Source organism: Phasianus colchicus, chromosome 14 (genome assembly GCF_987193195.1).
Source record: "Phasianus colchicus chromosome 14, bPhaCol1.hap1.1, whole genome shotgun sequence".
NCBI lineage: Eukaryota > Metazoa > Chordata > Aves > Galliformes > Phasianidae > Phasianus > Phasianus colchicus.
In genome coordinates, this window is record NC_143449.1 from 16205794 (window position 1) to 16308458 (window position 102665).

A 102665-nucleotide genomic window follows, 5' to 3' on the forward strand; every position below is an offset into this window, starting at 1 on the left:
TTCCCCTGGTCCTCTGTGCTGCTCAGACCTCAGTGCCTGGATCTGGCCCCATCGCCCCGCCTGGGACCGCTAGAGGGCTGGCTAGGATGGCTTTCGTGTTCCTACAGAGGCATGAAGTGCACAGCAGACCTCGTGTACACAGCCCCGAGTTTATAGCAGCCAGAGATGGGCGCTGGGGGAATCAGGCACTGGCAGAGCTGTTTAAACGATTTGGGTTTTAGCCAAGACGTTGAGAAAGGAGGGTTTGTGTCTCCCTTTCTCACTGCTGTGATCTCCCCACGTGTGATGCTGAGCACCCCAAGGAGCAGCCCTGCCAGCCTTGGCCCTAAGGCAGCAGAGGAGGCTGCCCCAGCAATACAGGGTAAAAACATTTGCCACGTTTCTCATTTTTGTGTCACTGTTTACCTGCTAAACTGGGGCTGAGCCTCCTCTCCTCCCTTTTTGTTCAACCATGGCATAAGAGAGATGAGTCCATTCCATAAAAGCTCTCCTAACACAATTCTTTGGGGTGATGTGCTGTTGGAGCTCTACCACAGCAGTGCCAAACCCTGTCTTCTTTTAGTGAAGGCAGGAAGAAAGCATGTGTGCATGTTTCCATGGACCTGATGTGGATGAGCTGTGCGTTGGCACCTGTTGGATGTACAACTCTTAAAGCACATCTGTTAGCAGAACAGAACTGCAGCACTTACTGTCCTCACCGCAGTGCAGCTGACTCCTTTCCAACCCTTCAGATATATCCCAACACAAATAGCCTTCCTATCACTTTACATGCAGTGTCTAACTGGGATGGAAGAGAAAGTGGTCAGCAATTTAATGAGTTCTGTCTTTTCACTTTCCTGCTAGGTTGCAAAAAGGAAATCTGGCTGGAGTTGATCTGAAAGCACTTATGGTACATATGGCATAATACACGTGGAAGATCAGAAGATTCTGGCAACTCAGAATGCACTGAGACTTTCAGATGCGAAAATCAAAGCTGCCTGTAAAGGATTCCCATTCGTTATGGAAAACCCAGTGTACCATGGGACAGCTGCTTGCTGGGATCTACACCTCCAGTGTGAGCAACCAGAATAAACAGTGCTGTGCTGAACACAACCCAAGGGACAAGTAAATCACTATTTTTAAAGAAAAAACCTCGTACAGATCCCAGGACTTCCTCCCATCCCTCCTTCTCTCCACTTTCAGTCTATTGCTTCAAGAGAATAAGACAGCAAACCATGTACAGGAGGGATGACAAAGATATGAAAATTTAACTGCAAGATGAACCAACCTGTGGGTCTCCCTTTTCCAGCATCTTCATGCTTGAAATTCGTGGAAGTGAGATTTATGGATTAGGCTGAGGGAGGACAATATCCACTCTGTTGCTGCTATAGATTATTCTAAATGGTAAATGTTACCATCTTGGTCAGCATTCATCTCACCCGTGTATGATTTCAGAATGCTTTAGGTTACATCTGGAGACTCGAGTTGTGTTAATCACTGCCCAGAGAGCACAGGGGCAGCAGGGCCCTCTAGTGTTATTGCTAGCATCAAGCATTTGGTTTGTGTTTATATTGATTGATTCTGTGATGGAAGACAGGTAAGGTAAGGAGACATCTTGGATGACAAACTGAAGAAGATTGGGGTTTTCAAAGATCCAAAGCCATGGTTAAATCAAAGTTGACTTCAAAAGGAAGATATAGCTTGATCTGTGACACACAAATCTCACAGGTTGACCAGTATTTCTGGAGGCAGCGTTGGTCACTCTGGAAGCTGTTGGTCCTTCTGAGTGCGGGATCCCATTCTGATGTGGCTCCAGATCCAGCCAAGCAGTTCAACAGCCAGCAAGAGCCAGACCAGAGGGAAATACACCATTTTCTCAGTGTGGAATGATTCAGGAAATCCTTTCTTTGGAGAGATGTATTGCTTACATACTTTGAAAGAAGGCCTTGAATCCCAGTAGGGGAAGATGGGCGCGTTGCCATTGCCATGAGCATCCAACCATGGTTGTTTCAGTTTTGAGCCATTAGAGATGTCTGGAATGTGCAGAAGGGCTTTGCAAGAGATTAGGGAAGAGCCTCTGCTCGCTTCTCCCAGTGCCTGATCCTTAAATGGGCCTTTCCCCCACAGCCAAATGGTGCCTTGCCTTCTTCTCCTAGAAGAGCACAGCTGTGAGCAATGAGACTCATCTCCTCCAGGTTGTGGTTGGCCAACCCCGAGGGAACGAGAGGCCAAGGGCAAACCCTGGCTCCACAGAGCCCACAGTGGTACAGAGGAGCCCAGTGTTGGCACGGCACTCTCACAGGTTCTCATGGGGAAGGAGCTGCCCACCCAAGCCCTCCCTTCTTCAGTGTCTGTGCACCACACCCAAGATACCATGGATCCGCAGCAGCAATGTGTCCTCCAAATGGCCAACACCAACCTGCAGCCACCCTGAAATTGGAAGAAATAACCCACATTTGGCATTGGTTCACCTGGGGTGAACCCTACGTGCACCAGCTGGACCACAGCTCTTGGTGTAAGCTGGCATCACCTGGCGAATGTCCCAGTGCAGGGGACAGCACCAACAGCTGCCGTGTGTCCCATAGTGTCCCAGTCACAGCATGAGGACCAAACCAACACCCAGCGTGGGAAGTCTGTGAGCTGCTGGATGGGAGCCAGCTGCCTGCGTCTGCTGGAGGCAGAAGAATGTCCCAGTGCTGGATCCACCCAGCCCGGCAGCGTGGGGCTTCTTGGCCAGACGGCAGGGCTGGCTCCCTCTGCAAAGTGGACAAGAGCCAAAGGGGATTTTTAATTTCCAGATGCTTTTAAAATAAAAAATAAAGACTCTGCTGTAAACTGGCTTTGAATGGACGGCTCTCATTTGGCCAAGTATTTGGCTGATAGGGGCTGAATGAGTGGGCAATGAAACCTTTTGGTTCTGGTGAGTTCTGTGAGCTTGGGGCTTGTTTTATCTCTTGGAGGGAGGGGAGCTGCTTGCTGGCAATAGCAGAGTGGGAATGGGAAGGTTGGGGGAATATTGTCCTGAACATGCAGATGCACTGTGGCAAAGCAAAATGCTGCCTGGAGGCAGGCGGGGCAGGAGACAGGGTGATGTGGTGACACTGCAGGACACTTCTCTGTGGCCAGGGATGGTCACACTGGGAAGCCATACTGTCCAGAGAAGTCTTTTCAGGTGTGGAGAAAAGGAGGGCTGAAGCAGCCCTTGGCCACAGCGTCCCCTGTGTCCCCATCCTTCCAAGCAGGTGACACCCTCCAGCTCCTCTGCCCAGGTATTGGGATTCTAATCCTCAAGGCAGCTCACAGAAGGCTGAATGGGCAGCAAGTATAAAAGCAAAGGAATCCTTGTGCTGGGAATGCCTTCAAGCAGCTCTGAGCTGGCTCTGCAGGTGTGTGCTGGCACAAGGGATCCGCGCAGCTGAGCTTTGTTTGAAGGTTTGGTGATGGAAAGCGGGGTCCTGCCTGAGTGTTTGCATCTGGATTGGGTTCCTAAAGGTCAGAACATACGTCTGTATTCATCTGTATTTCTCCTTTCTTAGTTCCTCACTTGTCACGTGTGCTCATTGGGCAACAACACAACAGATTTACTTTCTTCGCCCTCTTGTTCAGTTCCATAATGACACCTCCTGTTACACCACACTCTGGCTGCAATGGATCCAGCTGTGATCTCCTGAGCTCTGCATACCACAACACAGATAGCAGGACATCATCATTTAGCATAGGAATGCTATCCAATAGTTTAATCAAATCTGAAATTGCTGTTGTGCCCTGTGGCGACCCATTGTGAGTGCAGAAAGTGAGCCGGGTTCCCAAAACAAAGAGAGATTGCAGCCTGGCCCTTTGCCTGCTCTCTGCGCGTAATTTCTGAGCCCTGCCCTGTTCCACCTGCTCCAGAACATTAACCTTATTACGGATCATTTCTATGCAGCCCACTCCTGGCAGGGATGTTTGGAGGAGCTCTGGGAACGAGGGCTCACATCGCTCCTGTTCCCCTCCTGCTCGGCGGAGCCGCAGCACAAATGCTTCATCAGCACTTCCCCCGAAACGCCAACGTGCAGAAGCTCGAGTGCTGTGTTCCCCACGGCCGGACTCCCCCCCTCCTCCCCCCCCCCCCGCGGGCTGCTGGAAGGCAGGAAAGCTGCTCTGGGAGATGGGGCCAAGCGCAGGTCCTTGCATTTATGGTTGGGATGCGGCGCGGCGGCTCGGTGGAAGCACAGCTTTGCGGTGTGCCGGGTCCGGCCGCTCCTCACCGCGACTTCGGGGCTGCGGGAGGAAACAAGAGGTTCCTGGAAAGCATTGTTCGGCCGTTTGTTTGTTCCACGCCCTCCCAGTAGCTGCAGAGAGGAGGTCGCGGTGCGGGTATATTGCCGGGTACGGGCACCCAGCAGCATGCTGCAATGGGACATCGCCGTTCTGACCCGCCGTGCAAAGCTCTTTTCTGCACCGGCATCTCCAAACCTGACTCACGCCATAGCAAAAGTGGTGGAGAATGGGGTGGAATGGGGTATGTCAAACTCAATGGGGATCCCATAAGGCACAGCCCAATGGAGTCCTCTCCACCCGCTGAGCAGTATTTCACACCAGGTGTTCACTAGAAAATGTGGTGTTTTGTAATGCTCTCTTCAGCCATCCCCCCAAACGGCTGCCTCAGAAACCCTACCCCCCATCCATCCCTTGGGTGCCAGTTACTTTTTTCCTCAGGGTTTCTCAGCCCTGCAAGCACTGGTCCTTGCAGGAGGACATCCTGCACTCCCAGCCCTTGGCCTTCATCCGGGGGATGCAGGGCACAACATTGGCACCGCTGCAGCCAGCACCCCAACAGCCCCATGCTCTGGCACTGCACCTCTGGGACATCGGTTGTGGGCAGGCAGAGACAGAAGGAAAAAAAAAAAAACAGCCTGTCTGCTGAGCAAAATGTCCAGGAGGAGGAAAAATAAACACAGGAAAAGCCACAATGTTCGAGAACGCTGCTGGATACTCAGAAGATGCCAATGTCCTTAAAAACTGCTTGTGTCTGCAGAAATGTTTCTGAAATGGCATACATTTTTCATGAAACAAACTTTTAGAAAGAAGAGAGCATCACAGACAGTATCTGTTTTTTGCACTCATTGCAGTTGTGATGTCCAACAGGCACAGAGCTCATGTGATAGCAAATGGAGCAGTTCTACCCACTGCGAGGTGGGGAAACTGAGGCACAGGTTTGTGCTGCAGCAGGAGAGGTCTGCCACTGGCCTGACACCTCTACCCACCCCACCCTACCACCTCTCATCCTATCATACCCCATACTGTTCCATTTCACTCTATCCTACCATATCTCATCCCATCCTAACCCATCCCAATCCAACCCAGCCCATTCCATCTCACCCCATCCCACTCCACCACCCCCCCCCCCCATCCCATCCTGGTGTCTCCATCTGATCAGGCTGGGATAGCATCCCATCATGCCAGGGAGGCTTGGGAATATCCTACACCCACTCCAGATGCTTCCCCAGCTCTGATGATGGAATCCACAGCAGCATTTGAGCTCTGCAAAGAAAACCTGAGTTCATCCCAGCACAGCACATCTCCCACCCAAAGCTTCCGTATCCTAGTGCAAAACCAGCTCCTGAAGCTCCCAGTTTTGTCCGGGTCTGTTTTGTGTAGGAGTATGAATGGGAGTACAGGGGAACTAAGGAGGATTCTTGTTCCCAGTAATTACTGGCCTGACATGGACAAATGACTCCTCTTCTTAAAATATGGCAAAGACTATTAAAAGTATGACTGATAAAAGGCAAGGAGCTGGGAAAACAGACTAGACTGGACTATTTTTAGAAGCAGTGGCATCTGGACAGCATGAGAATTGCTTTGCACAAATTTAGTACAGCTGAGATCTGAACAAAAAGTTTGCTGGATAAGCTGAAATGGCACAGCACAGCTACCTAGAGAAACAGCCAGCGGCCAAGTCATCAGGCAAGAAAAACAGCCAGGAGCCACCCAAGGTCCCTCTGTGTCACTGCTGCGTGGTGCCAATAGGGTCAGTCCCTGCACTCAGGGACACTGCTGGGCCACCATGGTGCCTGAGCTGGCTGCTCCCTGTCCTCTTGTTGGTGACAGAAAGGGGAGACAGAGCAGAAGCAGCCCTCCCCTTCCCCAGCTTGAGTTTGCTGTGGTTCATTTTATTCATTGTTTGTATTTGGACAACTTCTGGGTGTTGGTGCAAACCCTCGGCTCCCAGATGCACAGAGCCTCATAGTTCTCATCACCAATGATTGTTCATCCGAGAGCCCAGACCAGAGTGTGGGATTCATTATTTGCTGCTCTCCTGACTCCTGTTTGAAATGTTCCCAGCCCAGGAGCAGGAGCAGATGCTGTGTGCTCATACAGCCCTGCACAGCCCTGCTCACGGGCACAGAGGTGTCTGCAGGAGACCCAGCCCTGCTCTTCCCCAAAAGGTGACTCCACTCACTATGGTTATTACCCCTCTCTCCGTTGACAGCCATTATAAAGGAGCAGTTATTCTCCATTCCTGGAGGATGTGACTGTGTGCTATGATCAGAACCAATGATTCCTGGGGCACAGCCACTGGCCAGCAAGGGTTTAGGGCAGGGGCTGAGCTCAAGGTGTTGTGCAGGAGAATCCCTGCAAGGCAAAGCAGCAGTACATCACTCTTGTTTTTCCTGCATGTCCCTCCTCTACCCTTTCTATCCACACCAGGTAAGTGCACAACAGGGTGTGCAGGGTGATGGGGTCTGCCTGCCCCGTGACCCCGATTTCACATCCCTGCTGTTCTGAGCCAACTGCTGGCCAGAGCCAGCCTGACATCAGCCTAAAAATAGTGGTGTCTGGGACAGCACTCTGTGGTTAGCCCAGGCTCCCAGCACCCTGCCAGGCCGGGTCCCTCTGCTCTCATTATGATCCACTTTACCCCTCTCCCTCCCAGTCCCCTGGGGACTCGCCAGCAAATCAATGGCTTAACATGGGACAACAATGGCTTCTGCCATCCATCTTCATCAAATGTGGTTTGGTAGCTCTGCGAGAAGTGAGCCGGCTGCCAGCATGGCCCCAGGGAGGTGGGGGGGGAAAGAGAGGCACTGTGGGGCCAGGCAGCCCCTTCTGTGCTGAGCCACGGAGTCTCAACCCCATCCCTTCTGCCACCCCAAGCAGCATCTCCACAACTGCCTGCACAGCTCCCAGCTGCACAAGCCCCAGGCAGTAGCACCGAAACACAAGAGAGGTGCTTGAAGACCTCATGGGCCGCACTTTGGGTCTTGCTACATTCAGACACATCCTCAGAACCCGACCTGGTGCCAGGCACACTGCGCTACACGTGGCAGTATTGCTGGGCTGTTCACTTGGAATCGGTCCCTGACCCTGCACAAGAGCTGAGCAGCAGTGGCACTGTCGGATCCTGGTGACAGCGTGTGGATGGTAAAAGTGTCCACACTGACTTTGCTGCACAGCCCTGCAGGAGATGGGCGACTGCACCCTGCAGCCGGCGAGACCCCGCAGCAGCAACACCGGCTGTGAGCAAGAAAGCAGAGCCTCCCACTCAGTGTTTGAGCAGGGCACGCCTTTCACAGCCAAGTAGCCTCTGTCTGCTTGGGGGAGCATGTGCTTATCTCTAATTTATGTGATTTATTTCTGTAGATTAATGCATCGAGTTGGCTTGTGACCAAACTCTCAGTGAAGTCCCTCTTTTCATGGGACCGAACCACACAAAGTTCCATAGCCTGTTTGTTTGTGGAAACGGAGGGGAGGTTTTCTTTATCTCGATGGTAAAGCAGGATTTAGGGGGGTGCAGACATAAGGAAGCCAGCATTGTTTTGATCTGTGAGCAAATGCCAGCCCATTCCGAGTTCAGGGAAGGTTCCTACAGCAGTCCTCGCAGAGATAGGGCAAACAAAAACAGACAGGAATGTTTCTATTCATATAAGAAGACACGAAAGCAAAGCAAGGGAGGCGAGTTAATGATCAGCTCACTGGGCTGTTTACTTTTACATGCCACTGGAGTAAATAGAGCCATGTTATCCCTTCTGTTTATAAATATACAATAACGTTTACAGCAGAGCTGCCTGCACTCCCCTGGGCCCAGGCTGCAGGAGCCAGCCTGATCTGGTCTCCTGACCCTGTGTGGGATGAGCCCTCCTTTCAGGCTGCCCAGCTCACTGTGCTGCTGCAGCCCTGCTGTCCTGCTCGGCGTCTGCTGTGTGCTGCTGGATGGCACCAGCATGGCTCCAGGGAGGTGTCTCATGAGATGTCCCACTGGATGTGTCCCATTGGAAATGTCTCGTTGGAGATACCCAACTGGAAATGCCCCAGTGGAGATGCTCCATTGGTTATACCCAAATGGTGACGTCCCACTAAAGATGCTGTACTGGAGATGCTCCAACATCTTTCCCACCCCATTCCTTTGGCTACTTGGAGCCGTCCCTTTGCATTACTGGGCTCAGAGCAGCAGAGGACCAATGGGCTCAGCTTTGTGTCAGCCAGCCTACTACAGAGAAAGGGTTTGAAGTTATGGGCATTATCAGAGGCAATTCTCAAAATCATTTTACCCCTAAAAAATACAACGTTCTTACAAATGAAAATAACGTTCCTGCAACAAGCAGGGTGAGCTGCAAGCAGGAGCATGAACCTCTGCAAGGACACGGCACATGCAGCCATTCCCTCCCCGCAGGATCCATCTGAGCATAAATTTGCATTGGCTTCAACACCGCTGCAACTCCCTGTACAGACACGACCACGTTGGTTTCCAGTAGACTTTTTTTTTTGTGGCTTATTTCAAACCTCGTCCCAGACAATTTAATTAGGCATATTCTATCGTAGTGCAAGACCTAGCTGTGCCCATCTAGTTTGTTGTTCCACATCAAATTTTGCATTGTTAATCAGTGCAATTCCAGATGTGCCCGTAGAGGCAAATTTGTTTGCAAATAGATGCTGTGAATTTACATGGCACTTCTCCTAAATGACTTCTGTTGTTACTATGTTAAATAATTCTGTTGTCTTTTTTCTTTTAGGCCAGAAATCACATAGTTTCTGGTTCTGTAAATGCTCGATGTAAACACCAACGGCTGCTCATCCTCATTTTCATTACCAAAACCACGATCTTGTGATGATGGCAAGGAACGCTGTGGGAATAAGTTGGTTTACAGAGCAATGCATGTTTGCAGAAAGCTTGTGCTCACAGGGTTGGCTGATGGACCAGACTGAGTGCCTAATGGAGCTGTGGGTGCTCTATCCATTGCAGGGAGTTGGACCAGATGGCCTTAGGGGTCTCTTCCAGCACCAAGGATTCTATGGTTCTATGTTCATGGCCTGTAGAAAGCAGTTAATGCTTCAGTTTACATGGGTGCTGGCTCATGTCAGCCCACTGCTGGCATTTCAGGCTCCTATCAAGATTAGCACAGGATAAACACTGGAAAAATCTAATCACTAATTATTATGCAACAAAAAAAGCAAACGCCAAACTTTGCACAGAACCTTATTCACAACAAATTATCCAACCAGCCACAACCAAGGTCATTTCAATCCGAAAGCATTCTCTATTGAAAAGCACAACAATATTCAGGCCCCGTTCATTGCCCAACAGCAAGAAAGCCACAACTGCTGCTGTGTGTGTGGGGCTGAGCCCAGGGATGCACCCACCGGAGCCCCTTGGGGCCGCAGAGCAGCCCACCCCATGCAGTGCAACTCTTCCACCCCAGTGTCAGCCCTGGGCACAGCTCGTACATTCCCAGAGCTGCCATTCTGTCCCACCAGCCTCACCTCCTGCCCTTCCTTCCTTCCACAGCAGCTTCATGTGTACATGCAGGGCTCGGCCCTGACTGAGCTCTGATTGCCCATCCAAGCAAGTGACGTGCTGCCCCACAAAGATGCCACAAATACCAGCTCTGCTGCTCTGCATGCATGCAGAGACCCAGCAGCTTGCCCCACAGTGTCCGTGCAAGCTGCCAATGTGATTTCATTCCTTTTCTCTTTGCCTTTTTTCCTCCCTTAGCCTGTGCTGTAGTTTGCGTCCATCACTGCCTGATCCTGGCTGCATTCAGGGGCTCCTCCTGCACGAAGGCAGCGATGCTGCAGACCCTGACTGCGACAGCGGATGCCCTCAGCGCGCACAACCCGGTGCCCCCTGCCCTTCCATCTCCCAGGTGGGATTCTCGCACTCTTGTGCTCCCTCTGCCGGCCCTCGGCCCGGCCCAGCCGCCTCCGCTCCGCACTGCCAACACGTCGGGGCCGCCCGCGCCCGGTGGTGCCCCGCAGACCGTCCCGAAGGAGACCTCATCGCTGTCTACAACTGCCTGCAAGCAGATCATAGCGAGGCTGAGTCAGCCTCTGCTCCCAGGTAACAGTGATAGCACGAGAGGTGATGGCCTCATGTTGCATCAGGGGAGGTTCGGGTCGGATGTTAGGAACAACTTCTCCAAAAGGCTGGTGATGCACTGGGCACGGGCTGCCCAGGGAGGTGGTGGCCGCTGCCTTTGGAGGTGATTTGTTAGCCCATATTCAGGAACACAAAGGGCACTTTATGGGAACACTGACACCCCAGCAGCAGAGACATGCCCTTGAGGTTGGGATGCTGCAGGGCACGGAGGCTCAGTTCTGTGGGGTGAGAGAGACAGCAGCGGATGCAGAGGGTGCACCCATTGCCAGCAGCCTCCTGCTGCTTCCCTGCCCTGCAGCCCAACTCCACACCTCCACCACAACACCCAGGCACCCCCACGACTCAGAGCTGCTGTCTGAGCAAACAATAACTCTTGTTGTTGTGTGGGGTTCTCTGCAACGGACGAATTCAATGGCCGAGCTCTGCACAAAGGCTTTTCCTGAGCGCTGTGGCTCTGTGCCCATCACCCTCCCTGGGGACACAGGGCAGGGAGGTGAGCTCCGGCCCAGCCTGCAGCTGCTGCACAAACACAAACGTGCCCAGCAGTTCCCACGTGCCCGCAGCTTCCCTTAGTGCAGCCATCCCATAACGCCGGGCTGTGGCACAGCCCCGCAGCCCCCGAGCATCACAGCCAGCACTGCCGCAGCGTTTTGCAGATGGGTCTGCAAGGAGATCGAGCGCTGCATCTGGGTGAGCTCTGCAGACGATGTGTTTGCACGCAGCAACATGCACGTGGGGCTTTTTGGAGGTGAAGGGCCGCTGTACGGCTTTCTGCTCTTGCACAGCACGGAGATGAAAACGCACTCCTGAGAAAAAGCACAGCGCGAGCAGCTCTGTAGGTGCAAACAAATGGTTAACACGTGCAGTTGTCTCCCGTGTTGATTTTGCTCGGTGTCACCGACAGCTGCTTTCCTGCAGCACCAGAAACCGCAGCGCTGGGGGAGTGAAAGTGCAGCAGTGGGGCTGGGAGGGCAGCACCTCCCTGGGGGGAGGACGGCAAAAGGCAGCACAGTGCCCACGGATCCCAGAGCAGCGCCCTGCGAGCTGCAGGTGAGCCCAGCAGGGCTGCGGCGATGGCTTTGAGAAAGGAACAAATGTCGTTACTGCGCTAATCCGACAGTGAAACTGTTCTGCCAAACCTCCCCACTCAGCGCTGCTGCAGCTCCCCCCAGCCCTTCTGCAAAGCACTGAGTGGGGGCGGGGGGGGGGATTCGGGGTGGGAACGGGACCAGTTTCAGTGAAACTCATGGATTTCTCAATGCGTGTTATCACTCACTGACATCACGAAACTCATGTGGGCTTTGCCTTCACTCTCTTCCCAGTTGGGTATTTTCCCCGAGAGGAGAAAACTTCTCTTTCACTAAAAGAAAACTGCATTTCTCCCCTGCAAGGAGGGCAGAAATGCGGATCCCCTCCCAGCAGCCGTGGTCAGGGACCATCAGTGGCTGCATTACATCTCCAGACCAACACAACGCACAGCTCTGGGCGGCCATTCCATTGCCCCCCATCTGCCGCACCCAGGCGCTCCTGCATCCCCAGCTCATCCATTCCCCTCCACCTGCAAACAGCCCCATTACCGCACCCACCCACTCCCACTCTCATTTAGGAGAGGCACTAATTAAGCACACCCTGGGTGGTCCCGCTCCCAGGGAGGGGCTGGAGGAACCGACCCTGGAGGTGTTGAACCGTGGAGATGCTGCACTGAGGGACGCGTTTGTGGGCACGGTGGGGTTGGGGATCAGAGAGGCCTCTTCCAGCCCTAATGATTCTACGGTTCAGTCCATCCTCTGCCAACGGCACACGCCGACTTGCTCATGATTGCGGGCACGTTGGTGCCCCAACCGCGCGATGCTCCCGATGGGCGCTCGGAACCCCCACGTCCGAGGATGGTTCACAGCGGAGCAGTGCAGCCCGTGCTGCGTTTTCTCGCTCCCCCAAAGCCCGATTTCGGCTGCGATGTTTTCGGGGCGGCGGTTTTCTGCCGAAATCTGCCTTCGTGGCTGAAAACCGCGGGGCAGAGCAGCGCTTTGTGCCTCCAGCAAACAGAGAGGGCAGCTGAAACTCGGAGGGGAGGAGCGAAGGGTCGGCGATTTTGCAGGAGGCTCACAAACAAATCAAACAAACAAACAAACAACAGCTTTGAAACGACCGCTTAAGTGCAAATAACCGTTTTCTCCCTAGAAAAACCCACGTCCGATGCGGTAAAGGAGGGCGATGGCGCCGAGCATCGCGGCGGTGGGTGCGCGCGGTGCGGGGCTGTGATTGCGGGCGGCTCCGGCCGGTGGGATCAGAGAACGGCCCGAGCTGGAAGGACCCGTGAGGAGCACGGAGCCGCTTTGTCAGCGATACTTTCCCCACCCCCCCGCCCCCCGAAGGCCCAACAGCGGGGCGCAGTCCCGGCGCTCCCCGAACCAACGCGCAGCCGCTCTCCCCCCCCCACCCCCCAACACGGCGGGTCGCACCCTCAGCCCCGCCCCTCCCCGCCCCCCTCCCGCTCCCAGCAGCCCTTGCAGACGCCTACAATGAAATTGGCGAAGTTTTTTCGGTTTCGGCGCCATTTTCGAGTGGACTCGGAGGTGAGGACGGAGGGCGGGCGGGGCGCCGGGGCCGGGGAGCTGCAGGGGGCCGCCCCAGCGCCGCTAAACGCTTCCCCCCCCCCTCGCGGCGTGGTACGGCCCGGCCCATGGGGGGGGTGAGGTTCGGGGGGGCACTGCGCGGCGGTCCGAACGGCGTTGCAGGAGTGGGGGTGGGAGCGGGGGAGGAGGAGGAGGAGGAGGAGGAAGGAAGGGGGGGGTGGGAAGAACAACGGCCCAACCGCCCCCCCCCCAGCGCTTTGCGGAGTTGGGGGGGGGGCTGGGAAATTTAAAAAAAAAAAAAAAAAAAGGGGGAAGAAAACGAAAAACCAAACTTTTATGAGCACAAAGGGCGGAGGGGTGCGGGGGGGGGGCGGTGACAGCGGGGCGGGGCCGAGCCCCCCGCACCCGCACGGACCGTTAAGGCGGGAGCGCGCCCGCGGCTCCGCGCCGCCACCGCGGGTACGGCCCCACGTGCGCGCGCCGCAGGTGTGAGGCGGGCGGGGTGCGGGGCCCTTTAAGAGCCGGCTGTGCACGTGGGGGGGCGTCCCGTATCGCTGTGCGTGTCTACGGTTTTTTTTTTTTTTTTTTTCTTTTGATAGCAGAAAGTTGAAGCCGTCGGGCTGATTGAAAATGACGGCGGAATATTGGCACTTTTTTAGCTTTTTTTTTTTTTTTTTTTTAAAGCTGTTATTTTATCCGTGCAGGAAACGGGAACATCCTGCGGGCGGAGGGTGGGGGGTGGGTTGGTTGGTTGGGGGGGGAAGGTGGGGGGGTTGCGGCTGTGCGCTGCCCCGTGCTGCAGTGCCGCGGGGTTTTCCTTCGGTTTTCCTTCGTGCACCGCCGGCAGATCCATCGGTAGGACCGTATCGGAACTGTGGGGGGGGGGTCTGAGCGAAAATGAGAACTGCCCGCCTTGGCGGACACCGCAGGAGTCGCAGCGGAGCGGTCGCACGGGATGAGGGGGGGAGCGTGGTGCGGGGATTCCTACGGCCCCACCCGGAGGTTCCCCCCCCCCCCCCCGGCTTCGTGTCCTTCCCTCGTGTGAGTTCTCGCTGCTGCGTCGTTCAGGCTTTGTGCAAAGTGCCCCGCTATTTTATTTTTTTCGTTGTTTGTGCCTTTGGAACGCGGACAGCTCGGCTGGGAGAGCTGTGGTAACTCCGGGTTGGGTCGGTGTGGTGTTTTATCCCTTCGCTGTGCTTAATCCATGTAGGAAATGCTTAATGCTGACTTATTTCAGTGCTGCAGCGTGTGAGTAGAGGAAGGCGAGTGTGCACAACTGCCCCTCTGTGGGGATTTTCCTCTCCTTCTCCTCTTTCACGCTTTTTTTTTTTTTTCCCCTTCTTTTCTCTTTTTTCCCTCTTTATTTATTCATTTCTGGTTGATGTTTTAAAGCCCCCCTTCATATCTCAGGGTGGCTCTATCTCAGGGAGCTGGGGCTGTGCTTTGCTCTATGGCTGCGTTGCTGTACAAGGAGGAGCTGCGTTGCATTCATGCATTCGTGCACGTTCCACTCCTCCCATTATGTGGGGATTCACTCCACAGGTGCTGCATGGAGCAAATCCCCCGATTCCAGTCCTGCAGTGCAAATTCTGGGGGGATACTCTCCATATTTAAGGCTGCTGGTGCAGCAAATGGCATCTTGGTGGAGCTCTGTGTTTTCCCTTAATTGTGTGCCCTCACAACCCATTGTCACTGAAGTCCCAAACCCTTCTCAGCTCTCTGTGTTGCTTTCCAGCTCCCGTGTGGTTGGAGGCACTGGCAGGAGGAGCTGTAGCCCACGGCCAGGTGAGGGCAGGTAAGTGCTGAGAGCCCGCAGCCATGCAGCACTCACATCCCATCCCACACCTCAATGTAAGGCAGCTCACTCAGTAAAGCACAGCCTGCAGCTCCAGTGCTCAGAGCCATTCTCCCATCAGAAGCACACAGCACTCTCCCAGGTACGTATTTCCCCACCTATCCCAGATTTCCAGCTGCTCACTGCTCTCTGCGAACTGCTTGATGAGCACGTGTTGAAAGCTTTGCAACGGTGTCCTGCCCCTTGTCCAGCTACAACCAGGACTTTGTATTACTTAATATATTTATATAAGTGGATGCTACAACTGAGCTGGTTTGCTATTGCTTTTTTAACGAATTTTATTCTGTTTTCTCGAGCTGCTTGAAGAGATGGAAGCAGTGACCCTCCCCAGCTGCAGCCCTTCGCAGTGCTGTTGCAGAAGCAGAGCTGAAGCACTGTGGGGCTGCTCTGCTGCACCCTGGGTGGGTTTCCCTTTGGCTGTTGGCTCTTTGCAGCACGGCAGTTGTACTTTGCAGAGCTGCAGCTGCTGCCATCAGCACAGAGGACACTGAAGCGTTGAAAAAATACTACTATTTTTTTTTTTTTCAACTTTTTAATTGGCTGTTTCCAATAGGCTGGCACGGGCCAGGAGGGCTCTTGAAATCCCGTTCTTCAGTTTGCTAAAGGGGCAGAGCAGCAGAGGGTCTGGTGTGGGCTGAGCTCCCTGTGGGACAGGCCTGGCTGCTGCCGTCGTTCTGCACTGCTGTGACGTTGCTTTTTGGGAAAATGAATTGAAGGAAGTTGTCACATAACTGGGGAAAAAAAAGTCGAGAGGAAACACAAAAGTCCAGGCTCTCTGCATAGGTCTGGGTCTCTGTGCTGCAGTCTCTGTTGTGCACAGTGACTGATGGAGGGTCAGAGTGCCTTTATTTTCTGGTTGCAGATGGTTTGTCCATTCCAAAAGTACATGAGCGTCATGTTAGCTCTAGGAAAAAAGATCTTCTCCCTCCTTTCTTTCCCTTTCTTCCTCCCTCCTTTCTTTCCCTTTCTTCCTCCCTCCTTTCTTTCCCTTTCTTCCTCCCTCCTTTCTTTCCCTTTCTTCCTCCCTCCTTTCTTTCCCTTTCTTCCTCCCTCCTTTCTTTCCCTTTCTTCCTCCCTCCTTTCTTTCCCTTTCTTCCTCCCTCCTTTCTTTCCCTTTCTTCCTCCCTCCTTTCTTTCCCTTTCTTCCTCCCTCCTTTCTTTCCCTTTCTTCCTCCCTCCTTTCTTTCCCTTTCTTCCTCCCTCCTTTCTTTCCCTTTCTTCCTCCCTCCTTTCTTTCCCTTTCTTCCTCCCTCCTTTCTTTCCCTTTCTTCCTCCCTCCTTTCTTTCCCTTTCTTCCTCCCTCCTTTCTTTCCCTTTCTTCCTCCCTCCTTTCTTTCCCTTTCTTCCTCCCTCCTTTCTTTCCCTTTCTTCCTCCCTCCTTTCTTTCCCTTTCTTCCTCCCTCCTTTCTTTCCCTTTCTTCCTCCCTCCTTTCTTTCCCTTTCTTCCTCCCTCCTTTCTTTCCCTTTCTTCCTCCCTCCTTTCTTTCCCTTTCTTCCTCCCTCCTTTCTTTCCCTTTCTTCCTCCCTCCTTTCTTTCCCTTTCTTCCTCCCTCCTTTCTTTCCCTCCCGCAGTTTAAGGACACACAAGCAGGTTTGCCCTGTTAAGCTGTGCATTCAGCTGCTGGCACTGTGATTCCTGGCCAACAGCTGATGCACTGCAGCCCCTAAGGGAAGAAAGAAAGACAGTGGATCATTCCCCCACAGGTTCTAGAGGTGCAGCTGTGCCTTGTTCCAGCACCATGGGTTTGGGGAGTGGGGTATTTCTGTCTGTTTGCACTGTGTAACTGCTTGTTCTTTGTAGTTGCAGGTTGATAGCACCTGGAAGGCAAAAAAAAAAAAAAAAAACAACACAAAAGTCCTGAGGTGGTAATGCATGCATGTTCATGTCTTCATGTAGAGTGTTCGTCAGTGCCTTATGTCATGATTTACAAATAATAATAATAATAATAACAATAATAACCAAAATACCATTTGGAATGCCAACATTCAGTGGGCTTTGAGGAGATGTAGCAGCACATCATGGTTTGTAGGGACAAGGAGATACAGACCATTCTGGGCTGCCTCATTACCTCAAGGATAAGACAAGAAAGTGAGCTTCTGGTTATCATAGGGGTGGAGGCTGACGTGTCCCCATAGCCCTTAGCTCAGGTGCACGGGGATGTGCAGGTACACCTGTCTGTGGGGTGGCTGTGCAGGAAGAGCTCTGCTCCTCCTGTGCTCTTTGAGTCCATCCCGGGTGGAGCAGTGCCTCCAGAGCAATATTGCTCCACGTTCAGCCTTTTCCCAGCCCCCTCTGATTTGGGGGGTGGATATGGGGGGGGGGGCTGGAGGCTGTGGGGAGATGCACAGGGCTGGAGAGCTGTCAGCAGTGCTCTAGCAGCACGTAAATACTGGAGTGGGGGATCGCCTGTTGCTCTCCAGTATTGCATTGCTGCTTTAGTGTGGCTGGAAATCAGTCCCTGGCACCTGGGGGGGGGTTCTGTGCTGCAGGGGGTGGGAGGGGGGAACCTGTCTCCAGCACCAATAAATCACAGTGAGTAACGAGGGCCTGGTGTCATTAATGGGGTCAGGAGTCTGGCAGGGGGAGACCAAGCCCTTCCCCAGCATCCTGGGTGGGAAATGAGGCTCTGGGGAGGTGGGGGGAGCTGGAGGTAGGGTAAGAAGAAAGTGCTCTATCTCCCACTCTGAACTACCCAGTTCTGGTGGCAGAAAAGGGACACCTGTGGGCTGAAGGCTGCTCCCCTTGGGGCTGCACTGCACTACTGGGACATCAGGGGACATCCATCCTCTGCAGCAGCAATGAGTCCATGTGTCCTGCAGGTAACGGTGCATCACTGGCAGCCCCAGTTCTATGCTGTGCTGGGGGTTCTGGTGGCTGGCTGGCCCACAGCAGTAGTTTTTCAACTGTTTCCTGCGATTACTGAATCCCAGTCTAGTTGTGGGGCAGGAGGGTGGTGGGGAAATGTGCCCTCACTGCTTTATGGCTCAGCCGTTGCACAGCAGCACAGAAGGTGAGCACTTCTGCATTTCTATACTTAATTTTGTAAATTCTATATCAGGTGTTTTTTTAATGCTTTCAAAATTTTGCATCGTCACCATTTTACGAGCAGAGGCAGAGTGTCTGAAACCAGACTTGCTGTGTTGCAGACCACAAAGGCACAGGGGCACATGGAGGTGGCATGGGACTGCTTCTTGCCTGCAGAATGCATAGGGAGGGGGACAGGTAGAGGTAGGGGTGCATTGAGCCATGACTGCCCTCAGCAGCACTCACCCCATTCCCTGTACAACAGCAGCTCCTGCTGCTACTCAGGACTGCAATGACCCTTGCTTGTTTGAATTTTCTAATCTAGGACTTCTCTTTAATGTAAAACAACTCCCCAAAAGGAACCACCAGCACAATTATCATACAAGCTTTCTATCACACCTCCAAGCTCAGCCTGGAGCACCTGTGCTTCAGATCAGTGTGAGTTTAAAGCAAAATTTTTTCAGTGCTTTCATAATACTTTAACAATTGCTCTTCTTCAATGCCAGCCCCTCAAGCTGCATGGCTCCAGCCCCCTTTCCCTGCTCCAACCATCTTCCTGAAGACAAACCCCTTGTTGTGACACCCATCCTCTCCTGCCTGTCTCACATCACAGCATTTGAATAACCATCCTACACCAATGCAGGAAAACATTGCAGAGCAAACTTGTGTCAGGGTTTAGTCCTAAAAGATATTAGCAAATCTCACTGCTTCACGTATAAATAGGTACTTTTATGCCCCCTTTCGAGTTTAATATCCAAATGCCATCAATCTATTCCAGAACACAGTGATGCAGAAACTATTCAGAGGTTGGAGAGAGCGTTGCTTTCTGTAGTGAAACCTTCAATCCGTCCACACCCAATGAAAACTCAAATGGATGTCATAATTCTAAAGTGGGTTTGCAGTTTTCTGTGTTGCTTTTTGTGCTTCCTCTCCTCAGCCAAGCACCACCTGCTGAAAGGAGTCCTGAGCACAGCACAGTTCTCCATACACACACACACATTCAGAAATGGAATCAGGCTATATAGTGCAATTAGAAAAACCCTAACATGAACAAAAGTAAATTACAATCGTGAGCAGTGTTATTTTTCTTACTGAGAATTCTGATTTGAAACTATATCTCCAGCACACTGATCATTACACAATTACATGGTGTAAGTTACTCACATTTTAGGGCTGCCATTAAGTGCCACAGTTGCAAGTGAACACACCAAGGGCAGACAATGCTGCAAGGTGCTTGGAATGTAAAAACTACTACTCAAAAACCAGAAAACACCTTGCAGAACAGACTGGCAAATGCTTCATTGCGTACCAAGCACTGCCAGCACTAAATCCCAGCACCCAGTGAAAGTCCATGTGCAAGCACACCAGCTGCATAAGCAAGCGACAGAGCAGCACAGCAGAAGTAAAGGTGTGCACTGCCATGGTTAGCCTTACAACACAAACAAGATGTGAATAAAATGAAACAATTACTTACAAATTGGCTGGATTTTCTCTCCCTGCAGGTATGTGTTTAATGAAGGAATATTCGTCACTCTTCACTATTGCCAAAACAGGAGAAGGGACAGCACTCAGAATGTTCTCTCTGAAATCCAGTTTGGTTATAGCATGTGCCAGTCTTCCTAAAGCTTTCCCTCAGGCCTTCATCATCTCCCATAGACAGCACTGTATTGACAGAAAGCTCTACAGAGGTAACAAACGTGGAGCCTGCCTTCACTGCCAGAAGCACTAATGAAATATGTTGCTGAGAAGAGAATCTCGAGAGTACTTCAATATACACAGTGAGTGGCATAGATGTATGGGGCGTATTTCAAAGAGACAGCCTTTATTTAAAGTACTTTGCTTTGTAGTTCTTATAAAGTAAACATTACAATACTTTTTTTTTCCCCACAAATATATTAAAACTGTTTAAGTTTAAAAGGCAATTTCACTGTCTGATGGATATTTTTAAAGAAAAAAAAATCTGAAAGAAACAGGCAGCTCAACTAAAACTAGACTTCAAACATTCTGTTTTGTCATTCCATCTCAAAAAAAAGAAAAAAAAAGACATTTTTTACCCAGTCTCCTTTTTACAGCAATAAGGCAACTCCAGGAGGTGTCAGTGGCTCCCTGGAGATTACAGATACTGTAACTGGCTGCTTCTCATGTTTCATAACACCCAAAGGTGCAACTATCCTTTAATCACAATCACATTTGTGAATTAAAATATAAAACTTAAATTACAGTTTTTAAAAAATATTACTAATAGACTTCCCTATCATAAAATGTTTTACATTTACAGTACTCGAACTATTTCAGTTCTGGGTTGATGAGGTTTAAGCAATTTACCACTGCAAGAGTTAGACTCTGGAGCTCACAAACAGCACAACCCAACCAGGGGCAGCAATAGTCGGTAGAGTCATAGTGCAAATCAAAATAAGGAGTGCAGAATTGCACTAGTTGTTTACATTTCTATAATATAAATGAACAAGACGAGATTCTTATATTGTACATGCAATAAGTTATAGTAAGCATATGACGATGGGGCTGGGGTGTTCTACAATTTCAGCTGGTGTACCAGAGTTGAAGCCTGTGAGAGATAGGACTCGGTAAACAAAACATTTCAAAGCTTTGTAGTCGTAGCACTTCAACTGTGTTTTCATGCTTTGTACTTCTGCTTCCCCGTCTCACTGATCACACAGATATGCTGAAACAAAACATTGAAACCTCCAGTTAGAAATGTAATGTAAGAAACTGATGTTCAGGCACAGAATCAATACTGCTCTTCTGAAATAAATGAAAGCATGCCATACAAGTGTCAGCCCTGAAGAGTGTTCTGATACTGTTTGTGCAGAAAAACCACAGCCTTTTTTTGGCTACAAACCTCAGTGTTGCCTTCCTTCTCCTTCCTTTCCCCCCCAATGTCCATTATAAGGGCGTATAAGACCCCAGCATGAAGAACTTGTGTTTTAGTATAAAAAGGCTTTCAAGGTCTCTGCTCTTTAATTTTTGCATAACTAAGCAAATTTAATGTAGATATCTGGTATGATAAGAAACTACACACAAACTGCCACACCGTCCCACAGGAGACACATAACCTCTGTTCTGTGTGAAGCAAAATAAATGTTAGTTCTATCAGAGCTCCATAACACTGCTGAGCTGCTCTAAGGTTTGCCCTCATCACTGCATCACTGATGGAGTAACCTTGCACACGAGCTGTGATTTACACAGAGGAGGGAGAGCAATGTAAGGAGACTTCCCTTCCTTCCTCCTCCCTAGTTTTAAATGGACAAAAACATACGGGAAAAATTACTTACGTTCAAATCTCTGAAGTATTCATTGTAATCGAGGGCGTATCCCACAACAAATTTGTCTGGCACTTCAAATCCAACAACTAAAAAAGAACATAAGTCACCAGTCTGTTAGAAAGGAATTTCCTCGAGTTCACTAGACCTTTTAATGCACACAATTTGGAATTTTATCAACACATAAGCTGCTTAACATTTTATTCCTTCCGCTCAAGTATCCTCAGCTTAATACTCACGTTATTTTAAACTTCTGACATTTCTTGTTGATTGAATTCAACTAAAACAAAGTTAAATAGGTTTATTTATTGATTCCTAATGCATAACGGGCATGGCTCTAGCAAGACAGCCCTTGGACAGTTGGGCAGCATCATCCAACTGCACAGCCTGTAAGACAACCTAAGGAACATGTGAATGAGGCTTCCAAGGTGTTGAGATGCTTCCATCAGTACTGTACAGCCTTGGAAAGGAGAAGGAAGAGGATGTGATTCTGTGGCTGAATTCACTCCACTTCCATTGTGAAAGTGCACAATCCACATTAACAAGAATTTGGCCTTAGGAATGGGGATAAAATACACATTCCTCCCTAAGGAGCTTCCTTAAGTTGCTGGGGATGTTCAAATGGCACTGGGTGGCTACATTTAGGCACCTGAAACACTCCTCAAAGTGCCAAATGTGAGTCCAGCAGGTTTTGCTGACCAAAGTCTTGACTACTTCTAAGCATGGACAATTTCCAAATGAAAAGGGATTCACATGGACCAAAATAGAAATCTAAGTCTTCATTTCATATACTAAACTAATTGCAAATATTTATACTCAGGTTGTTGCTTTTTTGTTGTTGTTGTTTTGTTTTGTTCTTTGCTTTTAAAATCAGTCAAAAACCATTCATGAAAACTATCTGGAATACCCATGGACTTTGGCCAAAGAATACACAACATATCTTTAAAAATGAACAGTGGTGGTCAGAGAGATACTTACAGTCTGGCCGATATCCCACACTTCGAGGAGTTCTTTTGACCAACAAACTGTCAAATAAAATCAAAGTAAAATTGAAACATGGCAATGCATCATGTAGAACTACATGAAATTGTCATGAAGTTAGGCTGGATTTCACTTCAGTGAGCCTCAACGTGTGTAACTGAAAGCACAACCATAAAGATTTTAAACATTTTTCATTTGCAGGTGCAGCTGATCTCAATGATAAACTCAAAACTTTGTAGAATCACAAAAGGTTTACAGCCTAAAGGATAACTACAAAGTCTGCAAGAATGAGGCTGGGAGATCTTAATCTATATGGATTTTTGTTGCCAAAAGTGACTTTGTGAGGCTGTGTGTTAAGAAATTTCAGGTGCAAGCTGAGGTTGGGATCCAGCCAAACCAGCTGGATTATCAGCATTATGAAGCACAATCAGTTGGTTTAATACAACCTCAATTGCACAACGTGTCCTCAATTGTTTTTCACTGCTAATACTAATTGCCCCTATAAAGAAAAGGTTAGCAGGTTTTGATGCTCAGCTGATACAAACCAGTTCCACTTTCCCAGAATTAAACGTCAGAGGTATAAGAAACAGGAAGATACAGAGCTGGGGGTACTGCAGCAGATGGAGATGCCTTGCTGGTTCAGTTTGACTTGCTCTTTATTCAGTTGAGCACATCTACCTTTTAGAAGACAACTCCACCATCCTGACATTTGTTTGCATCAGAGAGTGAGAGAGACTTTGGGAGGAAAGGAAAAGGTGGGTGATGGCCAAATGCAGAGACAGAGCAACATAACTCTGTATTTGCAAATCTCATCCCTTCCTGGATCACCTCTGAAGGTGAGACTTCATTCGTCATGTCTATGATTTCAATTTTAGACATTTTGTTTCTGAAACTTTTACTCGAGGCTTAATTTTTGAGTATTGTGTAGGCCCTGATCAAACAAACCCCCAGTTAGTGTTAGCATTAATTCACATTTCCCTGCTACAATCGATTAATTGTCAGAGAGAAAGAAAACAAGAAAAGAAAGGCAAGTGAACCAACTAAGAACACGACACTTGAGACTACCCAGTGTAATCGTGCTCAGCCTTTGAAGACCCAGACTACTTCAACAGGTTTAAACAACACGAAACTGGGCTTGGCTCACACTGTTTCATACTCATGATGTATACTGACTGCAGTGTTAAGGTACTGTGCAGCAACAATTGCTTCAAATTTGGTGCATTTAACCAGGCCAGGAAGAAAAAGCTCACCTTCAGCAGGTCACCCCTGGATTATCAGCATGAAGAGCTATTCTAGTACATCTAACAACTGCTTCGACATTGTTATGGCAACACAACTGATTAGATATTACACACAGCTCTGGTTTATCTCTAATCCCCAGCACTCATTATGCTTTTATTGCAAAATACACAACCGTAGCATAGGAGTACAAAAGATGTGATTTAAAAAGCTGTAGGAGGAATGCTGATATTAGCTGTTATTATTATCCACAACATTCCTTATTAAATTTAAATTATTTAATTAGAAAATGTTTCAAAACTAATTGATTAAAGATGCAACTAAGTAGAAAAGCCTGGAAGAGCATATGGCTGGGTGACTCTCACAGAGTGACCTCTAAAGCTCAGCTACACTACACACCCTACACAAACAGTAATGTTAGCATGCAAACTAATTTAATTCTACAATTACAGGCACCAGACCAAAAAAAGGTCTCCATTGCACTGATACACTACTGAAGTATACTGAAATTGCAAACAGTGCAAACAGAAATATGCTCAGATAAGACACTGACATATTAAGATAACCACTGTTATTTTTTTAAATCCTAATCTCCATTAAAAATCTGTATTTATGAACTCTATTCATGTTGAAAATACTTCTACCATCGTTAAGAAGGTAATTTCTTTAAGCTCAAAAATTTTAGTTCTTCCATTCTAAACCCAAGTTAGACATCAGTGAAACCCCCCATCCCCAGCCATCAAGGAGCAATACATGTACCAGACATGCACAAGCTATCCCTCCCTGAGACAGAAGGGTTTTAAGCAATAGGATTGGAGAGAACGGCGTTTCTGCCTTGTCACAACAAGCAAAGTGTAATTTATACACTGAACTCCAAGCACATCACATACAACTTCTAAAGAAGTGTTCCTTCCTGTTTGTCTTTTATGGGATTGTATTCTACATTACCTTTTTTTACACCGTGTGTCACTCTGAAGGTAAAATACAGCACAAATAACCACAAATAAAAGCTTACCTGGCCACTTTCACCATCTTTGGATTGTACTGCTTTAGTAGAGACAGCAACGTTTTCATTGTTTTCCCAGTATCAATGATATCCTGAATATGAGAGAATATGAAACCTGTCAAAGCAGCACTTCAAGTTTGTAATGCAGAAATTGCTCATCTGCAATAACACGAAAACATGCTGTAATAATATTGTTCACCATCCGGTACAAGGGATACGGAAAACCACGTCGTGCTTAAGCCACTACGCTCAGGAAAGAGATCACAGTAGCTAACAATGGTTCTTAATTCTTATGGATAACTACTACTTCAAAAGCATGAACTATGACCTTCCTGGCGCCTCTGGCAGATTTTATGGCTCGTGTTCCTTGCAGCAATCAGACAAACAATGTCTAATTCTCACACTATAAGCATAGCATCCATCTTGCAGCTGAGCTGAGAGACACTTGTATACAACAGAAAGAAAAGGAGCATAAGAAGGGAAAACAGTCACAACTCATTAATGTATTTGAAAAAAAAAAAAAAGGAGTGCAATTTACATTACAGATTTTAAAAATAAAGAAAGAAACTGTACTGGTAATATCAGGGTGCAGTTTGATAGTTTCTATTTAGATACACTGAACTGAAGTTTGATGCATTACTTTAATCCCACTTACTACATATATAAACAGAAAAAATAGTATATGACTCAAAACTGAAGCAGCAGAAATGGATATTCTGTTTGGACTGACACATCACAAGATGTCCAGAGGGACAGTCCTTACCCTGGCTGGAACTTGGATGTTTATTTGAAGTGAAGAGGCAGATAACACAGAAATAGCAATGCCTATTTTATCATCTCCTGATTTCTGATTTTCTCAAGGCTCTCAATTAAAATACATCAATAAACACATCAATGTCAACACAGCACCTGTCAGCTATACCACCTTTAACACCTAAGGCTTTTATTCATGGTTATCAACTCAAGAAAGAGACAGACATACATGGATAAAAGCTGATGTATAAACAAAAGCAGCCACTTCTGTGCTCTCAAGTCAAAATAAAAGTTTTAGTGATTTTGTATTGTTTCATTATCTGTTTTTTGGAGGCATATCTCCATTTCATGGGGTTTTTCTGCACATCAAAGGGATGCTCTATAGAACATCTTAGTGCTCTGTGCAGAAGTTACTGTTTAACTGCAACAATGGTGGTTGGTCAAAGGGCTTGTATTTGACAATGCACGAGATGTCAGTGGAGAGGTAATGCACTGAACAGATGAGAAACTAACCCACTTAGCTGCCTGGCACTTTAAAGGCATACATTCATCTGAAATGGAGCAGATACACAATTAAATGCATCTGCCTATCTGAAGCAAAATACTCTTCAAAGGAGACCACTGATCACACAGATGACTGCTGTATACATACTAGTTTGGTTTTAAAACTGAACATGCTTCCTGTGGGATAATATGACAGAAGGAAAGAGCTTTCTCTTTGGTTGCTGAACTGGTTGTCACTGCTGTTCCTGTGCTTACCAACAAAGCCACTACTGTTACTTGGAGCCTAAAGACACTGTTACACTGCACATTCACTTTTCCTGTCTAGTGCTTCTGCTTCCCCATCCTCAAATCAGCCATCTTATTCAAGAGCATCCTCTGAACATAAGCAACGCTGTCAAACAACAAAGAGATGTGAAAGCCAGAACTAAGCAACAGCACCTACCAGGAAATCACAATCAGCTATAGATAGCGTTGCCAGTATCATCCCAAGAACAGCAGCAAGACAGAGATATGGGAATTAGCAACAGCAAAATGCTGATTAGGAATCAGCATTCTCCATGTCTGTATTCTCTAAACAAATCATACATAGGGCTGGGCTTGTCTTTGTTTTTCACTCTTTTAGGATATTCCTACCAGGAACTTCTTTCTGCACTTCAGTTTAACTTCCTAGCTTGCCAAAACACTGACATGCTTAATTTCACTTTGCTTAGGTCACTTTTTAATAAGAATTTTAAAAAGTAATAATAAATCATAACAAGTAAGAACTGACAGAATCACAGAAAACTCTGAAGTGAAACACAATACTTACTTCTACAATTAAAACATTCTGTTGGAAAGAAAAAAAAAGATAAGAAGAATCCATTAGTATTTAAAGAATACACAATTTCTAATATATCCTATAACTTATTAATTTCATTTTTAGTGCAGTTAAATATTTGTACCATGATTTATGCATGTCTGGCCGTGTAACAGTGGATCCTATTTAGCTCACATTTCTGATGCTGTAGTGACAATCAGCCTCAGTATCTCATGCTAGGTCCAAAGTGATCTTTAAATTCTCACAATGCAAAGAGTGTTGTGCTATAAAGCCAAGCAGTTTTGTCACACCTACAGCCTTTACACTGAAATGCATCACAATTTTTTAAAGACTGTTTATATGTAATCAAAAGGGGAAAGCAATGAACAGGAGGCAGTGGTGTTTTGCTCACGGATACCCAGCTCAATGACCTCTGTACAGCCACTGAAGAAAAGCAGACTCCTAGTTTACATTCTCTGCATTTCCCTCTCTCTTTGTTACCTGTAACAGGACCCTCAGCTCCTAACCCAGCAAGTTACCTGCCTAAGTGAGCTCCCTTCACTACCACACTGAAACATCAGCACAGTAAATAAATAATGCCACACTCTTTTAAAGGTAGCTTGAAGACAACAACCCTGACAGGACTGCTCTTCTCAGGGACCACAGAGAAACAAATACCCTGAATATGGCTCATACTGAAGACACTGAATATATATACACTTACTTTTAAGTTAAAACTAAACCAATGGCTCTGGTGGAGCTTATGCATGTCACTAAGTTACAGCGGTGAATACTTAAAATGTAACATACCCATTGTCTCTTAAAAAAACTCTGTTAGCCCTACAAGTCAAGAAAGCACACAGTTATCTGGGTTTTGGGGGGTTGTTTCCTTTTCAGTTCATGTAAACACTTAAAGAGTCATACCTTTCCAGTCAAGGTTGAGAGGTCATCCCCACCAATGACTTTTATATCTCCAGTTGACTGATCATTCTAATAAGAAAGAAAAGGGTGAGCATTAGCATTACCAGAATTGAAGTCATCTTTCTTCCAATAAATATCAAAACTGCAAAGTACATAATGAACCAGTATTAATGTTACCAACAGCATCTATTCACTTAGAAATTACAAGTAAGAATAAGAAAAATAAGCTACAAAACAACCAGAGAAGCACGACTTTGCCTATTTTACGACAAAGGGTAATAATGATCTAATAATTTGTTGTAGAAATTAAACTTCAACACAGGTTCCCAAAGCTATCACTACAATAGTGCTGTTTCAGCAGAACTGGGCTCTGACACAGTCCTCAAGGAGCTGTTACATAGAGAAAGTGAAAAACAATGACGAGGAGCACCTCAGACCTCTGACATTTATTAAAGCTGACTTCAAACCACAGCAGTGTCTCACATCAGATGTGATAAGCTCACTGCTGCACTACTTACGGGTGATGCCATTATTCTACAATTTAACCATTTGATCTGAAAGTTTACGTCTCCTGTCAAACTCTCTTCTCATAGCTACTTGCCACGTATCTTCCCTTTAGAAAGAAAGCCTTTCTTTTTTTGCTGCCCTACATCAAAGCCTAAGCTTGCTGCATGATCAGTTCCTTCCCTAAAACCAGAAATAGCAGATATCGAGGGGAACACAAGGAAAGAGATGGCCACATACAACCTCCTGCTTTCACAGATAGGTATTCAAGGACAGGTATTCACCTGTATAAATTGCAGAGAAAACCTGAAAGTGTTATTACAAAAAAAGAAAAAAAAGAACCAAACAATTTAGAGAGACACAGGCACTGGCTATACAGTATGCAACACAGGGGTTACAGTAAAGAGAAAAAGCATTGAAATCCTTTGGGCAGTGATGTCAGTGCTCTCGGATAACGAAGTGCTGACAGCTTGAGGGGATGTAAAAGCAGATGGTTAAACCTGGGAATACTTCCTGTGTACCATTCCTACAGCACAATACTGAAAATCCCCACCCACAAGCCAAGTATTAGAAAAAGCATCTTTACAGTTTTAACCATATGTTTTAAAGATAACAGCTGTTAGAGTTATACTGCTCCATTTGATAAAATATTCAGCTGCTCCAGCACTCCCATCGCAGCAGAACAGAACCAAACTGAACAACAAAAATAGTGCTGTGCTGAAAATGTCCAACAACAGGATGCCCAAATCATCCCAGCAGATATACAGAGCCCTGCTGGGTGCCTGAGACACTGCTTAGACAAATCAGAAGAACACGGCTCAGTGAAGCATTGCATTCATTATGCTGAGGGGCACCTCCTGCCTTCATCCCATCTTATAGTTATCTGAAGTGACAGCTTCTTTGAGCTCTTCCTTGTTTATGTTGCAGGATTCTCTCTTATCTATTCCTCCACTAACACACAGTCAATCATTGTTCCATGGAAGCATCGTTCTTTATGAAAGAAAGATGCAGAAAGATGCTGCAGATATTTGTTCCATTAGAGTGATGGGCACAGATGATAGCCCAGCACTCAGCAAACACATTAAGATGAGTTTCCTGGTCATCTCTCTGGCTTCAAAGCAACACACTACACAATCAAAGGAGAACACCACAGAACTCTGCAGAACACTGTAAACTTCTGGATTGTGCATATTCAAATTTAAAGATCAGCAGAGAACAATCTGACTAACAGCAACTTTCCTTCTCCTTCCCACCAAGAACCATACAAATGGCTACACTCGAACACAAAACACAAATCATTAGTGACATATTTACCTGCATTCCTATGCAGGCACTGAGCTCCAGAGCAATTAAAGGATAAAAAAAGATTAACGAATTTCCAACCCTGGTTCTAACCAGCTTTCCACTGGCACAAACTTTGTTTAATAATTAAGCGATGTTTTAATTATCTTCAGGCCTATTATTTCTGATTTCAGTACTGGTAAGACTTTAATGCTCTGTGGCTTAGCACAGAAGAGATTTGCTGGTTAGATCTGTTTTCACTGCCTCTTCGTTGTCATTGCTAGAAAAGAAAAAACAACATTGCACTGCAAGATCGTAACTCCTGACCAGTGACTCAAAGATCACCTTTTACAAAAGCACTGAAGTTCCTTACACTGTTTGCTATGAGGCTTGGGTAGCACGAGACCTTTCAGAGCACTGCCTCCATCAGTCCAGTGAGGTTCTACCTCAGCGCTGTCATGCTCCACCAAAAAGGCCCACCTTCCCCAGTGATGTGCAGCACACCTGCTGACTTCTGGCTGTCTTTCCTGACTGCACATCAACAACTTCTGCCCACCTTTAAACACAGGAGGCTGGTGAAACGCCATGCTTCTAGTACAAACCAAATAAACTGCCTGTCAAGAATACAGACACCCAGTTCTGATCACAAACACTGTCTCTCCATTTCTTAGCAGCTTGCCAGATCATTACAATCCACTTGTAAGAACTTCGAAAGCCGGAGTCAGAAGCAATGGTTAATCACAGCATGATTATCTCCATATTCTTTGAGAATTATTTCTGGGTGCAGTCACACCACGAGCTTTGCTTTATGAAACAAATAACCCATAAGCTTGCAAATATTAAAAGATGGCTTTCAAATAAGAATAGCACATCAATTGCATTGATTTTAGAACCACGATACGAGTCGGGCTGCTTTGTTTGAGCAACTGTGGTATTTTAAACATCACACACCCAGCCTGGCAAGGCAGGCAGCACGACCAAGCAATTGCATCCAAAGGCAATCACAGGAGAGCTCCACTTCCAGCTGCCTGCTATGGTTTGTGATGGTTTTCTCATCCCTAAGAATGCCAAGTCCTTCATTTAGTAAAGCATGAATAGAAACTATGGAACCAATCTAGCACTGCAGGACTATTAATAATGGAAAACCTGGTCAATCAGTGACACACACGTTCCTGTTAGGATACTCTCACCCAGTCTGTCAAGCAGTGCAATCTAAAGAATACAAGTCTGGATATTAATAACCACCTAAGAGAGTCAACAGCAATGAAATGCTCATAAATATCCTCCTGGGGGAGGCATCAGGTAACTGCAGCTCCAGAACAAGAAAACTTTCCTCTATAGGACTGGCTGACAAAACCAAAACCCTGAAGCCAACACCTAGAGCAAAGCATTCTGCTTAGACAGCTTTCTGTGCACATTTCTCTCCTTTCTCTTCATTTAATCCTTCCTGTGACCAAAAACAAAAACAGGCTTATGATTTCCATTACTTATTTTGCTGCTTATTTCCTGATCAGAATCAAGGCGCCACGGTTATGGGTGACAATAAACAAAAGCAGCAGCATCAAAGCACTGCCCAATGAACAAAGCTGAACAAAGAAAGCTTACTGGGGAACAAGACTTGCTTTTCAACACAGTATTTTTTTTCAGGTGTTTCACAGCACTTTTCCATTAGTTTGTTCCAAGTTACTTAGGAAGAGAGCAGAAGGGTGGGGTGGTCTTCATATTGCTTTTAAATACATCAAATAAGCTACTGGATGTGTCCCTTGAAGAAAGCTGAAGGTAGAAATTTCCTTGCCAATGAAGGTGAGACTCATCATTTCCTATCCTGCTCAGTGTTGCCCTGCAATAGAAACATCCAGCTTGCTGACAGGCGCTGTGTGGGCATGTGGTGGCTGTGTAGGGTGGGAGGAGGGAGCCAGAAACTTCTGCAGGGAGCAGAAAGGAAGCACCGTGCAGCTGCTGCCCCATGCAGTGAGCTTCCCAGCTATGTGGGGATGGTTTAATGAGATGAATGATGAAGCTGAGTTTCTAATTTAGCAACCACTATTTTTTCTATTCAAGCAGGCACTTCTCTGTGACTGTGACAACAGTTCACACTGCTGACTTGAATACAAGGGTGCTGAGACACAGAACTAACAGCATAACTTCAGAAACAGCTTTTTTTGACACCACAAAATGAATTTTAAAAAGCATTAACTATTTCCACACAACAGGTGGTCTGATGGACGACCTCAAAAATACCCTCAAACACTATCAAGAAAACACAAGACTCAGCTGCTAAGTCAGCAAACAGAGAGTGCATACATCCACCTCTTCCTCTGACCTGCACAACAAAATCTCACACTTCCTCTACCAAAAATCACCCATTACCTCATGCTTCATTTTCCCATGAAGTTAAATAGAATCATAGAATTGCTCAGGTTGGAAAAGGCCTTAAAGATCATGAAGCCAAGGCAACCTGCACAGTTACTAAAAGGTAACACCATATTCTGTGGCCACTAACCATAATCTATGTGTAGGAATCTAGTATTTCCTTAAGGCGAAGCATAATTAATTTGTTCACTGTTCAGTTGAGCAAAACAAAAGATGATAGAGGGAACTCAGATACAGCCATGTTTGCAGTTTTCCAATCTTTCAATCCAGTGAATGATGTCTGAGCCATATCAACATTTCTGGAATTTTTTTTTTTTTGGTCACAATATTTGCAGGACAATCCTCTGTATTATTCACAGCATTAGAGATGAGGAAGAGAAGAGAGGAAATTCTTGAACGTATGAAGGACATAGTAAAGGTCTCTTTGCTCTAAATGAGGACATTACTGGACTAAGGATGTAAAGACTAAAAGCAAATTGATTATATAAGATAGGCAAAGAACAAGTTAACTTGAGACTACCTTTTTTCCCCTCTTAATTCTCTCATTTTTTTGTATGACATGAGCACATCTAAGCAAAGTTTTCACAATCTCTAGTGACGGTATCTAAACCGTCTGTGTTGTTAACTAGAAGTTAGTTCAAATAAAAATGGCAGAGTATTGCAGATATACTTACACAGTAACTCTTCAACCTAATGAAGTCCACAGTCATGGGGATTGATTTGTCACTGTTTCTGTTCAGTGCTTTGATGTAGTCTAACAAATCAGCAAAAAATTTATAGCCGCCCTTTAGTACACAGAGAGCTACAATGTGGTGTCCTCCCATGCCCTTCATGATTTCACGTGCCAGTCTCTCTGTCCTATACAAAAAAGCACAAGGGTTAGCTGTCATAACACATTCTATTTGCTTACCATTGCAGTATTTTGTCTTGCAAACAACAGCAGCAAACACATGCAAACTCAGAAATGGATTTTGCTTAGAAATGTTTGCCTACCACTTCAGCCACTTTTACACACTATTGGCCAACCCAGTTTTGCTTTTCAAGGTTAATCAAACAGTAACACTGCCAAACTCCTCTGTTTTCATACTTCACGCACAGCCAAAGCAAATCTTAACACTCTGAAACTGTTTCACTGGCAGATAAGCCACATAAAGGTGTTCTCCCCTTTCAAACATCGGTTCAACTTCCATGCAAAGAGCAAAATAAATCAATACATACAGACGGCAGCCCTCACTGACCAAGGAGCAAGAGAACTCCCCAACTGTAAATGACAGCTTCACATTTTGCCAAGCTGCAGATCTGTCCTTACTGCAAAGCACAACAACAACAAGACAGAGCAAGAGAACACTGCGCTGTTTTTCTGCAATCATTGTTTCTAAATTTGTACTGCAGTTTATCTTAGCATGGTATGCATTTACAGAGCAGCAGCAGGTTACTCAGGGAATGCCCACCACTATAAACTTTACATCCATTATTCAATGATGTGTACTTGGTCCAATCTTTTCCTATATATGGTCTTCCATTTCAAAGTTATTACAGCATTTACAATTTAAAGAAACAAAACGACATTTTATAGGAACGTTTAATCTAATTGATCAGCACCATGCACAATCTAGAAGCATTCCTATTCTTAAGACCTCTCAGAGATCTACTCAGAACCGCTCTGAATTTGCTGCTCATTCTAACAGAAACTAGGCAAGCATCACAAAGGGAAACAAAACAACATCTTATGTGCTTATGGATCCATTCCTCAGACCACATGAGATAAAACATGCAGAGCACCCGCAGATTTCAGCAACCACAGGTGACAAGGTTGGACCCCCCCCCCCAGCAAGCAGGGGATGCTGGATATCGCTCATCTGCTACACCAACACAGCAAAGTCTACAATGGTGTGATTAAGAACTTATGCTTGTTAACATCCTAGGGAAGTTCAAGAGACTCTAATTGTTTCAGATTGAACTAGCACAACAGGTAATGTGCTCTCATTAGGTTTTACGAAGGTAAAACATCAAAGAAACCCCATGAAGGCGTCGCAGGTTGCTACATACCACCTCATTTCTTTTGAGGATTATGACAAATTTCCAAACAATAGTGTAACTGCAAAAGCACCAACTCTTAGAAGCCAAACAAGAAACAGTTAATTAACCATGTAGTACTTAGTCTCTAATTAAATGTAATCTATTTAGACAGTCACCAGGCAGCAAGCTATCAGTGGCAGTGCCATGGAATCAGTGCAGCGTCCGAAGGCAAACAAACCTGTCCATGATGAGCCCATGAGGAATATAGACTTTCTCCAGATCATCCGCATAATGTTTTGGTATGCAGAACAAGTCCAGGTCGTAACCTTGTTCATCATCGCCAATCTGAAAAGGAAATCAGGTGAGATTTCTACCAAGACTTATAGAAAGCCTGCAGTGAGAAAGCGCAAATCTTTTGCTTTATCCAACGCGTTACACTCATTGGGATCAGCTGATCTTTTTCCTCTACAGAAGCATTAGTCACGGTGAACACAGCAGAAAGCATCAGCTTGCAGGAGTTGTCTGAAACACTGCAGAAAAATGAAAGCACTACATCCTGCCTGATCTTATTTCATTGGGAAAAAAAAAAAACAAACAAACGAGCAGCTTTTTGACACCTTTGATTTTAGCGGTGTAATGCAAAACCTGCACTGGCAACTAAGCAGGGAGGCCTCGGAACGCGGGCATCTTCCAGATCCACATCACAGCACAGCTCACAGCCGGCTGCCGGTGAGGGACGGCTGTGGGAAGGAGGCAAAACGAGGGCTGGGAATCACAGTGCTCTGAGATCCCGAAGCAGAAACCAAAGCTGTACCTCAGAGCTGCGGGCGCATCCCCTGCACGGCACAGCCGAATCCATACACGCGTGTACGCGTTAGGACAAGGATTAACGCACGCATACGGTTACACAGCCGGCGCTGCGCTGGGGGCACATCATCAGGGCGGCACGGAGCGCGGCTCTCCCCGAGCGTTAAGCCAGCCGCAAGCGGACAACGACGGCGTGTTTTGCAACCGCTTCGCTTTTCGGTCCCGCAGGCGGAGGCCGTCACAGAACGGAGCCGAGCTTCCCTCCCGCAGGGCCGGGCACCGCCAGCAGCGCGAGGAGAAGCGACAGGAATAGGAAGCGGCGCCGCGCCGGTCAGCGCGAAAGGAAGGCATTTCTGGGCGAGCTCGGAGCTGCGGCTCCGGCGTTTCCGACCGCCTCTCCTCCGGGAGACGCCGCCGCCGCGAGCGGCTCCGGCACGCGGAGGCCCGGCCCGTTCCCGCGGGCAGCGGCGGCAGGCCGAGCTCCTCAAGGTGACTCCGCGCCGCCCGCCCCGCGCGCGCGGCCGAGGCCCGGCGAGATCAACCCGCCCCGCGGCACCCCGCTCCGCGCGGCCGGGCCCGGAGACGCGGCGGCGGAGGGAGCGCCGCTTCCCCGCCGCGGGCCCGCACTCACCACGATGCAGGGGCTGTGGGTCGCCATGGAGCGGCGCGGCCCGCCGTGCAGGCTGCTGAGCGGCAGCGAGGAGCGGACGGAGGCGCTGCGCCCCGCGGCGGCCCCGGCGCCGCCCCCGCCTTCCCCGCCCTCAACATGGCGGCGCCGCCGTGCTGCGCGGCATGGCGGGGAGCCGCCCGCAATCGCCTCAGCGCTGCCGCGCGTCGTCGGGGCGTTCGCGATGAGCGCCTCCCCGCTTCAGGGCTCCCGGTGGGCGCTCTGGGGCTCGGTCCCCGATACGCGGCTGTCTCTGTTGCAGGGTTTTCTCCTCTCCAGCGACGGTGCGGGAGGGACGGAGCGAGCTTGCTACCGTGCTGCGGGAACGGGCACCGATACTGCGCACACTAACGGTACTCTTAGCTGGCCGTGCTCGGGCTTTTTCACTTTCCTACAGACAAATGGAAAGGGACGCCCTGCACCCCCGTCACCTCCCTGCGCTGAGGGGATGTGAGAGGTTTCCCATTAAATACATCTGTGCGTCTCCGTGTGATGAAGATGGGGCTGAGCTGCCTCCAGATCTACACGGAGATGTAAATCAAGCAGTTCTAGCGTTAATACTGCCGTTCCAGAAACCAGTTTGAGCGTTCCTTTGTACAAAACGCCCCATTAAGCAAATCCGAGCATCAGGCTGAGCAAGCTGAACGCACAGGTGTTTAGCTTCAGTTTGGGTGGGTGAGCTCTGCAGCGGGAGGAAGAAGCCTTTATCAAGTTGCCTAGAGCAGCAGAATGAAATACAGCCAACAGCTAACTGATATCAGCTACATGTCATAGCTGGCCTATTTCCAGACGGCTGGGAAAAACAGCAGCTGCCCTGATGAGTCCATGGAGAGCCTGACATTACTGGGCAGTGTCCGTCCAGGGATTGTGAAACCGCAGGAGAGTTTCAGGATCTGCTTTGATTTTAGTTATCTAAGACATTTCTCACGAATGACTGATATTAATGTGGGCTATTAAAAGGAACATCCAACAGCCTCTTTCTGATTGCATGCAAAAACTGTTGGCATGAGTTCTGTGCCATTTCTCCCGAGTGGACAAAAGCATCAGCCCTTTTTTGCCCTTCGGGGTGAGCACGTTCTTTGTTCTTCCTGCCAACCAGCACATTTCTAGATTCAAAGCATTCCTGATCCTGCTGGCACCCCATTATGGAGGGAAGCACAGATTTACAAAAGCAGAAATATTTGCTGATATTACAGGAAGTTGGTCAGCTGAGATCAGCAACAGATTTAGTAGATGACCAGTTTTTTTGTGTTTGTTCATACGGGAGCCATCAATGTTTCCAGGGAGGGGTGAAGAGAAGGGATTTGGAAGTATCCGTGTACGTTTTCTGCCTAGATGATGCGAAAGGCTGGAGAGCCAATGCTGTGATTTGTCTGGAAGGAGAGATAATTTAATAAATAATGTTTTGTCTCCATTCCCGATTTCATAATTGTTTTATCCAGGAATATCTTAGTGCTCAGGCCTGGCAAGTCACAGCCTGTGTGACTGGCAGTGGTGTCTAACTTCATTAACTCATTTACTAAAATCTGGCTTGGTGAAACCATGTTCCCCCAGTGGTGGGATACTCAAAGAAAATAACTGAGTGTTCATTTTCAGGAACTTGTGCTTGAAATATGTACTTTAAATCTGATCTTCGGATTGCTGCCCATTCATCGGTCCTCTTTACTCCCCCATTTTTTTCTCCTAGCTTTGCCATTGCTGCTGGGTGACTCAGAAGGAATCAGTGTAATTTATCTGTGTCTTTTCAGAAGACAAGCCTCCTAAAAAAGCAAAGAGCAGAATGATTTTTCAACAGATTAACAGCTGAGACCAGCAGGACTCACTTTTGACCCAAAACTTGTCTGTGCAGACAGAATGAACAAACACATAGAATTCAAGGCATGCTAAACTGATCCTGAGATAAACACCAACATTTTTAATCAAGTGGAAAATCAGAAAGGAATATCTCATTAATGTTATATAGCACTCACAAAAATGTGAATTTAGCCTGCAGAGAAATTTCTCTACTTTGACTACTGATACAAACAGAACAGCATTCTTTTTCCAGCCTAATGTTTCAAATGGGAGAGGAAGCCAGATGTACCAAAACAACATTAAAAAAAGACATACCCTTCCTAGGGTATTTTTTGTTGCAAAAAATACCATCTTAAATAATGATGTTACTGTTCTCAGTCTTGTTGACTTCTGCACAAATTAGTCATCAAAGTGAATCTGAGAGGTGACAGTCTTCATGGATTTTGGAAAGCAGTGTGTATCTGCCTACTTGTTTCAAGACTGGATTGCTCTACCAAGATTTATCTCTCTGCTCAGCTAATAAACTACATCGTACTTACCAAAATGAAAACAAGCAAAACCTCTGACCTCTGGAGCTGTAAGTAACTTCCTTTTTCATGTAGATCTTAGGCACTGGAAGCTTCTTAGGAAAAATGCTGTCAGGCTCTTTGTGGGAGTTTTTGGAGAAATTACAGAGATTTTGCTCTTTATTAGTAGTGCAAGGAATGGTCACTGACATATGTACTACAGAATGCTCATAAAATGTCAGCCATCCTCAAGAATGCTGAGTGCAGTCAATGTCACCTCTAAGCTGACATGCATGGCATTTACCAGCCTTCATTTGCAAGCACACCCATCTATGAAGAATTATCTTGGTGGTTCTGGTTCAGCACAGAAGTACACAACAGACACATGACAGTGTCTGTCACAACACAGTGAAGAAGCTGCTCTAGGCACTGCACATACTGAGAGGCATGTGGAAATCCTGCCCAAAGGGATTTACTGAGTGCCAGTGTGCTGCCAACATCCAACTAGCCCAGGGGCCTGCAGAAACTTAACAAGGATTATCTTATGGCAGAAACCAAGCAAGAGCAGATTCCTCTGACAAAGCAGCATAGCATTTGCTGAGGAGCTGGCATGGGCTTATTGCTTTCTGACCTGAATATGACTCTGTCCCAATGACCCATGCCCCTGGGGGCACCCAAGACTTTGAGAAGCCCAAGTCCCACTTCCATGATAGAGCACATGGGGCACCCACCTCCCTCCCAGCAGCACAGGTCTGAGCTTTCTCCTCCCTCTGCTCTCCAGGCATGGGATATCTATGGGGCGTGGCAAGGATGGGGAGGAAAGCAAACCTTAAATCTAGAGCCCTGCTCAGAAGACACTGGTTTTCTTGGAACCTGTCCTGACACAAAGGTTCAAGTCTCAGCAATGTAACTACCAGGAAGGTCTTTTTCTTTAGGTTTAAAAAAGCTCTTTTCAAGCTCAAAGTGACTCACAAAGCAACATGAGCAGAAAAGTTGCTGACTTTTCAAACAGCAAAAGTAGAAAAACAGGAATTTATTTTAACAAACAGCAGCACTGTGCTGGCTGCTCATCAGCCTTTGGAGCTGTGACGTTTACTGCAAGCATGCAGCATCCCTGTTGCCACCTGAAGAGTTCTACCAGTGTTCATTAGACACTGGTATGTGTCACCCAAACCTCTGCACATAAGGATATCACACAGGCCAGGCTGACCTCCCATCAGCCCATCTCCTTTTGCTGTATGCATCATGCTGAAGCAGCCCCTGAGATCTCCAGTCCCTGCAAAAGCAAAGCAGGATAAAGGCCTGTTATGAAAATCAAATTATTCCCTTCACTATGCAGACAGCATTGCTGAGAGGTACTTTTTCTCCATGCTGGTAAGAGGGTGTGTTCCCTTCAGCACTTTTATCAGCAGAATCTTTTCCAGAAACTGAGAGAACCAGCAGCTCTCTGGGCAAACTCCACCAAAATTAATGTGACTGATGGCTTACTTAACATTAGATGTTACAGGAGTCTCAGGAAGTATAGGAGTGGACAGACGTCCTCACTGGAAAATGCACGTGCAGCAAACTCCTAGGAGTACACAGGCAATAAGGGCATGCTGGGAGATGGCAAATGCTTGCTCAAGTCAAGCAGCTTGTTTTAGCTAACAACGTAGTTAACATGCTCTCTCTTTCCTTTTTTTGGTTAACATTTAGATGAAACTGTGCTAGCAAGAAAGCAAGGGAACCCTGCAGCAGAACTTCAGCCTAAGATGCACTGGGAGCTCTGTACTGTAGCTTCAGTGTTAGTCAGAGGGGGAGGCTGGGTGATACCAGAGGCAGGCAATTGGTGCTGGCAGGAGATCTTGCTGTCAGGAATGGGGAAGTGGAGGAGATGTGGGATTCCTCACGTTGTTCAGTTGCTTTCTAAGGAATGAACAGGTTCATCTCTCTCAGTACGTACCTAAGTGCAGGACCTACTTGCAGCTCTCACAAAACATTTCTAAATGGCTGCAGAGGACTAGCTGTGTTGCTAGACACTCACTGAGTAAAAGGGGAAAAGAAATGAGAAAGATCAGCAGAAGACAAGGCAGCAAGCCAATCAGATAACCTGCTGACAGAAGGCTGTATCTCTGAGGATTGCACCAGCTGGCACTGTCTCAATACAGACTAGACATCAGGTGGCAGAGCTCACATGCCAAGGCTGCTGCCTCCCATGCAGGTTGTGGCAATTGATCAAGTACCTCAGCAATCCCTTCTGGGCAGAATACAAGGGAAGCAGAGATGTGAAGTGCATGCCAGGCCAGGAATCACTGTCCACCATGACTCCCCTCCCCTTTGCAAGTCCTCTTGAGTCACATGGCATAAGCTGGCAAAATAGTCATTCAGATCTTTTAGTATTTAAGTCTGTTCTAGGAATAACACCAGACCCTGAATCTCAATTTGTGTATAGGGTGCAAGACTGAATGAGATAGGGGCAAAGTCAGACACTTCAGTGGAAGAGTGGCCTTAAGAACTTCTCCTTAAAAAGGGAAATTAGTGAATTTTTGGATCCTAATATGAACAGCCAAAAGCTGTGGGGACCTGCAATTTGTATGTGCTATCATCTGTGCAGAATCCTGCTCCACCCAATGGAAAGTCCTTTCAGAAATCTGCCCACAAAAATCCCCAAAAGACAAAGATGGAAACTCTTCCGAAAACGGACTGTCAGGGCCCAGACTAAGGAGGGACAGAGAAAACAGAATTTTGTCTGACCTCTTCCTGCAAGTAGCTAAAAATCTGAACCTGCTAGAGAAAGAACTAAGCTCGAAGCTTTTTCAAGCTTATCTGGACGGAAGCTTGATATTTAAAATGAAACTTCAGTCTTCACAGTCAAAACATACAGAAGGATGCAATATAGTTTGGTTTTGGGCACAATATTGGCACTAATAAATCTCTGGAAAATATGGCGAAACCAAGAAAATCATAGGCTTCAAGACCTGAATGAATCACTTCTGTTATTCAGTCCAACTGTCTACAGAGTCCTGTTTACAAAAGGTTTATTCTTTTTAAGCTAGTCTAATTTAAGGAACTGACTTTCAAATTCACGTTGTCAGGTCAGGATTTAGGGTGTTTAGTTAGCAGCAATTTGGAGAGCTTAAAAACTGCTTGCAACCTAGCTACTGCAATTTTTGCTCTACAGGAAAGCACTTCTTGGATGTGTCACCCGAGTATTTCGGTATTACATTAAAGGCCTCCTTCCTTGCTTTGAACTTTGGAGAATTCAGGAGTGCCAGCACCAGTCTTAACCATGGTTTAAAGTCAAAAATAACCACAGTTTAAGTAAAAAAAAAAAAAAAAAGAATGACTTTTTTCTGTTTTATTTTGGAGAGGTATCTAGGCTTAAAACTGTAAAGCAGTTGCATGGCTACATGCCAGAAGGAAGTTCTCAACATAGCTATTCACACAGCACTGACCTATTTTTAGTATTTGGCTAGGGAATACAATTCTTCCTCCTCCTGCCCCCAGACTCTGTAATGCCCTCCACTGCTAGACAGGACTCCATAGGACTTTTCTGAACAGAAATAAGTATTTTCTTTGGCTGCTAATGTGAAAACACACACAGGGTACTAAAAGCAGGGCAGTACCAACCCTGGTTGGTCCCTTCTCAGTTTGAATGTTGCTTGACAACAAACAAATAAGCAGAGAACTCATTTTAAATGCAGAGACCATCTCTGGCAAAAGTTCAGATAAAGGTTTAAGATTGCTGCCACCATAATTCTGTAATAATTGGATAAAAGATCAGTAACTCCAATTGCAGTATGACTGCAGTGCACATTTATATAAAGTACTGTTGTCACTTCACGCAACAGAAATGTATTTTGAAGGTTTTCAATCAGGAATTTGGGAGTGCTGAAGTACTCCTGAAAATTAGAAGTAAAAGAAGGAAGAATGTCTTATGCTGGGTGGCGTTGGAAAGTTCATAATAACCAGGCAGACATGGGCCACTCCGCAAGAGCACGTCAGTTTCCCCATACATATCAGTATTACCACAAGCACTATTTTAACTGAAAAGATGAAAACGGAAATGCATGACTCTGAGCTTTGAGGTCAAGCTTAGGACCTTTGCCAGTACAGTGTTTAACTCCAGGACAGGGGTTCTGACTTCCTTGCAGAAGGCCTTTGTGTGAAAATGTAAGAGGTAGTATTAAAAATAGAAGCTGGCAGGCACTTCTGTTGGTGTCATCCCCAGCACCTCTAACCTACATTCACACCAGGTCCAAAAGATGCCCACTAAGTTTTCCTATAAAATTTTAAATTCTACATATTCACAACCCCCCAAGGAAATATATTCCAGAGCTTAACTCTTCCTGCTGTCAAGGCCAATCATCCATTTTGATGTCTAAGCTTATTGCTTCCTGCAGCAGTGTCATCTGTTTTTCTTGTCCTACCTGCAGTGGTGAGAACTGTTTACTTCCTTCATCTCTACAACTGACTCTTACAGATTTGAAGACATGTCTCTCCCATCACCTTGAAACAAGCCTGATCTTCCATCCTGTCATCCCTCTCATTGCTGGGTTATCTCCAGTTGCTCCACAATTTCCATGAAGTGCAGTGCCTACAGCTGCATACCATATTCCAAGAAAGGCTCTCCTACTATCATAGGAGAAGCAGGACCATGTCATGCATCTTGCAGCCTACATTTCTATTCACACATCCCACAACATTTTTTTTTTTTTTTGGCAGCACACTGTTGCCACGTTCAGCTCGTGACTGGCTATAACCCAAAGGGTATTTTTCTGTACCACTGCTGCCCTACCACTCCGTCCTGTGCCATTCTGTAACTGCTCAGCTGACTGTTGCTTTGGAAGTGCAAAAATCTGCATTTGTCAAATCCACTGTTGGATTTATTGGATCGCTGTTACTTGAATTTATTAAATTAACTTTGAATTCTAATTGCCTTCTACTCGATCAGAAGTTATCTCAAGACTGTTAGCTCAGACTATAGGTGCTCCCTACAATTTAATCAGCATATGCCATCCAAGTCATTAATGAAAACACCAAATAATACCAAGTCACAGCAAAAGCACAGAGAATCCTAATCAACACACTCTTGCAGTCTGACTGTGCATGGAGTTTTCCATTCAGGTTTCCAAAGCCTTTCTTTTAAATTGCCCCCACATAGACCACATTCCCCTCCCTCTTATGGAAAGTCATTAAAATAAAGCTGTACCTACTGCTGCTCCTTTCTTCAAAGAAGTTTGTTATGCTGATATGTAATGTTGTTGATTATGATATGTTGTTATGTTGATGATTCAGACATTGGTCTGAATCATTCTGATCTTTCTTTTACAGGCCTGCAGGCAGTTTCTCTGTTTCATTAATTTTCCAGTTTAAATTATTGGCTCAGAGTTCTGAACAGAAGGGTAGAAGCAGAGACACAACCTGAGCCTTAAGACTTTACCGTATCTCCCCTCTGTCTTTAAGGCTTGAAAATAATTTACTATGTGAGATACATGATCCAGGCATAAAGATAACTACACTTACTTTGCCTATGCTGCAAATCTCTTACATACGGTATATTAAGTAGAGCTCATTTAAGTGGGGGCAGAGGACAAGTACTCACCACTCTGCCCTAACACCATACTGTACAAGGACAACGAAAATCTTTTGCTCCTGTGTGGATTCCTTTGCCATTATACTAAGATTGCAGTGATCAGCTTCTCACCAATATCCTCAACTTCCTTCACTGATCCCCCAGCTGACTGAATAAAAAAAAAAACAAACAAAAAACACACATAAAATGAGATAAATGTATATCCAGTAACTACTTCCATGACATCAAGCCCTATGGTAGTGGTAGAACTGCTCCCAGCATCAAACTTGATGTGATCTATGACAACTTTTTCATGACAAAGATATGACTGGAGATAAGACTTCCCAGCTCACAATAAATATCCACTATAGTCATTAAATTGATTTCTTGTTTAAGGTGATAACATAAAAGCATGTAGCTCTTAAAAAAAAAAAAAGTTTTTGCCATTCCATTTCTTGATATTTTAAGACTACTGAATTTTATTGCTCTCTCACTTCAGAAAGTCATAGAATCATAGAATGTGAGATTACTTGGACAAACCCAGCATCTTCCAAGCAATCTTTTTGTTTTGTTAATATTTTACACTTCATTTATGATTCCAATGTGCATCCTGAGTTTATCTGGTCTTAAACATGTAATTATATTACTTTCTGCAGTCTTAGTCTAAACTGATCCATATGATACTGACCTTCAGAAAGTTCCTGAAAGGTGAGAATGGGAACCTTTAGTGAGTCAGCCACTTCATATTACTAACAAGCAGGAAATGCAAAGAAGGTTAACCATTATGCAAGTTAAGAACAGTACACAAATACACAGCTATCACTCAGCCCATACCAGAGGTATGTTTTCTCACTTCTCTTCTAGCAAAATTTTATGGGCCTGTAACCTCAATATTGCTTTTAATGCATTAAAATGTCAGTTTTAAAGTTATGCTTCCAGAAAAAGGACAGACATGCAAATATGAAATTCATAACTCATTTATTGAATATATATATATATGCAAGGATACCAATAAAAAGAAACTAATACTGCAAACTACAACTTTGGAAGTAAAGCCAATATAACAGGAACAAAATATACATAACATTGTAGATAGGAATGCATTTACCCTCTTATACACATTCCCTGTCTTTACACCTAATGTAAATGTATGCTAGAGCAAAAGCTGCAAATGTTAACCTAACCTGAGTGCTTTTTGACAAGAAACAGTTCTCCAGGATCTTTTAAGGGTTGAGATGTCACTGCTGACTAATGAATGTGCATACATATGCATATATAAAATTGGCTTCAAAAAGTATATAAATCAAGAGCTGTGTTGTGTTTTTTTTTTTTTTAAATCTCCATCACTAATACAGTGGAATCTTTTCCTTGTGACAAGGAAGAAGGGCTACTATTTGATACAATGTACTTTCAGTTCTATTCCGATTAATTTCATTTAATGAGGATTCATTTTCTTGTCAGTCTGATTCATCATATTAACATTTTTGGAATGCACTGATTATCACCTGGCAGATAAGTCTGATATTTCAAATACATTATCACATCTTCATCTCTCACTCTGCTTCAGTCTAAAGTTATTCCTCAAATAGGCTGCAGTAAGAAGCAAGCCCTCTTCCTTTTATTCCATTTCTTGTACACTAAATACCAGACACTTAGCCAGTTCAGTATAATCTATCATTTCAGATCAGCACAGCTCTTTGTACCTTAAGATCAGACTTTGTGGCGTGTAGGAGATGGACTTAACTCCTGGAGGGCAGCAATAATCTGGTGTAACTCCTACTACAGCTTTATCACAGAGCCTCCTGCAGATCAACACCTGCTGAATAAGCAGAGCTTTAGATCACCTAATCTGTTTCATCCTAGTTAGCTGCACAGATGCTGGTACTGAACCATCCTTTTGCCCTTCTTTGAAATGGAGTAATATCACAGCTTACTGCTATGGTGTTTGATCATGCCTTGGGACTTTGGCATTACACCAGCTGTATCCTCAAGTAATTTGAACAATACCCTTCTGATGCCTGTCCTTCCTTGGTACAGTCCTTTCTTGGTATAGCACGATCGCAGATCTGTTAATATAGAGATACAGTGAGTTGGGGAGAAACCTCCATTCCAGAGGATTCCAGGCGACTTTAACAGCACACATTACTCTTGATTACAGTTGTGAGCAAAAGAAATGCCCAAAGGCCAAAAAAAATCAAATAAAGTGAAACCAGTTTCGTAAGACAAGTTCTGTTAAATTCAAGAGTTCTGATTGTGAGATGAAAACAGAAGGTGCCTATAAAAAAAAAACAAAACAAAACCAACCAAAACCCATCTCATTAACAAATAGATTGCATTAATTTACCTAGCTAGTTTAACATACCTATTCCACCTATAGAGCACTTCCATTACTTCTAACATTTCTGGGAACGCAGTAGATGCTCCAGAATATTCTTCAATATATGCTTGCAAAGATTACATTACTTTACCAAAACAAACAAACAAAAACCCCCTCAGACAGACTGTCTGAAATTCCAAGCTAAAATACACATAAAGAGACAGTAATGGCAGTATCTTGTCTTAAAAAAAAAGATGTAAATGTTGTATACTATCATACATTGTCATGCTTTTAAAAACTACAATTAAGGACATAAGAGATGTACAGTAAATACACTGCTGAGGTACATTTCTTCTAAATATTAACACCACAACATAATTACTCCCCAGCAGGTAATGCTACTTGGGAACATATAAATACAATTTTTACACTGTAAGGCACTTTTACCCAGCATACATAAGTTGAAGTCAGTTATGACAAATTTGAGGTTTGTAAGAGAAAAGATTTTTGCTTTTGACATTATTTCCATGAATTTTGGATTACTGATGATTTAGTCAGGCCATCTCAGCACAAGGAGGTAACAGGTAACCAGCCACTGTTCTGCTACCCGAAGGTAAAGTGCTGTTCTGGTTCTCAGAGGCATGGAATGGGGAAATTTATTTCACAACAGATGAATTACTGGACTGAATATTATACTAAGCAACGGACACAGTATGAATTAGAGCTCAGTCTCAAGTACAATCAGTATGCTGGCAGACCTACCCCCATGCACCTGTCATCCAACCCTAGTTAAAAATACAGTAGATGCAAACAAAGTGCCTTTATTTCATGGGAGGGCCATGTCTGAGGCACAAATCTAGAAGTAATTTAAATGCTGAAGGACGTTATTTTGCATTCTAAAACTGAGTGGCTGAAAAATGTTTGTATTCTCAAAGAAACAAAACACCTTGATAGACAATTTCAATAATCGATCTGTCATTGCAATTCAAGTCACGCTTTTAATTTTGAAAGTTACAAATACAAAATAAAAATGATCAATGGCATCATGTTTAGAGCAGTAACTGAGTATTTTCTGTACACAGCAATATTTCTTTCCAAAACTGTATTATTCTCCAGGAAAGCAAACAGAATTGAATGAATTCTAACAGGTAAAATGTTAGAAAGTCTAATATACAGTAATTGAGTCCCTCAAGACATTAAGGGAATGCATAAGAAGACAATGACACACGTTATATTATTTAAAAATACAAGTAAAAAATGCTACAGAAACTCATGTTACAAAATGAACTGTTTTTGCAATACCAATCACAGAAGAATTGTAGCAGTTTATAGTCAAATCAGTGTATTTTGCTCGTTTCCTTCTTTCAAATCTGGGAGTTTTGTTGGGAGTTCAGAGTGAAACAAGTCAAAACCCTAAACAATGTGGTGTGATAGCAACAGACAAACGTGGACTAGATTCAGCTTTTTGGTTTTAAGTCAGTCTGAGAATGTGCTTTAACAGACCAATTGAAGAAGCTTGGAGCCATTAGAAATGACAAGGTATTTTGAAAGCAGTCAGAGGACTGATCTGTTCAGTTTGGTATAACTTAGATCTGATTATTCCCTAAAGGAACATCAAAATCTAGAAAAAAATTCCATGATGTGATTGTTGACTTGACAGAAAGTGGAGAAAAAAAATTAATCACCAAAACAGTAAGGATAAGCAGTTTCTCACATAGTGGTCATAAGATTAAAAAATAAATACCAATCTAGCAAAAAAAAAAAAAAAGGTTGTTTCCTCATTCTTCTTACAGAATATGGGACCTCTATGCATATTCTGGACTAAACATGAAGTGTTCCACACAACACGGAACACTTGAGGTATGGACGTCAGATATGGTGGCTAAATTCCATAGTGAGTTAAGAGTTGTAACTCTCTGAAGAGAAAAAAAATTGGGCTTCAGAGTCCAAGCATTTATATAGTAAGGTTTTAATCACACTTAATGAAGTGTTCTTTGTAAATCAGAGACACAGAAAGAAGTGGGTCCTTGGGGAAAGAGTGAACTACAGCCCTTTGGCATGAGTTCTAAAGCTCACAGCTCAGAACCAACAGCTGCTCAAGTAAGTCTCCCGCAAACAATGCTGGGTGGAATGAGCAATCACAACAGGAACAACCTGAAATGTTCAAGCGTGCTTCGATGTACGCTGAGTCCTTTTCTACTGTGTGCTTTGCAAGCAAAAACAGAGAGCGGCTTTCCCATGTATAGCCTCTGGAACTTGTATATGAAGAAAATGCAAAATTCACAAAGTACCAGCTTGTTGCCACCACCAATTTTTGTCCATGTTGTTAATTAAACTAGCTAAGACCTTCCCTCTTTGCATGAATCCACTAAACAACTTACACATTCCAAATCTTAAGGTTTTTATTCAGTCCAGAAATATAGATCTTACTTCATTTCAATGTCTGCCTTAACTTTTGACACTGTACATATTACATATCATTTATATAGTGTTTCATTTTTTCCAGACACTGCAGACTACAAACTACATAATATTGACATGTAAAACTCTGCCACTTACTGAAGGCTCACACACATGAACGTTTCAGGCAGTTCAATGAAATTTCTAACAGAGCTGGGCAGTAAAAAGTTACTGACCCTTTTCTGATTTTAGAAAACAATTTAAAAGAATTAGTAGTTATGATGTCTTAGCCATTCCCAGTTCTATAACTCTGTCCCTTGAACCTGTTTAAAAAATGATGAAAAGAATGGTAAATTTAAAATCATACAGAAAAGCATTTAGCAGCTCTGATATCACATCTATATTTAGCAATAGAAATGAGGGCCTCCTTTCTTATACTGTTACAAAGTCAGCTGGATTTAAAAAACAACAAATCCTCCCCATTTTCCTATAGTGTGCCAATAAAAAATACTTATCTGCATACACTAGATTTAAATACTTCACTGCAATAAACTACGTTAAATGGATATTGCGTTTCAGTCTCGGTAACAGATCTGTCAGGGGTAACTTCCATACCTAGTTTCCATTGAGCTGCTGCTGAGGAATGTCATTATGGTCAGTGCCTGATTTCCCACGGCTTTTGCTTTCTCTTTCTTCATCCTCTTCATCTCTTTCATCATTTCCACTATGGTTTTTACAATAGAGTCTAGCACAATGAAAAAAACAGTGAGGATTTTTACTGAAAATATCCATCAAAGATGCTCTCCTCTCAATTAGTTTTGAGAAGTACTACAAGAAAATTGGTAACTCACGTCATGTTTTTCAGCCAAGAATCAGTTAAACAGAAAGAAAATAAGGCTGTAGAAAAGACTAGCCAACAGAACTTGGATCAATTCTCATTTTCACAAAACGCTGCTACACTGCTCACAGAATGCCCTCTTGTGGGCATCAGAAACTCTACCACAGCAGCAAGGGAGTAATGGAAGTCAGGGCATCCAAATAAAGCCAAAGGAAAGCTACAGAATGTATCCATATGGAGAAATCATAACTTAGATTATCCAGAGCTTCCATAACAGAATTAGTGAATTAACTAAGGAGGAAAATATCTTAACTCAAATCACTGTTTTTTCTCAATTTGTGTATTACTACAGAACTACAGAAATTCTAATTCAGCAGCCTAATTGAAATATTTCATATAGTTAACAGTTACTTAATAACATATATACATATATATATATTTAAAAATAATACATCTGACATCAAGTTGGGCAGAAGAAGTGCCATGCAATATCTTCACTCGCATTATAGACTCAAGATTTACATAGATTCTTACTTATAAATTCCTCGTGACATATTCTCGATGTATTTAGCTTTGTCTTCTACTCCACAGTGGTAATGGTATGTTTTTATGCAGGCTTTAATTTCACACCCAATAGTAGCACCAGGCTGGCTGCAAAGTGTGCATTTCTGTTTAGGAAAAAGAAAAGAATGGCATTTGCTCAGCCTTTCCATCTCTTAACATTCTGTTTACATCCAGGTTAGTGTTTCTCATGTTTACAGCAACTATGCTGGAACACAGTAATTTCACTGGCACATCATCCTTCCAATAAAATTGGAATCAAAGATATTGTAAAACAAACCTACTAAAAATCTGAACATTCAGATCTACCTGAGTCCATTACACTGAAAACTGCCACACGCAGCTTTACTGCAGTATTGCTGCATTTCCAAGTATTATTTTATTACCAATTAAGTTAGTATTTTGATATACTTTTTTTTTTTCAACTGACAATATTACTAGGTTTTGCTTTCCCTTTTTTTTTCCTGCAAAGTTCTTAGCACTTTTAAGAAAATCTGTAATTTTAATAAAATACAATATGACATTTTGCCTAACGTCTTAACACTTCCACATATTAAAACATCAAATCAGTTGGAAAGAAGTCACTGCAATAATGGATTCTCTAAGCCTATCTGCAGTTTTACACAGACTGCTTCTACCAACTTTACTTTTATTCTCTTAAAGTAACAGAAAGGCTAATACCCATTTACAAATGTACACCACTGTAAGAAACCCTAAATAGCATGTGCCCAACCACCACTAATTATAAAGGTGATACCAATCTGGGTAGCTATGCCAAAAGTAATAATACATTTCAATTTTCTATTAAGTAGTAAATGGAAAAGGTTGTTTCACAAAAGGAAATAGGCAGACCTGTATATACCTCAGTAGAATCAGTAACGTATTCTCTACATTCTGTAGATACATACCATTCTTTTTCCTCTCTTGATTTCCTGAAGTACAGTTTTGATATCAAAATCACCAAACTCTGCCCTTGATGTTGTTGTTAGCTGGACAGTGCCAGAAGAAAACAACTGTAAAACAAATAAGATATTCTCAAGTCACCAAACATGGCTAAAAAATTATGTGCACGACTCAAAGAAGGGGACGTTCTGCAGCCAGTTACCTCAGGCTAAAAACCATTAGCATGGTGAGTGTTCTGTCTGATACATCCACCTGACTGCTTTAACTACACTTGCTACTTCAGAGAGATGTATTTTAAAAGAAAAAAGAGTAGACAAAAAAATGCTGAAAATATAAAGAAACAAACAAGAAGTATCATTAAATATCACCAAACCTTTTAGGAGTACTCTGTTCCCTTCCCAAGTCTGCCAGCTCTCTGTTTAGTTAGGCTAGCTATAGGAAGACCACTAGTATATGGATTGCCTGCAGTATTTATACATTTTGAAGTACAATAGAAGTTGCTGAGGCCATTCTACAAGGCACTACTTCGTTCACAGAACTGATTATGTGAAAGACAGCACTATTTGCTCAAGTGCACTGAAATTAGCAAATTCTCTTCAAGATGACAGTTTTCCAAACGCAATCATCTAAAGGCAAGAATTTTCTAGAACTTCCACGTCCCACTTTCTACTTGAGTCACATAGCCTGGATCCACTGGTCAGAAAATGAAACAAGTTCATTGAGTCTTCCTGGATTTTGCCTGAATGCCTGTGGAGTAAAGGTGCTTGTACTGAATTTTTGGAGTGGATTCTTTGAGTTAATTATTTTTCTCTTTAAATACTGTGTATGCATTTTGACACTCGCAGAACATTTTTAATATGCTAAAGAGCTTCCCTGAACTAATTCCATCTCTGAGCCCACAGTCAACTTTTATCCATATCGCCTGCAGTGAAAATAAATGAATTGCACATTTCACAACACTTCAGTGCTTAAAGAGACCATCAGCAAGCAGACAATATTCACACATTCACAATATTAATTACATGTAAAGATACTGTATTAAAACCTAAAACAGCAACTCAGATAAAATTCATAATAAACTGATTAACAACAATGCTGCTACTCACCATGCACTTATAGTGTGCTGCAGCCTTTTTGGCATTAAATATATGAAGCTTTCCTCTAGCTTCATTTTCTTCTTCACCTGCATGACAGAATCCACATTTAGGTTTTGTATCACTGGGGCTGCTTCTGTGGGGAGACCTGTCTCTCTGAAAGAAAAACATTTTACTAAAATATACTGTTGGGTTATAAATAAGGTTGCAATTTTAAAAGCCTGTGGCCACCAGCTGGAGGCTCAGACAAATGCAAATTTTAATTAAAATGATATTCACAAAGAAGAAACACACAAATGCTCTCTTCTAAGAAGTTTAGTGTATTTACTGCTTACATAGGAACTGCTTTCTATTTCGTCTGTGCCATGTGAAGATGTGGATCTAGTGTCTTCTGATTGCCCTTTTAAATTTGTTTTTCTTGGCTTTCCCTTACGACCCCTCCTTTTTCCTTTGGGAGGTGAAGGCTCCAATTCATGTTCGTTGATACTTTCTTCTAAATCTGCTTTAGAAGTTAGAAAACATCATCAAATAATAATAAGAACCATAATTTCAAAAATATCACACAAACCAGAATCAAAAACAGACAAGAAAAAAAACAACCTGTATTTTCCTTATTTTGGTCAGAAATTAAAATAGTAACCTTTTCACATTTAGTACAAGCATTCAAGATCCTGAAAACATCATTTACTTTTTTATGTTCATATGTACGTATTATGTTCATATCATGAGTATTATGTTAAAAAGATCCAAAGCTGTGTCACATTTGAGAAAGCTTTAACCTTCCTTACAAATTTTACTTTCAGGACCAACACACAGTCTCAGATGTTTATTTCCATCTTCACTGAAAATATGACCAACAGATGTCAATCCAAAGTTGAAAACAATTCTTTTTTTAAAGATGCACACATTCAGTATAAATTGTACCTGATCTTATGCCAGTAGATCTAAATAACACCTCTCTCCTTGCATTATTAATTGATGTATTTTGATTTAAGAAAAAGTCACACATTTTGGCTACAATATTAACCAGTTTTAGAACTGGAAGGCGTTTTGCCTCTATGAGACACATCTAAAATTTCATTTTAGTTGCAGAACATTTTTGCATCTACACCTAAAAAGCAGGAGGCAGTTTACAGAAAATCGTGGATGATTTAACCAACAAAATAGAGTGTTTATGGACCATTAAGAATCTAAGAAACTATATTTTGAATACAGGTTATACCAAAGACGACTGATAAACTCCTTTGAAAATGCCAGACCAACTGCTGAATTGCTACACAGAACTGTCTGGCATCACAGCAGAGTGCACTGCTGATTTCTCAGACGCATACAGTCATTACAGATCAATCCTGCAAACTTCTTAAGGTTTCTTCAACTACCATCTAATTAAGCCACACTTGATATTAATAACCAGCTCTTAACCAGCTCTACCTACTGCTAGCAACTTTTCCACTAATCCAGCTCACAGGAACAGTTTTTTCTTCTAATAAGTAATATCCACCTTATTTCAGTAACTCACTTGAAGAAAAATGCACATACATTGCTATGTAGATCTCAAAATCCAAGCCACAAATATCATCATGATCCCGAAAATGGAAGAAAGACCTAATCAGAAGATCTGAAATCTCTCTACTGTACATTAATGGGACATTTATTTGTTGAGATACTATCATTAAGTATTGCTAGGGCACTTACCACCATTATTTCTTAGTCTCAATAAACAGAACATCCTACTCTTAAGAGCTGCTTCACCAGAACTCCTATTTCTTATCTACTAGCACATAAAAATCAAATCACATGTATTCTAGCTCATGATTAACAGTGAATCAACTGCACAAAAGGTCGAAGTCAAAGCCCTGAAATATATTCCAAACCCATAAAATTTTACTAGCAGAAAACTGAAGCCTTGCATCCAAGTACATTCTATTAAGCTTACTCTATCATATTTCTTGCTAAAGTCAGAAGTAACTACAGCTTCTTGTGCATTTGTTAGCAAAGGAAAGAAAACTAACCCAAACACATCACAACATGTTATGCTGAAATGTAATTCCCCAAAAGCACTGTGCAGTTGTGTGGTTAGAAGGAGGCAAAGATTTGAGAAGGAATTCATACAAGTCTTCAAATTATTTTGGCTTAAATCTCCAGATTAATCAGCTATATAGACATAGCCCCAAGTGATGACTAAAATACATTAAATGCATCTACTACAACTTTCCTATGCTTCAGTATGCATCCTATTCTACACTGAGATTGCAAGAGTACCACGATTTATTTTAGTCTGAAAAAGAAAGAACATATGGTGACAGGGATTATCTAGTGAATTTACCATCTAAACTTACTTTTCATTTAACATTACTTGCTAAATTCTCAAAGCAACATTGTGCTATTTAAATATCCTACCTCTCAGACTGCACATAGCAAGTTTTACTACAACCTAAGAAGTTATTTCAAAGAAAATAACTCCATCTTGTCTCTCATCATATATAAGAACTTCCCCCTAATGTATTAAAAATATGTCAGTCTTTTGCATGGTGGTTCCTTATTGAAAGAGTCATAGACCAAAGCGACTATTAAATTGTTGAGTCTTTAAATAACATCAGCATATAAAAAGTTAGAAATATTCCGTTCAAAAATCACTCCAGAGATTTCGCTGCTGTGTTCCATGAAGTGGAATGCAGCCCATTAACCAACATTATTTTTTTTTAATCCAGAATCCTGCCAACCATACCACACTTAGTCCACCTTTTTTTCCCTGAGCATTAAAGCATACTCTGAACCCTGCATACTCACACTCTCACAACTGGAAATGAACATTAACTGCAAAAATACAAGCAAATAGGAAAACCAGTTTCATGTAAGAAATGCCACAGCCTCTTTATAGAGTAAGTTCTCAAGTGCAATTTTTAATCTATAAGTAAAATATTAAAATGCTGTATTTTTAAAGAATGTTCCCAGCATAACAAAAATGCACCACAATTTCACAGCTTTCCTCTATGAAGAATCCCTTTCCTGTCTTCAAAACTACTAATTCCAAAAAAGTTGAGAATTCACTGAAGTCCAGACACTTGATCCACGTCAGTGCAATTCCTTGCGGAGTCGGGTCTCTATGTGACATGGAGCTATGGATTAACACCCTGAAACGCGACCATCTGCACTACCGCATCACTCTGCAAAACCAACACCACAGAACTTTAAAGTTTCTCCTTTTTAACAGTGCTATGAGCTGGTGTAACAGTACCAAGGACAAAAAAAAAAATTGTAACCAGCTTTAAAATACACCTGCCTTAGATGTCCTTTACTGTTTCAATAAGCAGTCTGGTTCGTGCCCTATCCCTCCCCTCAAGCCCACTGCCAGCTTACCCAGTTTCCCTGGCATCTGATGGTTGGGTGTTTCCAACTTCTCATGTCAGCTTGAACTAAGGAAAACACAAAAAGTTGTTCAACTCCTCCCTCACCAGATGAAGTTTCATGATGGATGTCACCCAAGCTCTGAATCCCCTGACTCCCTAAATATTCAACTGCCCCCCTCCCGTATCCCACTACTGCACTGATTTTTAAAATCACCACAATATTCTCAATACAAGTTTATACGAACTCTTCAAAGCAGCTATCCTATAAGTTTTCAGCAGAAGTCCCTAAATAATGTGTCTGAAAAAACAAGCTTAATATGCAATGTGTTCTCAGAAGGGAGGGTGTAAAGGGTTAGAAATCAAGAGGAAATATTTTACATATTCAGAAGCATCTAAGAACATGGGGTTGGACTCGATGATCTCTGGAGGTCCCTTCCAACCCCTACGATTCTGTGATACTGTAAACTCAGATGAGCAGAGAGATGAGTAACAACAAGCCCCGCATTTGCATTTTAGGAATCTATGAACAGTACAAAGTACCACAAAAAGATGAACAAACTTCTTTACTTTATAAACTGTTAACATGGAGACTCAGCTTTAGAGAGAAAGCTAAAGATTTCTCTTTTGATCTGACTAGAGGGAAAAAGGATCAAGATGTTTTGCTGCTTAAAATAAAGCTTGACAAGAAGCTGAGATACCACTCATCTATTCTTTATTACTTGAGCTTGAAATAAACCCGGAATCATCCTTTTCCAAAATCTAGGTTATAGCAAACTAACACACAGAATTAAATGACTTAAAGGCTGTGAAACAGCAAAGAAAAAAAAGAACGTGTTCAACAAGGGCTAATGATGCTCTGTGTATCTCCTACATTATCTTAAACAATGGACTAAGTGAGCCAGAAGCAAAGGGTCTAAGTTTGTACAAGGAAGATAAGCAGAACTGACTGGAGAAAGACATCTGCAAGTAGGACTGTCCATACAAAGAAGTCAAAATGCAGGATGTAGAAGCACCTCAGATGCGCTGCTATGTAAATGTGAGAACATATTTTGGAAGTTTCCCAGAGCATTTATGATAAGAGAAGTTCTGAATTACAAAGAACAAAATCAAGCTTGCTGGACTTTTAGAAAAGAAACAGAATGTCAGAAAAAGGAAAAAATGTACTTCAGCACATAGAGGTAAAGAAGAGGTCCTCAAAAATATGGCTGAGAAAGAATGAATCACATCTGACAACAATTATGTTTAATTGAAACGTCAAAAAACCTAGAAACCTTATTGTCTCAGTAGTCAGTAATGAAAAATGTGAGTACATCAATAAGCATTAATAAGAACCAGAGGCTTCCCTATTTGCAAGCAAATAAAGAATCAAGTGAACACATCCTGAAATAGTAGTTGTTAACGTTAGAAAATGATGTGAAATTAAGTATCTAAATGCTGAATACTATTTTCCTTTTGAAAATGGAAAAGGACGAGGGTTATGTCAACCATATCTACATTGGAAAAAACAGGGGGGAAGCAGAAAAACAAGTTAACACTTAGGTCACCAACACCACATTTTTTAAAGCATCAGATTCCTCAAGGAACTGACGATTCCTGTTCAAAAGCTACTTTTCACTTAACAGTACCTATGTTACAAAGAGCTTGGAGATTATTTCTTCAATTAAATACATTTAACATAGAAAATGAATAAAATATTCTTTTATAAACATGAATGCTTTTTCAAGCAAACAACTATTGACAAAAGACAGCAGACTGATAATATATTATCTACATAATCAAAAAGCTTACAACAACTGGTCTGATGAACTTTTCAAACATCAGTCAGCTGACCAAGTTTCTATTTGGATAATGTCCTGCCTAGGTAAGAAGCAGAATTACAATGTAAACATCACAGCACAGCTCCACAGACAGTATTAAGCATTTACCACGTTACTTTCTGAATTTTTCCTTTTCCATTAGCTACATGGTTTTATTTAAGACAGCACCACGGTGTTGTTCCCTCAAAATACCTAATTAGTCTACAATAGACTGAATATGAGGTTAATTTATTATCTGGATCAATCCCTCTTGTCCTAACACTGAATATACATTTGATGCCACACTCAGAGCAGCATTCTCCTTATGACAGACAATAAGGCTGAGTCAGTGCAGCTTAGAAAGAAACTGTAACCACCCACCAGAGCTGAAAGGACAGCGAACTGCAATGCCACAGAAACTTTTACACCTGACTGCACTGGCACCTACAATGGAAGGCAAGCTTATGCTGTGAACAGTGTTAAAGCAAGCGCAACTATGAAGAGACAAAGATTAAGGCATCCCAAGGTGAATCAAAATGTTACCTAGTCATAATGCCACCAAATCTGAGATGCTTCTCCTACTACTCTCTGGCTTAAACACTACTATGAAAAAGTGATTGGTTTGACACTGAACCTCTAACCAGGTCTGACAGAGGAATATTATCCTGACCACACCTACTACGCAAAAAGATAAGCACAGATTTCAGTTTGAGCTTGAGAATGAGATACAAAGGGTGCTGAGACATGGCGTGTCCTTATTTCTATCATGCAAACGTAATTCCCCAAGGCTTTGTGTACAGCTACAATAGGAATCACCGACATTATTTTCTGACCCAGCAGTTCCCAAGGATCCGTTTTAGACATTAACAATAGGCAGTCACATGGCTGCCTCCTTTATTCTTCATTTGGATGTAACGGATCTAACAGAAGAATGAAATGATGTTCACTTAATTAATATTAAACTATTCTGGATCAGCTGAATTTGTTTTAAATATGGAAGGACCAGGGCAGCCCCACCTGCAGGGAACTGAATAGAAGACATCAATTTTAAAATTTTTTGATGATTATTTCTAGTAAACTGAAATAAATTCCAAAAACAGTTCCGAAGCTTTACTCTTATAAAAAAATACACTGTACCAAAGGGGACAGTAATTTGACTAATAGTGATAGGTTGAAAGCACTGCCACTGCCTCCCATAATTTGTTAGGCACTGAAAACTTAGAAAGCTTGCTTAGATTATGGATAAAGTATTTGAGTTCAGGTCAAGTCAGTTATATTGGTAAGCAGCAAGATAAAAACCTCAACATGAAGACACAAAACCAGCAACTTGGTCTGTTCTGCATGTCCTCAATTTCATCAGCCTCACAGCCACGTACAAAGAAAGAGAGCACCTCACTTTTATTCTTTTACCAGCTAGGGGGAACACGGCACAAATGAATTACTTGAAATGTACAGAAGAGTAAATGCAATGTATTTTTCTTGTCCTGTGTCACCTGAAGGCTAAGCCATACAGATAAATCAGACAAAGCTAACAACTGTTGAATCAGATAATGAACATAAAGCAGACTACTTTGCTGCCACGTTTCACACTTTGATATTCCAAGAAAACAGAAGGTAATTCACAGCTCCTGAAAATTAAAGGAAAATGAACTCCCGTCGCTCATTAATTTTGTCTTGATGAGTAGGGAGATACTTAGTCTGATGAATTCCTGCTCCACTTGAAATTCATTGTAGCAATAAATAACATTTAAGAGGTCCTTTTGTTAGGTTTTAACCAGGTAAGTTTAATTCCTGGTAAGTTTAATTCCAACGTCCTTCATCTGAACTTCTGCGTAGCCTCAGGAAATTTTCTTTAGCAGGTATTAAATGAGTAGCAGATTTTTAAATTATTATTTTTTAAAATAAATTGGAAATAAAAATCGAGTAATAATTTGAAGAACTAAAAATCTTAAGAAAAGGTACATTAGAACTCTGACTTGAGCTAGGATGCTAAGAGGAGCTTTTGAGTGTAGGGACAGAAAAATCCTGCTATTAGGCAGCAGTGCAACCTACAGAAAGAGAAAAACAAAACAAACCCAAATCTGTTCTACACTGCATCAAACCAAACAATCCTAAAAACTCTTCCAACGTCACCCAACAGAAGCGACATAAAAAAAAAAAAAATCAGACTGTAACAATTAAATCCAAGTAACAGAGCAAGGGATAAAAACACAGACGTTCTACATTGACCAAGCATCCCAAAGCAGTAAGCTTCCATCAGAAAGTGTCCCTGTGCACCCAACGCTGAGCGACATAAACACTGATGAGCTTCAGCTACTCCGTCACAAAAACCTGCTGTAAGCCCTTAAGGATTCATACAAAGGAAACATAAAACAAAAGAGAAAAAAGGTGCTATGTTAGCATCTTGTATCCCTGGCTGATCTATTCACTTTTCTGTGCAAGTCTTTTCTGGCTTCACAAACCACCATTCTTTCACATTTAAATTCCTCTTTGATATGCATATTTCTCTCAAGAAACAAACCAACAAAGCACACACACAAAGCCCATCTGACTGCCATCCTGCATCTTCCAGCTACCACCTCACAGAGCAAAATTCATCGTTTTGTCATTAAGAAACAAAGTCTCCAAGGTCCCTTCTTAAACTCTGAAAACCATCCCACACACTTCTCTATCTTGTAGAGGTAATTAGTTCTGAGTGTAGCACAATACCACGGCTCTAAAATTGTGTAGGTAATTTCCATAAGACAGATCCAATATGTATTTTACTTTCTTTAATTTAATGGAGGTTCAGCACAACCTCCCCTGCTGGTGCCATTATAAAATCTACGACTAATAGTCATGTATGGGTGTAGCACAGTGAATGCCCAGAACTGGATGTGCTAAGGAGAGAGCCTGTTAGGGAAAGAGCGTTGGGCTACAAGCACAAATATTAAATAAAAGAATCCCTGTGAAGTACAACTACACATTTCTAGAAGTATAAAGCATAACTGAGCTAAATATTTTAGGCACAAAAAGTTAAATTCTAACTAAGATACCACTGCGCTCCTTGGACTCAGGATGATGTTTACTACTCCTCAATCTGAGTCTTTTTGGATGGGTCTGTCCAATCTTTAGAAGCTGCCATCACCAACACATAAGAAAAAACCAACACAATGCCTCTGTAGTAATTTTTCCCACGTCTTCTCAGACAGATGCATCCATACCCATAAAATCCTCTGCAGATAGGGAATAACACAGTACAACTGGAGATAACCATTTCTGAAAACTTTTAAAAGCCCGAGTTCTGATCCTGCACAAGTTGCAGACCTGCAAAGAGCTCCAAGCAGAAAAAATAATGTCTTATGACTCTGGGCTCCATGTATTTTTCAGTAGGTTCCAGTGTGAGCCATTAGTCAGGAAGCACAAAATATTACATTTAAATATCACAAAGAGATTGGTATCTCTCTCCTTGGATTCAAATGTCTTCATATTCTGTATGGAAACAAAACTATGACACTTGTATGATTACTATGCCATTTATGATGCTTTTCTTGTTTAAATCCACTAATGGCAAAATCAGAACAAAGAGTATTTAAAAAAAAAGCAAACTAATATTTAAGCAGACAAAAAAATCAATTTTACTTTGGAATTTTCTATTGCTTTCAGTATTGCAGGAACAGTGATGCAACACCCAAACCTCACAATTAGTGCTAAACAGAGTATAAGAATACATCATCCTAAGTGTGCATTTGGCAGAAAGAAATGGAATTTGTGAAATTTTGTCTGCTCTCAATAAACAGCAATATACTTCTTACTAGTTAAATCTGTGACATTTCTATTGAAAGTAACACAAAAGCGAACTAAGAAATGCTTGCTCACCCAAATTAGATACAGTAGAAAACAAACAGGTGAAAAGAAAAAAAAAAAAAAGGCCTGAACACAAAATTGCAAAAACAGTTCAGAATTTAACAGACCATAAAGTTTGTCTATTTTTGTGGCACATCACTCCTTGCACACTTCACTGCTCTTCTATGCAAAGACACACAGCTATGAATGTATACAGCTTTTTTTTTTTTTTAATCAAAATTGAACAGAAACATATCTGTAAGTGACCTGATCATAAACCCTTTCATTTACTACTGCACCCTTCTTATTTGAAGAACTGTATTTAATAGTTGAAAATATTGTGAAAAAATAGGAATGTTAGCAACAGAAAAGATGAGCTGTTACCTGACAAGCTCCTCGTATTTCAGATGTGGATATTGTGAATACTGAACAACAAACATAAGCCAACTTCTTCCTAGAAGTGAATACATTTCTTCTACCCATCCTTTATTCTAACAGAACATGGTATCTGCAGAACACCCTGACATTTAGTTTTTGGGTCTTTCTTCATCTCAATCAATAATTTTTAGAAAAATACAGAAATCAGATGGGCTTCCAAAGTCATTACTAAAAAAAAAAATCTAAATTTTACTGAAAACATTTGTATTCTCCAGAAGAATTAAATATAACCAAAGTATCTTTTTACAATGGGAAAAATTTATATTGAATAATTTTACCTTCAGAGTTATGCGTAGTTTTCTTGTGTTTTCGACATAAAATCCTATAAACAAAGTAGTTGAAAACTGTCAAGTCAGTCACGATTCACAGATTATTTACTTATATTTTAAATTTAAATGCCAGTACATTTTTCTCCCACTTGTAAGACTCACTGACATACAAATCTTTCAGTGAAAAAGTGCTTTCATAGCACATCACTTTTTGAATGCCACAATCATCATCAGAATATTTCTGCAACAGTTTTAAGTTCCAAGAGTGTTGGTTGATTGTTCTTTATTAAAAAAAAAACAAAAACAAAAAACAAAACAACAAAGAATGTGAAATATAAATACAAAAGGAAAGATAATAAATAAAGAATAGTTACATGTAAATGCCTTGTGAGGGTTTCTCTCTTATCTGAGCTTTATCATGCAGAGCACAGTAGTAGTGATATGTCTTGTGGCATGTTTTCACATCACAACCAATGGTTGCTCCAGGACAATGGCATAAAGAACACATCTGTAAAGATACAAAAGCACAATCTGTGTTACTGTTGGCTCAATTCTTCTGAGTTTAAAAATAAGAGTGATACTCCAGGTATCACCCCTGCTGACAGAACAAAAGAGGTCATGGACAGAAATATTTTAATGCATTTTGCTGAGTACTCTGCTCTCCTTTCTAGCTCTTACTGCTCTCAGCTGTTTTTCTTCATTTATTTTAAAATCAAGGAAAAATGTGTTCCTTTTATGCAATAGTAAAATAATCAGGATATGTGAATGAAGAAAATGAAGAAACGAAGAAAAGAAGTGATTTACTTTTGTAGAAAATCATGTATTTCATAGAAGTGACACCTTATGTTTGGGTCATCTACTACTATCTATTCTTCTGCAAGCACTCAATTTGCAGTCAGACACTAGTTATTATCCAATTTGAAATGGTATTTTATGTCATAAATTTGAAATATTTTAATAGCTGATCAAAGCTTTTTATAGGAGCCTAGGTTAAAACCTTATTTGATCGACTCCAGCTTGTGCTTCATTATTTTTATACATGGACTTGTCTAAAAGGAAACTTCTTTTCCATAATGCATGAACAAAACAGACCAGAGGAGTTGTTATGTTGAATTATTAGTCTATTTAGCCTGAGGGTAATATAACATTTATTCAGTTGGTACCAATCCTGTTGTCCAAATAGTCACTGCCAACAGATTAATCAATCAAGTTATATCACATATATGTGAAGTCTGACAAGCTGAAAAATAGGTAATCTCTTAAAAAAAAAATCCTCCCATGCATAATTAAGAGACACAATAATTGCATCAGTGCATTATGTTCCCCAACTAATGAGTTTTTAAGAGTGCTCTACCCAGGTTTGAACTTACAAGGGTTTCTCAGACAGGACTTTGTTACCACAGAAATACTCTACGTTAATCACTTCAAAAATGAACACACCTCAGCTTTCAGTGCATACCTGGTTGTCAGCTGCCCTCCTTCAGTAGGTGCTGCAACTCTATCACATCTGTTTGCAGACACATTTAGTACAGGCTAGCAAAATAATTACATATCACAGTGCAATACACTGAGATAATTTTGCTTCAATGAGTTCCCAAGCAAAAATACAGGCTAGAACAGGAAAAGCAGACCTTAGCAGCATAGTTGGGCTGCCTAAACATAAGCACTGAACTTTAAGTTTCCTAACAAGTCAGGAGTGGGGAGGGGATGAAGAATTCCTCCTGAGAGTGATTCAGAGTATAGATTTCTGATGGCTACAGACAGAGAGAAAGCATAGCTACCTGGAACATCCAAGTTAAGACAAAATTAGTCTGTACGTTCCCTCCACAAAGGTAACATCTCAGAACTACAAATCAATTTAAGTTGTTCACCTGCTTGCAGAAAACATGGATCTGATTGAAGTGTGCTCCAAGAACATATCCAGCTGCTGTGTTGGTGAATGTGCACAGAGAGATTAAGAGGCACAAAGAAAGCACCAATGATATCAAAACAAATATCCTTAAAAAAGATTAAGAGTCCCAAGAGCCAAAGTTTCTTTGTGATCTGTACTTTTATTCACTACCGTGTTGTTTTCAAGTCCCTAATCATTAACTGAATAACTTGTGAACACTTGCTTCTTTATGCTTCATCTGATTAGAGCAAATAAAGTTGTAGGTGTTGAAAAAGCTAGGAATGAGACACTACATGAAATATCAGACTATTAGAGAATCGTGGTCCTACAGAAATACTTAGCACTGTTCTTAACCCAAAAACTGGTAAATACGTCCGAGTGATTTAAATTGAGGAGTGAATTGATCATCTATCAGAAATATTTCAAAAAAGAATCAGTCATTTCTCAAATATCAAACAGTAAATCCTAAAAATAAAATAAATAACTAGCTGCTTGAGAATAAATTCTGACCAATTTTCTTCTCATTTCTGATGAATTTGGTAGAGCTGCAGTCACTGCTGTACCAATGTACCTCTAAACACTGATATCCACAGGCACTGATATTAAGTCAATACAAAAGGAATCCAAAAATGTATATTTGGTAGCTAAAATCATATTCTATTATCAAAGCCAAATAATGGTAAAGGCACAATATTACCCTTACTAGGTCCCCAGAACATGCATTTCATTGTTAAATCTAGCAGAAAATATTCAATAGAAATGGTTGGGTTTGAAATATAAATATAGATAATGTTTTGTTTTTTTTTTTAACGGACTGCATATAAGATATAATTGGCATATTCTGAAAATGAATTTTCAGATTTGCTTGGAAAACAACTGCACAACTGCTCCGACAAAAAAGAGATTGTAAAAATAGAACTTCTGGACGTACAGCTCCATGATTAAGTTACAACTGTAAAAATAATAATTTACATGAGAGCAGACTTGACTGGAATCAACTACTTTTGATGCTTTCTCAAGGATTCTTCAACCATTATTTAGATTTCATTTCAATCTGAGTATCATCAGATCCACTGATTTTTTTTTTTCCTCTAATACCAGTTCATCATCACCTTTGGGAAGCTGTGCAATTCCTCAGAGCCCCAAAGAAACAACAGATATGATAGAGCACTGAACTGTTTCACAGTCCACTCTCTGGGAGGTAAGCAAATTCTGCCCTTCATTTTCAAGGGCTCAAAACAGACTTACCAATTTAGTGCCTCTCTTGATTTCTTTCTGAATATCCTCAATAGAGAATCCACCAAGACTCTCATTGTCAGTGTGTGAAGATACCAGCGCAGATGAGAACAGCTACAATTACAGAAACAAAACTTATTTTAAAGTATACACAACACCTTGAACATTTACACATTTGACAAACACTGAAGCTTCAAATCAGAGTGATTAATCATCTCCCCAGTGCCACAGCTGATTGATTTTTAATATTATTTAAAGATGTGTTTGTTGTCTTCTACTGGTTCACGACATTCATTTCCTTTTTCCTACGGATTACTTACCATACATTTGTGATGTGCTGCCACCTTCTGGTTTTCTGACATCAATAATTGTCCACATTCATTATCTTTATTAGATCTACAAAAACCACACTTCCTTTGTCTTGAAGAGACTTTTTTCTGTCCAACTGAGCTTGTCATGATTTTAAATGCTCTTAGAATGCCACTTTAATCCTCTCAATGCTACAGAAAAAAAAGCGTAATCAGCATGTTAACATCAACACAGGGCAATTTAGCTTACAGTTTTATAAATATAAGATTGGTCGCTTGAAACTGATCTACACCTCTTTAGCTTTCAGTTTATGCTACTAAAATATACCCAAATCAATGTGCTCTGGGCTGAGGCAGCAGTCAGCTACTTGTAATGAAACTGAAGCACCAAATGGATTTAGTTCTTTAAGCAAAAGGTTTGAACATCAGAATAAAACTATGGATGCACGGAAACCTTTGGGGAAAAAGAAATACATTGAAAATATAACAAAAATAGCAATCGTTATGGGGGGAGCAGGGGGAGTTAGTTAATAGTTAAATAGAATAGTTAATCCTATTCTATTTATTACAGTAAAGCAATTTGTAGGAAACGTACTGACTGCCTGTGCCTGCAAGAAAACCCATCCCACTGAACTCATCCTAAAACAGAACCAAAGAACTGAGTTCAGCTTCACACCCTGAGCTCATTTGGTGTTTGAAAGCTCAGAGCAGCCAGCAGAGGAGTAGCAGCCCTCACATGAGGGTGGCGATCAGAAGATAAAACGTTACCATTTTAGGTATGGCACAGATATGTTGTGGCTGGTCAAACAGTGGGAGCAACAATATTTTAGAAGGATCTCCCCTAACCGGCTGCAATGGAAACCTTTTTGACAGCCACTGCAAATTGAGCAGCACCACACCAGCTATTGGTAACTGCAGAACTCTTATCCTCATCTAAGAAAAGCAAATGAGGATTAAATGCAGCATAGATCTCAACATTTTCACATACTCTCAGCAACGTACTGGGAAAATCTACCATTAAGGTCCCCAACTCCTAATGAAGTCCAGAAGTGAAAACACCTAATGAGAGCACGTGCTTCTTGGTCCAGTATTATGCAGTCTGTGCTCATTTGTTTCTGCACCTTTCAAGAAATAAAACATTGTACTCTTCAGACTTCACACCTTTTGGAGATTAGAGTCTCACTGGCAGAATTGTCGCAACTGCAATAAAAGTCTCCTCCACAGCCTTTGTCTGCATCAGACTCTCATCTAAATATGAAAAGCTGCCATGTAGTTTGATATTTTGTGGGGGGAGGAAAAAAAAAAAAATTAATCCAGTGAGAACAGCAGATTTGCAATACATCTGGACAGTGCCACAATGGCTAGCTGCAGGAAAATGCGTGACCGGTGGTGGAGATTTGCATAGCCAAGCCTGCCAGCTCCTCACTGCTGTCAGACGCCCCTAATAGTAATATCACTCACTGCTTGTACAACTGAAAGCAGAGGAATGTTATTAAGTTTCTGTCGGCACATATTATTGCTAAAAGACAACGCTTTTTGATCCTCACTCTTCCGCTCTCATAGATTTTCACAGACCGAATTCTAAGTGCCTGCCTTGCAATGCTTGCTATGAAATTCGTACACCCAAGGGTAGCATCCGTGCTGTATCTATTTGGCTGCTTTATCAACAGCTTCATTCGTTCTCTTTGTAGCTGGAAAGCAGTTCAGTTGCTGGTGATTCACACTCACAAGAAGAACGCATAGATTTCAGATCTTGCTGATTTGCACAAAAAATGTGCCAATCTGGATCAACCAGTCACAGCCTTCTGCAGTGGCAACGGGGAGTCCTTAAGTGTTAAACACAAAGGAATTACTATATTGTATTCTTCTAAAGAAAAAAAAAATACACAACAAAGCAAGACAATTCTGTAATCTTTTTTTGAGTAGAAAGAAGGAACGTTTTCTGAAGAAAGGAAACAGTTAAAAATGTTAATTTTTTTAAATTAAATTAAAAAAAAAACAAACTGGGAAACAGGAAAAAATTTGCAAAAGATGAGTAGGAAATAATATAATAATTAAAAAAACCCTTGCTTTTATGTCATGTTCGATAGCTCAACATAAATCACATAGTGATGGGTTAGAAATAGATTAACAAAATACACACAAAGTTCTGCTTCAGCATATCTTCAGTGGGGCCGTTTGACTCGTATTCAGATCATATTGACACCGTATTGACAGTGCTGCTCAGTATATTGCTATATTTACTTTTTTAAAAGGAAACTTAGAGCTTTCCTTGAACACGTGCACAGGCTTTGCTAACACAAACTTTCTCCCACAATAACGACTGCTAGATACAACAGGCAGCCTTCAACCTCACCAGCAAATCCACATTAAAAAAAAAAAAAATGCAAATAATTTATAAAACACACACAAAAGTAAAAAAAAAAAAAAAAAAAAAAAGGCTCTCATCATCAATCATAACAGCCGCTTCCCAGAAACAAGAAGCCCAAGGCCAGCACCATGGCTGAGCACAGAGAGCTGCCCTCAGCTCTGCGCCTCCGGAGCTGGAAGGCACACAGCACTGCTGCCACCTGACAGACGCACAGCACTTCTAATTCCATTTTTAAGGCTCACAGTAAAGTTCAAAACCCACTACACCTGGAATGACCCTCCTTTGTGCCAAAATGCCCTTCCCAGCCCGTCCAGCTAAAAAAAGCCATTTTCTCAAAAAGATGAACGAGGTGCACAGCTGTAGTACAGGGCAACAATTCCGAAAGCAGGACCTCCACATTTGGCTTTCATCTCCTGGGTTAAACCCCCAAACGATGAACCCAGTTTGCCAAACATCAAGCTGCATTCCATAAGAACACAGGAAAAAAAAAAAACACATTAAAACACCTCCATATTTGTTTTGTATGTTAAAAACAAACAAACAAACAAAAACAACTAACAAATAAGACTTTCAGAATAATATTTAAATATAGTCTGGACAGAAATATTGCTTGTCAGCTTTGTCAGAGAAAGCTGCACGGGCTGCTCACAGAAAGTGATGCAGCAGGAAGCACCGCTTGGGCAGACTGCACATTATCTCTATCAGCACGGGACACGTACTGCAAAACACAGATACGACATACAAACACATTTCCCACAAGCTTGGGATAAAAATTAAAGGTTACACATACCCTAAAAACCACAAAAAAGAAACTCGTTCAGTCATTCTTCACTCAAAAAATTTTTGCTTCATTTGCATTCGTGTTTCTTAATATCCACTAAGGGATTTAACACGATGCTTCGCCCAATAGCATCTTCACCTTATCTTTAAATAAGCAAGCTTTACACGCCTTCAGGCTTGCATATTCTTTTCCTGAGTTCGAGGCAACAGATTTTAGAACACAAAAGAAAAGTGCAAGTTCAATGGTGCGAGCAGGGAGGAGGTTCTCAGTTTGAGAGACATCGATCAGCACCGAAGAACAGAAAGTAAACTGAGTTCTGATCTCTCTTTATTGCCTTAATACGTTTCAGGAGCTGCACGCTTACAGAAGTTAGGCTCCTGTTTGCAGTCACAGCAAAGGACAGCGATCTGTGTGCTACACTCTCTCATATAGAGATCGTTCCGCTGTGTGGCCTACATGATTAGCAAATAACATTAAAAAAAAAAATCACTTAGGATTGGAATTTCAATGTAAAAAAAACAAACAAACACCTGACACCCAATGAAAACCTCCAAAATATATATAAGGCTTCAAAAAATATTCACTAGACACGATGAAGTGATTTGGGCTCTCAGGAAAAGCCAAAGAACACGCTGATGTTGTGCTTCCCAGACGCTCAGTGGAGATGCAGTCTCTGTTCAAGAAACTTTCAGTGCTTCCTAACGCCGATGGCCCATTGCTGGGGGCACAGCTGGGCACAACGGGGTGATGCACGGCAGCAGGACGGCACCTGGGGGTGCCTGCAGTGCACAGAGCCCAAAGCCTCACTTCCTATGGAGAGCTTTATCCCAGAGCTGTGCTCCCGCAGCATCCTGCCGGCACTACACAAAGCAGGACTGGGATTTACGGCTGTAACTTCCTAAAAAAAAGGGGACCAGAGACGGGGGAAAGGCAGGCCCGGCGCCGGGAAGCCCAAACAATGGGCAGGGAGCAGGTAACTGCCATCGGCACGGAACGCGCCGAGGCGGGCAGGCTCCGCAGGCGGCAGGGCCGGGCTACAGGAAAGTTTGAGCGCTCCGACGGGGCAGAGGGGCGATCCGAGAACCGCAGCGCTCCGGGGGGGCACGGCGGCCCGGCCCCGCTTCGGGCAGCGGCTCTCCCCAGCCAAGGCCTGGCGCTGGGGGCGGCGGGGTCCGCCCGGGGCCGGGGGGGGTCGGTGGGACGGGGGGGGTCGGGAGGGGGGGAGAGAGGCGATCCCCCCTTTTTTCTCAGCGCATTTGGAGGGGAGCGGGGCCCGCGGACACGGGGGCGGGACGCGGGCCGGGCCGGGCGGAGCGAGCGGCCGCCGGCGGCTCGGGGGGAACCGAAGGGGGCAGCGCTCCGGGGATCGCCTCCCGAGGGGACGGAGCCGGGACCCCCGGGGGCGGGCGGGCGGCTGCGGCCCGGCGGCGGGGCGGGCGGTCGGGGCGGCCGACCCGGGCGGAGGAACGGGACCGAGGCGCCGCGCGAGCCCCGGGGCGGGCGGCAAAAGCGGCGGGTAGGGGCGAGGAGGCGCGGGGCGCTCGGTCGGTGCCCCAGTCAGTCAATCAGTCCCTCGGCCGGTCGGCGGTCACTCACCCGTGCGGCGGGTGGGGCGGCGGGGAGAGGAGCCGCTCGGGCACACCCCCACCCCCCGTCGCCGCCGGTCTCTCACGGCCGCTCGCTCGCCGGGACCGTCCCTTTCATTCGGGGCAGGGGACGCTACGCTGCGCCGCCGCCGCCGCCGAGCGCAAGCACGCACGCACGCACGCACGAGCGGACGCACGCACGCACGGCACGCACGGCGCGCTCGGGCCGCGACGCCGCGACGCTGCGGGGCGGTGCCCGATTGGCGCGCGAGGAGGCGCGGCGGGAGCACGCCGGCTTCCTGCGCATGCGCGCCGCCGCGCGCCTACTGCTCCCCCTCCCCGGCGCCGCACCCCCACAGTCCGCTCCTCCGCGAGGCCCGGAGTCGAGGGAGCCTGGAAACGGAAGGGGGAGTGGCGGGCGCGCTCTGCGCGTGCGCATCTCTCACCGGCGGCCGTTGGAAGCCGGTGGGGGGGGGAGAGGACGGGCTGCCGGCTCCGCGCAGGCGCGGTGCTTGATGGGCGCGCGGCAAGCGGAGTGCGCGTGCGCAGAGACGAGGCGGGCGGGAGCTGCGCTGCGGCAGCGCGCTGAGGGTCCGCGCATGCGCACGGCGCGCTTTCCTTTCTCTTCAGTATTCTTTGGTTTTGAGTGTTAACTGCGGCGGCCGGGTGACAACATAAGGAGATTCTCGCTCTGTTAAAATATTTTGACCACGTTGGCAAGGACCCCAGCAGGCATTAAGCATTACAGGAACCCACAGAACTTCTCAGTGCCTTGTGTTTGGCAGCCGCATCACCCACAGACTCAGTTACTGACTTTCTTCTGTTCCAGGAGGACGAGAAATGTCACAATTGAGAATCTAAAAAGGCTGAAATTGCAAAACAGAGCTTGTCATTTGTTCGCAGACACAGCATTAATTAAATAAAACCTCGTTTATTTCCCACCAAGCAGTGCCTGATTGAAACATAACCCAAACACTGCATGAGCTCTATAAGAATGTACAGGAAGGAGTTATTTGAGAAAAGTCACTTTAAAATGGGTTGAATCCTCTAAAAATAACCTCTGGGTAGCTTTATTTCTGCTGTGTGATTGAAGTGTAGTCCAGACAAGTGTGGTAGGTCAGATCTTACCTCGTCCTGCAGTTTTGCTTTATGTACGAAATGCAATCGAAATAGAACAAGGTGAGACGCTCAGCATCTTCAGTGCTCACAGCTTCTGCCAAAGCCTTACACCGTATTGCAAAGGCAATGTGCTTACAGGACAAGATTTCAATCCTGCCACTGTTGCTTTGGCAGATCCAGAGGCTGTGATGGCGAGGGTTCGGGAGAGATAACAAAGCAAAGCAAGGGAAGAGATGATGAATGGAAGGTGTTCTGGTACAAGGGAGTGCTGAATTTCCTAGCCATCCTGCAGATACCGTCATTTGTAGCTTGCTAGGAAAGAAAAAAAAAAAAAAGTTCTTTTATTGAAGGCATTAAAATGTAATTAAAAAATGATGAGTAATATTGACCATACAGCCCAGCTGGTAGGCAAATATGACCTTCAAAGACCTGTGCTAAGGGAACTGGGATCCAATAAACTTTGAGGTCTCCTGCCAAATGCCACAGGCACACAACTCTCTTCTGTGCTTCTACTATCAAACAGCAGCTCAGTTTTAAGCTCTGGAATAATTGTTAGCCAATAGGTATTCATACAGTGCATGTTGTAGTAGCATCCTGATATTTTGCTAAGTTATGTACTTCTTTAAGAGAAAAATATTTTTAGATGTATGCACAGAAATCTGCACTTTAATAACCAGATTTCTTACCCCTATTGTTGTGTCTTGTGGAGGCATGGATTACACAAAGGACTGAGTTGGTCGTGCTGCCACAGAATTCACAAAGTGATTCTTAAAAGGAGATGAGCATTACAAACAAAACACATCTGAAGAGGATTAATGCAAATCAGGCTCGTTTTGATTTATGAGATAGTTAATTCAGACTGCACCCTTGTTTTAAATACGCAACAGATGTTTGTGGTTCCAGTCAGTAATAGGGACAGACAAACTTGAGGCTAGCGATAAGATAAATTTAATGATCAGTGAAAGACATTAGAGCTAATTGTGTTCTAATAGTAAAAAAAAATTCTGCAAAAGACACACTAATATAGATGTAGCTGATAATACTGTAACTTGAATAGCCATCCTTAAGTTTCTGAGTTGAACCATTGAGGTTCACTGGATGGATCTTGGTGCTGTTGGCTGAGCTATTGTTTCAAGCCATCTGTGGCTTACAGAAAACATTCTGTATTCAATATATTGTTAAAGCCATCAGCACTTCCTTAAAAATAAATAAATCTTAACTTGTAGACTTCAGTTTTCCACCTAGAAAGGGATTTCACAGCTACAGATTTAATACACTCTAATGATCTTTGAAATGCTGGAACTGTTCAGAATATGTTCTTTACAGCTGCAGTATAAAGGTACCTTATAGCACCCATTCCTAAACTTTCCAAACAAATAGAGATCATCTCATGATATGTTAGTGTTGGAGATGTGGGGTATGCAAGTAAGTAGTAACAGACAGACAGAATCTTTAATAACTATTATCCCAGTGCCAGAATGCTCAGACAGCATCCCCTCCTCTGCTCTGCTGCTGCCTGCCAGGTGGTTGCAGATACACAACCTATATGTAGTTTCAGAAACAAAACAAAACAAAACAAAAGCAAAATCCACCAGACAAATCTTTGAGAAAAAAGAAACAAAAAACAAAACAACAACAACAACAACAACAAAAAAAAAACAATAGTTTCAACTACTGCAGTTCCAAGAAGGCAAATAATGTGAAGAAATGGAGAGAGGGCTCTTGGTGGAGTCCACTGGGCGTGAGATGCTCTGTATTATCTTAGCTCAGAAGTGGGGAGTTGAAAACAGCTGCAGACTGTTAGCTTTCAGCTGAAAGGAATGTTCTCTTCACTGGGATAAACTTGTTATCCAGACCTCTCAAATGTTAAATGTTAATAATTTTACTACCACATTAGGAATCACTGTCTGACAGGCAGCTGCAAACACAGGCTGGTGGGTGCGGCAGTGCCTTCAGGTCTGTGCTCTGGGAATAGCTGCACTGGAGAAGTGAAACTGGCAGATTGATGGAGAGTGTGTTGTTAGAACAACAGAACTGTCTGCAGTTTTGGTCAAACTCTCTCAAAAGAGGTAGAAACCCTGTGTGTGGGATGTGGGAGGTGACTCCTGCATCTGCATAGTTAATGCCCTTTGCCACAAAGAATTTATGTCCTTCTGACTCCTAGAGGAAGTGCAGTTGCACCATTGTCCAAATCTTTATTAACTGGAGGAGATGGGAGGGTAGTTCTCAGTTTTCAACCAAATCAGCATCCTGACCTGGGAGAGGCTCCTAGCTGGGTGGGCAGGCATTTTATCAGGCTATTTTTTAAAGTACAGCAGGACAAGTTTGCCTTACACATCTGGCCAGTGTCTCTTGGAAACCAATCTGGCCACAGCAGGTAGCATCCTGAGAGCCCCACACTCTCCTCTAGAAAAAGGCAAGAAGCCTGATGATTTGGAAAGAACCATGCTGGGATCTGTTGCACAGCCATGGGATGTGACTGACTTGTTGCCAGATCTTGTGACAGATGCTGCTGGCCTCGAGCTTAGCTGATATAATTCACCCTGCACAGCTCTCATTTACTTCACACTTCAGCAACATTGTCTGTCTGAACAATGTGTAACGGCTAGACAGAAAAGCTGTAAACAAAACACATGCACTGCCGTCGTGTTTTATGGCAACATGTATGGTTTTCTGAACTGAAATTGTGGACTTCCCAATGAATTATATCGGTGCTCGATAGGCTGTATGGGTTGCCATCAAACACATGGTCAACAGCATGGAAGCATCTAAGCATCATTCAAAATGCTTTTCCATTTGCAGTTTTTAGGAAGAGCTGTCAAACAATGTTGTGTTGCCTCCAGATTCTTGTCTCATCATAGGATAAAATTTAGCTGTCACAGCAACTGCTGCCCAGCGAGAACCAGTCTTCTGATGGAGATACAGCAATGGACTGCAACAAGGAGTGTCTGTGTGATGGGTGATTTTACAGGATGTTACACTCGGCCCCCACATAAACTGGGGAGAAGATTTGTTTCCATTTGTTTTAGCTCCAAAACAGATGTGCTTCTAAATCACCAGCACCCAGACTCGCCTGTGGTAGAGGGAGGAAAGGGAGAGGATTGGCAGCAAGGATGCTCACAGCCACAGCTTTTCTTTACAAACGAAATGATGAACACTGAGCTGTGTAGAGCTCAGCTCTGCAGAGCAGCAGAGAAGACAAACTTCAAACACATGGCAGGACAAAGGCCAGAGAAAGCTGCTTTGGCATCTCAACCGCCTGCTTTTGCTTGAAGCATCCCAAACCCCTTCTGCAGTCTCTCCTTCCTCTGCCACTTACTCAGCTCTGAGTTTGGCTGTTGTACAGCTGGAAATGAAATGAAATGAAATGAAATGAAATGAAATGAAATGAAATGAAATGAAATAAAATAAAATAAAGTAAAATAAAACAAAATAAAACAAAATAAAACAAAACAAAACCCACATTTGAATCTATGCAGTTCATTTTCCTTTTTTTCCATTTGTTTCTATTTCTCTGGATCTAACTCTCCCCAGCTGCAAATTTGAACATCACATTCACCTCTAAAGTATTGCCTCTACTTGTAAGGCAGTTTGGTCATACAGCTTCTTATAACTTGATTATTTTTTAAGCTAGCTATTGTTTAATTACTACTTTGAAGTCAATTTAGCAGAAAAAAATCCCTAGTTTAAGGTGGTTTTTTGCATCCCCACCAAGCTATTCAGCAGGGCATTCATCCAGGACACAAAACTGGGCTGCAGCATTAGGAGCTGAATGGATCACTCCAGTAGAGATTTAATTTCCATGAAATTCCTCCATGAAAATCCACTCACTCCTCTCAGATCTGACAGACAGCCTAAGTCCAGCCAATACCTTTGAACTGAGCCATTTCTAAATGCATCCCACTCCTCTTTGCCCCCCGTGTAAATAAGTGTTGCAGGGCTCAAAGTGTAGATGTTAAAGCACAGCTCTGAGTGGAGGGGTGGGGGAAGCGAGGGCTGAATTTGGGTTGGTACAGCAATGAGCCCCAGCAGCTGCTGTGAGCCCTCGGGGAGGCACCTGCTGCAGTGCTCCAGGAGCACCTGCAGAAACCTGAGGAAAGTGGCTGCCTCCATCACAAGTCCCAGAGCCTCTGAGAACATCGTGTGTTCTCTTTATGATCACATTGGGATGCACAGGTTTGTCACTTCCCTGGGAGCCCACACTCAGGAACTGAACTTTTACCCCGTCATGGTTGAGGCCAGCACTAGAGTCCAGGATTCTGATACTGGTTTCTTTCTCTTTCTCTTTCTCTTTCTCTTTCTCTTTCTCTTTCTCTTTCTCTTTCTCTTTCTCTTTCTCTTTCTCTCTCTTTCTTCTTCTTGCTCTTCCTCTTTCCTCTTCCCTCTTTCCTCTTTCTCTCTTTCTTTTTCTCTCTTCTCTTTTCCTTTTCTCTTTCTCTTCCTTTTACTTTTTCTTTTTCTTTCTCTCTTATTCTTTCTCTCTTATTTTTTCTCCTTCCCCCCCCCTTCTCCTTCTTCTTCCCTTTCTCCTTCCCCCCTCCCTTCCCTTCCCCTTTTTCCCTTTTCCTTTTCCTTCTTCTTTTCCTTCTTATTTTTTTCCTTTTCCTTTCTCTTTTTCTCTCTTTTCCTTTTTCTCTCTTTTCCATTTTCTCTTTTTCATTTTCTCTTCCCTCCTCTCCCCTTCCCTCCTCTCCTCTCCTCTCCTCTCCTCTCCTCTCCTCTCCTCTCCTCTCCTCTCCTCTCCTCTCCTCTCCTCTCCTCTCCTCTCCTCTCCTCTCCTCTCCTCTCCTCTCCTCTCCTCTCCTCTCCTCTCCTCTCCTCTCCTCTCCTCTCCCCTTCTCCTCTCTCCCCTTCTCCTTCTCCTTCTCCTTCTCCTTCTCCTTCTCCTTCTCCTTCTCCTTCTCTTTTTCTTTTTTTTTCCTTTTCTTTTTCCTTTTCTTTTTCCTTTTCTTTTTCTTCCCCCCTCCCCCTAAACCTCAGCTGTTACAGAGACCTCTTTAAAAAGACAAATGAACAATTACTAAATCCTTTCTTCCACAAATAAAGTCCCGACGAATCCTGGCGCTCTGCCTGCCGGCCCCTGCGTCCCCGCGCTCCCGCTCCGCTCCGCGCTCACAGCGCCCCCTGCCGGTCGGAAGCGGCACTGCACCCTCCTGGCGCCACCGGAGCTCCCGCTTTGTGCTCTTATTTTTAATTGCACCTAACGGAGTTCTTCCGTCTGATAATTTCATTAGATAATTCCCCCGGGGACGCCGAGCGCATCGCCTAACGGTGGTGCCCGCAAGTGTTTCCGACCGCTTCTAAAGATGTGTTATTCCAAACAGCATTCAGTTCCCTTGTAACAACTTCCTAAGTCTCTCCTTATTTCCCAGTCACAGCTCATTTTCGCCTTTTCGGTGCAAGCCTTATTTCCAGTCTCACATCGCTGCTGTAGCTCAACTTGGAGTCTTGTTGTAAATCCGTGCTCTTTGGATTTAAACAAATAGTTCCTTCTCTTGCCTGAAACAACTTTTCATTAGATCTCCGTAAGTTCCCCGATTTTTCATATAGCCCCCTTTTTCAGCCTTGAAGCTGAGATCCGTTTCAAAGCACGTCCTTTGACCCTGCCTTAATGGCAGCTAGCCGCTCCCGCTCCGCATTTTCAAAGCCCACGTGTAGGTTTTAATGTCCGGGTTTGAGCTGCGCCAGCGCTGCGCTGCGTGCTGCCGATTCCCCGCATTCCGGGCACAATGCCCCTCTGTTTCCTTTCAGCTTCCTTCAGCTCCAACATCTACATCACCAGCTCCGCAGCGGGCAGAATCCCCTTCTGTTTCCTCCTCCGAAATGTTTATCTTTGCACCTACTCACTTAACTTCCTCTTCCAAACAAAGAGTTTGGGAAACCATTTGTTCCTTTTGAACTTTTTTTTTCTCAATCTCTCTTCTAAAATTCACATAATTGCCACACTGCAGACCCCATCTCCCTCCTCCCCCCCCCCTTTGCCCTCTCTAAAGCCAGTTTTTCAAACATCAATGATTCAAACTGAGTGGTGCATTGAAATCAGGAGTAAATAACTCCTCCTGGTGTTTTCCCTCTATTCTGTTTCCTATCAAACGAAAACAGAAGGTTAGAACCAAATGCTTACTCTTTAATTTGAACGCTAATTACTTTTAATGCAAAAAAAAAACCTTATATCTTGGAATCCCATTCTTTAGCAGTTTTTCTACATGGCTGCAGTGGGGAGCACACACTGCAGTGTTTGTCCCATATCAGTGAGGGTATGGCAATGTCACACAACACACAGGAGCTTGGCTGTGTTTGAGCCCTCGGTGCTGTTGGTGTGCTGTTAGTTTGGTGGAGGGGACACTTGAAAAAAATGTGCTTTTAAATCAAATAGATTTCTATTTCATTCTGGCATTAAGCAAAACTTAGCTTGTAAACAAAGTAAGCGTCACGAGACCTGTGTCAAAAATGTTTACACCTAAGGACTGAGCACAATGAGCTGTGCTTGTTCTAAACTCATTTCTTTGAAGCTGCAGGTGTCCCTGTGCAGAGCAGGGCTGGGTGAGCAGCTCCAATGATCCTATTACTCTATGATTCCATGGTGAATTACTGAAGAGCCACGCATAGGCAGCATGCAGATGGGCAGTATGCACTGCCTCTGATAACCCTGGCAATTGCCCTTTAATCCTGACCTACAAGATCCCAGATATTCCAGTTATGATCCTTTCTTGGCACACAAACTGAGCAGAAGTGTGGCTGTGCAGAATCGAGTAAGTTTTCCCAGAGATACAAAGTTCTGCAGGAACTCAGATGGCGTCTCCAAATGCAACCTACATCAGGACAGGAATCATGGCCTGCGGAAGTGGCAAATATGAAGTACCTCATTTACTCGGGGTCATTTATTCAGGCGTGTCCCATGGCACCGTAACTGCTGAGCTGAGAGGATGAAACCCAGCACACTCACTGTTAATAATAGAAAATAACAGATTCTATCCGGATTTATGTTAAAGCTCGATAAGAGCAACAGCATGAGGTGGTATGTATCGACAAAGGGTTATGGGACAAGTTTGTTTTCAGAACTGGATAACCTACAAAAAATTAGCCATGACACATTTATTTCATAATCTGATGACTGCCAGTGCAGCAAATCAACCAGCTAGCACCAAACAGCACATTTGCATTGAATTAAACACTGAAGGTTTGAATTTTCATGTGCACTGAGGAGGTGTTCTGTGTCTGTGCAGGAAAAAGGAGTACTTCTGCTTTCCAGCCACCAGCATCAGCTGAGCCATCTTGCACCCCTCCTTGCTCAGAGCCATTGCTTGAAGTCAGCCAGCTCAGCTCACTGAGCCAATGGAACTGAAGATCTTTTCTCACCGTCTTCTCTGGGACTGGTGCCAGTCCTGGCAGGCTTGCTCTGAAAATGGGCTTTCTTACCTTCTGTATGCAGCACCTCTGAGCTGAACTGGTAACTAAGGGGGACACAGGAGAGCAGGGAAGGAGAAGCTCATGGTTTCCTGCTGCAGCCTGGGCTCAGAGGAAGTCATTGTTTCCTGCAGCTCGGGTAAGGCAGCGGTACGACCCAGCTGCATAACTGCTCTGAGAAACAGAGATCTATTTAGATAAGCCAAAAGCTGGGGATGACCGAGCAAAGAGCAGCACTAAGCGTGGCTGGAAAGAGCAACCCCAGCCCCACCACCACGGCAGGAACCTCCAATCTGCCATGGCTCTGTGGCGGTGTTTATGGGATGCTGTTGTGATGGATGATCCCACCATCGCCTTGCAGGAATGTGTGGTATCCAGATCAGCCCAGTGTCTTCAGGATCTCTTCTTCCCACCTAACAACAAGGGCAGAAGGGAGCAGGGAGCGTCCAGACCTCTCAGACAAGCAGTAACTCTTTGTGATCTACATCAGTTTGACACAGATGCAATGAAAGAAGAGAAGAGCACTCAGGTGGGTGTATTTATCCTTCTCTTAGCTTTCATTTCTTCATCCTCTTCCTGTACTTTCTCTACCTCAATATTTTCTCTTTTCCTAAAAACTCTGTTTGCCAAATATTTACAGGCACAGAGCTAGGCAACTGTTTTTAAACCATCTGTCAGTATTTTGGCATGAGGATCCATCCGAACAAAGACCTTTGTTTTGTTGGACAGGTTTTCCAGTAACGGAGCAAAAGTCCCATCCATAAAAAATGATGGTTGCAGACTTGTAACTGATCATTGGAAGCTGAAATGAGGCTGTGGGCAGACTGGGAGAGCACACAGCACTGCTCTGTGCAGGACAGAGGCAGAGGAACACTGTTCTTTGTAGCACAGAAGTGCTTCAGCCAGAGCAGTGGGAGCTGCAGTGGGATTCAGGGAATGGTGCTGGCATCAAAGTTACTGAACTGAACTGAGTGAAACTTTCCCAAAAGAAACACAGAAAAAATACACAAAACAAGCAACCCAACTGAAAACAACCAGGTGATGGGAATGTGAACCTCTTACTGCATGACGTTCAGTTGCCTGTCTTCACAGTTTGCAACGTTGCTTCCCAGTTCCAACTACAGGAGACAATCGTTGGAGAGAAAGACAGCCATTTTGGGGCTGCTTGTCTGGGGTATTTATCATTTTTCACTAGGAACACCCTTCTTTGGAAGCACAGGTCAGCCAGAAAAATATTTGATATGCTATCTACTCAAATAAAAATAATTTCACTATCCTGATGGAACCACTGAACAGGGTTCCCTTGAGCTGCTGCTGCCACTGCCCATCCCATGGTATTGCTCTGTAACCCTGTGTCTGCTGTTCCCAGCAGCCTGAGGCTGTCCCACCCTGCATGTCCACCAGGCACAGTCACTGCTCCCATCAGCACAACAGGCTGAAATCGACCCCTTTATCTCCCCAGCTTTCACCTGAGATGGATTAACCGAACACGTCTATGTATGTTACCTAATTAAATGACTTTTCTTAATGAGGAGCATGCATTCGAGTTGCTCTATCTGTAGATCAATGAGGTCAGAACTCTTTGGCAGAGGGCTGAAATGATGAACTGGAGGAGCAATATCTTCAATACCCTTGCTGGATCTGGAAGTGAGTCTTTGCAAACAGCCCGAGATGCCTAAACACACAGTGAAATAGCTACCTCACATTATGATTGGAGGAGTGCAAGAGCTCTGCTTCCAGATGGTAGAGCAAGGGAAGGTGGTGGGGTGGTGGCAGCAGTGGCATCAATCAGCCAACAGGTCCCATGGAAGGAGCATGGTCCAACTTTGATCCCATTGTCTTTTAGGGATGTGATTAAGGATGTGGTGGGGATGGGTCGATGGTTGGACTAGATGTTCTTAGTGGTCTTTTCCAACTTTAGTGACTCTGTGATTCTGTGATCTTGGATGTCCTGGGGGCTCCTGAACATGTAGGCACAGCTGGATGTGCTCCAGTGCGTCTTTCAGGAAAGCAGAGCACACAGAGGGTGTCACATCCCTGCCATGCATGCAGCCATTGGGACGTTTACAGGCGTTAAAAAATGAATCCTCACAAAGCAAGTCTCTGCATTTCACCAAATGTGACACAGCCTTTTGGACTTAAACCTGCAATTAACCCCAAAGCCACAGATGAAATCACAGAGCAGAAGGAGAAGGAGGAAATATATGGCACTGCATGAAGGTATGGATAAACTTTCCAATAGTTTCCATGTTCCTTTTATTAACTCTTCCCCATTGCATTCTCTACCTGCACCACGAAGCTGGAGATAACAGCCATCATCGTGCTCAGTGCACTACAGGATGCTCAGGCATCACAGTACTGGGAATGCCCATAGAGAACAGAAGACTGCTGCTAAATTTCCCGAGAAATTTGGTGTATAGAATGTATGGAGTGACTTGCCTGGCTCTGAGCATTCTGCAAGAACCGTCTCAGGTTTGGGGCTATGAAGTGATGCATTGAGAATTATTGCCAAAAAAGAGGGGATATTAAAGCTCTTGGTGTAAGTAGCAAGGATTGCTTGTCCCACCTCCAATGCTTCCAGCAGCTTTGGGTGGCACACAGCCTGAGTCCATCCTGGGTCACGTGCAAAGGTTTCTGAGTCCTCGAATCACCTTTTGGAGAGAAGGAGGAAACTTTGAAACATAAAAACAGATTCTGCACCAGCAGAAACAAAACCCAAATTTGTTTTGGGTAATTTTGTGAAATAATGAAATGCAATGCAAAAACATCTCACTGTGACAATTGCTGCTGCTAATTCATGTTCCATTAGTTACATTATTTTTCCTCTTTTTAATGGACTTAATTTATCACTTCCTAACAGAACATACATTAAAAGTCAGATATGTATTCAATCAAAAAGCCGTATGTTATTTTAACTGAAAATGCTTTGGAGGAGGAGCTCAGGTTTGGAAAGCATCCCAACCCGACCCTCTGCAGTCAGACTTGGGAAGTGCTGAGATGCATAATAAAGGATGTTAGTTTTCATAATGTGAAGCTTTAACTATGAATTTAGAGACATAGTGTTTAGAATTAAATTGTTTAAAATGCATTTTATACGTGCCTTTCTTGTGTTTGGATGATGTTTCATCCTGTTCATGTATACTGTCATGGAAATATCTGATGTATCTGATCTTATTTGGTGTCTCAGCCTCGACATTCCCCCAACCGAGGGCAGCACTGACACCTTGTTGGAGTGCAGGACCTCCAGCTCACATCGGGCACTGAGTGAGTCTTCTTGTTGAGCAAGAGCCAAACCTCCATATCTATACTGGGATCAGCTTCTCAACTCAGCTTCTTTCGTTGCCTTAACTTAGAGCACAGAACAAAACAGAAATTCATTGATGTCACTGGTCCAGTGCTAACTTGTCATTCTGGTGTTGGATGCAGCCAATATTTCAGCATCCTGGTAGCTGAGAGAGATTGGTTTCACTTAGTGCTGGTCAATGAGAAACACCTTTAATTTCCAAGGTAACGAGAAATGAGAACAATAGGAACAAAGAGATCTTCTGGGCATGGAGCACTTCACAGGGGTTATTTGCTACCAGTGCCCTCCTTTTGGTCTTGGGAACACTGGCATTGCATCTTGGGGATATGGGGTTGTGTATGGGAGCACGGGGGGGGTGTGTGACATGTCTTCAAAAGTACTCTGCCTTATTTTGCAGGGGAGATTTAAAGGCTGTGGTAAACATCTCCGTACAAAACCCCATTCATTTACAAGCAGCAGTATTTATGCTGGGAAATGCATCTCACCCTCACCTTTCGTAAGCAAAATGTCTTTATTCTGACACACACACATCACAGATGCCTCTTCTTCACAGGAATTTGGCTAAAAAGGAAGAATAAGAGCATCAGGCAATCTGATGTGCCACAAAACTTTTCTGAATCAGTCGATTTCAAGCTGTGCAGAACCTTTTTTCTTTTAATACGTGGAGCCCCAACATTTACTCACAGATAATACACTTCTAATATAACATTTTTCTTTGGGGAATACCTCATTTTCTATCTCTAAATGACACAATAAGCCTTACTCCTGGTGCACAGAGACTCTGGTGCTGCACCACAGGCTCTGGTGCTCAGCAGCAATAGATGATGCAGGTGTCACAGCCATCCCTGCCCATCTCCTCCCAGTACACCTAAATGTGCAGGTAGGAAACAATGGGACACTGAGCTGCCTTCCTGATGAGAGGGAACAGCCTCAGGCTGTGCCAGAGGAGGTTCAGGTTGGATATTAGGAAAAACTTCTCTAACAGTGATGCTGCAATGGCACAGGGCTGCCCAGGGAGTGCTGGGTCACCATCACTGGAGGTTCCAGAGCTGTGGGGATGTGGCACTGAGGGACGTGGTGATGGGGATGGTGGGGTGGGCTGGGGTTGGGCTTGGGGATCTTAGAGGTCTTTTCCAACCTGAATGATTCCGTGACTCTCATAAGAGTTCTCTTGCATAGGAAATATATACAAAAACTGTACAATGATGGAATCGTGCTGTAGGAATATTCAAGCGTGGAAAATTAAACACAGTAGGTAGCTTAATAGTTTTATTTTAATAATTGTATACACAAATATAACATGTGTGGATGTTTGTTTCTTGAAAAATTCCAAAGTTTTAAGAATCCTAACAGAAATTCAGTTCAATGTTTTTCAAAGAGCACAGGGTCATCTAAAACTATGATTTAACTTGAAGAAAAGATGATGATAAAATCCTTTTAAAAAGACACTGGAAAATTGATTTTAGAGAATCAAATTACAGCTAGATATTAAAATAATGCGTTGTTGTTGTTGTTTGGTGATCCTTAATTGTTCCAGGATTAATTCTGTGCCTTTATGAGCAGATATTTGTTGATGTCTGGGTATTTTAACATTGTGTTTAATGATATCTTCTCTCCCAAACTTTAATCCTAACTGTATTTTAACAGAGCTCACAACCTGCAGTTCTGCTGCACAAAACACCCTCCGTGCCTTAACCAACTTTAGGGTCGTTTCACCTCCTTTTATACGGAATTTTAGGCTGGGAGGAACAAAAGGATGCACTTTTCACGACCCTGGAACCCTGTGACCACTGGGAAATCAAAAGGGTGGTGACACGGAGGAAAACCATTGTCCACAGAAATAAGCTCTTCAAGGGGCACCAGGAATGCACAATAAAATCCCAGTTTCCTTTGTGTGGCTGTTTATGCCGACGTCTTGCATCATCCAAAGGCTCAATACAAGACCTGAGCTGAAAAGGAATCTTTTGGTTTCTAAGAAAATTCCATATTCTCCATAAAGAAACGACGTGAAATAGAATCTTTGAAGGATTCATCATCTCCTCACAAATTAAATAACTCCGGGCTAAAGAAAATCCTTTCGTCTGCTCTGTGGGAATCAGAGAGGGAGATTTAAATGGTGATTCTGGCAAATGGGAGCAGATGGGGAAAGAACCTGATTTGTCAGAGCCGCGGGATTTAGTGAATTTGTTGCCTCCGAACTCTGTTGTTACTGGAAAGCAGCAGCCTGCAAGGGCTTAATTAGGGAATCAGCTCTGAGCTGACCTGAAAGTGTTACAGGAAAAAAATAAAAAGAAAAAAAAAAAAAAAGGGAAAGAAAGAAAAAGGAAAAGTGAAAGAGAAGAAATGAGAGAAACAGAAAAGGGAAAAAAAAAGAAAAGAAAAAAGAAAAAAATAATAAAAATAAAAATAAATGAAAATGGAAATAAAAATAAAACGAAAATAAGAATTTAAAAAGGAAAATAGAAAATAGAAATAAAAGAAAGAGAAAGAGAAGATGAAAATAAAACAAAAATAAAAATAAAATTTAAAAGGAAAATAAAAAGAAAGAGGAAAAAAGGAAAAGAAAAAGAAAATTGAAAATGAAAATGAAAATGAAAATAGAAAGAGAAAGAAGAAGAAAAAGAGAAAGAGAAAGAGAAAGAGAAAGAGAAAGAGAAAGAGAAAGAGAAAGAGAAAGAGAAAGAGAAAGAGAAAGAGAAAGAGAAAGAGAAAGAGGGAGGGAGGGAGGGAGAAAGAGGGAGGGAGGGAGAAAGAGAGAAAGAAAGAGAAAGAGAAAGAAAGAGAAAAAGAAAGAGAAATAGAAAGAGAAAAAGAGAAAGAAAAAGAGAAAGAAAAAGAAAAAGAAAAAGAAAAAGAAAAAGAAAAAGAAAAAGAAAAAGAAAAAGAAAAAGAAAAAGAAAAAGAAAAAGAAAAAGAAAAAGAAAAAGAAAAAGAAAAAGAAAAAGAAAAAGAAAAAGAAGAAGAAGAAAAAGAAAAAGAAAAAGAAAGAAAGGGGAAAAGCAAAAAAAAAAAAAAAAAAAAAAAGGAAATTGAAAAAGAAAAAAAAAAAAAGAAAAAAAAAGAAAGAAAGAAAATGAAAAAAGAGAAAAACGACCAAACAAAGAAACAAGAGAACTGATCCTAAACTCTTAATTAAGCAAAGGTGCTGCTGAAGCTGGCAGCTCTTTTTCCAATGGGGGCTGCAGAATGTGGGAAAGCAGCAATATAAAAATATATAAAAATGAGATACAAAAAGCTACGTGTGATCCTCGCATGATGGCCTCTCAACCTGTTGTGTCACATATAATTATACAAAACAAGCTGAAAAAGAAATATTGCTGAAGTGTTTTTCAAAGCCTTCTGATTCCACTTGAGATCAGCGCAGAGAAAAAAGGGCGCTGACTTTACCCAGCCCTGTGTCACAGCAGTGCCTGGGAACCACTGCAAAACACTGGCAGTTTTTCTTCCAATAACATCTGCTCCTATTCATGTGCACAGGGAAAATCTGCAGTTCCGTGGTGCCATCCCAAAGCCACAGCGATCTGCAGAGCCCTGATGCAGATGTGCACACAAAATCCCACTGCAGGACGTGAGTTTCAGCTCCGTGTGGGAACATGTGATGAATCAAACACAGATACACACCCTGAGTGCACTCTTGTGCTCTGCCTTTAAACTTTTCTCTTCCCAATTTGTGAGTTTTTGATGTCCAAAACCTACCAGAGGGGTACATGGCAGAAAAATATACTTGGAAGCCCCGAGGAGAGGTTTTTATGCTGCCTTTTAATACAAAATTCGGGATCTGTTGTAACAAAAGGATGCACTTTGCACGACCTTGAGAGCCTGTGACCACTGGGAAATCAAAAGGGGACTGACACCGAGGAAAAGCATTGTCCAGAAAAATAAGCCTCTCCAAGGGGCACTGGGAACCCACAATAAAATCCCCGTTTCCAAGAAAATTCAGGCATTTCCATCAAAAAAGAAGGGTGAGATAAATAGAACGTCCTCATAAGCCACGCATCCTTCCTAATGCAGGATGCTGAGATCTGTGGTAAACAAAGCCCCGAGGAGAGCAGCCGAGTCCCACCTCGGGCTGCACCCCAGTGCTGTGGCACAGAGCACCTCAATAGAGATGCACTGCATCCTAGCTCATTCACTTCTCTGTTTTTGCCCAAGCTCCCCCCTCCCCCCAGTTAATCCATTGTAAGGCTATACAAAATCAGGTGTCAATACATTTCATGCACAACCTTAGTTTTTTCCTGTTACTTTTTTGTCTTGAAATCTCTTCAGTATGTTCCGATGGTTCTATGGAAGAAAAATATTTGTGACATCTTCAAACGTCAGTATTTGGTGGCCATCATTCTTGGCTGTGATGACGAAGTGGCTGGGAGGACGGGTTCACATTGAGCCAAACAGCAGCAGCTTCACCTTTACCAGCTCAGCCCTGTAGGAGGCAGAAGTCAACACTTCTCTATTTTTTCATGGCACGAAGGCATTTTTGCTCCCGAATGCCACATTTTGTGGGAGTCGATTGAACAGGGACAGTTGTACCCCGCGATATCTATGGTTGATTTACACTTTTAAAGGCTCATCCTGCAAAGATGGGTGTGCACTCCTAATGTGACCCGCTCAACCAATGCTGCCCATGTGCTCCAGGTGCTCGCACAGCTTGTCTGCACTTCCCATCAAAAGCAAAGGAAAATAAAGCATGATTTCTCCATCTTTGTTAAGTGAAGGGCATACATAAGAGCACTATCTGCAAAGCAGATCACTCGCTTGTTTATTAACTCCTTTTAGTGCAAATTCTCAGTCTCTGGATATTCCTACACATTGGCTGTAATTGCGACTTGTCTCCCCACAGTCATTAGTAGGGGGATGTGATGAAAGGCACGATGCAATGCTTCTGTTTCCAGGGCTAAATGGCCACAATTTGAATGTTTCCACTTATTTCTGCAGAGCCGACAGCGCTGAAATGTAAACTGCAAATTTGCCTCAACCAGTTGCACGTGGCTCCTGCTTAACCAGGACGTAACTGGATGCGATCGGATGGGCAATAAACTCTTCTTAACTGCTAACGAAATGTGCTGTCCTGAGAGGCGTAATTAATCTGAAAAACTGCCCTTTTTCTGCATCGATTCCGTAGGCTGGATGCTATTTGGCTCAACGAAATCACAGTGCAGAAGCGCTGCTTTCAAAAGAAATACTTTCATTTATACAGCGGGAGGAAAAACTCGTGCAAACGTGGGAAGGGGGCTGCCTTTCCCGAGGCCGATAAACAGCAAAGGGCTGGGTTCGACAGGCAGGAATTGGGGCGGTGGGAGGGCAGAGGCGCTGCAGCGATCTGTGTGTGCGGAGCAGCGCCGCTGAGCGCCGATCGCGGAGCGGCCGCGCATCGCTGAGACGCTGCAAATTCATCGCCCCTAACGGCGTCGTGCGGTGCCCGCGTTCCGGCTGAGGATGCGTGGCAGCCCCGTGGCTTCAGCCCGACGTCCTTCTATCCCTCGTGGTATTTAATGCAAGGTTTCGGGGATATTTTCCTTTTCACTCCCAGCGATGTATTTCGACCGTTTGCAGCTTGGGGGCAGAGCCACGCCGGCTGCTGGGGGGGGAACGCTGCTGCTGGAGCTGCTGGCAGGGGGGATGGCAGGTCCCCTCCTCACCCACACACTGCCACCACATTCTTATAAAGAGAAGAGCTCCCCTCCTACAACGGTATATATATATATATTAATTATTATTATTATTTTTTATATTTTTCCACAAAATGACCACCTCAGATTTTCCTTATGCAAACTCTGCTCTCAGCCTCATTTCCAGGCTAGGCTGAATCTGGGTGTTTTTTCATCAGGGAAAGCCCCTTATCCCACCGTGCTGAGCCAGACCGTGCTCTTCTTTGTGCTGGGGCTCCTCCACCTCATGCCATGCTGTGGTGCTCTCTGCCCAGCCCGGCTGGCAACAGTCAGAAAGTGATGGCCACAGGCTCTGCTTTCTATCATGGACATCTCCTGTTGTGCTCCTCAAGTCCTGCCAATGGCCTCACGTGTGCCACTCTCTGTACCTCTGCCCTTTTGTAGCAGCAGTCTAACAGAAACCACTGCCAGAACCACAGCAGTGTTGTGCCCAGCCCAGGAAAGGGGAACAGGCTGCCTTTACCCAAGAGTAAACTTTTGGGTAGAGAGCAACGCTGGGACCACGTGGCACAGAGGGAACAGAAGGACGACTCATGGTCCTTACCTCTCAGATCTTCACGCTGGGGGAGCAGAGAAAAAGGCAGCCAATGTTGTAGCACATCTTACAGTAACAGAGTAACGGCTCGAAAAAAAGAATGAATTTTAAACGTAACCTGCAGTGAAACAGTAATTTATTGACTCATTTCTAAAGCGTCGGGGGGTGCAAAGGAAGTGTATTTTGGAAATTCGCGTCTCATCTAGAAATGACTTGAAGTTTATGCATTGTGCAGAAGTTTAAACAAGCACCATTCTGCTCCACTGATCTGAGGGAGGAGATGGGCACGTGCACCAAGTTCTGCTCAGCGCTGGGACCGAGGGCTGCACACACACAGGGCTGAACCACACCTGGAAGGCACACATGCTCGGATCAGGCATCTGACAGATTGCAGCCACAGAGCAGCCCTTGTAACTCGTTTTGGTGGAGGGCTCTCAGGGATTGCAAATTGATTGAGCCTGCAGAAGCTCTGCACGCAGCGGTGAGGGCCTGGGCATGTGCTGAGGAATGGGGCTCGTGGTGGGGAATGCTTTCCAGCTCTGATGCCAATAGTGGTTCTTATAAGAATAGAGGTTGGCACGAGATCTCACAGTGCATTCTGATGGCCAGCTGTGGGAAATAACACCTCTGAGGCAGCTCCCAAAGGGAGAAGTTGTGCATTGTTACAAAATAGAAAACTGTGCTTTGCGACGAATATTTGGGGATTTATGAGTGACATAAAATGTTGTTGTAGATCCCAATAATTGAATTATTGGTAATATTTGGCAAAATGGGGAACCTTTCTGGGAGGAATATACCCGTTTGGAGTGGAAGGAGAGCAGCTGTAATACAATAAACACCATCTGATGAGAAAGGCCAGTCTCAAGTCAGAGTTTAATAAAATCATTTGGGAAAGGATAACCCACCATCTTACCAACACAGCAGAAGGATGTGCAGTGTGCCTGAAGATGTGTGCATCCAATGGGACTAAGCCTATCTAGTAAGAACCTGAAGGAGAAAATGCACAGCCAAAACTGCGGTCAAAACTCCATCTTGAAACAATGGATTTTGACATGAAAAAAAGACTCAAAAGCTATCACTGAGATAGCTAATATGGAAAGCATTTTCAACATAGCATTTCTATATTGTATGGGGCCCTACCCTGCGCACACAACGCGGGTCATTCACTCATGCAAGTAGCTGCATTGTCAGGGAGACGACTTCTATCCGGATTTCAGGGTCAGCTGGAGCACTTATCTCCAGATTTCAGGACTTTACCCACCTGGAAGAAATACCCAAAGAACTCAGTGCTGTGAAAGGAGGAGTTTCTTTTTAACTTGTTCAGTGCCTCAATGTCAGTGAAAGTGGAAAGAAGTCGCAGAATCAAAGCCTATAGCAATTGCATGGAATTGCTGCCCAGAAGTTGAATTTCAGCCTGCTGAAAGCTGAATGCAGAATCCAGCACTTTTACATATCCACTGAGCTACAAAAGTAAATAGGAGACAGAGCAGATTTTGCTCTCTAACTTTGCATTTTGTTTTAACAAACGTGCCTATATTAGATTGTCAAAGAGCTCTTAAAAAGACATGAGGTGATCCCTCATATACAGCAAACATTACGTTATTCGTTATAGCAATCAATACTGTAAAAGAAAGAAAAATAGACTCAAACTCCATGCCATTGCTGTTTGTTTCTGATTGCAAATAATTTCCCATTTTATGTGTAGATTGGTCTCATTTAGGACAGGATTTGTTGATTTTGTACGTATATTTCACACACAAAATGCAGAGAAACAAAGGTTATCCATCTCTTGTTTTTCTATATCAAAGTTTCTCCAATGAAGTCAAACAAAAATTGAACTAAAGAGGTGAATATCAGTTTCAGATCTGTTTTAGTATGAAAATGACAGAAAGGTGAAATCCTTTGTAATAAAAATGCTCTCCACTTTTATTCTCGGTTTGTTCTCAGTTGCTGTTTAACAGAGAAGTGCAAATACAGAGGAGTGATTCAGAAAACAAAACCGAGTTAATTTTTTCAGTGATACTGAGGAAAAAATTGCATCATTATCTGAAAGTATTTCTATTTATTCTGTCCTCACAAGAGGAAAATAATTTTCATTCCGTCTATTTTTCATCGGAATGCAGTACAACAGAGACAAGGCAGCAGGGCAGGAGATGTGGCTGCAGGTATGTGGGCATCCTAAAGTGGGCAGAGGGCGAAATGAAGGCAAACCCCTCAGTAAGTCCAATTCTGCATGGATGTACAGAGCTGTGCTGGGGGAACTGCAGGGAAAGTTCTGCTCCAGGTGGGGCTGGGAAAGTGAATTTGTGCTGAGTGATTAAAGTGCTTCTCTTGGATGTACTCCTCTGCATCTCCTGTTTCTCTTGAAGACGACCCTGAGATGTGCAATGGTTCACTTTCAGAAAGTTAAAGCACTCCACCTGAAGCAAACTCCAGATGTGGCTGCAGCATCATTTCAGCTACTGACTTCATTCTGTCACTTTGCAACTCCAGCAGAACTCCTCCTTAAGGCTTTCAGATATCCGAGGGTTTTCAGAAAGCAGCTACATGTTGTTAATCTGTCAGACATCTCCCCATCCATCCACTCAGTTCCAGCAGTTTGTTTGGAGAACCAATTTTCTGTTTCACAGTGATGCATCCCTTGTATCCATCTCTGGCTTGCTTCTGGCTGTCATTTCTTTCCCTTGCTGCCTGCAGAGAGCTCCACACAACTCACCGAGCTTTCCTCTGCATGAAAAAGGTCGGACAATAGTTCTGACTCTGGAAAGAAAGAGAAGTGGAGGAGATTCTCGGCCATGGCTGCTGGGGTGGGTGGGTGGGTGTGTGTGTGTGTGTGTGAATGAATCAGTAACCAAATGAGATGCAACAGATTTATCTGCAGTGCCGAGAAGTGCAGCGAAGGAAACAAATACCTTCTTGGTGTGTGTGCACGCACACGATCCAGTTGTAGAAAGAGTCCAAATTTCTGCAGGTCTGCAGAAGGAAAAGAGTGAGCTGTGTCATTTCACAATACATTCAGAGGGCGTTGGGAAAATCTCTGCCCCCATATGGGAAATTCACCTTAACCTGGAACAACCCCCACCCCAACAAGAGGGTGCTTTACAAGCACCACCTTATGAGCTATAAATCACGTGCATTCGAAAAGACCATCAGCAAAGTGCCACATTTCTGCTCAGCTCACATGGCAGACGGATGCTGCAGCCAGACAAAGCCCTTTAAAAGACTAAGAATAATACATAATGAAAATTATCAAAGTGAAAGATTCTTTCCCGCTGCAAGGAAGCTACTTAGTGCTGTGACATGCTTAGTGTTTCGTTCTCTAAGTTTTTTTTTACAGTTAGACATTAAACATCCTTTATTGGGGAGCTCTTTCCACGCTGTTGTGCACACGTGAGTTTCTGGGACATTTTAGTTTTCATTACTCCATTAAAGCACCATTCTGTTTCTGCAGAGGCACTGACAATGCACTCACGCACTCCATGCTAAATTATCAACGCTGATTTTTGAGTGCTTCACTCTGTTTCTCCACTCTCAGCTCAGGACTTCATAAAAGTACTTTGGCAAAGAGGAGAAAATCTGAATGCTGATCACCCCTGAGCACTGCCTTACAGCACACATCCCTGCAGCTCCAACCCAGCAGTCGGTCAGACCGACATCAGAGATACCACGACACCAAAGTTTGCAAAGAGCGATCCAAACGTTTCCACTGCTTCTGGAAGAAATCACGTCGGGATCATGGAACCCTCGTGCCCGCCGGGAGCCCTTCCATCTCACCAGGAGCACTTTGACACGGTCGCTTTGTTTTAGGCCTCGCACACACGCGCATGGGGAGAGGCCGGGCGGCGCAGCCCAACTCTGCCCGAAAACATGGCAGGGCTTGGCTGTGGAATGTAAAGGAAAAAAAAAAAAAAAAAGAAATTAAGCAGTAGTAAATACCGTTGGGACAAAAGCCCCTTTCTCGTGGCGTACCGAACGCGGTACTGATAGATGACTCCCGGTTTCCATGGGGACCTTTTTGTTCCAACTTCAGGGCGATGCCAGGAACCTCCGGATCGCCGCACCGAACCCGAGGGCCGGGGGGATGCGGGGCGAAGCCCTTCGCTATCGATGGAGCCACGCTCCTATTTCCTAAATGACGGCTACCCCTAATCCGGGAGGCACGGCAGGGCACAATTAGCACATTTTTAGCATTCCTTCGAAGGCCGCCCGCCAAGGCGCACCGACCCCTCACCCCGGGGAGCGGGCTGCAATCGGGGCCGGGGTCCCGGGCCACAAAGCGGGGCCGGCCCGCAGCCCCACCTAACCGCACGCAGACCCCCAACCCCACGCAGGCCCTCGCGGCGAGCCGTGGGTCGGGCTGCACGCAGGCCAAGCCGGGCCGGGGCCTCTTCCTCGTGGGGTTTTCACCGCCGCGGTGGGGCCGCGCTCTCCGTCGGCAGCGCCTGAGCCACGCGTGGCCGCGGCGCGGGGTTGGGACGGGAGCGGCCCCACGTGCGCGGGGATCCCGGGCGTGCGGCCCCACAGCGCGGAGCCACGCGCGGAGCCCGAGGCCGCGGGTTCGGCTCAGCCCGGCCGGGTCGCGCAGCCCCGCGTGGAGCCGGGCCGGCAGCACCGCGCAGCCCCGCAGCCCCGCAGCCCGGCCGGCTCGGCCCGCACCGGGAGGAAGAGGAGGCCGGGCCGGGGAGCGGCGGCTGCAGCTGCAGGACACAATTAATTATGCTAATGGCGCGGGGAGCGGATGTACTTTTTTCCCCCTTTATTCCTCTCCCTTTTTTTGGCTGGTCGGTGCGGAGGGAGCCGCCCTGGGCTGGGATCACATGATATTGTCTTCGCGCCACTTTCGTAAAACCCTTTTTATTCCAGGGCTCCGCTCGCGCTCCGAGGTACCGTGTTTATCTTTCCATTCTCTCCCCTTTTTCCGCTCCTTTTTCCTCTCCCTCCCCAAACCCCACCGCGGGTCCGGCGGTGCACCTCGCGTCCTCACGCGTTGTTTTTTATCGTTTTATTATTTTTTTTTGTGCGTTTTTTTTTTCTTTTTCTTTTTTTTTTTTCCGCCTTCCTTTCTTTTCTTTTGCTTTTCTCTTCCCCTCCCTCCCCTTTCCCATGCCGGGGTTACACCGCGATCGCTGCTCTCGGGCCGGGGGTGCAGCGCGGGACCCCGCAGCGCTGAGCACAGCGCGGGTTGGGGGTGGGGCGGTGCGGGAGGCTCGGGGTGACCACCCCCCCAACACCACCACCTGTAGGAGTGTGCGGGGCTCGGCCGCCCGCACGGCCGCACAGCTCGGCGGTGCCGTTCGGTATCGCTGCGCGCCCCCCGCGCTTCCACGGCTCCAACAATGGATGGGGCCACGGGGCGAGAGCGGAACTTTGGGGAGGGGGGGGAATCCCCGGTGCGGGATGTTGGGATGAAGGGACTCTACGCGGACGCCCCAACCCATCGCGCAACCCCACGGCGCGCTGCTCCGCGTCCGGCGGTTGCGGGGAGTTGGGGGTGAAGGGGGTTCGCGCGCCGCCCCCGCGTGGCCGGTGCGTGGGGGAGGGGGCGCGCGCGGCGAGCACATGGCGGCGGCGAGGGGTGGAGGGGGGTGCGGAGAGGTGGGGCGCATGCGCGGCGCGCGGGGAACGCTGGGAAGTGTAGTGTCCGACCCGGAGGGGGGCGGGGCGGAAAGGGGAGCGCGCCACGAGAGAGAGCGCGCGCAGGGGGCGGGCGGGAGCCGGACCACGCGCTCAGTGCCGCCGCCGTCGGGGCGCCGCGCTCCGTTCCTCCGCGCTCAGGCAAGGGAGGGGGCGGTGGGAGCGGGAGTGGGGGGGGAACGGGAAGGGAGGGGAGGGCTGAGGAGGGGGTGGGAGCGGCGGCGGCGGCGGGGCGGGAGGCGGCCGAGGTGCCCCCGTCGGGCCGGGACAAAGGGGCCGCCCGCGGCCGTGCGGAGCCGCCCTCGTCGTTAAGTCGGCGGCGGGAGCCCGAGCCGCTCCTCGGGGCGGGGGGGGAGCGCGGCGGAGAGGTCGGTGCCGCGGCGGCGGCCGGAGAGGCGGTGGGGGGGGGCGGTTGGGCGGCTTGGCGCGTTTTTGGGGCTTTGAATGGAGGACTGCATTTCCCACAGTGCTTTGTTCCTTCGCTCTTTAATCGCGGCGCGCGCGGCCCCCGGACGGGGCGGGCGGCACGTGGCGGGGAGAGCGGGGGGGGGGGGAACCACGGCGTGGGTTGGGGTGTTGGGGGGTGTTGGTGATGGTGGGGGAGCAGCCTGCACGTGGCTGCCCGCCGCTCCGTGAGTTGTGCGGGGGTTCCTGCCGCGTCCTGCTGCGGTTTGGTGACAGAGTGGTTCTGGAGGGAAATTTAAAATCCCTTCCTCCCCCCCCCTCCTTTCCCTCCAGCACGTGGTGCTACGAGGGGGAGACCGGCGCTTTGTGCGGCATCATCTGGAGAGCAGAGCCCGGGGTCGAGTGTCAGCCCCCCCTCCCATCCCCCTCCCTTCAGAGCTGGGGCTGTGGGGAGAGGTCAGGGCCCGGCCCATGTGCTGGGTCCCTGCCTATGGCGGTGCCTTTTAACTGCGATTAAGGCAGTGGAAGAGGTTATTTCCACCTTAAGTGGCAACTGGCTGTAAACTCTTCCTTCTCTTCCTCACCGGGTGTGCTGCTAAACTGCAGCATAAAGTCTCTGAACCGCTTTCTGTATTTGGGCTTCAATGGGAGAACCTCTGCTGCATGCACCATTCATTCATCCTCATCTTCTCTCTTGCAGGTACTGCCACACCACAAAGAGAACGACTTCACTGTGGGAGCATCCCTCTGCTGATGGGCCTTGAGTTGTGCAAAAGTGCTTACAGTGCAGGTAGAGCTCAGCACCTACTGCAGTATAAGCACTTCTGGCATGACCACGGCGATGCAGCGCTGGAGCACGACGGGAGCATTGTGGTTCTGCCCTACTCGTGCTCCTTGTGTTAAGGTGCATCTAGTGCAGTTAGTGACGTAGCGTAGAATCTACTGCCCTAAATGCTCCTTCTGGCACAAGCTGCTGCTTGCACACCCAGTGCCATGCAGCCACCCCTCTGCTCAATGATTACCAGCTCACAGCATTTCATTTTGTTTCATTGAAGGCTATTGCTCAGGAAGCAGCTGTGTCCTAGCAGTATCAAAGTGCTCATAGTGCAGGTAGCTTGGAATTGGACCTACTGTAATGTGGGCACTTACAGTACTGTTAGATAAAGTGCGTCCTGGCTCGGGGCAGCTTCAGGAGAAGATGCCTTCTGGAGAGGTGCTGCTCACAGTCAGTTTTGCAGGTTTGCATCCCAGCTTGCTAAAATTGCTGTGCAAATCCATGCAAAACTGACTGTGGTGGTGGTGAATCAGTGGTGAATAGTGGGGTTTGAAGCTTTCTTCCCCTCTTGCTGTGAAGATCTGAAGATGCCTTGCACTGGTTCCTCCCTGGGTGGGGATTTGTTGCATTACTTGTAGCTGTGTGTAGAGTATTGCACTTGTCCCGGCCTGTGGAGGAAAGGAGGACTGATCTTCAGGCTGCACTGCTTGATGTTTGTCAGCACGGTAAGCTTTGTTTTGCTGTTGTCGGGTGGATCACGATGCAATTTTGATTAGTTTAGTAGGAGAAAAATTGCACGGTATCCATCTGTAAACCGCAAGACCTTCATCCGCTGACACAGCTTTGTCAGTGGGCAGCTCTCGTGGTGCAATGGTCGACCCAGAGGGATGGGAAGGAAGAAAGCTCCAGATCCCGGGGCTTGTCTGCCTGGGTCCTGAGGTTTATCTGCTATTTAAAAAGGGGAAACCACCTGGGACAGCTGCAGACATCAAGGAAAAGGCCATCGGGGAGAGCTTCTGTAATAACATGGAAATGACTGTGGTGGACTTAATAAAGAGATTGTAAAATAAACCTCGTGTTTCATCATGTATTTGAGTGCAGTGTGGCTGCAGCAGGGAAGCATCAAAGGTACAGGAGACCCTTTTGTGTTGACTCATGGGTTACAGCAGCCTCCCCCCCTCCTTCTTGGTTTTGAAGAAGGTAAATATGATGCAGAGCTCTTGCTGCTGCATTGCTGGGGATGTTTATTTTCCTCAGGGCAGCAGCAGAACGTCTTCAAGTTAATCCTGCTCATCTTGGAGCAGTGGGTGCTCTTCTTTATGAGCATGGAGGGACCTGAGCCTGAGTTGTGGGCAATTGCAGTGCATTTGGAGGTGGGCAGCTGTGCTGCTGGAACCTGCTGTGTTGTGGCGTGGAAAATGAGTTTGGGATTTCACCTGCTTAATAGTTCCAATAGAAACTAATGAGTGTCTCTGGGAGAGAGTTGCTTGATGTTCACAAGCAGGATTTTTTGTGCTTTGCCACTTTAAAGCTACGTTCACACCTGTGTTATGTGGCAGAGCTGCCCCAGTGGGCAATACCAGCTGGTTGGAAGCTCCTCCCTTCCCAGAGCAAAACACCTGGGATTGCGAAGGGCCGTGTTGGTGGCCTGGAGGTGGGCAGGGCAGCAGGGGGGGCTGTGCGCTATAGGGGGTGGCTGAGGGATGGAGCAGCACCAGCTGGACAGGGAGGGCTGGGAGCATCTGAGTCTCGTAGCTTGGATGTGAGTGCTGAGCAGCCGGTGCTGCAGTGGGGAGGCGTGGAGAGGGGCAGCCCTGCTCTGTATCAGTGCCATCAGAGCGAGGGTTTCTTTACAGTCTGTTTCTGGGTGACATCGTACCCCAGAACCTGTGGCTGCGTTGTAATCTTCCTGGTGTTTCTGGGAGCTGGACTTGAAATCTCCAACAAAGAGAAGGGAAAAGTGTTCGCTGAGCACAGGGCATTGCCCAGGTGTGAGCAGGACAGCGGTGGTTCAGTGGTGTGGGTGAGTGAGCTGGGTAAGGGTGATGGTTGCTATTGGAGCCCACAGTTGGCTCTATTAACAGCACAGGTGTTTGCTTTTTTGATGAGCATCTCCTTAATCGGTTCTGGACGGTGCAGTGGTTGCACTTCGTACGTTGGAGCTCACTGCTTAGATTTCTGTAATCTCAGAGGCAGCTGAATGCTTCCACAGCTGCAAATCAGTGCTGGCAATGGGAGGGAGTGGGATGCTCTGCTCTTCTCTGCTCCACTGGGAGCTGCTTCTGCAAAGCTCCTCTTTGTGGCAGGCTGTTTCAGAGTGTTTGGGTGCAAGCAGGTGGAGCTTGGCAGGGAGGGATCTTGTAGGACATCCCCATGTCTCATGATGCAGGGCTGGGTGCTTGGGAATCTCTTTGCAGCAGAGGAAGAAAGTGGAGAAACCTCTGTGGAGCACCAAGTGCTGCTGCTGTCAGAGTGCCAGCATAGTGTTGGCATGCTGCTTTTTAACCAGGTTTAATTATTTTCCCACAGGAGGTGTTGCAGTCGCACTGGGGCTATATCTGGGAGTGGGATGTTGGGAGGAGCTGGCACCAGTGGTAGTTGTGGGGTTTACAGGCAGGAGGTGCCCACACAGGGGTGAGGCTTCTTGTGGGCACAGGCAGCTCTGCCCTAGGAGCTCCAGAGGGCAGCTAGCAGCAGTGTGCCAGCACTCTTTATATGAGTTAGGAATGGTTCATGTCGTTCTACCTCCTTCCAGCTGCACAGTGATTTCTGTTGTTTAATGTGAGTGGTTGTTCCCACTCTTATCAGTGTGTGTCCAGCAGAGCATCCCACATCTTTTCTCTTAAAGGAAATGTGTTAACATCATAATATCTCCCAACTACCATTTGCTTTTAAAGTATCTTCTGCTTTTGGGGTCTGAGGGTGTTTGTATGGCACACGCACATCCGTGGCTACACTCGGGTGAGCTCTCCTAACCCTGCTCCCAAGTTACTTTGTTCAAAGCAATCCCAGCAGCTCTGCAGTCAGTGTTCTGATGGCACAGATGGATCAGAAGGTGACGACTACAGGGCTCTTGGAGGCATTGACGGTAAAGTTCACACTTTGTTTGCCAAAGGGTTTTGTGACATGTGGGAATCAGCAGCACCGAACCAAAGCAAACCCCTACAAGCGGTCGGAGTGCAGTAGTGCGTGCCCCCGCGCTCAGATTGGATGTGACACTGATGGAGGTCAGTCCTGCAGACCTGCGTGGGGAGCTGCCTGCAGGACTGGCAAAATGGATCTTCTTCCCTCTTTCCAGGCCGTGGCGGTGCCGCAGTGCGGAGCGGGGCGGCCCAGCGGTGCGCACCCGGTGCGGTGCGGTGCGGTGCGGCGCGGCTCTGCCCACGGCCCCGTCGGAGCGCTGCGAGAAACCTCGTGCGGAGCGCGCCGGGCTGAGCCGTGCCGCTGTAAAAAAAGACGTGAGCGCCATCTAGGCTAACGCTGTTACATTCCCCCGTCCTGTTGCGTTCATTTTCTAGCGCTCATCCGAGTCTCGATGCGTACCTCGTAGTCGCAAAGTGCCACGGAACCCGACTTGCACACGGGTTTCTCTCTTCAGCTTGCGGCTGTGGGATCCTATCAAGACCGTGTATGCTGTGCTCGCATTCCACCCAAAGCCTGGGGTTCCGGTGCTAGGGATGTGCAGCTGTCGGTGTTATACATAAGTACGTTATTTTGAAGAGTACTGGAGTTTTGAGGGTGGGAGGTGCTCTGGAGCGCCCTGTTTGTGTGTCGGGATTAGGCTGGAGCGTCCCGCTGGTGCTGCACCGTGGCACTGCTGTGCTCCTCCTTCAGCGCTGTCCTGCTGCGCTGCTGCTGCCTTTCTGCACCCTGCTCCGGAAGATTCGTTCACATCACTGATGGTAGAAAGGTTTGTCTGGGTGGGGAAATGCTGCTGTGGGAGGCGCCTTGGATCTGTCACTTCTGGGTCGTGACTTTGGGTAAAGCTTTCATCATCCATCACCGTAAGCAAATGCTGCTCCAGGAGGCTGCCCAGAAGTCTGGCTGCAATGGGAGCACGGTTGCTTTTCCAAGCCAAGCCAGTTCTCTTTTGGAGAGTGTCATTAGAGATGTTCTGCCTTTCAGCTGACCACAAACAGGGCTTTTCCCTATTTTGGATGTTGGTCGAGGGCTTACCTTCGCTTTGCACTGCCTTCCCCGGCTGGTGCTGTGGGGATGGGGCAGGGGGACATGGCTCTGCTGTGGGGACAGTGCTGTGCTGGGCATCCATGGGCTTTGCTCTGTGGTGTTGGAGAGAAGGGAGCTATGAAGGTGGAAGGGCAAGTTTGGTGCTGGAGATGCAGGAGCTATGGGGCACTTTGTCCAAAGGCAGCTGGCTGCTCGGTGCTCCTGGTCCCCCCTGCCCAGCACACCCATGGCACAGTTTGCTCCAAAATTTCCAATCTCCTCATTTTCCATTCGCCACATGAGGGCAGGCTGTTTCTAAATAAAATACAGCAGAAATCTCCTCCTGTTCTCACTGCTGTTGGTCCCCAGCACAGCCTCACTCCTGCTCAGGGCAGCGGGGCACCGGTCAGGCTGCGGTGAATGGGGACAGAGGTGCCCATGTGTGCAGCATCAGCCCCAGCACTGCAGTCAAGAAAAGAGGATAAAGCCCAAATCCTATGGTGGAGGGATGTGATTGCTGGTGGGGAAGAATTTATCAGGTGTAACTAACTTCAAAACATTCGTAATGTTATAATGATGAGGTAAAACATCCCTATCAGTCATCTTGGAACGGTGCAGCCAGGAGGTGTGATGGGATGGTCTCTGTGTGGGATGCATCCTGCTTGCCAGGGCACTAAGATGTCTTTGTCATATTGCTGGAGCTGTCCCTTTGCAAACAGCTCGTTGCTACCTCCAGCACAGGGAGAAGCCACAGAGCTGCACAATTCCTGGTTTATGGGACAGCAGTATCACCCTCTCTGTTTCCTGGTACCAGCACATTATGCTGATTTCCTGCAGTTCTTTGCTGCTGCTCCAGGAGTCTGACCCAATGCCAGCCCCAAATCCAAGGAAAATCTGAGCAAATCTCCTCGCAGAGCTGTGTGAGGTTGGTGCAGGCACGGCAAAGCTTTCGAGGGGAAATGTGGCCTTGGGGCAAGGCACAAAGACTGAATGCTAACAGGAAAATCCCTCCCTGGCTGCTGTGGGGCCAGGATGTGGGCTGTGGCTTTAGCACGTTACACCCAATGACTGCTGTGATCAGTGCTTTTCTGGAGCTGAAGCTGTGAACACACAAACCCCCCCAGTAAGGTGTAGATTTCCCAAGGAGATGGTCATCTAAATCTGCAGATGCATGGCCACGGAGAAGGGAAAAATAGGACAATTTGTGTCTTTATGGCTGCCAGACAGGCTGGTATTGCTGATGTGCCCCCCTTTGACAACTGGTCCTGCACAGCCACAACAGATGTTGACATTTTGCTATTGTCCCGGAATTAAATGTCAGGTTATTCCCATTCAAATCTAGAAGTGAACGTCAGGGATTCCATCTGCAGCAGTGCATACAGCTGCCTGCAAAGCCAGCATTCCCAAGCAGGTTTTTTTGATAGTAGGTTTATGTGTGCTAGTGAGCGGTCTGGGTTAATTCATTCCCCCTCCAGACATTATAACCTGTGCAAGTAGGGCAGCTGGAGGGGGAGGCTTGCTGGAGAGTCTGAGAATGAACAACATCAAGTAATAAAGAATAATTTGAGGTGGTTATATTATTATTTTATTTTTTTCCCTCTCACACTGTGAGCTTATGTTACACAGTGAAAAGCGATTGGTTTTCTCAAAAGATTGCTGATTTTCTTTCCAAATCGCTAAATTTGGGTTTTATGGGATTGCTCTTTCATTTGTGCAAAATCCTGTGCTCAGGCAGTTAGGCCAATCTCATCACACAAGACTATTAAATGAACTAATTGAATGTGTGTTACTCGTGCATTTCTATCAGGAGTGTCTAATAAGTGTAGAAATCCATTTGGGGATGAAAGCTGCATCATCTTCTTGGGATGTTGGGGATTTGGGGTATTTCAGCCTAAGCAGAGGGACTGGGAATTGGCTGTATCCCATTGCCAAAGCCTTTTTGTGAGGGATGAACCAGAGCATCTCCAGAAATGTGGGAAGTCAGCAAGTGATGCAGCATCTCTGCAGTGTTAAATGGCCATGAATCCCCTGCAAGATGCAAGGACATCTCTTGCATGTTCCATTTGGGCTGTCAGCTGTGTGGGTGTGAGGGTGACCCCAGCACTGCAATTGCCATTGCTCTTCAGTGTACTCGACAGATGGATCTCCCTACAAAGCAGAGACAAACCATGACCCTCATTTTGCTGATGGAGGTGTGTGGGAGCACGGGGAGGAAGGAGATCCACCGAACTCAGCAGGATGTGCACTGCTGCCTTTGGAGAAAGTGCTATGAGAGAAGGGGGGCACAGGGAGGGAAATCCGCTTGGCTTTGACTTTGTATTACTTAAATTATTCACTTTCCCCTGAAACAGCTCATTGAATAATACATTCATTTCTAAATGCTTGCACTTAGTCTGAGGTTAAATTGAAGCCCTGAAGTGCCATGTATGCTGGGTTTTCTCCAGAGATGCACGCTGGGCCACTCCAGGTCCCATTGAGGCTGGTTTAACATCTCCAAAGCACCAGCACCAACCACCCAGGGCTCACTTTTTGGTTTCTCCAAGCCCCCTAGAGCTGTTTGTCAACAGCTTCACTCCTTCTTCATTAAAGTGGCGTTCTGACTCATTGCTTTAATCCCTGAGTTTACAGGAAAGTTTGATGTGCCCTATGCCAGAGCTGCGCAACAGAGGAGCGATGATGATCTCTTTATTTCCCATTGAAACACGCGCACAAGGGGAGATTTTGGCACTTGAGAACTTCTCTTAGAGACACCCATGGCCCAGGTGTGAGCCTGAGCCTTCTGGGAAGGGCTGGGGGTGTTGGGGGTTGGGAGAAGCTCAGCAGAAGCTTTGGCAGAGCCTCATTACCACGCAGCTGGGGACAGCCTCTGCATGAGCCTGGCAGAGCTGCGCCTCTAATATATCTCTTCACAGACTTTTTGCATGTAATATAGAGCATTAAAATAATTTAATAAAACATAAATCAGGTTTTACTGCGGTGCCTCAGCATAGGGAAAAAAAAAAAAAAGAAAAAAAGCATTCCTGGAAAGGCACCTGCGTACATCGTTGGCCTCCTTTGGAGTGGGAGCAATTTATAGATCCAATATCACTTCTGTTGCTTCTGCTGTAAATCCCACCTGGAAGCATGTATGCCCTCCACATTGTGCAATGGGACTTGTTGTGTGGTGTCATGCAGTGGTATAACAGGACTGCTTGCTGCTCTGCCTATTGCCTCAGCCAATGAATCCATGCTAAGGAAGCACAGCCTGACAGCTTTGGGCTGGGAATTATCAGCAGTGCTTTATTTCCACAGGGGAACATTCTGGGCTGAGCCCTTCCATGCCATTCCCAATGGCCCAATTTCCAGTTGACCAATTGTTGGAAGTTGATAAGTGAAGATACTTGGCCCCCTGCACAGCCTGTGTCTTATCCACACAAAGAGGTGTTTTGGAGAAAGTCTGGCTCTGGACAGGATTTTGTCCCATGAAATACTCTGTGATTTCACAATGTTTCTGTCCAACAGCGCGAGAAAATTTCAAACTCTTTGTATATAGGGGACACCTCCAGGTCTCAGAGCAGTGACACTTCTGAGTGCCTGTGAATGGAACTAGTACACACCACAACAGAGTTCCAGCTCTGAAGAATCTCATTTTTGGACAGGCAAAGTGATCAGTCCGGGCGTGGTGATGTACAGCTCTACTGGCATCCGTGTTGCCTTCAAGTGATGCATCTTTCTGAAGGCTGCACTGCTTCTGTGTGGTTGGCTCCCAGTGAGCCCACAGAGTGGTGATTTATCAGCTGCTGCTTTTTGGGGTGAGGGAAAGGGTAATGCTTTATGGATCTATCAGCATATACCTGTATGATATGAGGGATACAATACCCTGCTGAGGAGGGAGGGATGTTTGCTGCCTGGCAATCCATCATCTCTCCCAGTGCCCCATGACAAATGCAGTTTTCTTTATCCCATCAGCCAACATGTGAGCACTGCGATACTGCAAAGAGCTTCTCCCTTCTCTTCCTCCATGAATGGCCATGGAACCCTGACCTTGCAGCTCTGCAGGGCACAGAATGAAATACCAAGGGCCACTTGGGCAGGTTGAGCCACCCGTGCCTGCAGCCCTCATTTCCAACAGGGCAGGTGGCACCTCCAGCAATGCAGCTGGGCCAGGGGGAGTGCAGGAACCACATCAATACCCAGTGAGTGTCTGCTGGGGAGTGCAGATCCTCTCCTACGTCTCTCCTTGGCGTTTTAATTGATTCAGTGTTTTCCCAGCGGAGCGCTCCGTACGGGCGTTTGATAAAATCAGCTGCAGATGATGCTGCCGCTCATTACTTCCAGGCTCAAGGCAGGTGGATGATTAAGTGACATTTTTACTGTGTGAGCAGTTGTAACAAGGGAAATTATCCTCCTGGATGTGAGACAACGGCTTGGCTCCTGCTGCACCTGCTGGCAGCGAACCCACCCGGTGACTTTGCTCTGCTCTTGGAGCAAAGCGCATTGCTCAGCTCCAGGGCAAACCCCCGGGGTTGGAAGGATGGATCCCACGGGTGTGCAGGGAGCTCTGGGCTCTCCCTGGACTCTCGCAGTGCCTTGGACTCAAGGGTGCAGAACACGATGGCATTTTGGGGTTATGGATGGGGCGAGCTTCACTCCCTGTCTCCATGCAGCTGCATGCTTGGGTGAATTGCTCCAAGGGTTGTCACTAATGGCAGAGGGAGAATTGGGGGCAATGAGTGAAAATCTCTTACTCCACTTTAGTTCAAATTTGAAATTTGCTGCCTTTGGTTTTTGATATGACCCAACCAGCAGCTGCCAGAAGAGGCTGCCACAGCTTTCTGCTGTGCTTCCATGGCTTCAAGTCCCTTCTGCCATAAGAAAACATTATTTTTGCAGGATAACGTTGTCAAGATAATGACGTGCCCCTCTGTGAAG

At 45.1% G+C, this 102665-nt stretch overlaps 3 protein-coding genes and 1 long non-coding RNA gene across 11 annotated transcripts; 1 reads left to right on the forward strand and 3 right to left on the reverse strand.

Annotated features, from left to right (window-relative positions):
- Window positions 1-12820: 12820 nt before the first annotated feature.
- LOC149916042 (uncharacterized) lies at window positions 12821-23295 on the forward strand. 4 transcript variants are annotated; one of them, XR_016471142.1, is made up of 5 exons: window positions 12821-12912; window positions 14648-14707; window positions 15064-15168; window positions 16569-19570; window positions 22256-23295. It is a non-coding gene; the product is annotated as an uncharacterized LOC149916042 (long non-coding RNA). The 4 variants fall into 4 exon arrangements; XR_016471141.1 differs by lacking the exon at window positions 22256-23295 and having other exon boundaries at window positions 16569-18230; window positions 19295-19508; XR_016471143.1 differs by lacking the exon at window positions 22256-23295 and having other exon boundaries at window positions 16569-17996; window positions 18118-19508.
- HPRT1 (hypoxanthine phosphoribosyltransferase 1) lies at window positions 19598-35042 on the reverse strand. The gene is made up of 9 exons (XM_031594233.2): window positions 34889-35042; window positions 33689-33795; window positions 32106-32289; window positions 27277-27342; window positions 26365-26382; window positions 24309-24391; window positions 22052-22098; window positions 21086-21162; window positions 19598-20475 (listed from the first exon to the last, which is right to left on the reverse strand). Exons 1-9 carry the CDS (start codon window positions 34913-34915, stop codon window positions 20428-20430), a joined length of 657 nt encoding a protein of 218 aa, XP_031450093.1. The 5' UTR covers window positions 34916-35042; the 3' UTR covers window positions 19598-20427.
- Window positions 35043-43739: 8697 nt separating this feature from the next.
- PHF6 (PHD finger protein 6) lies at window positions 43740-68985 on the reverse strand. Of its 5 annotated transcripts, none has more exons than XM_090150339.1 (11): window positions 68753-68985; window positions 64017-64196; window positions 63709-63810; window positions 60944-61077; window positions 60579-60622; window positions 51227-51393; window positions 50904-51047; window positions 49803-49907; window positions 48868-49001; window positions 48111-48240; window positions 43740-45053 (listed from the first exon to the last, which is right to left on the reverse strand). In XM_090150339.1, exons 2-10 carry the CDS (start codon window positions 64152-64154, stop codon window positions 48111-48113), a joined length of 1098 nt encoding a protein of 365 aa, XP_090006465.1. In that variant the 5' UTR covers window positions 64155-64196; window positions 68753-68985; the 3' UTR covers window positions 43740-45053. The 5 variants fall into 5 exon arrangements, with proteins under 5 accessions (XP_090006465.1, XP_031450091.1, XP_031450090.1 ...); XM_031594231.2 differs by having other exon boundaries at window positions 43740-44844; window positions 68753-68984; XM_031594230.2 differs by having other exon boundaries at window positions 43740-47818; window positions 68753-68984.
- Window positions 68986-88191: 19206 nt separating this feature from the next.
- On the reverse strand, window positions 88192-97056 carry LOC116229455 (uncharacterized). Its single transcript, XM_090150580.1, has 5 exons — window positions 96830-97056; window positions 90743-91470; window positions 90548-90654; window positions 89686-89746; window positions 88192-89533 (listed from the first exon to the last, which is right to left on the reverse strand). Exons 1-5 carry the CDS (start codon window positions 97054-97056, stop codon window positions 89445-89447), a joined length of 1212 nt encoding a protein of 403 aa, XP_090006706.1. The 3' UTR covers window positions 88192-89444.
- Between the last annotated feature and the right edge of the window lie 5609 nt (window positions 97057-102665).

Excerpts from the sequence above, each read along its gene's own strand:
- HPRT1 (XM_031594233.2), bottom strand. The coding sequence starts at position 34,915 with ATGGCGACCCACAGCCCCTGCATCGTG. Across the intron at positions 33,796-34,888 it reads CCCACAGCCCCTGCATCGTG|ATTGGCGATGATGAACAAGG; the intron begins GTGAGTGCGGGC and ends TTTCCTTTTCAG. Across the intron at positions 21,163-22,051 it reads TGTGGGATATCGGCCAGACT|TTGTTGGATTTGAAGTGCCA; the intron begins GTAAGTATCTCT and ends GTTCTTTTTTAG.
- PHF6 (XM_090150339.1), bottom strand. The coding sequence starts at position 64,154 with ATGACAAGCTCAGTTGGACAGAAAAAAGTCTCTTCAAGACAAAGGAAG. Across the intron at positions 51,048-51,226 it reads AAATAGAAAGCAGTTCCTAT|AGAGACAGGTCTCCCCACAG; the intron begins GTAAGCAGTAAA and ends TTTTTCTTTCAG. Across the intron at positions 49,002-49,802 it reads TCAAGAGAGGAAAAAGAATG|AAATGCACACTTTGCAGCCA; the intron begins GTATGTATCTAC and ends TTTCCTAAACAG.
- LOC116229455 (XM_090150580.1), bottom strand. The coding sequence starts at position 97,056 with ATGGCGCTCACGTCTTTTTTTACAGCGGCACGGCTCAGCCCGGCGCGC. Across the intron at positions 91,471-96,829 it reads GCAGGCAGCTCCCCACGCAG|CTGCAGCCGCCGCTCCCCGG; the intron begins GTCTGCAGGACT and ends TGTGTCCTGCAG. Across the intron at positions 89,747-90,547 it reads ACCGTGTCAAAGTGCTCCTG|ACCTGCAGAAATTTGGACTC; the intron begins GTGAGATGGAAG and ends TTCCTTCTGCAG.